We start from the raw sequence: 144,179 nt of genomic DNA on the forward strand, positions 1-144,179 counted from the left end.
ACCAGACAGCTTTCAGAGCTGGGTCAGAGGTCAAATCTGTTCTGTATATTTAGCCTGGTCTTTCAGGCTAGCATGATCTGATTTACTGGAGTGATACCTCAATTTAAAGCTCAGATTCAGACCTTTTCATAGAGTCCAACATTGTTCATTTTAAACCTTCTGGTGGCTAGCAGCACACTGATGAATTATGGTTATATTCAACTGTTTTTAAAAGGCCTGCAGCCAACTGGTTTTATATTCTAACTTATCCTCCTGTATTTCTGGTAAACCTGCTTCAAATCAAACATGTTGCACATCAAATTAAAGCTTAGGTTCTCTTCTTTCCATCAATTTTCGGCTTTCCATCATAGCACAACCTGGCTGCTTAAAATCAGACATTTAGTGTGGTCAATACCAGACAGCTTTCAGAGCTGGGTCAGAGGTCAAATCTGTTCTGTATATTTAGCCTGGTCTTTCAGGCTAGCATGATCTGATTTACTGGAGTGATACCTCAATTTAAAGCTCAGATTCAGACCTTTTCATAGAGTCCAACATTGTTCATTTTAAACCTTCTGGTGGCTAGCAGCACACTGATGAATTATGGTTATATTCAACTGTTTTTAAAAGGCCTGCAGCCAACTGGTTTTATATTCTAACTTATCCTCCTGTATTTCTGGTAAACCTGCTTCAAATCAAACATGTTGCACATCAAATTAAAGCTTAGGTTCTCTTCTTTCCAACAATTGTTGGCTTTCCATCATAGCACAACCTGCCTGCTTAAAATCAGACATTTAGTGTGGTCAATACCAGACAGCTTTCAGAGCTGGGTCAGAGGTCAAATCTGTTCTGTATATTTAGCCTGGTCTTTCAGGCTAGCATAATCTGATTTACTGGAGTGACACCTCAATTTAAAGCTCAGATTCAGACCTTTTCATAGAGTCCAACATTGTTCATTTTAAACCTTCTGGTGGCTAGCAGCACACTGATGAATTATGGTTATATTCAACTGTTTTTAAAAGGCCTGCAGCCAACTGGTTTTATATTCTAACTTATCCTCCTGTATTTCTGGTAAACCTGCTTCAAATCAAACATGTTGCACATCAAATTAAAGCTTAGGTTCTCTTCTTTCCATCAATTGTTGGCTTTCCATCCTATCACAACCTGGCTGCTTAAAATCAGACATTTAGTGTGGTCAATACCACACAGCTTTCAGAGCTTGGTCAGAGGTCAAATCTGTTCTGTATATTTAGCCTGGTCTTTCAGGCTAGCATGATCTGATTTACTGAAGTGACACCTCAATTTAAAGCTCAGATTCAGACCTTTTCATAGAGTCCAACATTGTTCATTTTAAACCTTCTGGTGGCTAGCAGCACACTGATGAATTATGGTTATATTCAACTGTCTTTAAAAGGCCTGCAGCCAACTGGTTTTATATTCTAACTTATCCTCCTGTATTTCTGGTAAACCTGCTTCAAATCAAACATGTTGCACATCAAATTAAAGCTTAGGTTCTCTTCTTTCCAACAATTGTTGGCTTTCCATCATAGCACAACCTGCCTGCTTAAAATCAGACATTTAGTGTGGTCAATACCACACAGCTTTCAGAGCTGGGTCAGAGGTCAAATCTGTTCTGTATATTTAGCCTGGTCTTTCAGGCTAGCATAATCTGATTTACTGGAGTGACACCTCAATTTAAAGCTCAGATTCAGACCTTTTCATAGAGTCCAACATTGTTCATTTTAAACCTTCTGGTGGTTAGCAGCACACTGATGAATTATGGTTATATTCAAGTGTTTTTAAAAGGCCTGCAGCCAACTGGTTTTATATTCTAACTTATCCTCCTGTATTTCTGGTAAACCTGCTTCAAATCAAACATGTTGCACATCAAATTAAAGCTTAGGTTCTCTTCTTTCCATCAATTTTCGGCTTTCCATCATAGCACAACCTGGCTGCTTAAAATCAGACATTTAGTGTGGTCAATACCAGACAGCTTTCAGAGCTGGGTCAGAGGTCAAATCTGTTCTGTATATTTAGCCTGGTCTTTCAGGCTAGCATGATCTGATTTACTGGAGTGATACCTCAATTTAAAGCTCAGATTCAGACCTTTTCATAGAGTCCAACATTGTTCATTTTAAACCTTCTGGTGGCTAGCAGCACACTGATGAATTATGGTTATATTCAACTGTTTTTAAAAGGCCTGCAGCCAACTGGTTTTATATTCTAACTTATCCTCCTGTATTTCTGGTAAACCTGCTTCAAATCAAACATGTTGCACATCAAATTAAAGCTTAGGTTCTCTTCTTTCCATCAATTTTCGGCTTTCCATCATAGCACAACCTGGCTGCTTAAAATCAGACATTTAGTGTGGTCAATACCAGACAGCTTTCAGAGCTGGGTCAGAGGTCAAATCTGTTCTGTATATTTAGCCTGGTCTTTCAGGCTAGCATGATCTGATTTACTGGAGTGATACCTCAATTTAAAGCTCAGATTCAGACCTTTTCATAGAGTCCAACATTGTTCATTTTAAACCTTCTGGTGGCTAGCAGCACACTGATGAATTATGGTTATATTCAACTGTTTTTAAAAGGCCTGCAGCCAACTGGTTTTATATTCTAACTTATCCTCCTGTATTTCTGGTAAACCTGCTTCAAATCAAACATGTTGCACATCAAATTAAAGCTTAGGTTCTCTTCTTTCCAACAATTGTTGGCTTTCCATCATAGCACAACCTGCCTGCTTAAAATCAGACATTTAGTGTGGTCAATACCAGACAGCTTTCAGAGCTGGGTCAGAGGTCAAATCTGTTCTGTATATTTAGCCTGGTCTTTCAGGCTAGCATAATCTGATTTACTGGAGTGACACCTCAATTTAAAGCTCAGATTCAGACCTTTTCATAGAGTCCAACATTGTTCATTTTAAACCTTCTGGTGGCTAGCAGCACACTGATGAATTATGGTTATATTCAACTGTTTTTAAAAGGCCTGCAGCCAACTGGTTTTATATTCTAACTTATCCTCCTGTATTTCTGGTAAACCTGCTTCAAATCAAACATGTTGCACATCAAATTAAAGCTTAGGTTCTCTTCTTTCCATCAATTGTTGGCTTTCCATCCTATCACAACCTGGCTGCTTAAAATCAGACATTTAGTGTGGTCAATACCACACAGCTTTCAGAGCTTGGTCAGAGGTCAAATCTGTTCTGTATATTTAGCCTGGTCTTTCAGGCTAGCATGATCTGATTTACTGAAGTGACACCTCAATTTAAAGCTCAGATTCAGACCTTTTCATAGAGTCCAACATTGTTCATTTTAAACCTTCTGGTGGCTAGCAGCACACTGATGAATTATGGTTATATTCAACTGTTTTTAAAAGGCCTGCAGCCAACTGGTTTTATATTCTAACTTATCCTCCTGTATTTCTGGTAAACCTGCTTCAAATCAAACATGTTGCACATCAAATTAAAGCTTAGGTTCTCTTCTTTCCAACAATTGTTGGCTTTCCATCATAGCACAACCTGCCTGCTTAAAATCAGACATTTAGTGTGGTCAATACCACACAGCTTTCAGAGCTGGGTCAGAGGTCAAATCTGTTCTGTATATTTAGCCTGGTCTTTCAGGCTAGCATGATCTGATTTACTGGAGTGACACCTCAATTTAAAGCTCAGATTCAGACCTTTTCATAGAGTCCAACATTGTTGATTTTACCCCTTCTGGTGGCTAGCAGCACACTGATGAATTATGGTTACATTCAGCTGTTTTCAAAAGGCCTGCAGCCAACAGGTTTTATATTCTAACTTATCCTCCTGTATTTCTGGTAAACCTGCTTCAAATCAAACATGTTGCACATCAAATTAAAGCTTAGGTTCTCTTCTTTCCAACAATTGTTGGCTTTCCATCATAGCACAACCTGGCTGCTTAAAATCAGACATTTAGTGTGGTCAATACCAGACAGCTTTCAGAGCTGGGTCAGAGGTCAAATCTGTTCTGTATATTTAGCCTGGTCTTTCAGGCTAGCATAATCTGATTTACTGGAGTGACACCTCAATTTAAAGCTCAGATTCAGACCTTTTCATAGAGTCCAACATTGTTCATTTTAAACATTCTGGTGGTTAGCAGCACACTGATGAATTATGGTTATATTCAAGTGTTTTTAAAAGGCCTGCAGCCAACTGGTTTTATATTCTAACTTATCCTCCTGTATTTCTGGTAAACCTGCTTCAAATCAAACATGTTGCACATCAAATTAAAGCTTAGGTTCTCTTCTTTCCATCAATTTTCGGCTTTCCATCATAGCACAACCTGGCTGCTTAAAATCAGACATTTAGTGTGGTCAATACCAGACAGCTTTCAGAGCTGGGTCAGAGGTCAAATCTGTTCTGTATATTTAGCCTGGTCTTTCAGGCTAGCATGATCTGATTTACTGGAGTGATACCTCAATTTAAAGCTCAGATTCAGACCTTTTCATAGAGTCCAACATTGTTCATTTTAAACCTTCTGGTGGCTAGCAGCACACTGATGAATTATGGTTATATTCAACTGTTTTTAAAAGGCCTGCAGCCAACTGGTTTTATATTCTAACTTATCCTCCTGTATTTCTGGTAAACCTGCTTCAAATCAAACATGTTGCACATCAAATTAAAGCTTAGGTTCTCTTCTTTCCATCAATTTTCGGCTTTCCATCATAGCACAACCTGGCTGCTTAAAATCAGACATTTAGTGTGGTCAATACCAGACAGCTTTCAGAGCTGGGTCAGAGGTCAAATCTGTTCTGTATATTTAGCCTGGTCTTTCAGGCTAGCATGATCTGATTTACTGGAGTGATACCTCAATTTAAAGCTCAGATTCAGACCTTTTCATAGAGTCCAACATTGTTCATTTTAAACCTTCTGGTGGCTAGCAGCACACTGATGAATTATGGTTATATTCAACTGTTTTTAAAAGGCCTGCAGCCAACTGGTTTTATATTCTAACTTATCCTCCTGTATTTCTGGTAAACCTGCTTCAAATCAAACATGTTGCACATCAAATTAAAGCTTAGGTTCTCTTCTTTCCATCAATTGTTGGCTTTCCATCATAGCACAACCTGGCTGCTTAAAATCAGACATTTAGTGTGGTCAATACCAGACAGCTTTCAGAGCTGGGTCAGAGGTCAAATCTGTTCTGTATATTTAGCCTGGTCTTTCAGGCTAGCATGATCTGATTTACTGGAGTGATACCTCAATTTAAAGCTCAGATTCAGACCTTTTCATAGAGTCCAACATTGTTCATTTTAAACCTTCTGGTGGCTAGCAGCACACTGATGAATTATGGTTATATTCAACTGTTTTTAAAAGGCCTGCAGCCAACTGGTTTTATATTCTAACTTATCCTCCTGTATTTCTGGTAAACCTGCTTCAAATCAAACATGTTGCACATCAAATTAAAGCTTAGGTTCTCTTCTTTCCATCAATTGTTGGCTTTCCATCATAGCACAACCTGGCTGCTTAAAATCAGACATTTAGTGTGGTCAATACCAGACAGCTTTCAGAGCTGGGTCAGAGGTCAAATCTGTTCTGTATATTTAGCCTGGTCTTTCAGACTAGCATGATCTGATTTACTGGAGTGATACCTCAATTTAAAGCTCAGATTCAGACCTTTTCATAGAGTCCAACATTGTTCATTTTAAACCTTCTGGTGGCTAGCAGCACACTGATGAATTATGGTTATATTCAAGTGTTTTTAAAAGGCCTGCAGCCAACTGGTTTTATATTCTAACTTATCCTCCTGTATTTCTGGTAAACCTGCTTCAAATCAAACATGTTGCACATCAAATTAAAGCTTAGGTTCTCTTCTTTCCATCAATTGTTGGCTTTCCATCCTATCACAACCTGGCTGCTTAAAATCAGACATTTAGTGTGGTCAATACCACACAGCTTTCAGAGCTTGGTCAGAGGTCAAATCTGTTCTGTATATTTAGCCTGGTCTTTCAGGCTAGCATGATCTGATTTACTGGAGTGATACCTCAATTTAAAGCTCAGATTCAGACCTTTTCATAGAGTCCAACATTGTTCATTTTAAACCTTCTGGTGGCTAGCAGCACACTGATGAATTATGGTTATATTCAACTGTTTTTAAAAGGCCTGCAGCCAACTGGTTTTATATTCTAACTTATCCTCCTGTATTTCTGGTAAACCTGCTTCAAATCAAACATGTTGCACATCAAATTAAAGCTTAGGTTCTCTTCTTTCCATCAATTGTTGGCTTTCCATCCTATCACAACCTGGCTGCTTAAAATCAGACATTTAGTGTGGTCAATACCACACAGCTTTCAGAGCTTGGTCAGAGGTCAAATCTGTTCTGTATATTTAGCCTGGTCTTTCAGGCTAGCATGATCTGATTTACTGAAGTAATACCTCAATTTAAAGCTCAGATTCAGACCTTTTCATAGAGTCCAACATTGTTCATTTTAAACCTTCTGGTGGCTAGCAGCACACTGATGAATTATGGTTATATTCAACTGTCTTTAAAAGGCCTGCAGCCAACTGGTTTTATATTCTAACTTATCCTCCTGTATTTCTGGTAAACCTGCTTCAAATCAAACATGTTGCACATCAAATTAAAGCTTAGGTTCTCTTCTTTCCATCAATTTTCGGCTTTCCATCATAGCACAACCTGGCTGCTTAAAATCAGACATTTAGTGTGGTCAATACCAGACAGCTTTCAGAGCTGGGTCAGAGGTCAAATCTGTTCTGTATATTTAGCCTGGTCTTTCAGGCTAGCATGATCTGATTTACTGGAGTGATACCTCAATTTAAAGCTCAGATTCAGACCTTTTCATAGAGTCCAACATTGTTCATTTTAAACCTTCTGGTGGCTAGCAGCACACTGATGAATTATGGTTATATTCAACTGTTTTTAAAAGGCCTGCAGCCAACTGGTTTTATATTCTAACTTATCCTCCTGTATTTCTGGTAAACCTGCTTCAAATCAAACATGTTGCACATCAAATTAAAGCTTAGGTTCTCTTCTTTCCATCAATTGTTGGCTTTCCATCATAGCACAACCTGGCTGCTTAAAATCAGACATTTAGTGTGGTCAATACCAGACAGCTTTCAGAGCTGGGTCAGAGGTCAAATCTGTTCTGTATATTTAGCCTGGTCTTTCAGGCTAGCATGATCTGATTTACTGGAGTGATACCTCAATTTAAAGCTCAGATTCAGACCTTTTCATAGAGTCCAACATTGTTCATTTTAAACCTTCTGGTGGCTAGCAGCACACTGATGAATTATGGTTATATTCAACTGTTTTTAAAAGGCCTGCAGCCAACTGGTTTTATATTCTAACTTATCCTCCTGTATTTCTGGTAAACCTGCTTCAAATCAAACATGTTGCACATCAAATTAAAGCTTAGGTTCTCTTCTTTCCATCAATTGTTGGCTTTCCATCATAGCACAACCTGGCTGCTTAAAATCAGACATTTAGTGTGGTCAATACCAGACAGCTTTCAGAGCTGGGTCAGAGGTCAAATCTGTTCTGTATATTTAGCCTGGTCTTTCAGGCTAGCATGATCTGATTTACTGGAGTGATACCTCAATTTAAAGCTCAGATTCAGACCTTTTCATAGAGTCCAACATTGTTCATTTTAAACCTTCTGGTGGCTAGCAGCACACTGATGAATTATGGTTATATTCAACTGTTTTTAAAAGGCCTGCAGCCAACTGGTTTTATATTCTAACTTATCCTCCTGTATTTCTGGTAAACCTGCTTCAAATCAAACATGTTGCACATCAAATTAAAGCTTAGGTTCTCTTCTTTCCATCAATTGTTGGCTTTCCATCCTATCACAACCTGGCTGCTTAAAATCAGACATTTAGTGTGGTCAATACCACACAGCTTTCAGAGCTTGGTCAGAGGTCAAATCTGTTCTGTATATTTAGCCTGGTCTTTCAGGCTAGCATGATCTGATTTACTGAAGTGATACCTCAATTTAAAGCTCAGATTCAGACCTTTTCATAGAGTCCAACATTGTTCATTTTAAACCTTCTGGTGGCTAGCAGCACACTGATGAATTATGGTTATATTCAACTGTCTTTAAAAGGCCTGCAGCCAACTGGTTTTATATTCTAACTTATCCTCCTGTATTTCTGGTAAACCTGCTTCAAATCAAACATGTTGCACATCAAATTAAAGCTTAGGTTCTATTCTTTCCATCAATTTTCGGCTTTCCATCATAGCACAACCTGGCTGCTTAAAATCAGACATTTAGTGTGGTCAATACCAGACAGCTTTCAGAGCTGGGTCAGAGGTCAAATCTGTTCTGTATATTTAGCCTGGTCTTTCAGGCTAGCATGATCTGATTTACTGGAGTGATACCTCAATTTAAAGCTCAGATTCAGACCTTTTCATAGAGTCCAACATTGTTCATTTTAAACATTCTGGTGGCTAGCAGCACACTGATGAATTATGGTTATATTCAACTGTCTTTAAAAGGCCTGCAGCCAACTGGTTTTATATTCTAACTTATCCTCCTGTATTTCTGGTAAACCTGCTTCAAATCAAACATGTTGCACATCAAATTAAAGCTTAGGTTCTCTTCTTTCCATCAATTTTCGGCTTTCCATCATAGCACAACCTGGCTGCTTAAAATCAGACATTTTGTGTGGTCAATACCAGACAGCTTTCAGAGCTGGGTCAGAGGTCAAATCTGTTCTGTATATTTAGCCTGGTCTTTCAGGCTAGCATGATCTGATTTACTGGAGTGATACCTCAATTTAAAGCTCAGATTCAGACCTTTTCATAGAGTCCAACATTGTTCATTTTAAACCTTCTGGTGGCTAGCAGCACACTGATGAATTATGGTTATATTCAACTGTTTTTAAAAGGCCTGCAGCCAACTGGTTTTATATTCTAACTTATCCTCCTGTATTTCTGGTAAACCTGCTTCAAATCAAACATGTTGCACATCAAATTAAAGCTTAGGTTCTCTTCTTTCCATCAATTGTTGGCTTTCCATCATAGCACAACCTGGCTGCTTAAAATCAGACATTTAGTGTGGTCAATACCAGACAGCTTTCAGAGCTGGGTCAGAGGTCAAATCTGTTCTGTATATTTAGCCTGGTCTTTCAGGCTAGCATGATCTGATTTACTGGAGTGATACCTCAATTTAAAGCTCAGATTCAGACCTTTTCATAGAGTCCAACATTGTTCATTTTAAACCTTCTGGTGGCTAGCAGCACACTGATGAATTATGGTTATATTCAACTGTTTTTAAAAGGCCTGCAGCCAACTGGTTTTATATTCTAACTTATCCTCCTGTATTTCTGGTAAACCTGCTTCAAATCAAACATGTTGCACATCAAATTAAAGCTTAGGTTATCTTCTTTCCATCAATTGTTGGCTTTCCATCCTATCACAACCTGGCTGCTTAAAATCAGACATTTAGTGTGGTCAATACCACACAGCTTTCAGAGCTTGGTCAGAGGTCAAATCTGTTCTGTATATTTAGCCTGGTCTTTCAGGCTAGCATGATCTGATTTACTGAAGTAATACCTCAATTTAAATCTCAGATTCAGACCTTTTCATAGAGTCCAACATTGTTCATTTTAAACCTTCTGGTGGCTAGCAGCACACTGATGAATTATGGTTATATTCAACTGTCTTTAAAAGGCCTGCAGCCAACTGGTTTTATATTCTAACTTATCCTCCTGTATTTCTGGTAAACCTGCTTCAAATCAAACATGTTGCACATCAAATTAAAGCTTAGGTTCTCTTCTTTCCATCAATTTTCGGCTTTCCATCATAGCACAACCTGGCTGCTTAAAATCAGACATTTAGTGTGGTCAATACCACACAGCTTTCAGAGCTGGGTCAGAGGTCAAATCTGTTCTGTATATTTAGCCTGGTCTTTCAGGCTAGCATGATCTGATTTACTGGAGTGATACCTCAATTTAAAGCTCAGATTCAGACCTTTTCATAGAGTCCAACATTGTTCATTTTAAACCTTCTGGTGGCTAGCAGCACACTGATGAATTATGGTTATATTCAACTGTTTTTAAAAGGCCTGCAGCCAACTGGTTTTATATTCTAACTTATCCTCCTGTATTTCTGGTAAACCTGCTTCAAATCAAACATGTTGCACATCAAATTAAAGCTTAGGTTCTCTTCTTTCCATCAATTGTTGGCTTTCCATCATAGCACAACCTGGCTGCTTAAAATCAGACATTTAGTGTGGTCAATACCAGACAGCTTTCAGAGCTGGGTCAGAGGTCAAATCTGTTCTGTATATTTAGCCTGGTCTTTCAGGCTAGCATGATCTGATTTACTGGAGTGATACCTCAATTTAAAGCTCAGATTCAGACCTTTTCATAGAGTCCAACATTGTTCATTTTAAACCTTCTGGTGGCTAGCAGCACACTGATGAATTATGGTTATATTCAACTGTTTTTAAAAGGCCTGCAGCCAACTGGTTTTATATTCTAACTTATCCTCCTGTATTTCTGGTAAACCTGCTTCAAATCAAACATGTTGCACATCAAATTAAAGCTTAGGTTCTCTTCTTTCCATCAATTTTTGGCTTTCCATCATAGCACAACCTGGCTGCTTAAAATCAGACATTTAGTGTGGTCAATACCAGACAGCTTTCAGAGCTGGGTCAGAGGTCAAATCTGTTCTGTATATTTAGCCTGGTCTTTCAGGCTAGCATGATCTGATTTACTGGAGTGATACCTCAATTTAAAGCTCAGATTCAGACCTTTTCATAGAGTCCAACATTGTTCATTTTAAACCTTCTGGTGGCTAGCAGCACACTGATGAATTATGGTTATATTCAACTGTTTTTAAAAGGCCTGCAGCCAACTGGTTTTATATTCTAACTTATCCTCCTGTATTTCTGGTAAACCTGCTTCAAATCAAACATGTTGCACATCAAATTAAAGCTTAGGTTCTCTTCTTTCCATCAATTGTTGGCTTTCCATCCTATCACAACCTGGCTGCTTAAAATCAGACATTTAGTGTGGTCAATACCACACAGCTTTCAGAGCTTGGTCAGAGGTCAAATCTGTTCTGTATATTTAGCCTGGTCTTTCAGGCTAGCATGATCTGATTTACTGGAGTGATACCTCAATTTAAAGCTCAGATTCAGACCTTTTCATAGAGTCCAACATTGTTCATTTTAAACCTTCTGGTGGCTAGCAGCACACTGATGAATTATGGTTATATTCAACTGTTTTTAAAAGGCCTGCAGCCAACTGGTTTTATATTCTAACTTATCCTCCTGTATTTCTGGTAAACCTGCTTCAAATCAAACATGTTGCACATCAAATTAAAGCTTAGGTTCTCTTCTTTCCATCAATTGTTGGCTTTCCATCCTATCACAACCTGGCTGCTTAAAATCAGACATTTAGTGTGGTCAATACCACACAGCTTTCAGAGTTGGTCAGAGGTCAAATCTGTTCTGTATATTTAGCCTGGTCTTTCAGGCTAGCATGATCTGATTTACTGAAGTGATACCTCAATTTAAAGCTCAGATTCAGACCTTTTCATAGAGTCCAACATTGTTCATTTTAAACCTTCTGGTGGCTAGCAGCACACTGATGAATTATGGTTATATTCAACTGTCTTTAAAAGGCCTGCAGCCAACTGGTTTTATATTCTAACTTATCCTCCTGTATTTCTGGTAAACCTGCTTCAAATCAAACATGTTGCACATCAAATTAAAGCTTAGGTTCTCTTCTTTCCATCAATTGTTGGCTTTCCATCATAGCACAACCTGGCTGCTTAAAATCAGACATTTAGTGTGGTCAATACCAGACAGCTTTCAGAGCTGGGTCAGAGGTCAAATCTGTTCTGTATATTTAGCCTGGTCTTTCAGGCTAGCATGATCTGATTTACTGGAGTGATACCTCAATTTAAAGCTCAGATTCAGACCTTTTCATAGAGTCCAACATTGTTCATTTTAAACCTTCTGGTGGCTAGCAGCACACTGATGAATTATGGTTATATTCAACTGTTTTTAAAAGGCCTGCAGCCAACTGGTTTTATATTCTAACTTATCCTCCTGTATTTCTGGTAAACCTGCTTCAAATCAAACATGTTGCACATCAAATTAAAGCTTAGGTTCTCTTCTTTCCATCAATTGTTGGCTTTCCATCATAGCACAACCTGGCTGCTTAAAATCAGACATTTAGTGTGGTCAATACCAGACAGCTTTCAGAGCTGGGTCAGAGGTCAAATCTGTTCTGTATATTTAGCCTGGTCTTTCAGGCTAGCATGATCTGATTTACTGGAGTGATACCTCAATTTAAAGCTCAGATTCAGACCTTTTCATAGAGTCCAACATTGTTCATTTTAAACCTTCTGGTGGCTAGCAGCACACTGATGAATTATGGTTATATTCAACTGTTTTTAAAAGGCCTGCAGCCAACTGGTTTTATATTCTAACTTATCCTCCTGTATTTCTGGTAAACCTGCTTCAAATCAAACATGTTGCACATCAAATTAAAGCTTAGGTTCTCTTCTTTCCATCAATTGTTGGCTTTCCATCCTATCACAACCTGGCTGCTTAAAATCAGACATTTAGTGTGGTCAATACCACACAGCTTTCAGAGCTTGGTCAGAGGTCAAATCTGTTCTGTATATTTAGCCTGGTCTTTCAGGCTAGCATGATCTGATTTACTGGAGTGATACCTCAATTTAAAGCTCAGATTCAGACCTTTTCATAGAGTCCAACATTGTTCATTTTAAACCTTCTGGTGGCTAGCAGCACACTGATGAATTATGGTTATATTCAACTGTTTTTAAAAGGCCTGCAGCCAACTGGTTTTATATTCTAACTTATCCTCCTGTATTTCTGGTAAACCTGCTTCAAATCAAACATGTTGCACATCAAATTAAAGCTTAGGTTCTCTTCTTTCCATCAATTGTTGGCTTTCCATCCTATCACAACCTGGCTGCTTAAAATCAGACATTTAGTGTGGTCAATACCACACAGCTTTCAGAGTTGGTCAGAGGTCAAATCTGTTCTGTATATTTAGCCTGGTCTTTCAGGCTAGCATGATCTGATTTACTGAAGTGATACCTCAATTTAAAGCTCAGATTCAGACCTTTTCATAGAGTCCAACATTGTTCATTTTAAACCTTCTGGTGGCTAGCAGCACACTGATGAATTATGGTTATATTCAACTGTCTTTAAAAGGCCTGCAGCCAACTGGTTTTATATTCTAACTTATCCTCCTGTATTTCTGGTAAACCTGCTTCAAATCAAACATGTTGCACATCAAATTAAAGCTTAGGTTCTCTTCTTTCCATCAATTTTCGGCTTTCCATCATAGCACAACCTGGCTGCTTAAAATCAGACATTTAGTGTGGTCAATACCAGACAGCTTTCAGAGCTGGGTCAGAGGTCAAATCTGTTCTGTATATTTAGCCTGGTCTTTCAGGCTAGCATGATCTGATTTACTGGAGTGATACCTCAATTTAAAGCTCAGATTCAGACCTTTTCATAGAGTCCAACATTGTTCATTTTAAACCTTCTGGTGGCTAGCAGCACACTGATGAATTATGGTTATATTCAACTGTCTTTAAAAGGCCTGCAGCCAACTGGTTTTATATTCTAACTTATCCTCCTGTATTTCTGGTAAACCTGCTTCAAATCAAACATGTTGCACATCAAATTAAAGCTTAGGTTCTCTTCTTTCCATCAATTGTTGGCTTTCCATGATAGCACAACCTGGCTGCTTAAAATCAGACATTTAGTGTGGTCAATACCAGACAGCTTTCAGAGCTGGGTCAGAGGTCAAATCTGTTCTGTATATTTAGCCTGGTCTTTCAGGCTAGCATGATCTGATTTACTGGAGTGATACCTCAATTTAAAGCTCAGATTCAGACCTTTTCATAGAGTCCAACATTGTTCATTTTAAACCTTCTGGTGGCTAGCAGCACACTGATGAATTATGGTTATATTCAACTGTTTTTAAAAGGCCTGCAGCCAACTGGTTTTATATTCTAACTTATCCTCCTGTATTTCTGGTAAACCTGCTTCAAATCAAACATGTTGCACATCAAATTAAAGCTTAGGTTCTCTTCTTTCCATCAATTGTTGGCTTTCCATCATAGCACAACCTGGCTGCTTAAAATCAGACATTTAGTGTGGTCAATACCAGACAGCTTTCAGAGCTGGGTCAGAGGTCAAATCTGTTCTGTATATTTAGCCTGGTCTTTCAGGCTAGCATGATCTGATTTACTGGAGTGATACCTCAATTTAAAGCTCAGATTCAGACCTTTTCATAGAGTCCAACATTGTTCATTTTAAACCTTCTGGTGGCTAGCAGCACACTGATGAATTATGGTTATATTCAACTGTTTTTAAAAGGCCTGCAGCCAACTGGTTTTATATTCTAACTTATCCTCCTGTATTTCTGGTAAACCTGCTTCAAATCAAACATGTTGCACATCAAATTAAAGCTTAGGTTCTCTTCTTTCCATCAATTGTTGGCTTTCCATCCTATCACAACCTGGCTGCTTAAAATCAGACATTTAGTGTGGTCAATACCACACAGCTTTCAGAGCTTGGTCAGAGGTCAAATCTGTTCTGTATATTTAGCCTGGTCTTTCAGGCTAGCATGATCTGATTTACTGAAGTAATACCTCAATTTAAAGCTCAGATTCAGACCTTTTCATAGAGTCCAACATTGTTCATTTTAAACCTTCTGGTGGCTAGCAGCACACTGATGAATTATGGTTATATTCAACTGTCTTTAAAAGGCCTGCAGCCAACTGGTTTTATATTCTAACTTATCCTCCTGTATTTCTGGTAAACCTGCTTCAAATCAAACATGTTGCACATCAAATTAAAGCTTAGGTTCTCTTCTTTCCATCAATTTTCGGCTTTCCATCATAGCACAACCTGGCTGCTTAAAATCAGACATTTAGTGTGGTCAATACCACACAGCTTTCAGAGCTGGGTCAGAGGTCAAATCTGTTCTGTATATTTAGCCTGGTCTTTCAGGCTAGCATGATCTGATTTACTGGAGTGATACCTCAATTTAAAGCTCAGATTCAGACCTTTTCATAGAGTCCAACATTGTTCATTTTAAACCTTCTGGTGGCTAGCAGCACACTGATGAATTATGGTTATATTCAACTGTTTTTAAAAGGCCTGCAGCCAACTGGTTTTATATTCTAACTTATCCTCCTGTATTTCTGGTAAACCTGCTTCAAATCAAACATGTTGCACATCAAATTAAAGCTTAGGTTCTCTTCTTTCCATCAATTGTTGGCTTTCCATCCTATCACAACCTGGCTGCTTAAAATCAGACATTTAGTGTGGTCAATACCACACAGCTTTCAGAGCTTGGTCAGAGGTCAAATCTGTTCTGTATATTTAGCCTGGTCTTTCAGGCTAGCATGATCTGATTTACTGAAGTGATACCTCAATTTAAAGCTCAGATTCAGACCTTTTCATAGAGTCCAACATTGTTCATTTTAAACCTTCTGGTGGCTAGCAGCACACTGATGAATTATGGTTATATTCAACTGTCTTTAAAAGGCCTGCAGCCAACTGGTTTTATATTCTAACTTATCCTCCTGTATTTCTGGTAAACCTGCTTCAAATCAAACATGTTGCACATCAAATTAAAGCTTAGGTTCTCTTCTTTCCATCAATTTTCGGCTTTCCATCATAGCACAACCTGGCTGCTTAAAATCAGACATTTAGTGTGGTCAATACCAGACAGCTTTCAGAGCTGGGTCAGAGGTCAAATCTGTTCTGTATATTTAGCCTGGTCTTTCAGGCTAGCATGATCTGATTTACTGGAGTGATACCTCAATTTAAAGCTCAGATTCAGACCTTTTCATAGAGTCCAACATTGTTCATTTTAAACCTTCTGGTGGCTAGCAGCACACTGATGAATTATGGTTATATTCAACTGTCTTTAAAAGGCCTGCAGCCAACTGGTTTTATATTCTAACTTATCCTCCTGTATTTCTGGTAAACCTGCTTCAAATCAAACATGTTGCACATCAAATTAAAGCTTAGGTTCTCTTCTTTCCATCAATTGTTGGCTTTCCATGATAGCACAACCTGGCTGCTTAAAATCAGACATTTAGTGTGGTCAATACCAGACAGCTTTCAGAGCTGGGTCAGAGGTCAAATCTGTTCTGTATATTTAGCCTGGTCTTTCAGGCTAGCATGATCTGATTTACTGGAGTGATACCTCAATTTAAAGCTCAGATTCAGACCTTTTCATAGAGTCCAACATTGTTCATTTTAAACCTTCTGGTGGCTAGCAGCACACTGATGAATTATGGTTATATTCAACTGTTTTTAAAAGGCCTGCAGCCAACTGGTTTTATATTCTAACTTATCCTCCTGTATTTCTGGTAAACCTGCTTCAAATCAAACATGTTGCACATCAAATTAAAGCTTAGGTTCTCTTCTTTCCATCAATTGTTGGCTTTCCATCATAGCACAACCTGGCTGCTTAAAATCAGACATTTAGTGTGGTCAATACCAGACAGCTTTCAGAGCTGGGTCAGAGGTCAAATCTGTTCTGTATATTTAGCCTGGTCTTTCAGGCTAGCATGATCTGATTTACTGGAGTGATACCTCAATTTAAAGCTCAGATTCAGACCTTTTCATAGAGTCCAACATTGTTCATTTTAAACCTTCTGGTGGCTAGCAGCACACTGATGAATTATGGTTATATTCAACTGTTTTTAAAAGGCCTGCAGCCAACTGGTTTTATATTCTAACTTATCCTCCTGTATTTCTGGTAAACCTGCTTCAAATCAAACATGTTGCACATCAAATTAAAGCTTAGGTTATCTTCTTTCCATCAATTGTTGGCTTTCCATCATAGCACAACCTGGCTGCTTAAAATCAGACATTTAGTGTGGTCAATACCACACAGCTTTCAGAGCTTGGTCAGAGGTCAAATCTGTTCTGTATATTTAGCCTGGTCTTTCAGGCTAGCATGATCTGATTTACTGAAGTGATACCTCAATTTAAAGCTCAGATTCAGACCTTTTCATAGAGTCCAACATTGTTCATTTTAAACCTTCTGGTGGCTAGCAGCACACTGATGAATTATGGTTATATTCAACTGTCTTTAAAAGGCCTGCAGCCAACTGGTTTTATATTCTAACTTATCCTCCTGTATTTCTGGTAAACCTGCTTCAAATCAAACATGTTGCACATCAAATTAAAGCTTAGATTCTCTTCTTTCCATCAATTTTCGGCTTTCCATCATAGCACAACCTGGCTGCTTAAAATCAGACATTTAGTGTGGTCAATACCAGACAGCTTTCAGAGCTGGGTCAGAGGTCAAATCTGTTCTGTATATTTAGCCTGGTCTTTCAGGCTAGCATGATCTGATTTACTGGAGTGATACCTCAATTTAAAGCTCAGATTCAGACCTTTTCATAGAGTCCAACATTGTTCATTTTAAACCTTCTGGTGGCTAGCAGCACACTGATGAATTATGGTTACATTCAGCTGTTTTCAAAAGGCCTGCAGCCAACAGGTTTTATATTCTAACTTATCCTCCTGTATTTCTGGTAAACCTGCTTCAAATCAAACATGTTGCACATCAAATTAAAGCTTAGGTTCTCTTCTTTCCAACAATTGTTGGCTTTCCATCATAGCACAACCTGCCTGCTTAAAATCAGACATTTAGTGTGGTCAATACCAGACAGCTTTCAGAGCTGGGTCAGAGGTCAAATCTGTTCTGTATATTTAGCCTGGTCTTTCAGGCTAGCATGATCTGATTTACTGAAGTGACACCTCAATTTAAAGCTCAGATTCAGACCTTTTCATAGAGTCCAACATTGTTCATTTTAAACCTTCTGGTGGCTAGCAGCACACTGATGAATTATGGTTATATTCAACTGTTTTTAAAAGGCCTGCAGCCAACTGGTTTTATATTCTAACTTATCCTCCTGTATTTCTGGTAAACCTGCTTCAAATCAAACATGTTGCACATCAAATTAAAGCTTAGGTTCTCTTCTTTCCAACAATTGTTGGCTTTCCATCATAGCACAACCTGGCTGCTTAAAATCAGACATTTAGTGTGGTCAATACCAGACAGCTTTCAGAGCTGGGTCAGAGGTCAAATCTGTTCTGTATATTTAGCCTGGTCTTTCAGGCTAGCATAATCTGATTTACTGGAGTGACACCTCAATTTAAAGCTCAGATTCAGACCTTTTCATAGAGTCCAACATTGTTCATTTTAAACCTTCTGGTGGCTAGCAGCACACTGATGAATTATGGTTATATTCAACTGTTTTTAAAAGGCCTGCAGCCAACTGGTTTTATATTCTAACTTATCCTCCTGTATTTCTGGTAAACCTGCTTCAAATCAAACATGTTGCACATCAAATTAAAGCTTAGGTTCTCTTCTTTCCATCAATTGTTGGCTTTCCATCCTATCACAACCTGGCTGCTTAAAATCAGACATTTAGTGTGGTCAATACCACACAGCTTTCAGAGCTTGGTCAGAGGTCAAATCTGTTCTGTATATTTAGCCTGGTCTTTCAGGCTAGCATGATCTGATTTACTGAAGTGATACCTCAATTTAAAGCTCAGATTCAGACCTTTTCATAGAGTCCAACATTGTTCATTTTAAACCTTCTGGTGGCTAGCAGCACACTGATGAATTATGGTTATATTCAACTGTCTTTAAAAGGCCTGCAGCCAACTGGTTTTATATTCTAACTTATCCTCCTGTATTTCTGGTAAACCTGCTTCAAATCAAACATGTTGCACATCAAATTAAAGCTTAGGTTCTCTTCTTTCCATCAATTTTCGGCTTTCCATCATAGCACAACCTGGCTGCTTAAAATCAGACATTTAGTGTGGTCAATACCAGACAGCTTTCAGAGCTGGGTCAGAGGTCAAATCTGTTCTGTATATTTAGCCTGGTCTTTCAGGCTAGCATGATCTGATTTACTGGAGTGATACCTCAATTTAAAGCTCAGATTCAGACCTTTTCATAGAGTCCAACATTGTTCATTTTAAACCTTCTGGTGGCTAGCAGCACACTGATGAATTATGGTTATATTCAACTGTCTTTAAAAGGCCTGCAGCCAACTGGTTTTATATTCTAACTTATCCTCCTGTATTTCTGGTAAACCTGCTTCAAATCAAACATGTTGCACATCAAATTAAAGCTTAGGTTCTCTTCTTTCCATCAATTGTTGGCTTTCCATGATAGCACAACCTGGCTGCTTAAAATCAGACATTTAGTGTGGTCAATACCAGACAGCTTTCAGAGCTGGGTCAGAGGTCAAATCTGTTCTGTATATTTAGCCTGGTCTTTCAGGCTAGCATGATCTGATTTACTGGAGTGATACCTCAATTTAAAGCTCAGATTCAGACCTTTTCATAGAGTCCAACATTGTTCATTTTAAACCTTCTGGTGGCTAGCAGCACACTGATGAATTATGGTTATATTCAACTGTTTTTAAAAGGCCTGCAGCCAACTGGTTTTATATTCTAACTTATCCTCCTGTATTTCTGGTAAACCTGCTTCAAATCAAACATGTTGCACATCAAATTAAAGCTTAGGTTCTCTTCTTTCCATCAATTGTTGGCTTTCCATCATAGCACAACCTGGCTGCTTAAAATCAGACATTTAGTGTGGTCAATACCAGACAGCTTTCAGAGCTGGGTCAGAGGTCAAATCTGTTCTGTATATTTAGCCTGGTCTTTCAGGCTAGCATGATCTGATTTACTGGAGTGATACCTCAATTTAAAGCTCAGATTCAGACCTTTTCATAGAGTCCAACATTGTTCATTTTAAACCTTCTGGTGGCTAGCAGCACACTGATGAATTATGGTTATATTCAACTGTTTTTAAAAGGCCTGCAGCCAACTGGTTTTATATTCTAACTTATCCTCCTGTATTTCTGGTAAACCTGCTTCAAATCAAACATGTTGCACATCAAATTAAAGCTTAGGTTCTCTTCTTTCCATCAATTGTTGGCTTTCCATCCTATCACAACCTGGCTGCTTAAAATCAGACATTTAGTGTGGTCAATACCACACAGCTTTCAGAGCTTGGTCAGAGGTCAAATCTGTTCTGTATATTTAGCCTGGTCTTTCAGGCTAGCATGATCTGATTTACTGAAGTAATACCTCAATTTAAAGCTCAGATTCAGACCTTTTCATAGAGTCCAACATTGTTCATTTTAAACCTTCTGGTGGCTAGCAGCACACTGATGAATTATGGTTATATTCAACTGTCTTTAAAAGGCCTGCAGCCAACTGGTTTTATATTCTAACTTATCCTCCTGTATTTCTGGTAAACCTGCTTCAAATCAAACATGTTGCACATCAAATTAAAGCTTAGGTTCTCTTCTTTCCATCAATTTTCGGCTTTCCATCATAGCACAACCTGGCTGCTTAAAATCAGACATTTAGTGTGGTCAATACCACATAGCTTTCAGAGCTGGGTCAGAGGTCAAATCTGTTCTGTATATTTAGCCTGGTCTTTCAGGCTAGCATGATCTGATTTACTGGAGTGATACCTCAATTTAAAGCTCAGATTCAGACCTTTTCATAGAGTCCAACATTGTTCATTTTAAACCTTCTGGTGGCTAGCAGCACACTGATGAATTATGGTTATATTCAACTGTTTTTAAAAGGCCTGCAGCCAACTGGTTTTATATTCTAACTTATCCTCCTGTATTTCTGGTAAACCTGCTTCAAATCAAACATGTTGCACATCAAATTAAAGCTTAGGTTCTCTTCTTTCCATCAATTGTTGGCTTTCCATCATAGCACAACCTGGCTGCTTAAAATCAGACATTTAGTGTGGTCAATACCAGACAGCTTTCAGAGCTGGGTCAGAGGTCAAATCTGTTCTGTATATTTAGCCTGGTCTTTCAGGCTAGCATGATCTGATTTACTGGAGTGATACCTCAATTTAAAGCTCAGATTCAGACCTTTTCATAGAGTCCAACATTGTTCATTTTAAACCTTCTGGTGGCTAGCAGCACACTGATGAATTATGGTTATATTCAACTGTTTTTAAAAGGCCTGCAGCCAACTGGTTTTATATTCTAACTTATCCTCCTGTATTTCTGGTAAACCTGCTTCAAATCAAACATGTTGCACATCAAATTAAAGCTTAGGTTCTCTTCTTTCCATCAATTTTCGGCTTTCCATCATAGCACAACCTGGCTGCTTAAAATCAGACATTTAGTGTGGTCAATACCAGACAGCTTTCAGAGCTGGGTCAGAGGTCAAATCTGTTCTGTATATTTAGCCTGGTCTTTCAGGCTAGCATGATCTGATTTACTGGAGTGATACCTCAATTTAAAGCTCAGATTCAGACCTTTTCATAGAGTCCAACATTGTTCATTTTAAACCTTCTGGTGGCTAGCAGCACACTGATGAATTATGGTTATATTCAACTGTCTTTAAAAGGCCTGCAGCCAACTGGTTTTATATTCTAACTTATCCTCCTGTATTTCTGGTAAACCTGCTTCAAATCAAACATGTTGCACATCAAATTAAAGCTTAGGTTCTCTTCTTTCCATCAATTGTTGGCTTTCCATGATAGCACAACCTGGCTGCTTAAAATCAGACATTTAGTGTGGTCAATACCAGACAGCTTTCAGAGCTGGGTCAGAGGTCAAATCTGTTCTGTATATTTAGCCTGGTCTTTCAGGCTAGCATGATCTGATTTACTGGAGTGATACCTCAATTTAAAGCTCAGATTCAGACCTTTTCATAGAGTCCAACATTGTTCATTTTAAACCTTCTGGTGGCTAGCAGCACACTGATGAATTATGGTTATATTCAACTGTTTTTAAAAGGCCTGCAGCCAACTGGTTTTATATTCTAACTTATCCTCCTGTATTTCTGGTAAACCTGCTTCAAATCAAACATGTTGCACATCAAATTAAAGCTTAGGTTCTCTTCTTTCCATCAATTGTTGGCTTTCCATCATAGCACAACCTGGCTGCTTAAAATCAGACATTTAGTGTGGTCAATACCAGACAGCTTTCAGAGCTGGGTCAGAGGTCAAATCTGTTCTGTATATTTAGCCTGGTCTTTCAGGCTAGCATGATCTGATTTACTGGAGTGATACCTCAATTTAAAGCTCAGATTCAGACCTTTTCATAGAGTCCAACATTGTTCATTTTAAACCTTCTGGTGGCTAGCAGCACACTGATGAATTATGGTTATATTCAACTGTTTTTAAAAGGCCTGCAGCCAACTGGTTTTATATTCTAACTTATCCTCCTGTATTTCTGGTAAACCTGCTTCAAATCAAACATGTTGCACATCAAATTAAAGCTTAGGTTATCTTCTTTCCATCAATTGTTGGCTTTCCATCATAGCACAACCTGGCTGCTTAAAATCAGACATTTAGTGTGGTCAATACCACACAGCTTTCAGAGCTTGGTCAGAGGTCAAATCTGTTCTGTATATTTAGCCTGGTCTTTCAGGCTAGCATGATCTGATTTACTGAAGTGATACCTCAATTTAAAGCTCAGATTCAGACCTTTTCATAGAGTCCAACATTGTTCATTTTAAACCTTCTGGTGGCTAGCAGCACACTGATGAATTATGGTTATATTCAACTGTCTTTAAAAGGCCTGCAGCCAACTGGTTTTATATTCTAACTTATCCTCCTGTATTTCTGGTAAACCTGCTTCAAATCAAACATGTTGCACATCAAATTAAAGCTTAGATTCTCTTCTTTCCATCAATTTTCGGCTTTCCATCATAGCACAACCTGGCTGCTTAAAATCAGACATTTAGTGTGGTCAATACCAGACAGCTTTCAGAGCTGGGTCAGAGGTCAAATCTGTTCTGTATATTTAGCCTGGTCTTTCAGGCTAGCATGATCTGATTTACTGGAGTGATACCTCAATTTAAAGCTCAGATTCAGACCTTTTCATAGAGTCCAACATTGTTCATTTTAAACCTTCTGGTGGCTAGCAGCACACTGATGAATTATGGTTACATTCAGCTGTTTTCAAAAGGCCTGCAGCCAACAGGTTTTATATTCTAACTTATCCTCCTGTATTTCTGGTAAACCTGCTTCAAATCAAACATGTTGCACATCAAATTAAAGCTTAGGTTCTCTTCTTTCCAACAATTGTTGGCTTTCCATCATAGCACAACCTGCCTGCTTAAAATCAGACATTTAGTGTGGTCAATACCAGACAGCTTTCAGAGCTGGGTCAGAGGTCAAATCTGTTCTGTATATTTAGCCTGGTCTTTCAGGCTAGCATGATCTGATTTACTGAAGTGACACCTCAATTTAAAGCTCAGATTCAGACCTTTTCATAGAGTCCAACATTGTTCATTTTAAACCTTCTGGTGGCTAGCAGCACACTGATGAATTATGGTTATATTCAACTGTTTTTAAAAGGCCTGCAGCCAACTGGTTTTATATTCTAACTTATCCTCCTGTATTTCTGGTAAACCTGCTTCAAATCAAACATGTTGCACATCAAATTAAAGCTTAGGTTCTCTTCTTTCCAACAATTGTTGGCTTTCCATCATAGCACAACCTGGCTGCTTAAAATCAGACATTTAGTGTGGTCAATACCAGACAGCTTTCAGAGCTGGGTCAGAGGTCAAATCTGTTCTGTATATTTAGCCTGGTCTTTCAGGCTAGCATAATCTGATTTACTGGAGTGACACCTCAATTTAAAGCTCAGATTCAGACCTTTTCATAGAGTCCAACATTGTTCATTTTAAACCTTCTGGTGGCTAGCAGCACACTGATGAATTATGGTTATATTCAACTGTTTTTAAAAGGCCTGCAGCCAACTGGTTTTATATTCTAACTTATCCTCCTGTATTTCTGGTAAACCTGCTTCAAATCAAACATGTTGCACATCAAATTAAAGCTTAGGTTCTCTTCTTTCCATCAATTGTTGGCTTTCCATCCTATCACAACCTGGCTGCTTAAAATCAGACATTTAGTGTGGTCAATACCACACAGCTTTCAGAGCTTGGTCAGAGGTCAAATCTGTTCTGTATATTTAGCCTGGTCTTTCAGGCTAGCATGATCTGATTTACTGAAGTGATACCTCAATTTAAAGCTCAGATTCAGACCTTTTCATAGAGTCCAACATTGTTCATTTTAAACCTTCTGGTGGCTAGCAGCACACTGATGAATTATGGTTATATTCAACTGTCTTTAAAAGGCCTGCAGCCAACTGGTTTTATATTCTAACTTATCCTCCTGTATTTCTGGTAAACCTGCTTCAAATCAAACATGTTGCACATCAAATTAAAGCTTAGGTTCTCTTCTTTCCATCAATTTTCGGCTTTCCATCATAGCACAACCTGGCTGCTTAAAATCAGACATTTAGTGTGGTCAATACCAGACAGCTTTCAGAGCTGGGTCAGAGGTCAAATCTGTTCTGTATATTTAGCCTGGTCTTTCAGGCTAGCATGATCTGATTTACTGGAGTGATACCTCAATTTAAAGCTCAGATTCAGACCTTTTCATAGAGTCCAACATTGTTCATTTTAAACCTTCTGGTGGCTAGCAGCACACTGATGAATTATGGTTATATTCAACTGTCTTTAAAAGGCCTGCAGCCAACTGGTTTTATATTCTAACTTATCCTCCTGTATTTCTGGTAAACCTGCTTCAAATCAAACATGTTGCACATCAAATTAAAGCTTAGGTTCTCTTCTTTCCATCAATTGTTGGCTTTCCATGATAGCACAACCTGGCTGCTTAAAATCAGACATTTAGTGTGGTCAATACCAGACAGCTTTCAGAGCTGGGTCAGAGGTCAAATCTGTTCTGTATATTTAGCCTGGTCTTTCAGGCTAGCATGATCTGATTTACTGGAGTGATACCTCAATTTAAAGCTCAGATTCAGACCTTTTCATAGAGTCCAACATTGTTCATTTTAAACCTTCTGGTGGCTAGCAGCACACTGATGAATTATGGTTATATTCAACTGTTTTTAAAAGGCCTGCAGCCAACTGGTTTTATATTCTAACTTATCCTCCTGTATTTCTGGTAAACCTGCTTCAAATCAAACATGTTGCACATCAAATTAAAGCTTAGGTTCTCTTCTTTCCATCAATTGTTGGCTTTCCATCATAGCACAACCTGGCTGCTTAAAATCAGACATTTAGTGTGGTCAATACCAGACAGCTTTCAGAGCTGGGTCAGAGGTCAAATCTGTTCTGTATATTTAGCCTGGTCTTTCAGGCTAGCATGATCTGATTTACTGGAGTGATACCTCAATTTAAAGCTCAGATTCAGACCTTTTCATAGAGTCCAACATTGTTCATTTTAAACCTTCTGGTGGCTAGCAGCACACTGATGAATTATGGTTATATTCAACTGTTTTTAAAAGGCCTGCAGCCAACTGGTTTTATATTCTAACTTATCCTCCTGTATTTCTGGTAAACCTGCTTCAAATCAAACATGTTGCACATCAAATTAAAGCTTAGGTTCTCTTCTTTCCATCAATTGTTGGCTTTCCATCCTATCACAACCTGGCTGCTTAAAATCAGACATTTAGTGTGGTCAATACCACACAGCTTTCAGAGCTGGGTCAGAGGTCAAATCTGTTCTGTATATTTAGCCTGGTCTTTCAGGCTAGCATGATCTGATTTACTGAAGTAATACCTCAATTTAAAGCTCAGATTCAGACCTTTTCATAGAGTCCAACATTGTTCATTTTAAACCTTCTGGTGGCTAGCAGCACACTGATGAATTATGGTTATATTCAACTGTCTTTAAAAGGCCTGCAGCCAACTGGTTTTATATTCTAACTTATCCTCCTGTATTTCTGGTAAACCTGCTTCAAATCAAACATGTTGCACATCAAATTAAAGCTTAGGTTCTCTTCTTTCCATCAATTTTCGGCTTTCCATCATAGCACAACCTGGCTGCTTAAAATCAGACATTTAGTGTGGTCAATACCACATAGCTTTCAGAGCTGGGTCAGAGGTCAAATCTGTTCTGTATATTTAGCCTGGTCTTTCAGGCTAGCATGATCTGATTTACTGGAGTGATACCTCAATTTAAAGCTCAGATTCAGACCTTTTCATAGAGTCCAACATTGTTCATTTTAAACCTTCTGGTGGCTAGCAGCACACTGATGAATTATGGTTATATTCAACTGTTTTTAAAAGGCCTGCAGCCAACTGGTTTTATATTCTAACTTATCCTCCTGTATTTCTGGTAAACCTGCTTCAAATCAAACATGTTGCACATCAAATTAAAGCTTAGGTTCTCTTCTTTCCATCAATTGTTGGCTTTCCATCATAGCACAACCTGGCTGCTTAAAATCAGACATTTAGTGTGGTCAATACCAGACAGCTTTCAGAGCTGGGTCAGAGGTCAAATCTGTTCTGTATATTTAGCCTGGTCTTTCAGGCTAGCATGATCTGATTTACTGGAGTGATACCTCAATTTAAAGCTCAGATTCAGACCTTTTCATAGAGTCCAACATTGTTCATTTTAAACCTTCTGGTGGCTAGCAGCACACTGATGAATTATGGTTATATTCAACTGTTTTTAAAAGGCCTGCAGCCAACTGGTTTTATATTCTAACTTATCCTCCTGTATTTCTGGTAAACCTGCTTCAAATCAAACATGTTGCACATCAAATTAAAGCTTAGGTTCTCTTCTTTCCATCAATTGTTGGCTTTCCATCATAGCACAACCTGGCTGCTTAAAATCAGACATTTAGTGTGGTCAATACCAGACAGCTTTCAGAGCTGGGTCAGAGGTCAAATCTGTTCTGTATATTTAGCCTGGTCTTTCAGGCTAGCATGATCTGATTTACTGGAGTGATACCTCAATTTAAAGCTCAGATTCAGACCTTTTCATAGAGTCCAACATTGTTCATTTTAAACCTTCTGGTGGCTAGCAGCACACTGATGAATTATGGTTATATTCAACTGTTTTTAAAAGGCCTGCAGCCAACTGGTTTTATATTCTAACTTATCCTCCTGTATTTCTGGTAAACCTGCTTCAAATCAAACATGTTGCACATCAAATTAAAGCTTAGGTTCTCTTCTTTCCATCAATTGTTGGCTTTCCATCCTATCACAACCTGGCTGCTTAAAATCAGACATTTAGTGTGGTCAATACCACACAGCTTTCAGAGCTTGGTCAGAGGTCAAATCTGTTCTGTATATTTAGCCTGGTCTTTCAGGCTAGCATGATCTGATTTACTGAAGTGATACCTCAATTTAAAGCTCAGATTCAGACCTTTTCATAGAGTCCAACATTGTTCATTTTAAACCTTCTGGTGGCTAGCAGCACACTGATGAATTATGGTTATATTCAACTGTCTTTAAAAGGCCTGCAGCCAACTGGTTTTATATTCTAACTTATCCTCCTGTATTTCTGGTAAACCTGCTTCAAATCAAACATGTTGCACATCAAATTAAAGCTTAGGTTCTCTTCTTTCCATCAATTTTCGGCTTTCCATCATAGCACAACCTGGCTGCTTAAAATCAGACATTTAGTGTGGTCAATACCAGACAGCTTTCAGAGCTGGGTCAGAGGTCAAATCTGTTCTGTATATTTAGCCTGGTCTTTCAGGCTAGCATGATCTGATTTACTGGAGTGATACCTCAATTTAAAGCTCAGATTCAGACCTTTTCATAGAGTCCAACATTGTTCATTTTAAACCTTCTGGTGGCTAGCAGCACACTGATGAATTATGGTTATATTCAACTGTCTTTAAAAGGCCTGCAGCCAACTGGTTTTATATTCTAACTTATCCTCCTGTATTTCTGGTAAACCTGCTTCAAATCAAACATGTTGCACATCAAATTAAAGCTTAGGTTCTCTTCTTTCCATCAATTGTTGGCTTTCCATGATAGCACAACCTGGCTGCTTAAAATCAGACATTTAGTGTGGTCAATACCAGACAGCTTTCAGAGCTGGGTCAGAGGTCAAATCTGTTCTGTATATTTAGCCTGGTCTTTCAGGCTAGCATGATCTGATTTACTGGAGTGATACCTCAATTTAAAGCTCAGATTCAGACCTTTTCATAGAGTCCAACATTGTTCATTTTAAACCTTCTGGTGGCTAGCAGCACACTGATGAATTATGGTTATATTCAACTGTTTTTAAAAGGCCTGCAGCCAACTGGTTTTATATTCTAACTTATCCTCCTGTATTTCTGGTAAACCTGCTTCAAATCAAACATGTTGCACATCAAATTAAAGCTTAGGTTCTCTTCTTTCCATCAATTGTTGGCTTTCCATCATAGCACAACCTGGCTGCTTAAAATCAGACATTTAGTGTGGTCAATACCAGACAGCTTTCAGAGCTGGGTCAGAGGTCAAATCTGTTCTGTATATTTAGCCTGGTCTTTCAGGCTAGCATGATCTGATTTACTGGAGTGATACCTCAATTTAAAGCTCAGATTCAGACCTTTTCATAGAGTCCAACATTGTTCATTTTAAACCTTCTGGTGGCTAGCAGCACACTGATGAATTATGGTTATATTCAACTGTTTTTAAAAGGCCTGCAGCCAACTGGTTTTATATTCTAACTTATCCTCCTGTATTTCTGGTAAACCTGCTTCAAATCAAACATGTTGCACATCAAATTAAAGCTTAGGTTCTCTTCTTTCCATCAATTGTTGGCTTTCCATCCTATCACAACCTGGCTGCTTAAAATCAGACATTTAGTGTGGTCAATACCACACAGCTTTCAGAGCTTGGTCAGAGGTCAAATCTGTTCTGTATATTTAGCCTGGTCTTTCAGGCTAGCATGATCTGATTTACTGAAGTAATACCTCAATTTAAAGCTCAGATTCAGACCTTTTCATAGAGTCCAACATTGTTCATTTTAAACCTTCTGGTGGCTAGCAGCACACTGATGAATTATGGTTATATTCAACTGTCTTTAAAAGGCCTGCAGCCAACTGGTTTTATATTCTAACTTATCCTCCTGTATTTCTGGTAAACCTGCTTCAAATCAAACATGTTGCACATCAAATTAAAGCTTAGGTTCTCTTCTTTCCATCAATTTTCGGCTTTCCATCATAGCACAACCTGGCTGCTTAAAATCAGACATTTAGTGTGGTCAATACCACATAGCTTTCAGAGCTGGGTCAGAGGTCAAATCTGTTCTGTATATTTAGCCTGGTCTTTCAGGCTAGCATGATCTGATTTACTGGAGTGATACCTCAATTTAAAGCTCAGATTCAGACCTTTTCATAGAGTCCAACATTGTTCATTTTAAACCTTCTGGTGGCTAGCAGCACACTGATGAATTATGGTTATATTCAACTGTTTTTAAAAGGCCTGCAGCCAACTGGTTTTATATTCTAACTTATCCTCCTGTATTTCTGGTAAACCTGCTTCAAATCAAACATGTTGCACATCAAATTAAAGCTTAGGTTCTCTTCTTTCCATCAATTGTTGGCTTTCCATCATAGCACAACCTGGCTGCTTAAAATCAGACATTTAGTGTGGTCAATACCAGACAGCTTTCAGAGCTGGGTCAGAGGTCAAATCTGTTCTGTATATTTAGCCTGGTCTTTCAGGCTAGCATGATCTGATTTACTGGAGTGATACCTCAATTTAAAGCTCAGATTCAGACCTTTTCATAGAGTCCAACATTGTTCATTTTAAACCTTCTGGTGGCTAGCAGCACACTGATGAATTATGGTTATATTCAACTGTTTTTAAAAGGCCTGCAGCCAACTGGTTTTATATTCTAACTTATCCTCCTGTATTTCTGGTAAACCTGCTTCAAATCAAACATGTTGCACATCAAATTAAAGCTTAGGTTCTCTTCTTTCCATCAATTGTTGGCTTTCCATCATAGCACAACCTGGCTGCTTAAAATCAGACATTTAGTGTGGTCAATACCAGACAGCTTTCAGAGCTGGGTCAGAGGTCAAATCTGTTCTGTATATTTAGCCTGGTCTTTCAGGCTAGCATGATCTGATTTACTGGAGTGATACCTCAATTTAAAGCTCAGATTCAGACCTTTTCATAGAGTCCAACATTGTTCATTTTAAACCTTCTGGTGGCTAGCAGCACACTGATGAATTATGGTTATATTCAACTGTTTTTAAAAGGCCTGCAGCCAACTGGTTTTATATTCTAACTTATCCTCCTGTATTTCTGGTAAACCTGCTTCAAATCAAACATGTTGCACATCAAATTAAAGCTTAGGTTCTCTTCTTTCCATCAATTGTTGGCTTTCCATCCTATCACAACCTGGCTGCTTAAAATCAGACATTTAGTGTGGTCAATACCACACAGCTTTCAGAGCTTGGTCAGAGGTCAAATCTGTTCTGTATATTTAGCCTGGTCTTTCAGGCTAGCATGATCTGATTTACTGAAGTGATACCTCAATTTAAAGCTCAGATTCAGACCTTTTCATAGAGTCCAACATTGTTCATTTTAAACCTTCTGGTGGCTAGCAGCACACTGATGAATTATGGTTATATTCAACTGTCTTTAAAAGGCCTGCAGCCAACTGGTTTTATATTCTAACTTATCCTCCTGTATTTCTGGTAAACCTGCTTCAAATCAAACATGTTGCACATCAAATTAAAGCTTAGGTTCTCTTCTTTCCATCAATTTTCGGCTTTCCATCATAGCACAACCTGGCTGCTTAAAATCAGACATTTAGTGTGGTCAATACCAGACAGCTTTCAGAGCTGGGTCAGAGGTCAAATCTGTTCTGTATATTTAGCCTGGTCTTTCAGGCTAGCATGATCTGATTTACTGGAGTGATACCTCAATTTAAAGCTCAGATTCAGACCTTTTCATAGAGTCCAACATTGTTCATTTTAAACCTTCTGGTGGCTAGCAGCACACTGATGAATTATGGTTATATTCAACTGTCTTTAAAAGGCCTGCAGCCAACTGGTTTTATATTCTAACTTATCCTCCTGTATTTCTGGTAAACCTGCTTCAAATCAAACATGTTGCACATCAAATTAAAGCTTAGGTTCTCTTCTTTCCATCAATTGTTGGCTTTCCATGATAGCACAACCTGGCTGCTTAAAATCAGACATTTAGTGTGGTCAATACCAGACAGCTTTCAGAGCTGGGTCAGAGGTCAAATCTGTTCTGTATATTTAGCCTGGTCTTTCAGGCTAGCATGATCTGATTTACTGGAGTGATACCTCAATTTAAAGCTCAGATTCAGACCTTTTCATAGAGTCCAACATTGTTCATTTTAAACCTTCTGGTGGCTAGCAGCACACTGATGAATTATGGTTATATTCAACTGTTTTTAAAAGGCCTGCAGCCAACTGGTTTTATATTCTAACTTATCCTCCTGTATTTCTGGTAAACCTGCTTCAAATCAAACATGTTGCACATCAAATTAAAGCTTAGGTTCTCTTCTTTCCATCAATTGTTGGCTTTCCATCATAGCACAACCTGGCTGCTTAAAATCAGACATTTAGTGTGGTCAATACCAGACAGCTTTCAGAGCTGGGTCAGAGGTCAAATCTGTTCTGTATATTTAGCCTGGTCTTTCAGGCTAGCATGATCTGATTTACTGGAGTGATACCTCAATTTAAAGCTCAGATTCAGACCTTTTCATAGAGTCCAACATTGTTCATTTTAAACCTTCTGGTGGCTAGCAGCACACTGATGAATTATGGTTATATTCAACTGTTTTTAAAAGGCCTGCAGCCAACTGGTTTTATATTCTAACTTATCCTCCTGTATTTCTGGTAAACCTGCTTCAAATCAAACATGTTGCACATCAAATTAAAGCTTAGGTTATCTTCTTTCCATCAATTGTTGGCTTTCCATCCTATCACAACCTGGCTGCTTAAAATCAGACATTTAGTGTGGTCAATACCACACAGCTTTCAGAGCTTGGTCAGAGGTCAAATCTGTTCTGTATATTTAGCCTGGTCTTTCAGGCTAGCATGATCTGATTTACTGAAGTGATACCTCAATTTAAAGCTCAGATTCAGACCTTTTCATAGAGTCCAACATTGTTCATTTTAAACCTTCTGGTGGCTAGCAGCACACTGATGAATTATGGTTATATTCAACTGTCTTTAAAAGGCCTGCAGCCAACTGGTTTTATATTCTAACTTATCCTCCTGTATTTCTGGTAAACCTGCTTCAAATCAAACATGTTGCACATCAAATTAAAGCTTAGGTTCTCTTCTTTCCATCAATTTTCGGCTTTCCATCATAGCACAACCTGGCTGCTTAAAATCAGACATTTAGTGTGGTCAATACCAGACAGCTTTCAGAGCTGGGTCAGAGGTCAAATCTGTTCTGTATATTTAGCCTGGTCTTTCAGGCTAGCATGATCTGATTTACTGGAGTGATACCTCAATTTAAAGCTCAGATTCAGACCTTTTCATAGAGTCCAACATTGTTCATTTTAAACCTTCTGGTGGCTAGCAGCACACTGATGAATTATGGTTATATTCAACTGTTTTCAAAAGGCCTGCAGCCAACTGGTTTTATATTCTAACTTATACTCCTGTATTTCTGGTAAACCTGCTTCAAATCAAACATGTTGCACATCAAATTAAAGCTTAGGTTCTCTTCTTTCCATCAATTGTTGGCTTTCCATCCTATCACAACCTGGCTGCTTAAAATCAGACATTTAGTGTGGTCAATACCACACAGCTTTCAGAGCTGGGTCAGAGGTCAAATCTGTTCTGTATATTTAGCCTGGTCTTTCAGGCTAGCATGATCTGATTTACTGAAGTGACACCTCAATTTAAAGCTCAGATTCAGACCTTTTCATAGAGTCCAACATTGTTCATTTTAAACCTTCTGGTGGCTAGCAGCACACTGATGAATTATGGTTATATTCAACTGTCTTTAAAAGGCCTGCAGCCAACTGGTTTTATATTCTAACTTATCCTCCTGTATTTCTGGTAAACCTGCTTCAAATCAAACATGTTGCACATCAAATTAAAGCTTAGGTTCTCTTCTTTCCATCAATTGTTGGCTTTCCATCCTATCACAACCTGGCTGCTTAAAATCAGACATTTAGTGTGGTCAATACCACACAGCTTTCAGAGCTGGGTCAGAGGTCAAATCTGTTCTGTATATTTAGCCTGGTCTTTCAGGCTAGCATGATCTGATTTACTGGAGTGACACCTCAATTTAAAGCTCAGATTCAGACCTTTTCATAGAGTCCAACATTGTTCATTTTAAACCTTCTGGTGGCTAGCAGCACACTGATGAATTATGGTTATATTCAACTGTTTTTAAAAGGCCTGCAGCCAACTGGTTTTATATTCTAACTTATCCTCCTGTGTTTCTGGTAAACCTGCTTCAAATCAAACATGTTGCACATCAAATTAAAGCTTAGGTTCTCTTCTTTCCAACAATTGTTGGCTTTCCATCATAGCACAACCTGGCTGCTTAAAATCAGACATTTAGTGTGGTCAATACCAGACAGCTTTCAGAGCTGGGTCAGAGGTCAAATCTGTTCAGTATATTTAGCCTGGTCTTTCAGGCTAGCATGATCTGATTTACTGAAGTGACACCTCAATTTAAAGCTCAGATTCAGACCTTTTCATAGAGTCCAACATTGTTCATTTTAAACCTTCTGGTGGCTAGCAGCACACTGATGAATTATGGTTATATTCAACTGTTTTTAAAAGGCCTGCAGCCAACTGGTTTTATATTCTAACTTATCCTCCTGTATTTCTGGTAAACCTGCTTCAAATCAAACATGTTGCACATCAAATTAAAGCTTAGGTTCTCTTCTTTCCAACAATTGTTGGCTTTCCATCATAGCACAACCTGGCTGCTTAAAATCAGACATTTAGTGTGGTCAATACCAGACAGCTTTCAGAGCTGGGTCAGAGGTCAAATCTGTTCAGTATATTTAGCCTGGTCTTTCAGGCTAGCATGATCTGATTTACTGAAGTGACACCTCAATTTAAAGCTCAGATTCAGACCTTTTCATAGAGTCCAACATTGTTCATTTTAAACCTTCTGGTGGCTAGCAGCACACTGATGAATTATGGTTATATTCAACTGTTTTTAAAAGGCCTGCAGCCAACTGGTTTTATATTCTAACTTATCCTCCTGTATTTCTGGTAAACCTGCTTCAAATCAAACATGTTGCACATCAAATTAAAGCTTAGGTTCTCTTCTTTCCAACAATTGTTGGCTTTCCATCATAGCACAACCTGGCTGCTTAAAATCAGACATTTAGTGTGGTCAATACCAGACAGCTTTCAGAGCTGGGTCAGAGGTCAAATCTGTTCTGTATATTTAGCCTGGTCTTTCAGGCTAGCATGATCTGATTTACTGGAGTGATACCTCAATTTAAAGCTCAGATTCAGACCTTTTCATAGAGTCCAACATTGTTCATTTTAAACCTTCTGGTGGCTAGCAGCACACTGATGAATTATGGTTACATTCAGCTGTTTTCAAAAGGCCTGCAGCCAACTGGTTTTATATTCTAACTTATCCTCCTGTATTTCTGGTAAACCTGCTTCAAATCAAACATGTTGCACATCAAATTAAAGCTTAGGTTCTCTTCTTTCCAACAATTGTTGGCTTTCCATCATAGCACAACCTGGCTGCTTAAAATCAGACATTTAGTGTGGTCAATACCAGACAGCTTTCAGAGCTGGGTCAGAGGTCAAATCTGTTCTGTATATTTAGCCTGGTCTTTCAGGCTAGCATGATCTGATTTACTGAAGTGATACCTCAATTTAAAGCTCAGATTCAGACCTTTTCATAGAGTCCAACATTGTTCATTTTAAACCTTCTGGTGGCTAGCAGCACACTGATGAATTATGGTTATATTCAACTGTCTTTAAAAGGCCTGCAGCCAACTGGTTTTATATTCTAACTTATCCTCCTGTATTTCTGGTAAACCTGCTTCAAATCAAACATGTTGCACATCAAATTAAAGCTTAGGTTCTCTTCTTTCCATCAATTTTCGGCTTTCCATCATAGCACAACCTGGCTGCTTAAAATCAGACATTTAGTGTGGTCAATACCAGACAGCTTTCAGAGCTGGGTCAGAGGTCAAATCTGTTCTGTATATTTAGCCTGGTCTTTCAGGCTAGCATGATCTGATTTACTGGAGTGATACCTCAATTTAAAGCTCAGATTCAGACCTTTTCATAGAGTCCAACATTGTTCATTTTAAACCTTCTGGTGGCTAGCAGCACACTGATGAATTATGGTTATATTCAACTGTCTTTAAAAGGCCTGCAGCCAACTGGTTTTATATTCTAACTTATCCTCCTGTATTTCTGGTAAACCTGCTTCAAATCAAACATGTTGCACATCAAATTAAAGCTTAGGTTCTCTTCTTTCCATCAATTGTTGGCTTTCCATGATAGCACAACCTGGCTGCTTAAAATCAGACATTTAGTGTGGTCAATACCAGACAGCTTTCAGAGCTGGGTCAGAGGTCAAATCTGTTCTGTATATTTAGCCTGGTCTTTCAGGCTAGCATGATCTGATTTACTGGAGTGATACCTCAATTTAAAGCTCAGATTCAGACCTTTTCATAGAGTCCAACATTGTTCATTTTAAACCTTCTGGTGGCTAGCAGCACACTGATGAATTATGGTTATATTCAACTGTTTTTAAAAGGCCTGCAGCCAACTGGTTTTATATTCTAACTTATCCTCCTGTATTTCTGGTAAACCTGCTTCAAATCAAACATGTTGCACATCAAATTAAAGCTTAGGTTCTCTTCTTTCCATCAATTGTTGGCTTTCCATCATAGCACAACCTGGCTGCTTAAAATCAGACATTTAGTGTGGTCAATACCAGACAGCTTTCAGAGCTGGGTCAGAGGTCAAATCTGTTCTGTATATTTAGCCTGGTCTTTCAGGCTAGCATGATCTGATTTACTGGAGTGATACCTCAATTTAAAGCTCAGATTCAGACCTTTTCATAGAGTCCAACATTGTTCATTTTAAACCTTCTGGTGGCTAGCAGCACACTGATGAATTATGGTTATATTCAACTGTTTTTAAAAGGCCTGCAGCCAACTGGTTTTATATTCTAACTTATCCTCCTGTATTTCTGGTAAACCTGCTTCAAATCAAACATGTTGCACATCAAATTAAAGCTTAGGTTATCTTCTTTCCATCAATTGTTGGCTTTCCATCCTATCACAACCTGGCTGCTTAAAATCAGACATTTAGTGTGGTCAATACCACACAGCTTTCAGAGCTTGGTCAGAGGTCAAATCTGTTCTGTATATTTAGCCTGGTCTTTCAGGCTAGCATGATCTGATTTACTGAAGTGATACCTCAATTTAAAGCTCAGATTCAGACCTTTTCATAGAGTCCAACATTGTTCATTTTAAACCTTCTGGTGGCTAGCAGCACACTGATGAATTATGGTTATATTCAACTGTCTTTAAAAGGCCTGCAGCCAACTGGTTTTATATTCTAACTTATCCTCCTGTATTTCTGGTAAACCTGCTTCAAATCAAACATGTTGCACATCAAATTAAAGCTTAGGTTCTCTTCTTTCCATCAATTTTCGGCTTTCCATCATAGCACAACCTGGCTGCTTAAAATCAGACATTTAGTGTGGTCAATACCAGACAGCTTTCAGAGCTGGGTCAGAGGTCAAATCTGTTCTGTATATTTAGCCTGGTCTTTCAGGCTAGCATGATCTGATTTACTGGAGTGATACCTCAATTTAAAGCTCAGATTCAGACCTTTTCATAGAGTCCAACATTGTTCATTTTAAACCTTCTGGTGGCTAGCAGCACACTGATGAATTATGGTTATATTCAACTGTTTTCAAAAGGCCTGCAGCCAACTGGTTTTATATTCTAACTTATACTCCTGTATTTCTGGTAAACCTGCTTCAAATCAAACATGTTGCACATCAAATTAAAGCTTAGGTTCTCTTCTTTCCATCAATTGTTGGCTTTCCATCCTATCACAACCTGGCTGCTTAAAATCAGACATTTAGTGTGGTCAATACCACACAGCTTTCAGAGCTGGGTCAGAGGTCAAATCTGTTCTGTATATTTAGCCTGGTCTTTCAGGCTAGCATGATCTGATTTACTGAAGTGACACCTCAATTTAAAGCTCAGATTCAGACCTTTTCATAGAGTCCAACATTGTTCATTTTAAACCTTCTGGTGGCTAGCAGCACACTGATGAATTATGGTTATATTCAACTGTCTTTAAAAGGCCTGCAGCCAACTGGTTTTATATTCTAACTTATCCTCCTGTATTTCTGGTAAACCTGCTTCAAATCAAACATGTTGCACATCAAATTAAAGCTTAGGTTCTCTTCTTTCCATCAATTGTTGGCTTTCCATCCTATCACAACCTGGCTGCTTAAAATCAGACATTTAGTGTGGTCAATACCACACAGCTTTCAGAGCTGGGTCAGAGGTCAAATCTGTTCTGTATATTTAGCCTGGTCTTTCAGGCTAGCATGATCTGATTTACTGGAGTGACACCTCAATTTAAAGCTCAGATTCAGACCTTTTCATAGAGTCCAACATTGTTCATTTTAAACCTTCTGGTGGCTAGCAGCACACTGATGAATTATGGTTACATTCAGCTGTTTTCAAAAGGCCTGCAGCCAACAGGTTTTATATTCTAACTTATCCTCCTGTATTTCTGGTAAACCTGCTTCAAATCAAACATGTTGCACATCAAATTAAAGCTTAGGTTCTCTTCTTTCCATCAATTGTTGTCTTTCCATCCTATTACAACCTGCCTGCTTAAAATCAGACATTTAGTGTGGTCAATACCAGACAGCTTTCAGAGCTGGGTCAGAGGTCAAATCTGTTCAGTATATTTAGCCTGGTCTTTCAGGCTAGCATGATCTGATTTACTGAAGTGACACCTCAATTTAAAGCTCAGATTCAGACCTTTTCATAGAGTCCAACATTGTTCATTTTAAACCTTCTGGTGGCTAGCAGCACACTGATGAATTATGGTTATATTCAACTGTTTTTAAAAGGCCTGCAGCCAACTGGTTTTATATTCTAACTTATCCTCCTGTATTTCTGGTAAACCTGCTTCAAATCAAACATGTTGCACATCAAATTAAAGCTTAGGTTCTCTTCTTTCCAACAATTGTTGGCTTTCCATCATAGCACAACCTGGCTGCTTAAAATCAGACATTTAGTGTGGTCAATACCAGACAGCTTTCAGAGCTGGGTCAGAGGTCAAATCTGTTCTGTATATTTAGCCTGGTCTTTCAGGCTAGCATAATCTGATTTACTGGAGTGACACCTCAATTTAAAGCTCAGATTCAGACCTTTTCATAGAGTCCAACATTGTTCATTTTAAACCTTCTGGTGGCTAGCAGCACGCTGATGAATTATGGTTATATTCAACTGTTTTTAAAAGGCCTGCAGCCAACTGGTTTTATATTCTAACTTATCCTCCTGTATTTCTGGTAAACCTGCTTCAAATCAAACATGTTGCACATCAAATTAAAGCTTAGGTTCTCTTCTTTCCAACAATTGTTGGCTTTCCATCATAGCACAACCTGGCTGCTTAAAATCAGACATTTAGTGTGGTCAATACCAGACAGCTTTCAGAGCTGGGTCAGAGGTCAAATCTGTTCAGTATATTTAGCCTGGTCTTTCAGGCTAGCATGATCTGATTTACTGAAGTGACACCTCAATTTAAAGCTCAGATTCAGACCTTTTCATAGAGTCCAACATTGTTCATTTTAAACCTTCTGGTGGCTAGCAGCACACTGATGAATTATGGTTATATTCAACTGTTTTTAAAAGGCCTGCAGCCAACTGGTTTTATATTCTAACTTATCCTCCTGTATTTCTGGTAAACCTGCTTCAAATCAAACATGTTGCACATCAAATTAAAGCTTAGGTTCTCTTCTTTCCAACAATTGTTGGCTTTCCATCATAGCACAACCTGGCTGCTTAAAATCAGACATTTAGTGTGGTCAATACCAGACAGCTTTCAGAGCTGGGTCAGAGGTCAAATCTGTTCTGTATATTTAGCCTGGTCTTTCAGGCTAGCATGATCTGATTTACTGGAGTGATACCTCAATTTAAAGCTCAGATTCAGACCTTTTCATAGAGTCCAACATTGTTCATTTTAAACCTTCTGGTGGCTAGCAGCACACTGATGAATTATGGTTACATTCAGCTGTTTTCAAAAGGCCTGCAGCCAACTGGTTTTATATTCTAACTTATCCTCCTGTATTTCTGGTAAACCTGCTTCAAATCAAACATGTTGCACATCAAATTAAAGCTTAGGTTCTCTTCTTTCCAACAATTGTTGGCTTTCCATCATAGCACAACCTGGCTGCTTAAAATCAGACATTTAGTGTGGTCAATACCAGACAGCTTTCAGAGCTGGGTCAGAGGTCAAATCTGTTCTGTATATTTAGCCTGGTCTTTCAGGCTAGCATGATCTGATTTACTGAAGTGATACCTCAATTTAAAGCTCAGATTCAGACCTTTTCATAGAGTCCAACATTGTTCATTTTAAACCTTCTGGTGGCTAGCAGCACACTGATGAATTATGGTTATATTCAACTGTCTTTAAAAGGCCTGCAGCCAACTGGTTTTATATTCTAACTTATCCTCCTGTATTTCTGGTAAACCTGCTTCAAATCAAACATGTTGCACATCAAATTAAAGCTTAGGTTCTCTTCTTTCCATCAATTTTCGGCTTTCCATCATAGCACAACCTGGCTGCTTAAAATCAGACATTTAGTGTGGTCAATACCAGACAGCTTTCAGAGCTGGGTCAGAGGTCAAATCTGTTCTGTATATTTAGCCTGGTCTTTCAGGCTAGCATGATCTGATTTACTGGAGTGATACCTCAATTTAAAGCTCAGATTCAGACCTTTTCATAGAGTCCAACATTGTTCATTTTAAACCTTCTGGTGGCTAGCAGCACACTGATGAATTATGGTTATATTCAACTGTCTTTAAAAGGCCTGCAGCCAACTGGTTTTATATTCTAACTTATCCTCCTGTATTTCTGGTAAACCTGCTTCAAATCAAACATGTTGCACATCAAATTAAAGCTTAGGTTCTCTTCTTTCCATCAATTGTTGGCTTTCCATGATAGCACAACCTGGCTGCTTAAAATCAGACATTTAGTGTGGTCAATACCAGACAGCTTTCAGAGCTGGGTCAGAGGTCAAATCTGTTCTGTATATTTAGCCTGGTCTTTCAGGCTAGCATGATCTGATTTACTGGAGTGATACCTCAATTTAAAGCTCAGATTCAGACCTTTTCATAGAGTCCAACATTGTTCATTTTAAACCTTCTGGTGGCTAGCAGCACACTGATGAATTATGGTTATATTCAACTGTTTTTAAAAGGCCTGCAGCCAACTGGTTTTATATTCTAACTTATCCTCCTGTATTTCTGGTAAACCTGCTTCAAATCAAACATGTTGCACATCAAATTAAAGCTTAGGTTCTCTTCTTTCCATCAATTGTTGGCTTTCCATCATAGCACAACCTGGCTGCTTAAAATCAGACATTTAGTGTGGTCAATACCAGACAGCTTTCAGAGCTGGGTCAGAGGTCAAATCTGTTCTGTATATTTAGCCTGGTCTTTCAGGCTAGCATGATCTGATTTACTGGAGTGATACCTCAATTTAAAGCTCAGATTCAGACCTTTTCATAGAGTCCAACATTGTTCATTTTAAACCTTCTGGTGGCTAGCAGCACACTGATGAATTATGGTTATATTCAACTGTTTTTAAAAGGCCTGCAGCCAACTGGTTTTATATTCTAACTTATCCTCCTGTATTTCTGGTAAACCTGCTTCAAATCAAACATGTTGCACATCAAATTAAAGCTTAGGTTATCTTCTTTCCATCAATTGTTGGCTTTCCATCCTATCACAACCTGGCTGCTTAAAATCAGACATTTAGTGTGGTCAATACCACACAGCTTTCAGAGCTTGGTCAGAGGTCAAATCTGTTCTGTATATTTAGCCTGGTCTTTCAGGCTAGCATGATCTGATTTACTGAAGTGATACCTCAATTTAAAGCTCAGATTCAGACCTTTTCATAGAGTCCAACATTGTTCATTTTAAACCTTCTGGTGGCTAGCAGCACACTGATGAATTATGGTTATATTCAACTGTCTTTAAAAGGCCTGCAGCCAACTGGTTTTATATTCTAACTTATCCTCCTGTATTTCTGGTAAACCTGCTTCAAATCAAACATGTTGCACATCAAATTAAAGCTTAGGTTCTCTTCTTTCCATCAATTTTCGGCTTTCCATCATAGCACAACCTGGCTGCTTAAAATCAGACATTTAGTGTGGTCAATACCAGACAGCTTTCAGAGCTGGGTCAGAGGTCAAATCTGTTCTGTATATTTAGCCTGGTCTTTCAGGCTAGCATGATCTGATTTACTGGAGTGATACCTCAATTTAAAGCTCAGATTCAGACCTTTTCATAGAGTCCAACATTGTTCATTTTAAACCTTCTGGTGGCTAGCAGCACACTGATGAATTATGGTTATATTCAACTGTTTTCAAAAGGCCTGCAGCCAACTGGTTTTATATTCTAACTTATACTCCTGTATTTCTGGTAAACCTGCTTCAAATCAAACATGTTGCACATCAAATTAAAGCTTAGGTTCTCTTCTTTCCATCAATTGTTGGCTTTCCATCCTATCACAACCTGGCTGCTTAAAATCAGACATTTAGTGTGGTCAATACCACACAGCTTTCAGAGCTGGGTCAGAGGTCAAATCTGTTCTGTATATTTAGCCTGGTCTTTCAGGCTAGCATGATCTGATTTACTGAAGTGACACCTCAATTTAAAGCTCAGATTCAGACCTTTTCATAGAGTCCAACATTGTTCATTTTAAACCTTCTGGTGGCTAGCAGCACACTGATGAATTATGGTTATATTCAACTGTCTTTAAAAGGCCTGCAGCCAACTGGTTTTATATTCTAACTTATCCTCCTGTATTTCTGGTAAACCTGCTTCAAATCAAACATGTTGCACATCAAATTAAAGCTTAGGTTCTCTTCTTTCCATCAATTGTTGGCTTTCCATCCTATCACAACCTGGCTGCTTAAAATCAGACATTTAGTGTGGTCAATACCACACAGCTTTCAGAGCTGGGTCAGAGGTCAAATCTGTTCTGTATATTTAGCCTGGTCTTTCAGGCTAGCATGATCTGATTTACTGGAGTGACACCTCAATTTAAAGCTCAGATTCAGACCTTTTCATAGAGTCCAACATTGTTCATTTTAAACCTTCTGGTGGCTAGCAGCACACTGATGAATTATGGTTACATTCAGCTGTTTTCAAAAGGCCTGCAGCCAACAGGTTTTATATTCTAACTTATCCTCCTGTATTTCTGGTAAACCTGCTTCAAATCAAACATGTTGCACATCAAATTAAAGCTTAGGTTCTCTTCTTTCCAACAATTGTTGGCTTTCCATCATAGCACAACCTGCCTGCTTAAAATCAGACATTTAGTGTGGTCAATACCAGACAGCTTTCAGAGCTGGGTCAGAGGTCAAATCTGTTCTGTATATTTAGCCTGGTCTTTCAGGCTAGCATGATCTGATTTACTGAAGTGACACCTCAATTTAAAGCTCAGATTCAGACCTTTTCATAGAGTCCAACATTGTTCATTTTAAACCTTCTGGTGGCTAGCAGCACACTGATGAATTATGGTTATATTCAACTGTTTTTAAAAGGCCTGCAGCCAACTGGTTTTATATTCTAACTTATCCTCCTGTATTTCTGGTAAACCTGCTTCAAATCAAACATGTTGCACATCAAATTAAAGCTTAGGTTCTCTTCTTTCCAACAATTGTTGGCTTTCCATCATAGCACAACCTGGCTGCTTAAAATCAGACATTTAGTGTGGTCAATACCAGACAGCTTTCAGAGCTGGGTCAGAGGTCAAATCTGTTCTGTATATTTAGCCTGGTCTTTCAGGCTAGCATAATCTGATTTACTGGAGTGACACCTCAATTTGAAGCTCAGATTCAGACCTTTTCATAGAGTCCAACATTGTTCATTTTAAACCTTCTGGTGGCTAGCAGCACACTGATGAATTATGGTTATATTCAACTGTTTTTAAAAGGCCTGCAGCCAACTGGTTTTATATTCTAACTTATCCTCCTGTGTTTCTGGTAAACCTGCTTCAAATCAAACATGTTGCACATCAAATTAAAGCTTAGGTTCTCTTCTTTCCAACAATTGTTGGCTTTCCATCATAGCACAACCTGGCTGCTTAAAATCAGACATTTAGTGTGGTCAATACCAGACAGCTTTCAGAGCTGGGTCAGAGGTCAAATCTGTTCTGTATATTTAGCCTGGTCTTTCAGGCTAGCATGATCTGATTTACTGGAGTGATACCTCAATTTAAAGCTCAGATTCAGACCTTTTCATAGAGTCCAACATTGTTCATTTTAAACCTTCTGGTGGCTAGCAGCACACTGATGAATTATGGTTATATTCAACTGTTTTTAAAAGGCCTGCAGCCAACTGGTTTTATATTCTAACTTATCCTCCTGTATTTCTGGTAAACCTGCTTCAAATCAAACATGTTGCACATCAAATTAAAGCTTAGGTTCTCTTCTTTCCATCAATTGTTGGCTTTCCATCATAGCACAACCTGGCTGCTTAAAATCAGACATTTAGTGTGGTCAATACCAGACAGCTTTCAGAGCTGGGTCAGAGGTCAAATCTGTTCTGTATATTTAGCCTGGTCTTTCAGGCTAGCATGATCTGATTTACTGGAGTGATACCTCAATTTAAAGCTCAGATTCAGACCTTTTCATAGAGTCCAACATTGTTCATTTTAAACCTTCTGGTGGCTAGCAGCACACTGATGAATTATGGTTATATTCAACTGTTTTTAAAAGGCCTGCAGCCAACTGGTTTTATATTCTAACTTATCCTCCTGTATTTCTGGTAAACCTGCTTCAAATCAAACATGTTGCACATCAAATTAAAGCTTAGGTTATCTTCTTTCCATCAATTGTTGGCTTTCCATCCTATCACAACCTGGCTGCTTAAAATCAGACATTTAGTGTGGTCAATACCACACAGCTTTCAGAGCTTGGTCAGAGGTCAAATCTGTTCTGTATATTTAGCCTGGTCTTTCAGGCTAGCATGATCTGATTTACTGAAGTGATACCTCAATTTAAAGCTCAGATTCAGACCTTTTCATAGAGTCCAACATTGTTCATTTTAAACCTTCTGGTGGCTAGCAGCACACTGATGAATTATGGTTATATTCAACTGTCTTTAAAAGGCCTGCAGCCAACTGGTTTTATATTCTAACTTATCCTCCTGTATTTCTGGTAAACCTGCTTCAAATCAAACATGTTGCACATCAAATTAAAGCTTAGGTTCTCTTCTTTCCATCAATTTTCGGCTTTCCATCATAGCACAACCTGGCTGCTTAAAATCAGACATTTAGTGTGGTCAATACCAGACAGCTTTCAGAGCTGGGTCAGAGGTCAAATCTGTTCTGTATATTTAGCCTGGTCTTTCAGGCTAGCATGATCTGATTTACTGGAGTGATACCTCAATTTAAAGCTCAGATTCAGACCTTTTCATAGAGTCCAACATTGTTCATTTTAAACCTTCTGGTGGCTAGCAGCACACTGATGAATTATGGTTATATTCAACTGTTTTCAAAAGGCCTGCAGCCAACTGGTTTTATATTCTAACTTATACTCCTGTATTTCTGGTAAACCTGCTTCAAATCAAACATGTTGCACATCAAATTAAAGCTTAGGTTCTCTTCTTTCCATCAATTGTTGGCTTTCCATCCTATCACAACCTGGCTGCTTAAAATCAGACATTTAGTGTGGTCAATACCACACAGCTTTCAGAGCTGGGTCAGAGGTCAAATCTGTTCTGTATATTTAGCCTGGTCTTTCAGGCTAGCATGATCTGATTTACTGAAGTGACACCTCAATTTAAAGCTCAGATTCAGACCTTTTCATAGAGTCCAACATTGTTCATTTTAAACCTTCTGGTGGCTAGCAGCACACTGATGAATTATGGTTATATTCAACTGTCTTTAAAAGGCCTGCAGCCAACTGGTTTTATATTCTAACTTATCCTCCTGTATTTCTGGTAAACCTGCTTCAAATCAAACATGTTGCACATCAAATTAAAGCTTAGGTTCTCTTCTTTCCATCAATTGTTGGCTTTCCATCCTATCACAACCTGGCTGCTTAAAATCAGACATTTAGTGTGGTCAATACCACACAGCTTTCAGAGCTGGGTCAGAGGTCAAATCTGTTCTGTATATTTAGCCTGGTCTTTCAGGCTAGCATGATCTGATTTACTGGAGTGACACCTCAATTTAAAGCTCAGATTCAGACCTTTTCATAGAGTCCAACATTGTTCATTTTAAACCTTCTGGTGGCTAGCAGCACACTGATGAATTATGGTTACATTCAGCTGTTTTCAAAAGGCCTGCAGCCAACAGGTTTTATATTCTAACTTATCCTCCTGTATTTCTGGTAAACCTGCTTCAAATCAAACATGTTGCACATCAAATTAAAGCTTAGGTTCTCTTCTTTCCATCAATTGTTGTCTTTCCATCCTATTACAACCTGCCTGCTTAAAATCAGACATTTAGTGTGGTCAATACCAGACAGCTTTCAGAGCTGGGTCAGAGGTCAAATCTGTTCAGTATATTTAGCCTGGTCTTTCAGGCTAGCATGATCTGATTTACTGAAGTGACACCTCAATTTAAAGCTCAGATTCAGACCTTTTCATAGAGTCCAACATTGTTCATTTTAAACCTTCTGGTGGCTAGCAGCACACTGATGAATTATGGTTATATTCAACTGTTTTTAAAAGGCCTGCAGCCAACTGGTTTTATATTCTAACTTATCCTCCTGTATTTCTGGTAAACCTGCTTCAAATCAAACATGTTGCACATCAAATTAAAGCTTAGGTTCTCTTCTTTCCAACAATTGTTGGCTTTCCATCATAGCACAACCTGGCTGCTTAAAATCAGACATTTAGTGTGGTCAATACCAGACAGCTTTCAGAGCTGGGTCAGAGGTCAAATCTGTTCTGTATATTTAGCCTGGTCTTTCAGGCTAGCATAATCTGATTTACTGGAGTGACACCTCAATTTAAAGCTCAGATTCAGACCTTTTCATAGAGTCCAACATTGTTCATTTTAAACCTTCTGGTGGCTAGCAGCACGCTGATGAATTATGGTTATATTCAACTGTTTTTAAAAGGCCTGCAGCCAACTGGTTTTATATTCTAACTTATCCTCCTGTATTTCTGGTAAACCTGCTTCAAATCAAACATGTTGCACATCAAATTAAAGCTTAGGTTCTCTTCTTTCCAACAATTGTTGGCTTTCCATCATAGCACAACCTGGCTGCTTAAAATCAGACATTTAGTGTGGTCAATACCAGACAGCTTTCAGAGCTGGGTCAGAGGTCAAATCTGTTCAGTATATTTAGCCTGGTCTTTCAGGTTAGCATGATCTGATTTACTGAAGTGACACCTCAATTTAAAGCTCAGATTCAGACCTTTTCATAGAGTCCAACATTGTTCATTTTAAACCTTCTGGTGGCTAGCAGCACACTGATGAATTATGGTTATATTCAACTGTTTTTAAAAGGCCTGCAGCCAACTGGTTTTATATTCTAACTTATCCTCCTGTATTTCTGGTAAACCTGCTTCAAATCAAACATGTTGCACATCAAATTAAAGCTTAGGTTCTCTTCTTTCCAACAATTGTTGGCTTTCCATCATAGCACAACCTGGCTGCTTAAAATCAGACATTTAGTGTGGTCAATACCAGACAGCTTTCAGAGCTGGGTCAGAGGTCAAATCTGTTCTGTATATTTAGCCTGGTCTTTCAGGCTAGCATGATCTGATTTACTGGAGTGATACCTCAATTTAAAGCTCAGATTCAGACCTTTTCATAGAGTCCAACATTGTTCATTTTAAACCTTCTGGTGGCTAGCAGCACACTGATGAATTATGGTTACATTCAGCTGTTTTCAAAAGGCCTGCAGCCAACTGGTTTTATATTCTAACTTATCCTCCTGTATTTCTGGTAAACCTGCTTCAAATCAAACATGTTGCACATCAAATTAAAGCTTAGGTTCTCTTCTTTCCAACAATTGTTGGCTTTCCATCATAGCACAACCTGGCTGCTTAAAATCAGACATTTAGTGTGGTCAATACCAGACAGCTTTCAGAGCTGGGTCAGAGGTCAAATCTGTTCTGTATATTTAGCCTGGTCTTTCAGGCTAGCATAATCTGATTTACTGGAGTGACACCTCAATTTAAAGCTCAGATTCAGACCTTTTCATAGAGTCCAACATTGTTCATTTTAAACCTTCTGGTGGCTAGCAGCACACTGATGAATTATGGTTATATTCAAGTGTTTTTAAAAGGCCTGCAGCCAACTGGTTTTATATTCTAACTTATCCTCCTGTATTTCTGGTAAACCTGCTTCAAATCAAACATGTTGCACATCAAATTAAAGCTTAGGTTCTCTTCTTTCCAACAATTGTTGGCTTTCCATCATAGCACAACCTGCCTGCTTAAAATCAGACATTTAGTGTGGTCAATACCAGACAGCTTTCAGAGCTGGGTCAGAGGTCAAATCTGTTCTGTATATTTAGCCTGGTCTTTCAGGCTAGCATAATCTGATTTACTGGAGTGACACCTCAATTTAAAGCTCAGATTCAGACCTTTTCATAGAGTCCAACATTGTTCATTTTAAACCTTCTGGTGGCTAGCAGCACACTGATGAATTATGGTTATATTCAACTGTTTTTAAAAGGCCTGCAGCCAACTGGTTTTATATTCTAACTTATCCTCCTGTATTTCTGGGAAACCTGCTTCAAATCAAACATGTTGCACATCAAATTAAAGCTTAGGTTCTCTTCTTTCCAACAATTGTTGGCTTTCCATCATAGCACAACCTGCCTGCTTAAAATCAGACATTTAGTGTGGTCAATACCAGACAGCTTTCAGAGCTGGGTCAGAGGTCAAATCTGTTCTGTATATTTAGCCTGGTCTTTCAGGCTAGCATGATCTGATTTACTGAAGTGACACCTCAATTTAAAGCTCAGATTCAGACCTTTTCATAGAGTCCAACATTGTTCATTTTAAACCTTCTGGTGGCTAGCAGCACACTGATGAATTATGGTTATATTCAACTGTTTTTAAAAGGCCTGCAGCCAACTGGTTTTATATTCTAACTTATACTCCTGTATTTCTGGTAAACCTGCTTCAAATCAAACATGTTGCACATCAAATTAAAGCTTAGGTTCTCTTCTTTCCATCAATTGTTGGCTTTCCATCATAGCACAACCTGGCTGCTTAAAATCAGACATTTAGTGTGGTCAATACCAGACAGCTTTCAGAGCTGGGTCAGAGGTCAAATCTGTTCTGTATATTTAGCCTGGTCTTTCAGGCTAGCATGATCTGATTTACTGGAGTGACACCTCAATTTAAAGCTCAGATTCAGACCTTTTCATAGAGTCCAACATTGTTCATTTTAAAACTTCTGGTGGCTAGCAGCACACTGATGAATTATGGTTATATTCAACTGTCTTTAAAAGGCCTGCAGCCAACTGGTTTTATATTCTAACTTATCCTCCTGTATTTCTGGTAAACCTGCTTCAAATCAAACATGTTGCACATCAAATTAAAGCTTAGGTTCTCTTCTTTCCATCAATTTTCGGCTTTCCATCATAGCACAACCTGGCTGCTTAAAATCAGACATTTAGTGTGGTCAATACCAGACAGCTTTCAGAGCTGGGTCAGAGGTCAAATCTGTTCTGTATATTTAGCCTGGTCTTTCAGGCTAGCATGATCTGATTTACTGGAGTGATACCTCAATTTAAAGCTCAGATTCAGACCTTTTCATAGAGTCCAACATTGTTCATTTTAAACCTTCTGGTGGCTAGCAGCACACTGATGAATTATGGTTATATTCAACTGTTTTCAAAAGGCCTGCAGCCAACTGGTTTTATATTCTAACTTATCCTCCTGTATTTCTGGTAAACCTGCTTCAAATCAAACATGTTGCACATCAAATTAAAGCTTAGGTTCTCTTCTTTCCATCAATTGTTGGCTTTCCATCCTATCACAACCTGGCTGCTTAAAATCAGACATTTAGTGTGGTCAATACCACACAGCTTTCAGAGCTGGGTCAGAGGTCAAATCTGTTCTGTATATTTAGCCTGGTCTTTCAGGCTAGCATGATCTGATTTACTGAAGTGACACCTCAATTTAAAGCTCAGATTCAGACCTTTTCATAGAGTCCAACATTGTTCATTTTAAACCTTCTGGTGGCTAGCAGCACACTGATGAATTATGGTTATATTCAACTGTCTTTAAAAGGCCTGCAGCCAACTGGTTTTATATTCTAACTTATCCTCCTGTATTTCTGGTAAACCTGCTTCAAATCAAACATGTTGCACATCAAATTAAAGCTTAGGTTCTCTTCTTTCCAACAATTGTTGGCTTTCCATCATAGCACAACCTGCCTGCTTAAAATCAGACATTTAGTGTGGTCAATACCAGACAGCTTTCAGAGCTGGGTCAGAGGTCAAATCTGTTCTGTATATTTAGCCTGGTCTTTCAGGCTAGCATGATCTGATTTACTGGAGTGACACCTCAATTTAAAGCTCAGATTCAGACCTTTTCATAGAGTCCAACATTGTTGATTTTACCCCTTCTGGTGGCTAGCAGCACACTGATGAATTATGGTTACATTCAGCTGTTTTCAAAAGGCCTGCAGCCAACAGGTTTTATATTCTAACTTATCCTCCTGTATTTCTGGTAAACCTGCTTCAAATCAAACATGTTGCACATCAAATTAAAGCTTAGGTTCTCTTCTTTCCATCAATTTTCGGCTTTCCATCCTATCACAAGCTGGCTGCTTAAAATCAGACATTTAGTGTGGTCAATACCAGACAGCTTTCAGAGCTGGGTCAGAGGTCAAATCTGTTCAGTATATTTAGCCTGGTCTTTCAGGCTAGCATGATCTGATTTACTGAAGTGACACCTCAATTTAAAGCTCAGATTCAGACCTTTTCATAGAGTCCAACATTGTTCATTTTAAACCTTCTGGTGGCTAGCAGCACACTGATGAATTATGGTTATATTCAACTGTTTTTAAAAGGCCTGCAGCCAACTGGTTTTATATTCTAACTTATCCTCCTGTATTTCTGGGAAACCTGCTTCAAATCAAACATGTTGCACATCAAATTAAAGCTTAGGTTCTCTTCTTTCCAACAATTGTTGGCTTTCCATCATAGCACAACCTGCCTGCTTAAAATCAGACATTTAGTGTGGTCAATACCAGACAGCTTTCAGAGCTGGGTCAGAGGTCAAATCTGTTCTGTATATTTAGCCTGGTCTTTCAGGCTAGCATAATCTGATTTACTGGAGTGACACCTCAATTTAAAGCTCAGATTCAGACCTTTTCATAGAGTCCAACATTGTTCATTTTAAACCTTCTGGTGGCTAGCAGCACACTGATGAATTATGGTTATATTCAACTGTTTTTAAAAGGCCTGCAGCCAACTGGTTTTATATTCTAACTTATCCTCCTGTATTTCTGGGAAACCTGCTTCAAATCAAACATGTTGCACATCAAATTAAAGCTTAGGTTCTCTTCTTTCCAACAATTGTTGGCTTTCCATCATAGCACAACCTGCCTGCTTAAAATCAGACATTTAGTGTGGTCAATACCAGACAGCTTTCAGAGCTGGGTCAGAGGTCAAATCTGTTCTGTATATTTAGCCTGGTCTTTCAGGCTAGCATGATCTGATTTACTGAAGTGACACCTCAATTTAAAGCTCAGATTCAGACCTTTTCATAGAGTCCAACATTGTTCATTTTAAACCGTCTGGTGGCTAGCAGCACACTGATGAATTATGGTTATATTCAACTGTTTTTAAAAGGCCTGCAGCCAACTGGTTTTATATTCTAACTTATACTCCTGTATTTCTGGTAAACCTGCTTCAAATCAAACATGTTGCACATCAAATTAAAGCTTAGGTTCTCTTCTTTCCATCAATTGTTGGCTTTCCATCATAGCACAACCTGGCTGCTTAAAATCAGACATTTAGTGTGGTCAATACCAGACAGCTTTCAGAGCTGGGTCAGAGGTCAAATCTGTTCTGTATATTTAGCCTGGTCTTTCAGGCTAGCATGATCTGATTTACTGGAGTGACACCTCAATTTAAAGCTCAGATTCAGACCTTTTCATAGAGTCCAACATTGTTCATTTTAAAACTTCTGGTGGCTAGCAGCACACTGATGAATTATGGTTATATTCAACTGTCTTTAAAAGGCCTGCAGCCAACTGGTTTTATATTCTAACTTATCCTCCTGTATTTCTGGTAAACCTGCTTCAAATCAAACATGTTGCACATCAAATTAAAGCTTAGGTTCTCTTCTTTCCATCAATTTTCGGCTTTCCATCATAGCACAACCTGGCTGCTTAAAATCAGACATTTAGTGTGGTCAATACCAGACAGCTTTCAGAGCTGGGTCAGAGGTCAAATCTGTTCTGTATATTTAGCCTGGTCTTTCAGGCTAGCATGATCTGATTTACTGGAGTGATACCTCAATTTAAAGCTCAGATTCAGACCTTTTCATAGAGTCCAACATTGTTCATTTTAAACCTTCTGGTGGCTAGCAGCACACTGATGAATTATGGTTATATTCAACTGTTTTCAAAAGGCCTGCAGCCAACTGGTTTTATATTCTAACTTATCCTCCTGTATTTCTGGTAAACCTGCTTCAAATCAAACATGTTGCACATCAAATTAAAGCTTAGGTTCTCTTCTTTCCATCAATTGTTGGCTTTCCATCCTATCACAACCTGGCTGCTTAAAATCAGACATTTAGTGTGGTCAATACCACACAGCTTTCAGAGCTGGGTCAGAGGTCAAATCTGTTCTGTATATTTAGCCTGGTCTTTCAGGCTAGCATGATCTGATTTACTGAAGTGACACCTCAATTTAAAGCTCAGATTCAGACCTTTTCATAGAGTCCAACATTGTTCATTTTAAACCTTCTGGTGGCTAGCAGCACACTGATGAATTATGGTTATATTCAACTGTCTTTAAAAGGCCTGCAGCCAACTGGTTTTATATTCTAACTTATCCTCCTGTATTTCTGGTAAACCTGCTTCAAATCAAACATGTTGCACATCAAATTAAAGCTTAGGTTCTCTTCTTTCCAACAATTGTTGGCTTTCCATCATAGCACAACCTGCCTGCTTAAAATCAGACATTTAGTGTGGTCAATACCAGACAGCTTTCAGAGCTGGGTCAGAGGTCAAATCTGTTCTGTATATTTAGCCTGGTCTTTCAGGCTAGCATAATCTGATTTACTGGAGTGACACCTCAATTTAAAGCTCAGATTCAGACCTTTTCATAGAGTCCAACATTGTTCATTTTAAACCTTCTGGTGGCTAGCAGCACACTGATGAATTATGGTTATATTCAACTGTTTTTAAAAGGCCTGCAGCCAACTGGTTTTATATTCTAACTTATCCTCCTGTATTTCTGGGAAACCTGCTTCAAATCAAACATGTTGCACATCAAATTAAAGCTTAGGTTCTCTTCTTTCCAACAATTGTTGGCTTTCCATCATAGCACAACCTGCCTGCTTAAAATCAGACATTTAGTGTGGTCAATACCAGACAGCTTTCAGAGCTGGGTCAGAGGTCAAATCTGTTCTGTATATTTAGCCTGGTCTTTCAGGCTAGCATGATCTGATTTACTGAAGTGACACCTCAATTTAAAGCTCAGATTCAGACCTTTTCATAGAGTCCAACATTGTTCATTTTAAACCTTCTGGTGGCTAGCAGCACACTGATGAATTATGGTTATATTCAACTGTTTTTAAAAGGCCTGCAGCCAACTGGTTTTATATTCTAACTTATACTCCTGTATTTCTGGTAAACCTGCTTCAAATCAAACATGTTGCACATCAAATTAAAGCTTAGGTTCTCTTCTTTCCATCAATTGTTGGCTTTCCATCATAGCACAACCTGGCTGCTTAAAATCAGACATTTAGTGTGGTCAATACCAGACAGCTTTCAGAGCTGGGTCAGAGGTCAAATCTGTTCTGTATATTTAGCCTGGTCTTTCAGGCTAGCATGATCTGATTTACTGGAGTGACACCTCAATTTAAAGCTCAGATTCAGACCTTTTCATAGAGTCCAACATTGTTCATTTTAAAACTTCTGGTGGCTAGCAGCACACTGATGAATTATGGTTATATTCAACTGTCTTTAAAAGGCCTGCAGCCAACTGGTTTTATATTCTAACTTATCCTCCTGTATTTCTGGTAAACCTGCTTCAAATCAAACATGTTGCACATCAAATTAAAGCTTAGGTTCTCTTCTTTCCATCAATTTTCGGCTTTCCATCATAGCACAACCTGGCTGCTTAAAATCAGACATTTAGTGTGGTCAATACCAGACAGCTTTCAGAGCTGGGTCAGAGGTCAAATCTGTTCTGTATATTTAGCCTGGTCTTTCAGGCTAGCATGATCTGATTTACTGGAGTGATACCTCAATTTAAAGCTCAGATTCAGACCTTTTCATAGAGTCCAACATTGTTCATTTTAAACCTTCTGGTGGCTAGCAGCACACTGATGAATTATGGTTATATTCAACTGTTTTCAAAAGGCCTGCAGCCAACTGGTTTTATATTCTAACTTATCCTCCTGTATTTCTGGTAAACCTGCTTCAAATCAAACATGTTGCACATCAAATTAAAGCTTAGGTTCTCTTCTTTCCATCAATTGTTGGCTTTCCATCCTATCACAACCTGGCTGCTTAAAATCAGACATTTAGTGTGGTCAATACCACACAGCTTTCAGAGCTGGGTCAGAGGTCAAATCTGTTCTGTATATTTAGCCTGGTCTTTCAGGCTAGCATGATCTGATTTACTGAAGTGACACCTCAATTTAAAGCTCAGATTCAGACCTTTTCATAGAGTCCAACATTGTTCATTTTAAACCTTCTGGTGGCTAGCAGCACACTGATGAATTATGGTTATATTCAACTGTCTTTAAAAGGCCTGCAGCCAACTGGTTTTATATTCTAACTTATCCTCCTGTATTTCTGGTAAACCTGCTTCAAATCAAACATGTTGCACATCAAATTAAAGCTTAGGTTCTCTTCTTTCCAACAATTGTTGGCTTTCCATCATAGCACAACCTGCCTGCTTAAAATCAGACATTTAGTGTGGTCAATACCAGACAGCTTTCAGAGCTGGGTCAGAGGTCAAATCTGTTCTGTATATTTAGCCTGGTCTTTCAGGCTAGCATGATCTGATTTACTGGAGTGACACCTCAATTTAAAGCTCAGATTCAGACCTTTTCATAGAGTCCAACATTGTTGATTTTACCCCTTCTGGTGGCTAGCAGCACACTGATGAATTATGGTTACATTCAGCTGTTTTCAAAAGGCCTGCAGCCAACAGGTTTTATATTCTAACTTATCCTCCTGTATTTCTGGTAAACCTGCTTCAAATCAAACATGTTGCACATCAAATTAAAGCTTAGGTTCTCTTCTTTCCATCAATTTTCGGCTTTCCATCCTATCACAAGCTGGCTGCTTAAAATCAGACATTTAGTGTGGTCAATACCAGACAGCTTTCAGAGCTGGGTCAGAGGTCAAATCTGTTCAGTATATTTAGCCTGGTCTTTCAGGCTAGCATGATCTGATTTACTGAAGTGACACCTCAATTTAAAGCTCAGATTCAGACCTTTTCATAGAGTCCAACATTGTTCATTTTAAACCTTCTGGTGGCTAGCAGCACACTGATGAATTATGGTTATATTCAACTGTTTTTAAAAGGCCTGCAGCCAACTGGTTTTATATTCTAACTTATCCTCCTGTATTTCTGGGAAACCTGCTTCAAATCAAACATGTTGCACATCAAATTAAAGCTTAGGTTCTCTTCTTTCCAACAATTGTTGGCTTTCCATCATAGCACAACCTGCCTGCTTAAAATCAGACATTTAGTGTGGTCAATACCAGACAGCTTTCAGAGCTGGGTCAGAGGTCAAATCTGTTCTGTATATTTAGCCTGGTCTTTCAGGCTAGCATAATCTGATTTACTGGAGTGACACCTCAATTTAAAGCTCAGATTCAGACCTTTTCATAGAGTCCAACATTGTTCATTTTAAACCTTCTGGTGGCTAGCAGCACACTGATGAATTATGGTTATATTCAAGTGTTTTTAAAAGGCCTGCAGCCAACTGGTTTTATATTCTAACTTATCCTCCTGTATTTCTGGTAAACCTGCTTCAAATCAAACATGTTGCACATCAAATTAAAGCTTAGGTTCTCTTCTTTCCAACAATTGTTGGCTTTCCATCATAGCACAACCTGCCTGCTTAAAATCAGACATTTAGTGTGGTCAATACCAGACAGCTTTCAGAGCTGGGTCAGAGGTCAAATCTGTTCTGTATATTTAGCCTGGTCTTTCAGGCTAGCATGATCTGATTTACTGAAGTGACACCTCAATTTAAAGCTCAGATTCAGACCTTTTCATAGAGTCCAACATTGTTCATTTTAAACCTTCTGGTGGCTAGCAGCACACTGATGAATTATGGTTATATTCAACTGTTTTTAAAAGGCCTGCAGCCAACTGGTTTTATATTCTAACTTATACTCCTGTATTTCTGGTAAACCTGCTTCAAATCAAACATGTTGCACATCAAATTAAAGCTTAGGTTCTCTTCTTTCCATCAATTGTTGGCTTTCCATCATAGCACAACCTGGCTGCTTAAAATCAGACATTTAGTGTGGTCAATACCAGACAGCTTTCAGAGCTGGGTCAGAGGTCAAATCTGTTCTGTATATTTAGCCTGGTCTTTCAGGCTAGCATGATCTGATTTACTGGAGTGACACCTCAATTTAAAGCTCAGATTCAGACCTTTTCATAGAGTCCAACATTGTTCATTTTAAAACTTCTGGTGGCTAGCAGCACACTGATGAATTATGGTTATATTCAACTGTCTTTAAAAGGCCTGCAGCCAACTGGTTTTATATTCTAACTTATCCTCCTGTATTTCTGGTAAACCTGCTTCAAATCAAACATGTTGCACATCAAATTAAAGCTTAGGTTCTCTTCTTTCCATCAATTTTCGGCTTTCCATCATAGCACAACCTGGCTGCTTAAAATCAGACATTTAGTGTGGTCAATACCAGACAGCTTTCAGAGCTGGGTCAGAGGTCAAATCTGTTCTGTATATTTAGCCTGGTCTTTCAGGCTAGCATGATCTGATTTACTGGAGTGATACCTCAATTTAAAGCTCAGATTCAGACCTTTTCATAGAGTCCAACATTGTTCATTTTAAACCTTCTGGTGGCTAGCAGCACACTGATGAATTATGGTTATATTCAACTGTTTTCAAAAGGCCTGCAGCCAACTGGTTTTATATTCTAACTTATCCTCCTGTATTTCTGGTAAACCTGCTTCAAATCAAACATGTTGCACATCAAATTAAAGCTTAGGTTCTCTTCTTTCCATCAATTGTTGGCTTTCCATCCTATCACAACCTGGCTGCTTAAAATCAGACATTTAGTGTGGTCAATACCACACAGCTTTCAGAGCTGGGTCAGAGGTCAAATCTGTTCTGTATATTTAGCCTGGTCTTTCAGGCTAGCATGATCTGATTTACTGAAGTGACACCTCAATTTAAAGCTCAGATTCAGACCTTTTCATAGAGTCCAACATTGTTCATTTTAAACCTTCTGGTGGCTAGCAGCACACTGATGAATTATGGTTATATTCAACTGTCTTTAAAAGGCCTGCAGCCAACTGGTTTTATATTCTAACTTATCCTCCTGTATTTCTGGTAAACCTGCTTCAAATCAAACATGTTGCACATCAAATTAAAGCTTAGGTTCTCTTCTTTCCAACAATTGTTGGCTTTCCATCATAGCACAACCTGCCTGCTTAAAATCAGACATTTAGTGTGGTCAATACCAGACAGCTTTCAGAGCTGGGTCAGAGGTCAAATCTGTTCTGTATATTTAGCCTGGTCTTTCAGGCTAGCATGATCTGATTTACTGGAGTGACACCTCAATTTAAAGCTCAGATTCAGACCTTTTCATAGAGTCCAACATTGTTGATTTTACCCCTTCTGGTGGCTAGCAGCACACTGATGAATTATGGTTACATTCAGCTGTTTTCAAAAGGCCTGCAGCCAACAGGTTTTATATTCTAACTTATCCTCCTGTATTTCTGGTAAACCTGCTTCAAATCAAACATGTTGCACATCAAATTAAAGCTTAGGTTCTCTTCTTTCCATCAATTTTCGGCTTTCCATCCTATCACAAGCTGGCTGCTTAAAATCAGACATTTAGTGTGGTCAATACCAGACAGCTTTCAGAGCTGGGTCAGAGGTCAAATCTGTTCAGTATATTTAGCCTGGTCTTTCAGGCTAGCATGATCTGATTTACTGAAGTGACACCTCAATTTAAAGCTCAGATTCAGACCTTTTCATAGAGTCCAACATTGTTCATTTTAAACCTTCTGGTGGCTAGCAGCACACTGATGAATTATGGTTATATTCAACTGTTTTTAAAAGGCCTGCAGCCAACTGGTTTTATATTCTAACTTATCCTCCTCTATTTCTGGGAAACCTGCTTCAAATCAAACATGTTGCACATCAAATTAAAGCTTAGGTTCTCTTCTTTCCAACAATTGTTGGCTTTCCATCATAGCACAACCTGCCTGCTTAAAATCAGACATTTAGTGTGGTCAATACCAGACAGCTTTCAGAGCTGGGTCAGAGGTCAAATCTGTTCTGTATATTTAGCCTGGTCTTTCAGGCTAGCATAATCTGATTTACTGGAGTGACACCTCAATTTAAAGCTCAGATTCAGACCTTTTCATAGAGTCCAACATTGTTCATTTTAAACCTTCTGGTGGCTAGCAGCACACTGATGAATTATGGTTATATTCAAGTGTTTTTAAAAGGCCTGCAGCCAACTGGTTTTATATTCTAACTTATCCTCCTGTATTTCTGGTAAACCTGCTTCAAATCAAACATGTTGCACATCAAATTAAAGCTTAGGTTCTCTTCTTTCCAACAATTGTTGGCTTTCCATCATAGCACAACCTGCCTGCTTAAAATCAGACATTTAGTGTGGTCAATACCAGACAGCTTTCAGAGCTGGGTCAGAGGTCAAATCTGTTCTGTATATTTAGCCTGGTCTTTCAGGCTAGCATAATCTGATTTACTGGAGTGACACCTCAATTTAAAGCTCAGATTCAGACCTTTTCATAGAGTCCAACATTGTTCATTTTAAACCTTCTGGTGGCTAGCAGCACACTGATGAATTATGGTTATATTCAAGTGTTTTTAAAAGGCCTGCAGCCAACTGGTTTTATATTCTAACTTATCCTCCTGTATTTCTGGTAAACCTGCTTCAAATCAAACATGTTGCACATCAAATTAAAGCTTAGGTTCTCTTCTTTCCAACAATTGTTGGCTTTCCATCATAGCACAACCTGCCTGCTTAAAATCAGACATTTAGTGTGGTCAATACCAGACAGCTTTCAGAGCTGGGTCAGAGGTCAAATCTGTTCTGTATATTTAGCCTGGTCTTTCAGGCTAGCATGATCTGATTTACTGGAGTGACACCTCAATTTAAAGCTCAGATTCAGACCTTTTCATAGAGTCCAACATTGTTCATTTTAAACCTTCTGGTGGCTAGCAGCACACTGATGAATTATGGTTATATTCAAGTGTTTTTAAAAGGCCTGCAGCCAACTGGTTTTATATTCTAACTTATCCTCCTGTATTTCTGGTAAACCTGCTTCAAATCAAACATGTTGCACATCAAATTAAAGCTTAGGTTCTCTTCTTTCCATCAATTGTTGGCTTTCCATCCTATCACAACCTGGCTGCTTAAAATCAGACATTTAGTGTGGTCAATACCACACAGCTTTCAGAGCTGGGTCAGAGGTCAAATCTGTTCTGTATATTTAGCCTGGTCTTTCAGGCTAGCATGATCTGATTTACTGAAGTGACACCTCAATTTAAAGCTCAGATTCAGACCTTTTCATAGAGTCCAACATTGTTCATTTTAAACCTTCTGGTGGCTAGCAGCACACTGATGAATTATGGTTATATTCAACTGTCTTTAAAAGGCCTGCAGCCAACTGGTTTTATATTCTAACTTATCCTCCTGTATTTCTGGTAAACCTGCTTCAAATCAAACATGTTGCACATCAAATTAAAGCTTAGGTTCTCTTCTTTCCAACAATTGTTGGCTTTCCATCATAGCACAACCTGCCTGCTTAAAATCAGACATTTAGTGTGGTCAATACCAGACAGCTTTCAGAGCTGGGTCAGAGGTCAAATCTGTTCTGTATATTTAGCCTGGTCTTTCAGGCTAGCATGATCTGATTTACTGGAGTGACACCTCAATTTAAAGCTCAGATTCAGACCTTTTCATAGAGTCCAACATTGTTGATTTTACCCCTTCTGGTGGCTAGCAGCACACTGATGAATTATGGTTACATTCAGCTGTTTTCAAAAGGCCTGCAGCCAACAGGTTTTATATTCTAACTTATCCTCCTGTATTTCTGGTAAACCTGCTTCAAATCAAACATGTTGCACATCAAATTAAAGCTTAGGTTCTCTTCTTTCCATCAATTTTCGGCTTTCCATCCTATCACAAGCTGGCTGCTTAAAATCAGACATTTAGTGTGGTCAATACCAGACAGCTTTCAGAGCTGGGTCAGAGGTCAAATCTGTTCAGTATATTTAGCCTGGTCTTTCAGGCTAGCATGATCTGATTTACTGAAGTGACACCTCAATTTAAAGCTCAGATTCAGACCTTTTCATAGAGTCCAACATTGTTCATTTTAAACCTTCTGGTGGCTAGCAGCACACTGATGAATTATGGTTATATTCAAGTGTTTTTAAAAGGCCTGCAGCCAACTGGTTTTATATTCTAACTTATCCTCCTGTATTTCTGGGAAACCTGCTTCAAATCAAACATGTTGCACATCAAATTAAAGCTTAGGTTCTCTTCTTTCCAACAATTGTTGGCTTTCCATCATAGCACAACCTGCCTGCTTAAAATCAGACATTTAGTGTGGTCAATACCAGACAGCTTTCAGAGCTGGGTCAGAGGTCAAATCTGTTCTGTATATTTAGCCTGGTCTTTCAGGCTAGCATGATCTGATTTACTGGAGTGACACCTCAATTTAAAGCTCAGATTCAGACCTTTTCATAGAGTCCAACATTGTTCATTTTAAACCTTCTGGTGGCTAGCAGCACACTGATGAATTATGGTTATATTCAAGTGTTTTTAAAAGGCCTGCAGCCAACTGGTTTTATATTCTAACTTATCCTCCTGTATTTCTGGTAAACCTGCTTCAAATCAAACATGTTGCACATCAAATTAAAGCTTAGGTTCTCTTCTTTCCATCAATTGTTGGCTTTCCATCCTATCACAACCTGGCTGCTTAAAATCAGACATTTAGTGTGGTCAATACCACACAGCTTTCAGAGCTGGGTCAGAGGTCAAATCTGTTCTGTATATTTAGCCTGGTCTTTCAGGCTAGCATGATCTGATTTACTGAAGTGACACCTCAATTTAAAGCTCAGATTCAGACCTTTTCATAGAGTCCAACATTGTTCATTTTAAACCTTCTGGTGGCTAGCAGCACACTGATGAATTATGGTTATATTCAACTGTCTTTAAAAGGCCTGCAGCCAACTGGTTTTATATTCTAACTTATCCTCCTGTATTTCTGGTAAACCTGCTTCAAATCAAACATGTTGCACATCAAATTAAAGCTTAGGTTCTCTTCTTTCCAACAATTGTTGGCTTTCCATCATAGCACAACCTGCCTGCTTAAAATCAGACATTTAGTGTGGTCAATACCAGACAGCTTTCAGAGCTGGGTCAGAGGTCAAATCTGTTCTGTATATTTAGCCTGGTCTTTCAGGCTAGCATGATCTGATTTACTGGAGTGACACCTCAATTTAAAGCTCAGATTCAGACCTTTTCATAGAGTCCAACATTGTTGATTTTACCCCTTCTGGTGGCTAGCAGCACACTGATGAATTATGGTTACATTCAGCTGTTTTCAAAAGGCCTGCAGCCAACAGGTTTTATATTCTAACTTATCCTCCTGTATTTCTGGTAAACCTGCTTCAAATCAAACATGTTGCACATCAAATTAAAGCTTAGGTTCTCTTCTTTCCATCAATTTTCGGCTTTCCATCCTATCACAAGCTGGCTGCTTAAAATCAGACATTTAGTGTGGTCAATACCAGACAGCTTTCAGAGCTGGGTCAGAGGTCAAATCTGTTCAGTATATTTAGCCTGGTCTTTCAGGCTAGCATGATCTGATTTACTGAAGTGACACCTCAATTTAAAGCTCAGATTCAGACCTTTTCATAGAGTCCAACATTGTTCATTTTAAACCTTCTGGTGGCTAGCAGCACACTGATGAATTATGGTTATATTCAACTGTTTTTAAAAGGCCTGCAGCCAACTGGTTTTATATTCTAACTTATCCTCCTGTATTTCTGGGAAACCTGCTTCAAATCAAACATGTTGCACATCAAATTAAAGCTTAGGTTCTCTTCTTTCCAACAATTGTTGGCTTTCCATCATAGCACAACCTGCCTGCTTAAAATCAGACATTTAGTGTGGTCAATACCAGACAGCTTTCAGAGCTGGGTCAGAGGTCAAATCTGTTCTGTATATTTAGCCTGGTCTTTCAGGCTAGCATAATCTGATTTACTGGAGTGACACCTCAATTTAAAGCTCAGATTCAGACCTTTTCATAGAGTCCAACATTGTTCATTTTAAACCTTCTGGTGGCTAGCAGCACACTGATGAATTATGGTTATATTCAAGTGTTTTTAAAAGGCCTGCAGCCAACTGGTTTTATATTCTAACTTATCCTCCTGTATTTCTGGTAAACCTGCTTCAAATCAAACATGTTGCACATCAAATTAAAGCTTAGGTTCTCTTCTTTCCAACAATTGTTGGCTTTCCATCATAGCACAACCTGCCTGCTTAAAATCAGACATTTAGTGTGGTCAATACCAGACAGCTTTCAGAGCTGGGTCAGAGGTCAAATCTGTTCTGTATATTTAGCCTGGTCTTTCAGGCTAGCATGATCTGATTTACTGGAGTGACACCTCAATTTAAAGCTCAGATTCAGACCTTTTCATAGAGTCCAACATTGTTCATTTTAAACCTTCTGGTGGCTAGCAGCACACTGATGAATTATGGTTATATTCAAGTGTTTTTAAAAGGCCTGCAGCCAACTGGTTTTATATTCTAACTTATCCTCCTGTATTTCTGGTAAACCTGCTTCAAATCAAACATGTTGCACATCAAATTAAAGCTTAGGTTCTCTTCTTTCCATCAATTGTTGGCTTTCCATCCTATCACAACCTGGCTGCTTAAAATCAGACATTTAGTGTGGTCAATACCACACAGCTTTCAGAGCTGGGTCAGAGGTCAAATCTGTTCTGTATATTTAGCCTGGTCTTTCAGGCTAGCATGATCTGATTTACTGAAGTGACACCTCAATTTAAAGCTCAGATTCAGACCTTTTCATAGAGTCCAACATTGTTCATTTTAAACCTTCTGGTGGCTAGCAGCACACTGATGAATTATGGTTATATTCAACTGTCTTTAAAAGGCCTGCAGCCAACTGGTTTTATATTCTAACTTATCCTCCTGTATTTCTGGTAAACCTGCTTCAAATCAAACATGTTGCACATCAAATTAAAGCTTAGGTTCTCTTCTTTCCAACAATTGTTGGCTTTCCATCATAGCACAACCTGCCTGCTTAAAATCAGACATTTAGTGTGGTCAATACCAGACAGCTTTCAGAGCTGGGTCAGAGGTCAAATCTGTTCTGTATATTTAGCCTGGTCTTTCAGGCTAGCATGATCTGATTTACTGGAGTGACACCTCAATTTAAAGCTCAGATTCAGACCTTTTCATAGAGTCCAACATTGTTGATTTTACCCCTTCTGGTGGCTAGCAGCACACTGATGAATTATGGTTACATTCAGCTGTTTTCAAAAGGCCTGCAGCCAACAGGTTTTATATTCTAACTTATCCTCCTGTATTTCTGGTAAACCTGCTTCAAATCAAACATGTTGCACATCAAATTAAAGCTTAGGTTCTCTTCTTTCCATCAATTTTCGGCTTTCCATCCTATCACAAGCTGGCTGCTTAAAATCAGACATTTAGTGTGGTCAATACCAGACAGCTTTCAGAGCTGGGTCAGAGGTCAAATCTGTTCAGTATATTTAGCCTGGTCTTTCAGGCTAGCATGATCTGATTTACTGAAGTGACACCTCAATTTAAAGCTCAGATTCAGACCTTTTCATAGAGTCCAACATTGCTCATTTTAAACCTTCTGGTGGCTAGCAGCACACTGATGAATTATGGTTATATTCAACTGTTTTTAAAAGGCCTGCAGCCAACTGGTTTTATATTCTAACTTATCCTCCTGTATTTCTGGGAAACCTGCTTCAAATCAAACATGTTGCACATCAAATTAAAGCTTAGGTTCTCTTCTTTCCAACAATTGTTGGCTTTCCATCATAGCACAACCTGCCTGCTTAAAATCAGACATTTAGTGTGGTCAATACCAGACAGCTTTCAGAGCTGGGTCAGAGGTCAAATCTGTTCTGTATATTTAGCCTGGTCTTTCAGGCTAGCATAATCTGATTTACTGGAGTGACACCTCAATTTAAAGCTCAGATTCAGACCTTTTCATAGAGTCCAACATTGTTCATTTTAAACCTTCTGGTGGCTAGCAGCACACTGATGAATTATGGTTATATTCAAGTGTTTTTAAAAGGCCTGCAGCCAACTGGTTTTATATTCTAACTTATCCTCCTGTATTTCTGGTAAACCTGCTTCAAATCAAACATGTTGCACATCAAATTAAAGCTTAGGTTCTCTTCTTTCCAACAATTGTTGGCTTTCCATCATAGCACAACCTGCCTGCTTAAAATCAGACATTTAGTGTGGTCAATACCAGACAGCTTTCAGAGCTGGGTCAGAGGTCAAATCTGTTCTGTATATTTAGCCTGGTCTTTCAGGCTAGCATAATCTGATTTACTGGAGTGACACCTCAATTTAAAGCTCAGATTCAGACCTTTTCATAGAGTCCAACATTGTTCATTTTAAACCTTCTGGTGGCTAGCAGCACACTGATGAATTATGGTTATATTCAACTGTTTTTAAAAGGCCTGCAGCCAACTGGTTTTATATTCTAACTTATCCTCCTGTATTTCTGGGAAACCTGCTTCAAATCAAACATGTTGCACATCAAATTAAAGCTTAGGTTCTCTTCTTTCCAACAATTGTTGGCTTTCCATCATAGCACAACCTGCCTGCTTAAAATCAGACATTTAGTGTGGTCAATACCAGACAGCTTTCAGAGCTGGGTCAGAGGTCAAATCTGTTCTGTATATTTAGCCTGGTCTTTCAGGCTAGCATGATCTGATTTACTGAAGTGACACCTCAATTTAAAGCTCAGATTCAGACCTTTTCATAGAGTCCAACATTGTTCATTTTAAACCTTCTGGTGGCTAGCAGCACACTGATGAATTATGGTTATATTCAACTGTTTTTAAAAGGCCTGCAGCCAACTGGTTTTATATTCTAACTTATACTCCTGTATTTCTGGTAAACCTGCTTCAAATCAAACATGTTGCACATCAAATTAAAGCTTAGGTTCTCTTCTTTCCATCAATTGTTGGCTTTCCATCATAGCACAACCTGGCTGCTTAAAATCAGACATTTAGTGTGGTCAATACCAGACAGCTTTCAGAGCTGGGTCAGAGGTCAAATCTGTTCTGTATATTTAGCCTGGTCTTTCAGGCTAGCATGATCTGATTTACTGGAGTGACACCTCAATTTAAAGCTCAGATTCAGACCTTTTCATAGAGTCCAACATTGTTCATTTTAAAACTTCTGGTGGCTAGCAGCACACTGATGAATTATGGTTATATTCAACTGTCTTTAAAAGGCCTGCAGCCAACTGGTTTTATATTCTAACTTATCCTCCTGTATTTCTGGTAAACCTGCTTCAAATCAAACATGTTGCACATCAAATTAAAGCTTAGGTTCTCTTCTTTCCATCAATTTTCGGCTTTCCATCATAGCACAACCTGGCTGCTTAAAATCAGACATTTAGTGTGGTCAATACCAGACAGCTTTCAGAGCTGGGTCAGAGGTCAAATCTGTTCTGTATATTTAGCCTGGTCTTTCAGGCTAGCATGATCTGATTTACTGGAGTGATACCTCAATTTAAAGCTCAGATTCAGACCTTTTCATAGAGTCCAACATTGTTCATTTTAAACCTTCTGGTGGCTAGCAGCACACTGATGAATTATGGTTATATTCAACTGTTTTCAAAAGGCCTGCAGCCAACTGGTTTTATATTCTAACTTATCCTCCTGTATTTCTGGTAAACCTGCTTCAAATCAAACATGTTGCACATCAAATTAAAGCTTAGGTTCTCTTCTTTCCATCAATTGTTGGCTTTCCATCCTATCACAACCTGGCTGCTTAAAATCAGACATTTAGTGTGGTCAATACCACACAGCTTTCAGAGCTGGGTCAGAGGTCAAATCTGTTCTGTATATTTAGCCTGGTCTTTCAGGCTAGCATGATCTGATTTACTGAAGTGACACCTCAATTTAAAGCTCAGATTCAGACCTTTTCATAGAGTCCAACATTGTTCATTTTAAACCTTCTGGTGGCTAGCAGCACACTGATGAATTATGGTTATATTCAACTGTCTTTAAAAGGCCTGCAGCCAACTGGTTTTATATTCTAACTTATCCTCCTGTATTTCTGGTAAACCTGCTTCAAATCAAACATGTTGCACATCAAATTAAAGCTTAGGTTCTCTTCTTTCCAACAATTGTTGGCTTTCCATCATAGCACAACCTGCCTGCTTAAAATCAGACATTTAGTGTGGTCAATACCAGACAGCTTTCAGAGCTGGGTCAGAGGTCAAATCTGTTCTGTATATTTAGCCTGGTCTTTCAGGCTAGCATGATCTGATTTACTGGAGTGACACCTCAATTTAAAGCTCAGATTCAGACCTTTTCATAGAGTCCAACATTGTTGATTTTACCCCTTCTGGTGGCTAGCAGCACACTGATGAATTATGGTTACATTCAGCTGTTTTCAAAAGGCCTGCAGCCAACAGGTTTTATATTCTAACTTATCCTCCTGTATTTCTGGTAAACCTGCTTCAAATCAAACATGTTGCACATCAAATTAAAGCTTAGGTTCTCTTCTTTCCATCAATTTTCGGCTTTCCATCCTATCACAAGCTGGCTGCTTAAAATCAGACATTTAGTGTGGTCAATACCAGACAGCTTTCAGAGCTGGGTCAGAGGTCAAATCTGTTCAGTATATTTAGCCTGGTCTTTCAGGCTAGCATGATCTGATTTACTGAAGTGACACCTCAATTTAAAGCTCAGATTCAGACCTTTTCATAGAGTCCAACATTGTTCATTTTAAACCTTCTGGTGGCTAGCAGCACACTGATGAATTATGGTTATATTCAACTGTTTTTAAAAGGCCTGCAGCCAACTGGTTTTATATTCTAACTTATCCTCCTGTATTTCTGGGAAACCTGCTTCAAATCAAACATGTTGCACATCAAATTAAAGCTTAGGTTCTCTTCTTTCCAACAATTGTTGGCTTTCCATCATAGCACAACCTGCCTGCTTAAAATCAGACATTTAGTGTGGTCAATACCAGACAGCTTTCAGAGCTGGGTCAGAGGTCAAATCTGTTCTGTATATTTAGCCTGGTCTTTCAGGCTAGCATAATCTGATTTACTGGAGTGACACCTCAATTTAAAGCTCAGATTCAGACCTTTTCATAGAGTCCAACATTGTTCATTTTAAACCTTCTGGTGGCTAGCAGCACACTGATGAATTATGGTTATATTCAAGTGTTTTTAAAAGGCCTGCAGCCAACTGGTTTTATATTCTAACTTATCCTCCTGTATTTCTGGTAAACCTGCTTCAAATCAAACATGTTGCACATCAAATTAAAGCTTAGGTTCTCTTCTTTCCAACAATTGTTGGCTTTCCATCATAGCACAACCTGCCTGCTTAAAATCAGACATTTAGTGTGGTCAATACCAGACAGCTTTCAGAGCTGGGTCAGAGGTCAAATCTGTTCTGTATATTTAGCCTGGTCTTTCAGGCTAGCATAATCTGATTTACTGGAGTGACACCTCAATTTAAAGCTCAGATTCAGACCTTTTCATAGAGTCCAACATTGTTCATTTTAAACCTTCTGGTGGCTAGCAGCACACTGATGAATTATGGTTATATTCAACTGTTTTTAAAAGGCCTGCAGCCAACTGGTTTTATATTCTAACTTATCCTCCTGTATTTCTGGGAAACCTGCTTCAAATCAAACATGTTGCACATCAAATTAAAGCTTAGGTTCTCTTCTTTCCAACAATTGTTGGCTTTCCATCATAGCACAACCTGCCTGCTTAAAATCAGACATTTAGTGTGGTCAATACCAGACAGCTTTCAGAGCTGGGTCAGAGGTCAAATCTGTTCTGTATATTTAGCCTGGTCTTTCAGGCTAGCATGATCTGATTTACTGAAGTGACACCTCAATTTAAAGCTCAGATTCAGACCTTTTCATAGAGTCCAACATTGTTCATTTTAAACCTTCTGGTGGCTAGCAGCACACTGATGAATTATGGTTATATTCAACTGTTTTTAAAAGGCCTGCAGCCAACTGGTTTTATATTCTAACTTATCCTCCTGTATTTCTGGTAAACCTGCTTCAAATCAAACATGTTGCACATCAAATTAAAGCTTAGGTTCTCTTCTTTCCATCAATTGTTGGCTTTCCATCATAGCACAACCTGGCTGCTTAAAATCAGACATTTAGTGTGGTCAATACCAGACAGCTTTCAGAGCTGGGTCAGAGGTCAAATCTGTTCTGTATATTTAGCCTGGTCTTTCAGGCTAGCATGATCTGATTTACTGGAGTGATACCTCAATTTAAAGCTCAGATTCAGACCTTTTCATAGAGTCCAACATTGTTCATTTTAAACCTTCTGGTGGCTAGCAGCACACTGATGAATTATGGTTATATTCAACTGTTTTTAAAAGGCCTGCAGCCAACTGGTTTTATATTCTAACTTATCCTCCTGTATTTCTGGTAAACCTGCTTCAAATCAAACATGTTGCACATCAAATTAAAGCTTAGGTTCTCTTCTTTCCATCAATTGTTGGCTTTCCATCCTATCACAACCTGGCTGCTTAAAATCAGACATTTAGTGTGGTCAATACCACACAGCTTTCAGAGCTTGGTCAGAGGTCAAATCTGTTCTGTATATTTAGCCTGGTCTTTCAGGCTAGCATGATCTGATTTACTGAAGTGATACCTCAATTTAAAGCTCAGATTCAGACCTTTTCATAGAGTCCAACATTGTTCATTTTAAACCTTCTGGTGGCTAGCAGCACACTGATGAATTATGGTTATATTCAACTGTCTTTAAAAGGCCTGCAGCCAACTGGTTTTATATTCTAACTTATCCTCCTGTATTTCTGGTAAACCTGCTTCAAATCAAACATGTTGCACATCAAATTAAAGCTTAGGTTCTCTTCTTTCCATCAATTTTCGGCTTTCCATCATAGCACAACCTGGCTGCTTAAAATCAGACATTTAGTGTGGTCAATACCAGACAGCTTTCAGAGCTGGGTCAGAGGTCAAATCTGTTCTGTATATTTAGCCTGGTCTTTCAGGCTAGCATGATCTGATTTACTGGAGTGATACCTCAATTTAAAGCTCAGATTCAGACCTTTTCATAGAGTCCAACATTGTTCATTTTAAACCTTCTGGTGGCTAGCAGCACACTGATGAATTATGGTTATATTCAACTGTCTTTAAAAGGCCTGCAGCCAACTGGTTTTATATTCTAACTTATCCTCCTGTATTTCTGGTAAACCTGCTTCAAATCAAACATGTTGCACATCAAATTAAAGCTTAGGTTCTCTTCTTTCCATCAATTGTTGGCTTTCCATCCTATCACAACCTGGCTGCTTAAAATCAGACATTTAGTGTGGTCAATACCAGACAGCTTTCAGAGCTGGGTCAGAGGTCAAATCTGTTCTGTATATTTAGCCTGGTCTTTCAGGCTAGCATGATCTGATTTACTGGAGTGATACCTCAATTTAAAGCTCAGATTCAGACCTTTTCATAGAGTCCAACATTGTTCATTTTAAACCTTCTGGTGGCTAGCAGCACACTGATGAATTATGGTTATATTCAACTGTCTTTAAAAGGCCTGCAGCCAACTGGTTTTATATTCTAACTTATCCTCCTGTATTTCTGGTAAACCTGCTTCAAATCAAACATGTTGCACATCAAATTAAAGCTTAGGTTCTCTTCTTTCCATCAATTTTCGGCTTTCCATCATAGCACAACCTGGCTGCTTAAAATCAGACATTTAGTGTGGTCAATACCAGACAGCTTTCAGAGCTGGGTCAGAGGTCAAATCTGTTCTGTATATTTAGCCTGGTCTTTCAGGCTAGCATGATCTGATTTACTGGAGTGATACCTCAATTTAAAGCTCAGATTCAGACCTTTTCATAGAGTCCAACATTGTTCATTTTAAACCTTCTGGTGGCTAGCAGCACACTGATGAATTATGGTTATATTCAGCTCTTTTCAAAAGGCCTGCAGCCAACAGGTTTTATAGTCTAACTTATCCTCTTGTATTTCTGGTAAACCTGCTTCAAATCAAACATGTTGCACATCAAATTAAAGCTTAGGTTCTCTTCTTTCCATCAATTGTTGGCTTTCCATCCTATCACAACCTGGCTGCTTAAAATCAGACATTTAGTGTGGTCAATACCAGACAGCTTTCAGAGCTGGGTCAGAGGTCAAATCTGTTCTGTATATTTAGCCTGGTCTTTCAGGCTAGCATGATCTGATTTACTGGAGTGATACCTCAATTTAAAGCTCAGATTCAGACCTTTTCATAGAGTCCAACATTGTTCATTTTAAACCTTCTGGTGGCTAGCAGCACACTGATGAATTATGGTTATATTCAACTGTTTTTAAAAGGCCTGCAGCCAACTGGTTTTATATTCTAACTTATCCTCCTGTATTTCTGGTAAACCTGCTTCAAATCAAACATGTTGCACATCAAATTAAAGCTTAGGTTCTCTTCTTTCCATCAATTGTTGGCTTTCCATCCTATCACAACCTGGCTGCTTAAAATCAGACATTTAGTGTGGTCAATACCACACAGCTTTCAGAGCTTGGTCAGAGGTCAAATCTGTTCTGTATATTTAGCCTGGTCTTTCAGGCTAGCATGATCTGATTTACTGAAGTGATACCTCAATTTAAAGCTCAGATTCAGACCTTTTCATAGAGTCCAACATTGTTCATTTTAAACCTTCTGGTGGCTAGCAGCACACTGATGAATTATGGTTATATTCAACTGTCTTTAAAAGGCCTGCAGCCAACTGGTTTTATATTCTAACTTATCCTCCTGTATTTCTGGTAAACCTGCTTCAAATCAAACATGTTGCACATCAAATTAAAGCTTAGGTTCTCTTCTTTCCATCAATTTTCGGCTTTCCATCATAGCACAACCTGGCTGCTTAAAATCAGACATTTAGTGTGGTCAATACCAGACAGCTTTCAGAGCTGGGTCAGAGGTCAAATCTGTTCTGTATATTTAGCCTGGTCTTTCAGGCTAGCATGATCTGATTTACTGGAGTGATACCTCAATTTAAAGCTCAGATTCAGACCTTTTCATAGAGTCCAACATTGTTCATTTTAAACCTTCTGGTGGCTAGCAGCACACTGATGAATTATGGTTATATTCAACTGTCTTTAAAAGGCCTGCAGCCAACTGGTTTTATATTCTAACTTATCCTCCTGTATTTCTGGTAAACCTGCTTCAAATCAAACATGTTGCACATCAAATTAAAGCTTAGGTTCTCTTCTTTCCATCAATTGTTGGCTTTCCATCCTATCACAACCTGGCTGCTTAAAATCAGACATTTAGTGTGGTCAATACCAGACAGCTTTCAGAGCTGGGTCAGAGGTCAAATCTGTTCTGTATATTTAGCCTGGTCTTTCAGGCTAGCATGATCTGATTTACTGGAGTGATACCTCAATTTAAAGCTCAGATTCAGACCTTTTCATAGAGTCCAACATTGTTCATTTTAAACCTTCTGGTGGCTAGCAGCACACTGATGAATTATGGTTATATTCAACTGTCTTTAAAAGGCCTGCAGCCAACTGGTTTTATATTCTAACTTATCCTCCTGTATTTCTGGTAAACCTGCTTCAAATCAAACATGTTGCACATCAAATTAAAGCTTAGGTTCTCTTCTTTCCATCAATTTTCGGCTTTCCATCATAGCACAACCTGGCTGCTTAAAATCAGACATTTAGTGTGGTCAATACCAGACAGCTTTCAGAGCTGGGTCAGAGGTCAAATCTGTTCTGTATATTTAGCCTGGTCTTTCAGGCTAGCATGATCTGATTTACTGGAGTGATACCTCAATTTAAAGCTCAGATTCAGACCTTTTCATAGAGTCCAACATTGTTCATTTTAAACCTTCTGGTGGCTAGCAGCACACTGATGAATTATGGTTATATTCAACTGTCTTTAAAAGGCCTGCAGCCAACTGGTTTTATATTCTAACTTATCCTCCTGTATTTCTGGTAAACCTGCTTCAAATCAAACATGTTGCACATCAAATTAAAGCTTAGGTTCTCTTCTTTCCATCAATTGTTGGCTTTCCATCCTATCACAACCTGGCTGCTTAAAATCAGACATTTAGTGTGGTCAATACCAGACAGCTTTCAGAGCTGGGTCAGAGGTCAAATCTGTTCTGTATATTTAGCCTGGTCTTTCAGGCTAGCATGATCTGATTTACTGGAGTGATACCTCAATTTAAAGCTCAGATTCAGACCTTTTCATAGAGTCCAACATTGTTCATTTTAAACCTTCTGGTGGCTAGCAGCACACTGATGAATTATGGTTATATTCAACTGTTTTTAAAAGGCCTGCAGCCAACTGGTTTTATATTCTAACTTATCCTCCTGTATTTCTGGTAAACCTGCTTCAAATAAAACATGTTGCACATCAAATTAAAGCTTAGGTTCTCTTCTTTCCATCAATTGTTGGCTTTCCATCATAGCACAACCTGGCTGCTTAAAATCAGACATTTAGTGTGGTCAATACCAGACAGCTTTCAGAGCTGGGTCAGAGGTCAAATCTGTTCTGTATATTTAGCCTGGTCTTTCAGGCTAGCATGATCTGATTTACTGGAGTGACACCTCAATTTAAAGCTCAGATTCAGACCTTTTCATAGAGTCCAACATTGTTCATTTTAAAACTTCTGGTGGCTAGCAGCACACTGATGAATTATGGTTATATTCAACTGTCTTTAAAAGGCCTGCAGCCAACTGGTTTTATATTCTAACTTATCCTCCTGTATTTCTGGTAAACCTGCTTCAAATCAAACATGTTGCACATCAAATTAAAGCTTAGGTTCTCTTCTTTCCATCAATTTTCGGCTTTCCATCATAGCACAACCTGGCTGCTTAAAATCAGACATTTAGTGTGGTCAATACCAGACAGCTTTCAGAGCTGGGTCAGAGGTCAAATCTGTTCTGTATATTTAGCCTGGTCTTTCAGGCTAGCATGATCTGATTTACTGGAGTGATACCTCAATTTAAAGCTCAGATTCAGACCTTTTCATAGAGTCCAACATTGTTCATTTTAAACCTTCTGGTGGCTAGCAGCACACTGATGAATTATGGTTATATTCAACTGTTTTCAAAAGGCCTGCAGCCAACTGGTTTTATATTCTAACTTATCCTCCTGTATTTCTGGTAAACCTGCTTCAAATCAAACATGTTGCACATCAAATTAAAGCTTAGGTTCTCTTCTTTCCATCAATTGTTGGCTTTCCATCCTATCACAACCTGGCTGCTTAAAATCAGACATTTAGTGTGGTCAATACCAGACAGCTTTCAGAGCTGGGTCAGAGGTCAAATCTGTTCTGTATATTTAGCCTGGTCTTTCAGGCTAGCATGATCTGATTTACTGGAGTGATACCTCAATTTAAAGCTCAGATTCAGACCTTTTCATAGAGTCCAACATTGTTCATTTTAAACCTTCTGGTGGCTAGCAGCACACTGATGAATTATGGTTATATTCAACTGTTTTTAAAAGGCCTGCAGCCAACTGGTTTTATATTCTAACTTATCCTCCTGTATTTCTGGTAAACCTGCTTCAAATAAAACATGTTGCACATCAAATTAAAGCTTAGGTTCTCTTCTTTCCATCAATTGTTGGCTTTCCATCATAGCACAACCTGGCTGCTTAAAATCAGACATTTAGTGTGGTCAATACCAGACAGCTTTCAGAGCTGGGTCAGAGGTCAAATCTGTTCTGTATATTTAGCCTGGTCTTTCAGGCTAGCATGATCTGATTTACTGGAGTGACACCTCAATTTAAAGCTCAGATTCAGACCTTTTCATAGAGTCCAACATTGTTCATTTTAAAACTTCTGGTGGCTAGCAGCACACTGATGAATTATGGTTATATTCAACTGTCTTTAAAAGGCCTGCAGCCAACTGGTTTTATATTCTAACTTATCCTCCTGTATTTCTGGTAAACCTGCTTCAAATCAAACATGTTGCACATCAAATTAAAGCTTAGGTTCTCTTCTTTCCATCAATTTTCGGCTTTCCATCATAGCACAACCTGGCTGCTTAAAATCAGACATTTAGTGTGGTCAATACCAGACAGCTTTCAGAGCTGGGTCAGAGGTCAAATCTGTTCTGTATATTTAGCCTGGTCTTTCAGGCTAGCATGATCTGATTTACTGGAGTGATACCTCAATTTAAAGCTCAGATTCAGACCTTTTCATAGAGTCCAACATTGTTCATTTTAAACCTTCTGGTGGCTAGCAGCACACTGATGAATTATGGTTATATTCAACTGTTTTCAAAAGGCCTGCAGCCAACTGGTTTTATATTCTAACTTATCCTCCTGTATTTCTGGTAAACCTGCTTCAAATCAAACATGTTGCACATCAAATTAAAGCTTAGGTTCTCTTCTTTCCATCAATTGTTGGCTTTCCATCCTATCACAACCTGGCTGCTTAAAATCAGACATTTAGTGTGGTCAATACCAGACAGCTTTCAGAGCTGGGTCAGAGGTCAAATCTGTTCTGTATATTTAGCCTGGTCTTTCAGGCTAGCATGATCTGATTTACTGGAGTGACACCTCAATTTAAAGCTCAGATTCAGACCTTTTCATAGAGTCCAACATTGTTCATTTTAAACCTTCTGGTGGCTAGCAGCACACTGATGAATTATGGTTATATTCAACTGTTTTTAAAAGGCCTGCAGCCAACTGGTTTTATATTCTAACTTATCCTCCTGTATTTCTGGTAAACCTGCTTCAAATCAAACATGTTGCACATCAAATTAAAGCTTAGGTTCTCTTCTTTCCATCAATTGTTGGCTTTCCATCCTATCACAACCTGGCTGCTTAAAATCAGACATTTAGTGTGGTCAATACCACACAGCTTTCAGAGCTTGGTCAGAGGTCAAATCTGTTCTGTATATTTAGCCTGGTCTTTCAGGCTAGCATGATCTGATTTACTGGAGTGATACCTCAATTTAAAGCTCAGATTCAGACCTTTTCATAGAGTCCAACATTGTTCATTTTAAACCTTCTGGTGGCTAGCAGCACACTGATGAATTATGGTTATATTCAACTGTTTTTAAAAGGCCTGCAGCCAACTGGTTTTATATTCTAACTTATCCTCCTGTATTTCTGGTAAACCTGCTTCAAATCAAACATGTTGCACATCAAATTAAAGCTTAGGTTCTCTTCTTTCCATCAATTTTCGGTTTTCCATCATAGCACAACCTGGCTGCTTAAAATCAGACATTTAGTGTGGTCAATACCACACAGCTTTCAGAGCTTGGTCAGAGGTCAAATCTGTTCTGTATATTTAGCCTAGTCTTTCAGGCTAGCATGATCTGATTTACTGAAGTGACACCTCAATTTAAAGCTCAGATTCAGACCTTTTCATAGAGTCCAACATTGTTCATTTTAAACCTTCTGGTGGCTAGCAGCACACTGATGAATTATGGTTATATTCAACTGTTTTCAAAAGGCCTGCAGCCAACTGGTTTTATATTCTAACTTATCCTCCTGTATTTCTGGTAAACCTGCTTCAAATCAAACATGTTGCACATCAAATTAAAGCTTAGGTTCTCTTCTTTCCATCAATTGTTGGCTTCCATCCTATCACAACCTGGCTGCTTAAAATCAGACATTTAGTGTGGTCAATACCACACAGCTTTCAGAGCTGGGTCAGAGGTCAAATCTGTTCTGTATATTTAGCCTGGTCTTTCAGGCTAGCATGATCTGATTTACTGAAGTGACACCTCAATTTAAAGCTCAGATTCAGACCTTTTCATAGAGTCCAACATTGTTCATTTTAAACCTTCTGGTGGCTAGCAGCACACTGATGAATTATGGTTATATTCAACTGTCTTTAAAAGGCCTGCAGCCAACTGGTTTTATATTCTAACTTATCCTCCTGTATTTCTGGTAAACCTGCTTCAAATCAAACATGTTGCACATCAAATTAAAGCTTAGGTTCTCTTCTTTCCAACAATTGTTGGCTTTCCATCATAGCACAACCTGCCTGCTTAAAATCAGACATTTAGTGTGGTCAATACCAGACAGCTTTCAGAGCTGGGTCAGAGGTCAAATCTGTTCTGTATATTTAGCCTGGTCTTTCAGGCTAGCATGATCTGATTTACTGGAGTGACACCTCAATTTAAAGCTCAGATTCAGACCTTTTCATAGAGTCCAACATTGTTGATTTTACCCCTTCTGGTGGCTAGCAGCACACTGATGAATTATGGTTACATTCAGCTGTTTTCAAAAGGCCTGCAGCCAACAGGTTTTATATTCTAACTTATCCTCCTGTATTTCTGGTAAACCTGCTTCAAATCAAACATGTTGCACATCAAATTAAAGCTTAGGTTCTCTTCTTTCCATCAATTTTCGGCTTTCCATCCTATCACAACCTGGCTGCTTAAAATCAGACATTTAGTGTGGTCAATACCACACAGCTTTCAGAGCTGGGTCAGAGGTCAAATCTGTTCTGTATATTTAGCCTGGTCTTTCAGGCTAGCATGATCTGATTTACTGAAGTGATACCTCAATTTAAAGCTCAGATTCAGACCTTTTCATAGAGTCCAACATTGTTCATTTTAAACCTTCTGGTGGCTAGCAGCACACTGATGAATTATGGTTATATTCAACTGTCTTTAAAAGGCCTGCAGCCAACTGGTTTTATATTCTAACTTATCCTCCTGTATTTCTGGTAAACCTGCTTCAAATCAAACATGTTGCACATCAAATTAAAGCTTAGGTTCTCTTCTTTCCATCAATTTTCGGCTTTCCATCATAGCACAACCTGGCTGCTTAAAATCAGACATTTAGTGTGGTCAATACCAGACAGCTTTCAGAGCTGGGTCAGAGGTCAAATCTGTTCTGTATATTTAGCCTGGTCTTTCAGGCTAGCATGATCTGATTTACTGGAGTGATACCTCAATTTAAAGCTCAGATTCAGACCTTTTCATAGAGTCCAACATTGTTCATTTTAAACCTTCTGGTGGCTAGCAGCACACTGATGAATTATGGTTATATTCAACTGTCTTTAAAAGGCCTGCAGCCAACTGGTTTTATATTCTAACTTATCCTCCTGTATTTCTGGTAAACCTGCTTCAAATCAAACATGTTGCACATCAAATTAAAGCTTAGGTTCTCTTCTTTCCATCAATTGTTGGCTTTCCATCCTATCACAACCTGGCTGCTTAAAATCAGACATTTAGTGTGGTCAATACCAGACAGCTTTCAGAGCTGGGTCAGAGGTCAAATCTGTTCTGTATATTTAGCCTGGTCTTTCAGGCTAGCATGATCTGATTTACTGAAGTGACACCTCAATTTAAAGCTCAGATTCAGACCTTTTCATAGAGTCCAACATTGTTCATTTTAAACCTTCTGGTGGCTAGCAGCACACTGATGAATTATGGTTATATTCAACTGTTTTTAAAAGGCCTGCAGCCAACTGGTTTTATATTCTAACTTATCCTCCTGTATTTCTGGTAAACCTGCTTCAAATCAAACATGTTGCCCATCAAATTAAAGCTTAGGTTCTCTTCTTTCCATCAATTTTCGGCTTTCCATCATAGCACAACCTGGCTGCTTAAAATCAGACATTTAGTGTGGTCAATACCAGACAGCTTTCAGAGCTGGGTCAGAGGTCAAATCTGTTCTGTATATTTAGCCTGGTCTTTCAGGCTAGCATGATCTGATTTACTGGAGTGATACCTCAATTTAAAGCTCAGATTCAGACCTTTTCATAGAGTCCAACATTGTTCATTTTAAACCTTCTGGTGGCTAGCAGCACACTGATGAATTATGGTTATATTCAACTGTTTTTAAAAGGCCTGCAGCCAACTGGTTTTATATTCTAACTTATCCTCCTGTATTTCTGGTAAACCTGCTTCAAATCAAACATGTTGCACATCAAATTAAAGCTTAGGTTCTCTTCTTTCCATCAATTGTTGGCTTTCCATCATAGCACAACCTGGCTGCTTAAAATCAGACATTTAGTGTGGTCAATACCAGACAGCTTTCAGAGCTGGGTCAGAGGTCAAATCTGTTCTGTATATTTAGCCTGGTCTTTCAGGCTAGCATGATCTGATTTACTGGAGTGACACCTCAATTTAAAGCTCAGATTCAGACCTTTTCATAGAGTCCAACATTGTTCATTTTAAAACTTCTGGTGGCTAGCAGCACACTGATGAATTATGGTTATATTCAACTGTCTTTAAAAGGCCTGCAGCCAACTGGTTTTATATTCTAACTTATCCTCCTGTATTTCTGGTAAACCTGCTTCAAATCAAACATGTTGCACATCAAATTAAAGCTTAGGTTCTCTTCTTTCCATCAATTGTTGGCTTTCCATCATAGCACAACCTGGCTGCTTAAAATCAGACATTTAGTGTGGTCAATACCAGACAGCTTTCAGAGCTGGGTCAGAGGTCAAATCTGTTCTGTATATTTAGCCTGGTCTTTCAGGCTAGCATGATCTGATTTACTGGAGTGACACCTCAATTTAAAGCTCAGATTCAGACCTTTTCATAGAGTCCAACATTGTTCATTTTAAAACTTCTGGTGGCTAGCAGCACACTGATGAATTATGGTTATATTCAACTGTCTTTAAAAGGCCTGCAGCCAACTGGTTTTATATTCTAACTTATCCTCCTGTATTTCTGGTAAACCTGCTTCAAATCAAACATGTTGCACATCAAATTAAAGCTTAGGTTCTCTTCTTTCCATCAATTGTTGGCTTTCCATCATAGCACAACCTGGCTGCTTAAAATCAGACATTTAGTGTGGTCAATACCAGACAGCTTTCAGAGCTGGGTCAGAGGTCAAATCTGTTCTGTATATTTAGCCTGGTCTTTCAGGCTAGCATGATCTGATTTACTGGAGTGATACCTCAATTTAAAGCTCAGATTCAGACCTTTTCATAGAGTCCAACATTGTTCATTTTAAACCTTCTGGTGGCTAGCAGCACACTGATGAATTATGGTTATATTCAACTGTTTTCAAAAGGCCTGCAGCCAACTGGTTTTATATTCTAACTTATCCTCCTGTATTTCTGGTAAACCTGCTTCAAATCAAACATGTTGCACATCAAATTAAAGCTTAGGTTCTCTTCTTTCCATCAATTGTTGGCTTTCCATCCTATCACAACCTGGCTGCTTAAAATCAGACATTTAGTGTGGTCAATACCAGACAGCTTTCAGAGCTGGGTCAGAGGTCAAATCTGTTCTGTATATTTAGCCTGGTCTTTCAGGCTAGCATGATCTGATTTACTGGAGTGATACCTCAATTTAAAGCTCAGATTCAGACCTTTTCATAGAGTCCAACATTGTTCATTTTAAACCTTCTGGTGGCTAGCAGCACACTGATGAATTATGGTTATATTCAACTGTTTTTAAAAGGCCTGCAGCCAACTGGTTTTATATTCTAACTTATCCTCCTGTATTTCTGGTAAACCTGCTTCAAATCAAACATGTTGCACATCAAATTAAAGCTTAGGTTCTCTTCTTTCCATCAATTGTTGGCTTTCCATCCTATCACAACCTGGCTGCTTAAAATCAGACATTTAGTGTGGTCAATACCACACAGCTTTCAGAGCTTGGTCAGAGGTCAAATCTGTTCTGTATATTTAGCCTGGTCTTTCAGGCTAGCATGATCTGATTTACTGGAGTGATACCTCAATTTAAAGCTCAGATTCAGACCTTTTCATAGAGTCCAACATTGTTCATTTTAAACCTTCTGGTGGCTAGCAGCACACTGATGAATTATGGTTATATTCAACTGTTTTTAAAAGGCCTGCAGCCAACTGGTTTTATATTCTAACTTATCCTCCTGTATTTCTGGTAAACCTGCTTCAAATCAAACATGTTGCACATCAAATTAAAGCTTAGGTTCTCTTCTTTCCATCAATTGTTGGCTTTCCATCCTATCACAACCTGGCTGCTTAAAATCAGACATTTAGTGTGGTCAATACCACACAGCTTTCAGAGCTTGGTCAGAGGTCAAATCTGTTCTGTATATTTAGCCTGGTCTTTCAGGCTAGCATGATCTGATTTACTGAAGTGATACCTCAATTTAAAGCTCAGATTCAGACCTTTTCATAGAGTCCAACATTGTTCATTTTAAACCTTCTGGTGGCTAGCAGCACACTGATGAATTATGGTTATATTCAACTGTCTTTAAAAGGCCTGCAGCCAACTGGTTTTATATTCTAACTTATCCTCCTGTATTTCTGGTAAACCTGCTTCAAATCAAACATGTTGCACATCAAATTAAAGCTTAGGTTCTCTTCTTTCCATCAATTTTCGGCTTTCCATCATAGCACAACCTGGCTGCTTAAAATCAGACATTTAGTGTGGTCAATACCAGACAGCTTTCAGAGCTGGGTCAGAGGTCAAATCTGTTCTGTATATTTAGCCTGGTCTTTCAGGCTAGCATGATCTGATTTACTGAAGTGACACCTCAATTTAAAGCTCAGATTCAGACCTTTTCATAGAGTCCAAAATTGTTCATTTTAAACCTTCTGGTGGCTAGCAGCACACTGATGAATTATGGTTATATTCAACTGTTTTTAAAAGGCCTGCAGCCAACTGGTTTTATATTCTAACTTATCCTCCTGTATTTCTGGTAAACCTGCTTCAAATCAAACATGTTGCCCATCAAATTAAAGCTTAGGTTCTCTTCTTTCCATCAATTTTCGGCTTTCCATCATAGCACAACCTGGCTGCTTAAAATCAGACATTTAGTGTGGTCAATACCAGACAGCTTTCAGAGCTGGGTCAGAGGTCAAATCTGTTCTGTATATTTAGCCTGGTCTTTCAGGCTAGCATGATCTGATTTACTGGAGTGATACCTCAATTTAAAGCTCAGATTCAGACCTTTTCATAGAGTCCAACATTGTTCATTTTAAACCTTCTGGTGGCTAGCAGCACACTGATGAATTATGGTTATATTCAACTGTCTTTAAAAGGCCTGCAGCCAACTGGTTTTATATTCTAACTTATCCTCCTGTATTTCTGGTAAACCTGCTTCAAATCAAACATGTTGCACATCAAATTAAAGCTTAGGTTCTCTTCTTTCCAACAATTGTTGGCTTTCCATCCTATCACAACCTGGCTGCTTAAAATCAGACATTTAGTGTGGTCAATACCACACAGCTTTCAGAGCTTGGTCAGAGGTCAAATCTGTTCTGTATATTTAGCCTGGTCTTTCAGGCTAGCATGATCTGATTTACTGAAGTGATACCTCAATTTAAAGCTCAGATTCAGACCTTTTCATAGAGTCCAACATTGTTCATTTTAAACCTTCTGGTGGCTAGCAGCACACTGATGAATTATGGTTATATTCAACTGTCTTTAAAAGGCCTGCAGCCAACTGGTTTTATATTCTAACTTATCCTCCTGTATTTCTGGTAAACCTGCTTCAAATCAAACATGTTGCACATCAAATTAAAGCTTAGGTTCTCTTCTTTCCATCAATTTTCGGTTTTCCATCATAGCACAACCTGCCTGCTTAAAATCAGACATTTAGTGTGGTCAATACCAGACAGCTTTCAGAGCTGGGTCAGAGGTCAAATCTGTTCTGTATATTTAGCCTGGTCTTTCAGGCTAGCATGATCTGATTTACTGGAGTGATACCTCAATTTAAAGCTCAGATTCAGACCTTTTCATAGAGTCCAACATTGTTCATTTTAAACCTTCTGGTGGCTAGCAGCACACTGATGAATTATGGTTATATTCAACTGTCTTTAAAAGGCCTGCAGCCAACTGGTTTTATATTCTAACTTATCCTCCTGTATTTCTGGTAAACCTGCTTCAAATCAAACATGTTGCCCATCAAATTAAAGCTTAGGTTCTCTTCTTTCCATCAATTTTCGGCTTTCCATCATAGCACAACCTGGCTGCTTAAAATCAGACATTTAGTGTGGTCAATACCAGACAGCTTTCAGAGCTGGGTCAGAGGTCAAATCTGTTCTGTATATTTAGCCTGGTCTTTCAGGCTAGCATGATCTGATTTACTGGAGTGATACCTCAATTTAAAGCTCAGATTCAGACCTTTTCATAGAGTCCAACATTGTTCATTTTAAACCTTCTGGTGGCTAGCAGCACACTGATGAATTATGGTTATATTCAACTGTCTTTAAAAGGCCTGCAGCCAACTGGTTTTATATTCTAACTTATCCTCCTGTATTTCTGGTAAACCTGCTTCAAATCAAACATGTTGCACATCAAATTAAAGCTTAGGTTCTCTTCTTTCCAACAATTGTTGGCTTTCCATCCTATCACAACCTGGCTGCTTAAAATCAGACATTTAGTGTGGTCAATACCACACAGCTTTCAGAGCTTGGTCAGAGGTCAAATCTGTTCTGTATATTTAGCCTGGTCTTTCAGGCTAGCATGATCTGATTTACTGAAGTGATACCTCAATTTAAAGCTCAGATTCAGACCTTTTCATAGAGTCCAACATTGTTCATTTTAAACCTTCTGGTGGCTAGCAGCACACTGATGAATTATGGTTATATTCAACTGTCTTTAAAAGGCCTGCAGCCAACTGGTTTTATATTCTAACTTATCCTCCTGTATTTCTGGTAAACCTGCTTCAAATCAAACATGTTGCACATCAAATTAAAGCTTAGGTTCTCTTCTTTCCATCAATTTTCGGTTTTCCATCATAGCACAACCTGCCTGCTTAAAATCAGACATTTAGTGTGGTCAATACCAGACAGCTTTCAGAGCTGGGTCAGAGGTCAAATCTGTTCTGTATATTTAGCCTGGTCTTTCAGGCTAGCATGATCTGATTTACTGGAGTGATACCTCAATTTAAAGCTCAGATTCAGACCTTTTCATAGAGTCCAACATTGTTCATTTTAAACCTTCTGGTGGCTAGCAGCACACTGATGAATTATGGTTATATTCAACTGTCTTTAAAAGGCCTGCAGCCAACTGGTTTTATATTCTAACTTATCCTCCTGTATTTCTGGTAAACCTGCTTCAAATCAAACATGTTGCACATCAAATTAAAGCTTAGGTTCTCTTCTTTCCATCAATTGTTGGCTTTCCATCCTATCACAACCTGGCTGCTTAAAATCAGACATTTAGTGTGGTCAATACCAGACAGCTTTCAGAGCTGGGTCAGAGGTCAAATCTGTTCTGTATATTTAGCCTGGTCTTTCAGGCTAGCATGATCTGATTTACTGAAGTGACACCTCAATTTAAAGCTCAGATTCAGACCTTTTCATAGAGTCCAACATTGTTCATTTTAAACCTTCTGGTGGCTAGCAGCACACTGATGAATTATGGTTATATTCAACTGTTTTTAAAAGGCCTGCAGCCAACTGGTTTTATATTCTAACTTATCCTCCTGTATTTCTGGTAAACCTGCTTCAAATCAAACATGTTGCCCATCAAATTAAAGCTTAGGTTCTCTTCTTTCCATCAATTTTCGGCTTTCCATCATAGCACAACCTGGCTGCTTAAAATCAGACATTTAGTGTGGTCAATACCAGACAGCTTTCAGAGCTGGGTCAGAGGTCAAATCTGTTCTGTATATTTAGCCTGGTCTTTCAGGCTAGCATGATCTGATTTACTGGAGTGATACCTCAATTTAAAGCTCAGATTCAGACCTTTTCATAGAGTCCAACATTGTTCATTTTAAACCTTCTGGTGGCTAGCAGCACACTGATGAATTATGGTTATATTCAACTGTTTTTAAAAGGCCTGCAGCCAACTGGTTTTATATTCTAACTTATCCTCCTGTATTTCTGGTAAACCTGCTTCAAATCAAACATGTTGCACATCAAATTAAAGCTTAGGTTCTCTTCTTTCCATCAATTGTTGGCTTTCCATCATAGCACAACCTGGCTGCTTAAAATCAGACATTTAGTGTGGTCAATACCAGACAGCTTTCAGAGCTGGGTCAGAGGTCAAATCTGTTCTGTATATTTAGCCTGGTCTTTCAGGCTAGCATGATCTGATTTACTGGAGTGACACCTCAATTTAAAGCTCAGATTCAGACCTTTTCATAGAGTCCAACATTGTTCATTTTAAAACTTCTGGTGGCTAGCAGCACACTGATGAATTATGGTTATATTCAACTGTCTTTAAAAGGCCTGCAGCCAACTGGTTTTATATTCTAACTTATCCTCCTGTATTTCTGGTAAACCTGCTTCAAATCAAACATGTTGCACATCAAATTAAAGCTTAGGTTCTCTTCTTTCCATCAATTTTCGGCTTTCCATCATAGCACAACCTGGCTGCTTAAAATCAGACATTTAGTGTGGTCAATACCAGACAGCTTTCAGAGCTGGGTCAGAGGTCAAATCTGTTCTGTATATTTAGCCTGGTCTTTCAGGCTAGCATGATCTGATTTACTGGAGTGATACCTCAATTTAAAGCTCAGATTCAGACCTTTTCATAGAGTCCAACATTGTTCATTTTAAACCTTCTGGTGGCTAGCAGCACACTGATGAATTATGGTTATATTCAACTGTTTTCAAAAGGCCTGCAGCCAACTGGTTTTATATTCTAACTTATCCTCCTGTATTTCTGGTAAACCTGCTTCAAATCAAACATGTTGCACATCAAATTAAAGCTTAGGTTCTCTTCTTTCCATCAATTGTTGGCTTTCCATCCTATCACAACCTGGCTGCTTAAAATCAGACATTTAGTGTGGTCAATACCACACAGCTTTCAGAGCTGGGTCAGAGGTCAAATCTGTTCTGTATATTTAGCCTGGTCTTTCAGGCTAGCATGATCTGATTTACTGAAGTGACACCTCAATTTAAAGCTCAGATTCAGACCTTTTCATAGAGTCCAACATTGTTCATTTTAAACCTTCTGGTGGCTAGCAGCACACTGATGAATTATGGTTATATTCAACTGTCTTTAAAAGGCCTGCAGCCAACTGGTTTTATATTCTAACTTATCCTCCTGTATTTCTGGTAAACCTGCTTCAAATCAAACATGTTGCACATCAAATTAAAGCTTAGGTTCTCTTCTTTCCAACAATTGTTGGCTTTCCATCATAGCACAACCTGCCTGCTTAAAATCAGACATTTAGTGTGGTCAATACCAGACAGCTTTCAGAGCTGGGTCAGAGGTCAAATCTGTTCTGTATATTTAGCCTGGTCTTTCAGGCTAGCATGATCTGATTTACTGGAGTGACACCTCAATTTAAAGCTCAGATTCAGACCTTTTCATAGAGTCCAACATTGTTGATTTTACCCCTTCTGGTGGCTAGCAGCACACTGATGAATTATGGTTACATTCAGCTGTTTTCAAAAGGCCTGCAGCCAACAGGTTTTATATTCTAACTTATCCTCCTGTATTTCTGGTAAACCTGCTTCAAATCAAACATGTTGCACATCAAATTAAAGCTTAGGTTCTCTTCTTTCCATCAATTTTCGGCTTTCCATCCTATCACAAGCTGGCTGCTTAAAATCAGACATTTAGTGTGGTCAATACCAGACAGCTTTCAGAGCTGGGTCAGAGGTCAAATCTGTTCAGTATATTTAGCCTGGTCTTTCAGGCTAGCATGATCTGATTTACTGAAGTGACACCTCAATTTAAAGCTCAGATTCAGACCTTTTCATAGAGTCCAACATTGTTCATTTTAAACCTTCTGGTGGCTAGCAGCACACTGATGAATTATGGTTATATTCAACTGTTTTTAAAAGGCCTGCAGCCAACTGGTTTTATATTCTAACTTATCCTCCTGTATTTCTGGTAAACCTGCTTCAAATCAAACATGTTGCACATCAAATTAAAGCTTAGTTTCTCTTCTTTCCAACAATTGTTGGCTTTCCATCATAGCACAACCTGGCTGCTTAAAATCAGACATTTAGTGTGGTCAATACCAGACAGCTTTCAGAGCTGGGTCAGAGGTCAAATCTGTTCTGTATATTTAGCCTGGTCTTTCAGGCTAGCATAATCTGATTTACTGGAGTGACACCTCAATTTAAAGCTCAGATTCAGACCTTTTCATAGAGTCCAACATTGTTCATTTTAAACCTTCTGGTGGCTAGCAGCACACTGATGAATTATGGTTATATTCAAGTGTTTTTAAAAGGCCTGCAGCCAACTGGTTTTATATTCTAACTTATCCTCCTGTATTTCTGGTAAACCTGCTTCAAATCAAACATGTTGCACATCAAATTAAAGCTTAGGTTCTCTTCTTTCCAACAATTGTTGGCTTTCCATCATAGCACAACCTGCCTGCTTAAAATCAGACATTTAGTGTGGTCAATACCAGACAGCTTTCAGAGCTGGGTCAGAGGTCAAATCTGTTCTGTATATTTAGCCTGGTCTTTCAGGCTAGCATAATCTGATTTACTGGAGTGACACCTCAATTTAAAGCTCAGATTCAGACCTTTTCATAGAGTCCAACATTGTTCATTTTAAACCTTCTGGTGGCTAGCAGCACACTGATGAATTATGGTTATATTCAACTGTTTTTAAAAGGCCTGCAGCCAACTGGTTTTATATTCTAACTTATCCTCCTGTATTTCTGGGAAACCTGCTTCAAATCAAACATGTTGCACATCAAATTAAAGCTTAGGTTCTCTTCTTTCCAACAATTGTTGGCTTTCCATCATAGCACAACCTGCCTGCTTAAAATCAGACATTTAGTGTGGTCAATACCAGACAGCTTTCAGAGCTGGGTCAGAGGTCAAATCTGTTCTGTATATTTAGCCTGGTCTTTCAGGCTAGCATGATCTGATTTACTGAAGTGACACCTCAATTTAAAGCTCAGATTCAGACCTTTTCATAGAGTCCAACATTGTTCATTTTAAACCTTCTGGTGGCTAGCAGCACACTGATGAATTATGGTTATATTCAACTGTTTTTAAAAGGCCTGCAGCCAACTGGTTTTATATTCTAACTTATCCTCCTGTATTTCTGGTAAACCTGCTTCAAATCAAACATGTTGCACATCAAATTAAAGCTTAGGTTCTCTTCTTTCCATCAATTGTTGGCTTTCCATCATAGCACAACCTGGCTGCTTAAAATCAGACATTTAGTGTGGTCAATACCAGACAGCTTTCAGAGCTGGGTCAGAGGTCAAATCTGTTCTGTATATTTAGCCTGGTCTTTCAGGCTAGCATAATCTGATTTACTGGAGTGACACCTCAATTTAAAGCTCAGATTCAGACCTTTTCATAGAGTCCAACATTGTTCATTTTAAACCTTCTGGTGGCTAGCAGCACACTGATGAATTATGGTTATATTCAACTGTTTTCAAAAGGCCTGCAGCCAACTGGTTTTATATTCTAACTTATCCTCCTGTATTTCTGGTAAACCTGCTTCAAATCAAACATGTTGCACATCAAATTAAAGCTTAGGTTCTCTTCTTTCCAACAATTGTTGGCTTTCCATCATAGCACAACCTGCCTGCTTAAAATCAGACATTTAGTGTGGTCAATACCAGACAGCTTTCAGAGCTGGGTCAGAGGTCAAATCTGTTCTGTATATTTAGCCTGGTCTTTCAGGCTAGCATAATCTGATTTACTGGAGTGACACCTCAATTTAAAGCTCAGATTCAGACCTTTTCATAGAGTCCAACATTGTTGATTTTACCCCTTCTGGTGGCTAGCAGCACACTGATGAATTATGGTTACATTCAGCTGTTTTGAAAAGGCCTGCAGCCAACAGGTTTTATATTCTAACTTATCCTCCTGTATTTCTGGTAAACCTGCTTCAAATCAAACATGTTGCACATCAAATTAAAGCTTAGGTTCTCTTCTTTCCATCAATTTTCGGCTTTCCATCCTATCACAAGCTGGCTGCTTAAAATCAGACATTTAGTGTGGTCAATACCAGACAGCTTTCAGAGCTGGGTCAGAGGTCAAATCTGTTCAGTATATTTAGCCTGGTCATTCAGGCTAGCATGATCTGATTTACTGAAGTGACACCTCAATTTAAAGCTCAGATTCAGACCTTTTCATAGAGTCCAACATTGTTCATTTTAAACCTTCTGGTGGCTAGCAGCACACTGATGAATTATGGTTATATTCAACTGTTTTTAAAAGGCCTGCAGCCAACTGGTTTTATATTCTAACTTATCCTCCTGTATTTCTGGTAAACCTGCTTCAAATCAAACATGTTGCACATCAAATTAAAGCTTAGGTTCTCTTCTTTCCATCAATTGTTGGCTTTCCATCATAGCACAACCTGCCTGCTTAAAATCAGACATTTAGTGTGGTCAATACCAGACAGCTTTCAGAGCTGGGTCAGAGGTCAAATCTGTTCTGTATATTTAGCCTGGTCTTTCAGGCTAGCATAATCTGATTTACTGGAGTGACACCTCAATTTAAAGCTCAGATTCAGACCTTTTCATAGAGTCCAACATTGTTCATTTTAAACCTTCTGGTGGCTAGCAGCACACTGATGAATTATGGTTATATTCAACTGTTTTCAAAAGGCCTGCAGCCAACTGGTTTTATATTCTAACTTATCCTCCTGTATTTCTGGTAAACCTGCTTCAAATCAAACATGTTGCACATCAAATTAAAGCTTAGGTTCTCTTCTTTCCAACAATTGTTGGCTTTCCATCATAGCACAACCTGGCTGCTTAAAATCAGACATTTAGTGTGGGCAATACCAGACAGCTTTCAGAGCTGGGTCAGAGGTCAAATCTGTTCTGTATATTTAGCCTGGTCTTTCAGGCTAGCATAATCTGATTTACTGGAGTGACACCTCAATTTAAAGCTCAGATTCAGACCTTTTCATAGAGTCCAACATTGTTCATTTTAAACCTTCTGGTGGCTAGCAGCACACTGATGAATTATGGTTATATTCAACTGTTTTTAAAAGGCCTGCAGCCAACTGGTTTTATATTCTAACTTATCCTCCTGTATTTCTGGGAAACCTGCTTCAAATCAAACATGTTGCACATCAAATTAAAGCTTAGGTTCTCTTCTTTCCAACAATTGTTGGCTTTCCATCATAGCACAACCTGCCTGCTTAAAATCAGACATTTAGTGTGGTCAATACCAGACAGCTTTCAGAGCTGGGTCAGAGGTCAAATCTGTTCTGTATATTTAGCCTGGTCTTTCAGGCTAGCATGATCTGATTTACTGAAGTGACACCTCAATTTAAAGCTCAGATTCAGACCTTTTCATAGAGTCCAACATTGTTCATTTTAAACCTTCTGGTGGCTAGCAGCACACTGATGAATTATGGTTATATTCAACTGTTTTCAAAAGGCCTGCAGCCAACTGGTTTTATATTCTAACTTATCCTCCTGTATTTCTGGTAAACCTGCTTCAAATCAAACATGTTGCACATCAAATTAAAGCTTAGGTTCTCTTCTTTCCAACAATTGTTGGCTTTCCATCATAGCACAACCTGCCTGCTTAAAATCAGACATTTAGTGTGGTCAATACCAGACAGCTTTCAGAGCTGGGTCAGAGGTCAAATCTGTTCTGTATATTTAGCCTGGTCTTTCAGGCTAGCATAATCTGATTTACTGGAGTGACACCTCAATTTAAAGCTCAGATTCAGACCTTTTCATAGAGTCCAACATTGTTCATTTTAAACCTTCTGGTGGCTAGCAGCACACTGATGAATTATGGTTATATTCAACTGTTTTTAAAAGGCCTGCAGCCAACTGGTTTTATATTCTAACTTATCCTCCTGTATTTCTGGGAAACCTGCTTCAAATCAAACATGTTGCACATCAAATTAAAGCTTAGGTTCTCTTCTTTCCAACAATTGTTGGCTTTCCATCATAGCACAACCTGCCTGCTTAAAATCAGACATTTAGTGTGGTCAATACCAGACAGCTTTCAGAGCTGGGTCAGAGGTCAAATCTGTTCTGTATATTTAGCCTGGTCTTTCAGGCTAGCATGATCTGATTTACTGAAGTGACACCTCAATTTAAAGCTCAGATTCAGACCTTTTCATAGAGTCCAACATTGTTCATTTTAAACCTTCTGGTGGCTAGCAGCACACTGATGAATTATGGTTATATTCAACTGTTTTTAAAAGGCCTGCAGCCAACTGGTTTTATATTCTAACTTATCCTCCTGTATTTCTGGGAAACCTGCTTCAAATCAAACATGTTGCACATCAAATTAAAGCTTAGGTTCTCTTCTTTCCAACAATTGTTGGCTTTCCATCATAGCACAACCTGCCTGCTTAAAATCAGACATTTAGTGTGGTCAATACCAGACAGCTTTCAGAGCTGGGTCAGAGGTCAAATCTGTTCTGTATATTTAGCCTGGTCTTTCAGGCTAGCATGATCTGATTTACTGAAGTGACACCTCAATTTAAAGCTCAGATTCAGACCTTTTCATAGAGTCCAACATTGTTCATTTTAAACCTTCTGGTGGCTAGCAGCACACTGATGAATTATGGTTATATTCAACTGTTTTTAAAAGGCCTGCAGCCAACTGGTTTTATATTCTAACTTATCCTCCTGTATTTCTGGGAAACCTGCTTCAAATCAAACATGTTGCACATCAAATTAAAGCTTAGGTTCTCTTCTTTCCATCAATTGTTGGCTTTCCATCATAGCACAACCTGCCTGCTTAAAATCAGACATTTAGTGTGGTCAATACCAGACAGCTTTCAGAGCTGGGTCAGAGGTCAAATCTGTTCTGTATATTTAGCCTGGTCTTTCAGGCTAGCATAATCTGATTTACTGGAGTGACACCTCAATTTAAAGCTCAGATTCAGACCTTTTCATAGAGTCCAACATTGTTCATTTTAAACCTTCTGGTGGCTAGCAGCACACTGATGAATTATGGTTATATTCAACTGTTTTTAAAAGGCCTGCAGCCAACTGGTTTTATATTCTAACTTATCCTCCTGTATTTCTGGTAAACCTGCTTCAAATCAAACATGTTGCACATCAAATTAAAGCTTAGGTTCTCTTCTTTCCATCAATTGTTGGCTTTCCATCATAGCACAACCTGCCTGCTTAAAATCAGACATTTAGTGTGGTCAATACCAGACAGCTTTCAGAGCTGGGTCAGAGGTCAAATCTGTTCTGTATATTTAGCCTGGTCTTTCAGGCTAGCATAATCTGATTTACTGGAGTGACACCTCAATTTAAAGCTCAGATTCAGACCTTTTCATAGAGTCCAACATTGTTCATTTTAAACCTTCTGGTGGCTAGCAGCACACTGATGAATTATGGTTATATTCAACTGTTTTCAAAAGGCCTGCAGCCAACTGGTTTTATATTCTAACTTATCCTCCTGTATTTCTGGTAAACCTGCTTCAAATCAAACATGTTGCACATCAAATTAAAGCTTAGGTTCTCTTCTTTCCAACAATTGTTGGCTTTCCATCATAGCACAACCTGCCTGCTTAAAATCAGACATTTAGTGTGGTCAATACCAGACAGCTTTCAGAGCTGGGTCAGAGGTCAAATCTGTTCTGTATATTTAGCCTGGTCTTTCAGGCTAGCATAATCTGATTTACTGGAGTGACACCTCAATTTAAAGCTCAGATTCAGACCTTTTCATAGAGTCCAACATTGTTCATTTTAAACCTTCTGGTGGCTAGCAGCACACTGATGAATTATGGTTATATTCAACTGTTTTTAAAAGGCCTGCAGCCAACTGGTTTTATATTCTAACTTATCCTCCTGTATTTCTGGTAAACCTGCTTCAAATCAAACATGTTGCACATCAAATTAAAGCTTAGGTTCTCTTCTTTCCAACAATTGTTGGCTTTCCATCATAGCACAACCTGCCTACTTAAAATCAGACATTTAGTGTGGTCAATACCAGACAGCTTTCAGAGCTGGGTCAGAGGTCAAATCTGTTCTGTATATTTAGCCTGGTCTTTCAGGCTAGCATAATCTGATTTACTGGAGTGACACCTCAATTTAAAGCTCAGATTCAGACCTTTTCATAGAGTCCAACATTGTTCATTTTAAACCTTCTGGTGGCTAGCAGCACACTGATGAATTATGGTTATATTCAACTGTCTTTAAAAGGCCTGCAGCCAACTGGTTTTATATTCTAACTTATCCTCCTGTATTTCTGGTAAACCTGCTTCAAATCAAACATGTTGCACATCAAATTAAAGCTTAGGTTCTCTTCTTTCCATCAATTGTTGGCTTTCCATCATAGCACAACCTGGCTGCTTAAAATCAGACATTTAGTGTGGTCAATACCAGACAGCTTTCAGAGCTGGGTCAGAGGTCAAATCTGTTCAGTATATTTAGCCTGGTCTTTCAGGCTAGCATGATCTGATTTACTGAAGTGACACCTCAATTTAAAGCTAAGATTCAGACCTTTTCATAGAGTCCAACATTGTTCATTTTAAACCTTCTGGTGGCTAGCAGCACACTGATGAATTATGGTTATATTCAACTGTTTTTAAAAGGCCTGCAGCCAACTGGTTTTATATTCTAACTTATCCTCCTGTATTTCTGGTAAACCTGCTTCAAATCAAACATGTTGCACATCAAATTAAAGCTTAGGTTCTCTTCTTTCCAACAATTGTTGGCTTTCCATCATAGCACAACCTGGCTGCTTAAAATCAGACATTTAGTGTGGTCAATACCAGACAGCTTTCAGAGCTGGGTCAGAGGTCAAATCTGTTCTGTATATTTAGCCTGGTCTTTCAGGCTAGCATAATCTGATTTACTGGAGTGACACCTCAATTTAAAGCTCAGATTCAGACCTTTTCATAGAGTCCAACATTGTTCATTTTAAACCTTCTGGTGGCTAGCAGCACACTGATGAATTATGGTTATATTCAACTGTCTTTAAAAGGCCTGCAGCCAACTGGTTTTATATTCTAACTTATCCTCCTGTATTTCTGGTAAACCTGCTTCAAATCAAACATGTTGCACATCAAATTAAAGCTTAGGTTCTCTTCTTTCCATCAATTGTTGGCTTTCCATCATAGCACAACCTGGCTGCTTAAAATCAGACATTTAGTGTGGTCAATACCAGACAGCTTTCAGAGCTGGGTCAGAGGTCAAATCTGTTCAGTATATTTAGCCTGGTCTTTCAGGCTAGCATGATCTGATTTACTGAAGTGACACCTCAATTTAAAGCTAAGATTCAGACCTTTTCATAGAGTCCAACATTGTTCATTTTAAACCTTCTGGTGGCTAGCAGCACACTGATGAATTATGGTTATATTCAACTGTTTTTAAAAGGCCTGCAGCCAACTGGTTTTATATTCTAACTTATCCTCCTGTATTTCTGGTAAACCTGCTTCAAATCAAACATGTTGCACATCAAATTAAAGCTTAGGTTCTCTTCTTTCCAACAATTGTTGGCTTTCCATCATAGCACAACCTGGCTGCTTAAAATCAGACATTTAGTGTGGTCAATACCAGACAGCTTTCAGAGCTGGGTCAGAGGTCAAATCTGTTCTGTATATTTAGCCTGGTCTTTCAGGCTAGCATGATCTGATTTACTGGAGTGATACCTCAATTTAAAGCTCAGATTCAGACCTTTTCATAGAGTCCAACATTGTTCATTTTAAACCTTCTGGTGGCTAGCAGCACACTGATGAATTATGGTTATATTCAACTGTTTTTAAAAGGCCTGCAGCCAACTGGTTTTATATTCTAACTTATCCTCCTGTATTTCTGGTAAACCTGCTTCAAATCAAACATGTTGCACATCAAATTAAAGCTTAGGTTCTCTTCTTTCCATCAATTTTCGGCTTTCCATCATAGCACAACCTGGCTGCTTAAAATCAGACATTTAGTGTGGTCAATACCAGACAGCTTTCAGAGCTGGGTCAGAGGTCAAATCTGTTCTGTATATTTAGCCTGGTCTTTCAGGCTAGCATGATCTGATTTACTGGAGTGATACCTCAATTTAAAGCTCAGATTCAGACCTTTTCATAGAGTCCAACATTGTTCATTTTAAACCTTCTGGTGGCTAGCAGCACACTGATGAATTATGGTTATATTCAACTGTTTTTAAAAGGCCTGCAGCCAACTGGTTTTATATTCTAACTTATCCTCCTGTATTTCTGGTAAACCTGCTTCAAATCAAACATGTTGCACATCAAATTAAAGCTTAGGTTCTCTTCTTTCCATCAATTTTCGGCTTTCCATCATAGCACAACCTGGCTGCTTAAAATCAGACATTTAGTGTGGTCAATACCAGACAGCTTTCAGAGCTGGGTCAGAGGTCAAATCTGTTCTGTATATTTAGCCTGGTCTTTCAGGCTAGCATGATCTGATTTACTGGAGTGATACCTCAATTTAAAGCTCAGATTCAGACCTTTTCATAGAGTCCAACATTGTTCATTTTAAAACTTCTGGTGGCTAGCAGCACACTGATGAATTATGGTTATATTCAACTGTCTTTAAAAGGCCTGCAGCCAACTGGTTTTCTATTCTAACTTATCCTCCTGTATTTCTGGTAAACCTGCTTCAAATCAAACATGTTGCACATCAAATTAAAGCTTAGGTTCTCTTCTTTCCATCAATTTTCGGCTTTCCATCATAGCACAACCTGGCTGCTTAAAATCAGACATTTAGTGTGGTCAATACCAGACAGCTTTCAGAGCTGGGTCAGAGGTCAAATCTGTTCTGTATATTTAGCCTGGTCTTTCAGGCTAGCATGATCTGATTTACTGGAGTGATACCTCAATTTAAAGCTCAGATTCAGACCTTTTCATAGAGTCCAACATTGTTCATTTTAAACCTTCTGGTGGCTAGCAGCACACTGATGAATTATGGTTATATTCAACTGTTTTCAAAAGGCCTGCAGCCAACTGGTTTTATATTCTAACTTATCCTCCTGTATTTCTGGTAAACCTGCTTCAAATCAAACATGTTGCACATCAAATTAAAGCTTAGGTTCTCTTCTTTCCAACAATTGTTGGCTTTCCATCATAGCACAACCTGCCTGCTTAAAATCAGACATTTAGTGTGGTCAATACCAGACAGCTTTCAGAGCTGGGTCAGAGGTCAAATCTGTTCTGTATATTTAGCCTGGTCTTTCAGGCTAGCATAATCTGATTTACTGGAGTGACACCTCAATTTAAAGCTCAGATTCAGACCTTTTCATAGAGTCCAACATTGTTCATTTTAAACCTTCTGGTGGCTAGCAGCACACTGATGAATTATGGTTATATTCAACTGTTTTTAAAAGGCCTGCAGCCAACTGGTTTTATATTCTAACTTATCCTCCTGTATTTCTGGTAAACCTGCTTCAAATCAAACATGTTGCACATCAAATTAAAGCTTAGGTTCTCTTCTTTCCAACAATTGTTGGCTTTCCATCATAGCACAACCTGCCTACTTAAAATCAGACATTTAGTGTGGTCAATACCAGACAGCTTTCAGAGCTGGGTCAGAGGTCAAATCTGTTCTGTATATTTAGCCTGGTCTTTCAGGCTAGCATAATCTGATTTACTGGAGTGACACCTCAATTTAAAGCTCAGATTCAGACCTTTTCATAGAGTCCAACATTGTTCATTTTAAACCTTCTGGTGGCTAGCAGCACACTGATGAATTATGGTTATATTCAACTGTCTTTAAAAGGCCTGCAGCCAACTGGTTTTATATTCTAACTTATCCTCCTGTATTTCTGGTAAACCTGCTTCAAATCAAACATGTTGCACATCAAATTAAAGCTTAGGTTCTCTTCTTTCCATCAATTGTTGGCTTTCCATCATAGCACAACCTGGCTGCTTAAAATCAGACATTTAGTGTGGTCAATACCAGACAGCTTTCAGAGCTGGGTCAGAGGTCAAATCTGTTCAGTATATTTAGCCTGGTCTTTCAGGCTAGCATGATCTGATTTACTGAAGTGACACCTCAATTTAAAGCTAAGATTCAGACCTTTTCATAGAGTCCAACATTGTTCATTTTAAACCTTCTGGTGGCTAGCAGCACACTGATGAATTATGGTTATATTCAACTGTTTTTAAAAGGCCTGCAGCCAACTGGTTTTATATTCTAACTTATCCTCCTGTATTTCTGGTAAACCTGCTTCAAATCAAACATGTTGCACATCAAATTAAAGCTTAGGTTCTCTTCTTTCCAACAATTGTTGGCTTTCCATCATAGCACAACCTGGCTGCTTAAAATCAGACATTTAGTGTGGTCAATACCAGACAGCTTTCAGAGCTGGGTCAGAGGTCAAATCTGTTCTGTATATTTAGCCTGGTCTTTCAGGCTAGCATGATCTGATTTACTGGAGTGATACCTCAATTTAAAGCTCAGATTCAGACCTTTTCATAGAGTCCAACATTGTTCATTTTAAACCTTCTGGTGGCTAGCAGCACACTGATGAATTATGGTTATATTCAACTGTTTTTAAAAGGCCTGCAGCCAACTGGTTTTATATTCTAACTTATCCTCCTGTATTTCTGGTAAACCTGCTTCAAATCAAACATGTTGCACATCAAATTAAAGCTTAGGTTCTCTTCTTTCCATCAATTTTCGGCTTTCCATCATAGCACAACCTGGCTGCTTAAAATCAGACATTTAGTGTGGTCAATACCAGACAGTTTTCAGAGCTGGGTCAGAGGTCAAATCTGTTCTGTATATTTAGCCTGGTCTTTCAGGCTAGCATGATCTGATTTACTGGAGTGATACCTCAATTTAAAGCTCAGATTCAGACCTTTTCATAGAGTCCAACATTGTTCATTTTAAACCTTCTGGTGGCTAGCAGCACACTGATGAATTATGGTTATATTCAACTGTCTTTAAAAGGCCTGCAGCCAACTGGTTTTATATTCTAACTTATCCTCCTGTATTTCTGGTAAACCTGCTTCAAATCAAACATGTTGCACATCAAATTAAAGCTTAGGTTCTCTTCTTTCCATCAATTGTTGGCTTTCCATCATAGCACAACCTGGCTGCTTAAAATCAGACATTTAGTGTGGTCAATACCAGACAGCTTTCAGAGCTGGGTCAGAGGTCAAATCTGTTCAGTATATTTAGCCTGGTCTTTCAGGCTAGCATGATCTGATTTACTGAAGTGACACCTCAATTTAAAGCTAAGATTCAGACCTTTTCATAGAGTCCAACATTGTTCATTTTAAACCTTCTGGTGGCTAGCAGCACACTGATGAATTATGGTTATATTCAACTGTTTTTAAAAGGCCTGCAGCCAACTGGTTTTATATTCTAACTTATCCTCCTGTATTTCTGGTAAACCTGCTTCAAATCAAACATGTTGCACATCAAATTAAAGCTTAGGTTCTCTTCTTTCCAACAATTGTTGGCTTTCCATCATAGCACAACCTGGCTGCTTAAAATCAGACATTTAGTGTGGTCAATACCAGACAGCTTTCAGAGCTGGGTCAGAGGTCAAATCTGTTCTGTATATTTAGCCTGGTCTTTCAGGCTAGCATGATCTGATTTACTGGAGTGATACCTCAATTTAAAGCTCAGATTCAGACCTTTTCATAGAGTCCAACATTGTTCATTTTAAACCTTCTGGTGGCTAGCAGCACACTGATGAATTATGGTTATATTCAACTGTTTTTAAAAGGCCTGCAGCCAACTGGTTTTATATTCTAACTTATCCTCCTGTATTTCTGGTAAACCTGCTTCAAATCAAACATGTTGCACATCAAATTAAAGCTTAGGTTCTCTTCTTTCCATCAATTTTCGGCTTTCCATCATAGCACAACCTGGCTGCTTAAAATCAGACATTTAGTGTGGTCAATACCAGACAGCTTTCAGAGCTGGGTCAGAGGTCAAATCTGTTCTGTATATTTAGCCTGGTCTTTCAGGCTAGCATGATCTGATTTACTGGAGTGATACCTCAATTTAAAGCTCAGATTCAGACCTTTTCATAGAGTCCAACATTGTTCATTTTAAACCTTCTGGTGGCTAGCAGCACACTGATGAATTATGGTTATATTCAACTGTTTTTAAAAGGCCTGCAGCCAACTGGTTTTATATTCTAACTTATCCTCCTGTATTTCTGGTAAACCTGCTTCAAATCAAACATGTTGCACATCAAATTAAAGCTTAGGTTCTCTTCTTTCCATCAATTTTCGGCTTTCCATCATAGCACAACCTGGCTGCTTAAAATCAGACATTTAGTGTGGTCAATACCAGACAGTTTTCAGAGCTGGGTCAGAGGTCAAATCTGTTCTGTATATTTAGCCTGGTCTTTCAGGCTAGCATGATCTGATTTACTGGAGTGATACCTCAATTTAAAGCTCAGATTCAGACCTTTTCATAGAGTCCAACATTGTTCATTTTAAAACTTCTGGTGGCTAGCAGCACACTGATGAATTATGGTTATATTCAACTGTCTTTAAAAGGCCTGCAGCCAACTGGTTTTCTATTCTAACTTATCCTCCTGTATTTCTGGTAAACCTGCTTCAAATCAAACATGTTGCACATCAAATTAAAGCTTAGGTTCTCTTCTTTCCATCAATTTTCGGCTTTCCATCATAGCACAACCTGGCTGCTTAAAATCAGACATTTAGTGTGGTCAATACCAGACAGCTTTCAGAGCTGGGTCAGAGGTCAAATCTGTTCTGTATATTTAGCCTGGTCTTTCAGGCTAGCATGATCTGATTTACTGGAGTGATACCTCAATTTAAAGCTCAGATTCAGACCTTTTCATAGAGTCCAACATTGTTCATTTTAAACCTTCTGGTGGCTAGCAGCACACTGATGAATTATCGTTATATTCAACTGTTTTCAAAAGGCCTGCAGCCAACTGGTTTTATATTCTAACTTATCCTCCTGTATTTCTGGTAAACCTGCTTCAAATCAAACATGTTGCACATCAAATTAAAGCTTAGGTTCTCTTCTTTCCAACAATTGTTGGCTTTCCATCATAGCACAACCTGCCTGCTTAAAATCAGACATTTAGTGTGGTCAATACCAGACAGCTTTCAGAGCTGGGTCAGAGGTCAAATCTGTTCTGTATATTTAGCCTGGTCTTTCAGGCTAGCATAATCTGATTTACTGGAGTGACACCTCAATTTAAAGCTCAGATTCAGACCTTTTCATAGAGTCCAACATTGTTCATTTTAAACCTTCTGGTGGCTAGCAGCACACTGATGAATTATGGTTATATTCAACTGTTTTTAAAAGGCCTGCAGCCAACTGGTTTTATATTCTAACTTATCCTCCTGTATTTCTGGTAAACCTGCTTCAAATCAAACATGTTGCACATCAAATTAAAGCTTAGGTTCTCTTCTTTCCAACAATTGTTGGCTTTCCATCATAGCACAACCTGCCTACTTAAAATCAGACATTTAGTGTGGTCAATACCAGACAGCTTTCAGAGCTGGGTCAGAGGTCAAATCTGTTCTGTATATTTAGCCTGGTCTTTCAGGCTAGCATAATCTGATTTACTGGAGTGACACCTCAATTTAAAGCTCAGATTCAGACCTTTTCATAGAGTCCAACATTGTTCATTTTAAACCTTCTGGTGGCTAGCAGCACACTGATGAATTATGGTTATATTCAACTGTCTTTAAAAGGCCTGCAGCCAACTGGTTTTATATTCTAACTTATCCTCCTGTATTTCTGGTAAACCTGCTTCAAATCAAACATGTTGCACATCAAATTAAAGCTTAGGTTCTCTTCTTTCCATCAATTGTTGGCTTTCCATCATAGCACAACCTGGCTGCTTAAAATCAGACATTTAGTGTGGTCAATACCAGACAGCTTTCAGAGCTGGGTCAGAGGTCAAATCTGTTCAGTATATTTAGCCTGGTCTTTCAGGCTAGCATGATCTGATTTACTGAAGTGACACCTCAATTTAAAGCTAAGATTCAGACCTTTTCATAGAGTCCAACATTGTTCATTTTAAACCTTCTGGTGGCTAGCAGCACACTGATGAATTATGGTTATATTCAACTGTTTTTAAAAGGCCTGCAGCCAACTGGTTTTATATTCTAACTTATCCTCCTGTATTTCTGGTAAACCTGCTTCAAATCAAACATGTTGCACATCAAATTAAAGCTTAGGTTCTCTTCTTTCCAACAATTGTTGGCTTTCCATCATAGCACAACCTGGCTGCTTAAAATCAGACATTTAGTGTGGTCAATACCAGACAGCTTTCAGAGCTGGGTCAGAGGTCAAATCTGTTCTGTATATTTAGCCTGGTCTTTCAGGCTAGCATGATCTGATTTACTGGAGTGATACCTCAATTTAAAGCTCAGATTCAGACCTTTTCATAGAGTCCAACATTGTTCATTTTAAACCTTCTGGTGGCTAGCAGCACACTGATGAATTATGGTTATATTCAAGTGTTTTTAAAAGGCCTGCAGCCAACTGGTTTTATATTCTAACTTATCCTCCTGTATTTCTGGTAAACCTGCTTCAAATCAAACATGTTGCACATCAAATTAAAGCTTAGGTTCTCTTCTTTCCATCAATTTTCGGCTTTCCATCATAGCACAACCTGGCTGCTTAAAATCAGACATTTAGTGTGGTCAATACCAGACAGCTTTCAGAGCTGGGTCAGAGGTCAAATCTGTTCTGTATATTTAGCCTGGTCTTTCAGGCTAGCATGATCTGATTTACTGGAGTGATACCTCAATTTAAAGCTCAGATTCAGACCTTTTCATAGAGTCCAACATTGTTCATTTTAAACCTTCTGGTGGCTAGCAGCACACTGATGAATTATGGTTATATTCAACTGTTTTTAAAAGGCCTGCAGCCAACTGGTTTTATATTCTAACTTATCCTCCTGTATTTCTGGTAAACCTGCTTCAAATCAAACATGTTGCACATCAAATTAAAGCTTAGGTTCTCTTCTTTCCATCAATTTTCGGCTTTCCATCATAGCACAACCTGGCTGCTTAAAATCAGACATTTAGTGTGGTCAATACCAGACAGCTTTCAGAGCTGGGTCAGAGGTCAAATCTGTTCTGTATATTTAGCCTGGTCTTTCAGGCTAGCATGATCTGATTTACTGGAGTGATACCTCAATTTAAAGCTCAGATTCAGACCTTTTCATAGAGTCCAACATTGTTCATTTTAAAACTTCTGGTGGCTAGCAGCACACTGATGAATTATGGTTATATTCAACTGTCTTTAAAAGGCCTGCAGCCAACTGGTTTTCTATTCTAACTTATCCTCCTGTATTTCTGGTAAACCTGCTTCAAATCAAACATGTTGCACATCAAATTAAAGCTTAGGTTCTCTTCTTTCCATCAATTTTCGGCTTTCCATCATAGCACAACCTGGCTGCTTAAAATCAGACATTTAGTGTGGTCAATACCAGACAGCTTTCAGAGCTGGGTCAGAGGTCAAATCTGTTCTGTATATTTAGCCTGGTCTTTCAGGCTAGCATGATCTGATTTACTGGAGTGATACCTCAATTTAAAGCTCAGATTCAGACCTTTTCATAGAGTCCAACATTGTTCATTTTAAACCTTCTGGTGGCTAGCAGCACACTGATGAATTATGGTTATATTCAACTGTTTTCAAAAGGCCTGCAGCCAACTGGTTTTATATTCTAACTTATCCTCCTGTATTTCTGGTAAACCTGCTTCAAATCAAACATGTTGCACATCAAATTAAAGCTTAGGTTCTCTTCTTTCCAACAATTGTTGGCTTTCCATCATAGCACAACCTGCCTGCTTAAAATCAGACATTTAGTGTGGTCAATACCAGACAGCTTTCAGAGCTGGGTCAGAGGTCAAATCTGTTCTGTATATTTAGCCTGGTCTTTCAGGCTAGCATAATCTGATTTACTGGAGTGACACCTCAATTTAAAGCTCAGATTCAGACCTTTTCATAGAGTCCAACATTGTTCATTTTAAACCTTCTGGTGGCTAGCAGCACACTGATGAATTATGGTTATATTCAACTGTTTTTAAAAGGCCTGCAGCCAACTGGTTTTATATTCTAACTTATCCTCCTGTATTTCTGGTAAACCTGCTTCAAATCAAACATGTTGCACATCAAATTAAAGCTTAGGTTCTCTTCTTTCCAACAATTGTTGGCTTTCCATCATAGCACAACCTGCCTACTTAAAATCAGACATTTAGTGTGGTCAATACCAGACAGCTTTCAGAGCTGGGTCAGAGGTCAAATCTGTTCTGTATATTTAGCCTGGTCTTTCAGGCTAGCATAATCTGATTTACTGGAGTGACACCTCAATTTAAAGCTCAGATTCAGACCTTTTCATAGAGTCCAACATTGTTCATTTTAAACCTTCTGGTGGCTAGCAGCACACTGATGAATTATGGTTATATTCAACTGTCTTTAAAAGGCCTGCAGCCAACTGGTTTTATATTCTAACTTATCCTCCTGTATTTCTGGTAAACCTGCTTCAAATCAAACATGTTGCACATCAAATTAAAGCTTAGGTTCTCTTCTTTCCATCAATTGTTGGCTTTCCATCATAGCACAACCTGGCTGCTTAAAATCAGACATTTAGTGTGGTCAATACCAGACAGCTTTCAGAGCTGGGTCAGAGGTCAAATCTGTTCAGTATATTTAGCCTGGTCTTTCAGGCTAGCATGATCTGATTTACTGAAGTGACACCTCAATTTAAAGCTAAGATTCAGACCTTTTCATAGAGTCCAACATTGTTCATTTTAAACCTTCTGGTGGCTAGCAGCACACTGATGAATTATGGTTATATTCAACTGTTTTTAAAAGGCCTGCAGCCAACTGGTTTTATATTCTAACTTATCCTCCTGTATTTCTGGTAAACCTGCTTCAAATCAAACATGTTGCACATCAAATTAAAGCTTAGGTTCTCTTCTTTCCAACAATTGTTGGCTTTCCATCATAGCACAACCTGGCTGCTTAAAATCAGACATTTAGTGTGGTCAATACCAGACAGCTTTCAGAGCTGGGTCAGAGGTCAAATCTGTTCTGTATATTTAGCCTGGTCTTTCAGGCTAGCATGATCTGATTTACTGGAGTGATACCTCAATTTAAAGCTCAGATTCAGACCTTTTCATAGAGTCCAACATTGTTCATTTTAAACCTTCTGGTGGCTAGCAGCACACTGATGAATTATGGTTATATTCAACTGTTTTTAAAAGGCCTGCAGCCAACTGGTTTTATATTCTAACTTATCCTCCTGTATTTCTGGTAAACCTGCTTCAAATCAAACATGTTGCACATCAAATTAAAGCTTAGGTTCTCTTCTTTCCATCAATTTTCGGCTTTCCATCATAGCACAACCTGGCTGCTTAAAATCAGACATTTAGTGTGGTCAATACCAGACAGCTTTCAGAGCTGGGTCAGAGGTCAAATCTGTTCTGTATATTTAGCCTGGTCTTTCAGGCTAGCATGATCTGATTTACTGGAGTGATACCTCAATTTAAAGCTCAGATTCAGACCTTTTCATAGAGTCCAACATTGTTCATTTTAAACCTTCTGGTGGCTAGCAGCACACTGATGAATTATGGTTATATTCAACTGTTTTTAAAAGGCCTGCAGCCAACTGGTTTTATATTCTAACTTATCCTCCTGTATTTCTGGTAAACCTGCTTCAAATCAAACATGTTGCACATCAAATTAAAGCTTAGGTTCTCTTCTTTCCATCAATTTTCGGCTTTCCATCATAGCACAACCTGGCTGCTTAAAATCAGACATTTAGTGTGGTCAATACCAGACAGCTTTCAGAGCTGGGTCAGAGGTCAAATCTGTTCTGTATATTTAGCCTGGTCTTTCAGGCTAGCATGATCTGATTTACTGGAGTGATACCTCAATTTAAAGCTCAGATTCAGACCTTTTCATAGAGTCCAACATTGTTCATTTTAAAACTTCTGGTGGCTAGCAGCACACTGATGAATTATGGTTATATTCAACTGTCTTTAAAAGGCCTGCAGCCAACTGGTTTTCTATTCTAACTTATCCTCCTGTATTTCTGGTAAACCTGCTTCAAATCAAACATGTTGCACATCAAATTAAAGCTTAGGTTCTCTTCTTTCCATCAATTTTCGGCTTTCCATCATAGCACAACCTGGCTGCTTAAAATCAGACATTTAGTGTGGTCAATACCAGACAGCTTTCAGAGCTGGGTCAGAGGTCAAATCTGTTCTGTATATTTAGCCTGGTCTTTCAGGCTAGCATGATCTGATTTACTGGAGTGATACCTCAATTTAAAGCTCAGATTCAGACCTTTTCATAGAGTCCAACATTGTTCATTTTAAACCTTCTGGTGGCTAGCAGCACACTGATGAATTATCGTTATATTCAACTGTTTTCAAAAGGCCTGCAGCCAACTGGTTTTATATTCTAACTTATCCTCCTGTATTTCTGGTAAACCTGCTTCAAATCAAACATGTTGCACATCAAATTAAAGCTTAGGTTCTCTTCTTTCCATCAATTGTTGGCTTTCCATCCTATCACAACCTGGCTGCTTAAAATCAGACATTTAGTGTGGTCAATACCACACAGCTTTCAGAGCTTGGTCAGAGGTCAAATCTGTTCTGTATATTTAGCCTGGTCTTTCAGGCTAGCATGATCTGATTTACTGAAGTGATACCTCAATTTAAAGCTCAGATTCAGACCTTTTCATAGAGTCCAACATTGTTCATTTTAAACCTTCTGGTGGCTAGCAGCACACTGATGAATTATGGTTATATTCAACTGTCTTTAAAAGGCCTGCAGCCAACTGGTTTTATATTCTAACTTATCCTCCTGTATTTCTGGTAAACCTGCTTCAAATCAAACATGTTGCACATCAAATTAAAGCTTAGGTTCTCTTCTTTCCATCAATTGTTGGCTTTCCATCATAGCACAACCTGGCTGCTTAAAATCAGACATTTAGTGTGGTCAATACCAGACAGCTTTCAGAGCTGGGTCAGAGGTCAAATCTGTTCAGTATATTTAGCCTGGTCTTTCAGGCTAGCATGATCTGATTTACTGAAGTGACACCTCAATTTAAAGCTAAGATTCAGACCTTTTCATAGAGTCCAACATTGTTCATTTTAAACCTTCTGGTGGCTAGCAGCACACTGATGAATTATGGTTATATTCAACTGTTTTTAAAAGGCCTGCAGCCAACTGGTTTTATATTCTAACTTATCCTCCTGTATTTCTGGTAAACCTGCTTCAAATCAAACATGTTGCACATCAAATTAAAGCTTAGGTTCTCTTCTTTCCAACAATTGTTGGCTTTCCATCATAGCACAACCTGGCTGCTTAAAATCAGACATTTAGTGTGGTCAATACCAGACAGCTTTCAGAGCTGGGTCAGAGGTCAAATCTGTTCTGTATATTTAGCCTGGTCTTTCAGGCTAGCATGATCTGATTTACTGGAGTGATACCTCAATTTAAAGCTCAGATTCAGACCTTTTCATAGAGTCCAACATTGTTCATTTTAAACCTTCTGGTGGCTAGCAGCACACTGATGAATTATGGTTATATTCAACTGTTTTTAAAAGGCCTGCAGCCAACTGGTTTTATATTCTAACTTATCCTCCTGTATTTCTGGTAAACCTGCTTCAAATCAAACATGTTGCACATCAAATTAAAGCTTAGGTTCTCTTCTTTCCATCAATTTTCGGCTTTCCATCATAGCACAACCTGGCTGCTTAAAATCAGACATTTAGTGTGGTCAATACCAGACAGCTTTCAGAGCTGGGTCAGAGGTCAAATCTGTTCTGTATATTTAGCCTGGTCTTTCAGGCTAGCATGATCTGATTTACTGGAGTGATACCTCAATTTAAAGCTCAGATTCAGACCTTTTCATAGAGTCCAACATTGTTCATTTTAAACCTTCTGGTGGCTAGCAGCACACTGATGAATTATGGTTATATTCAACTGTTTTTAAAAGGCCTGCAGCCAACTGGTTTTCTATTCTAACTTATCCTCCTGTATTTCTGGTAAACCTGCTTCAAATCAAACATGTTGCACATCAAATTAAAGCTTAGGTTCTCTTCTTTCCATCAATTGTTGGCTTTCCATCATAGCACAACCTGGCTGCTTAAAATCAGACATTTAGTGTGGTCAATACCAGACAGCTTTCAGAGCTGGGTCAGAGGTCAAATCTGTTCTGTATATTTAGCCTGGTCTTTCAGGCTAGCATGATCTGATTTACTGGAGTGATACCTCAATTTAAAGCTCAGATTCAGACCTTTTCATAGAGTCCAACATTGTTCATTTTAAAACTTCTGGTGGCTAGCAGCACACTGATGAATTATGGTTATATTCAACTGTCTTTAAAAGGCCTGCAGCCAACTGGTTTTCTATTCTAACTTATCCTCCTGTATTTCTGGTAAACCTGCTTCAAATCAAACATGTTGCACATCAAATTAAAGCTTAGGTTCTCTTCTTTCCATCAATTTTCGGCTTTCCATCATAGCACAACCTGGCTGCTTAAAATCAGACATTTAGTGTGGTCAATACCAGACAGCTTTCAGAGCTGGGTCAGAGGTCAAATCTGTTCTGTATATTTAGCCTGGTCTTTCAGGCTAGCATGATCTGATTTACTGGAGTGATACCTCAATTTAAAGCTCAGATTCAGACCTTTTCATAGAGTCCAACATTGTTCATTTTAAACCTTCTGGTGGCTAGCAGCACACTGATGAATTATGGTTATATTCAACTGTTTTCAAAAGGCCTGCAGCCAACTGGTTTTATATTCTAACTTATCCTCCTGTATTTCTGGTAAACCTTCTTCAAATCAAACATGTTGCACATCAAATTAAAGCTTAGGTTCTCTTCTTTCCATCAATTGTTGGCTTTCCATCCTATCACAACCTGGCTGCTTAAAATCAGACATTTAGTGTGGTCAATACCACACAGCTTTCAGAGCTTGGTCAGAGGTCAAATCTGTTCTGTATATTTAGCCTGGTCTTTCAGGCTAGCATGATCTGATTTACTGAAGTGACACCTCAATTTAAAGCTCAGATTCAGACCTTTTCATAGAGTCCAACATTGTTCATTTTAAACCTTCTGGTGGCTAGCAGCACACTGATGAATTATGGTTATATTCAACTGTCTTTAAAAGGCCTGCAGCCAACTGGTTTTATATTCTAACTTATCCTCCTGTATTTCTGGTAAACCTGCTTCAAATCAAACATGTTGCACATCAAATTAAAGCTTAGGTTCTCTTCTTTCCAACAATTGTTGGCTTTCCATCATAGCACAACCTGCCTGCTTAAAATCAGACATTTAGTGTGGTCAATACCAGACAGCTTTCAGAGCTGGGTCAGAGGTCAAATCTGTTCTGTATATTTAGCCTGGTCTTTCAGGCTAGCATGATCTGATTTACTGGAGTGACACCTCAATTTAAAGCTCAGATTCAGACCTTTTCATAGAGTCCAACATTGTTCATTTTAAACCTTCTGGTGGCTAGCAGCACACTGATGAATTATGGTTATATTCAACTGTTTTTAAAAGGCCTGCAGCCAACTGGTTTTATATTCTAACTTATCCTCCTGTATTTCTGGTAAACCTGCTTCAAATCAAACATGTTGCACATCAAATTAAAGCTTAGGTTCTCTTCTTTCCAACAATTGTTGGCTTTCCATCATAGCACAACCTGGCTGCTTAAAATCAGACATTTAGTGTGGTCAATACCAGACAGCTTTCAGAGCTGGGTCAGAGGTCAAATCTGTTCTGTATATTTAGCCTGGTCTTTCAGGCTAGCATGATCTGATTTACTGGAGTGATACCTCAATTTAAAGCTCAGATTCAGACCTTTTCATAGAGTCCAACATTGTTCATTTTAAACCTTCTGGTGGCTAGCAGCACACTGATGAATTATGGTTATATTCAACTGTCTTTAAAAGGCCTGCAGCCAACTGGTTTTATATTCTAAAGTATCCTCCTGTATTTCTGGTAAACCTGCTTCAAATCAAACATGTTGCACATCAAATTAAAGCTTAGGTTCTCTTCTTTCCAACAATTGTTGGCTTTCCATCCTATCACAACCTGGCTGCTTAAAATCAGACATTTAGTGTGGTCAATACCAGACAGCTTTCAGAGCTGGGTCAGAGGTCAAATCTGTTCTGTATATTTAGCCTGGTCTTTCAGGCTAGCATAATCTGATTTACTGGAGTGACACCTCAATTTAAAGCTCAGATTCAGACCTTTTCATAGAGTCCAACATTGTTCATTTTAAACCTTCTGGTGGCTAGCAGCACACTGATGAATTATGGTTATATTCAAGTGTTTTTAAAAGGCCTGCAGCCAACTGGTTTTATATTCTAACTTATCCTCCTGTATTTCTGGTAAACCTGCTTCAAATCAAACATGTTGCACATCAAATTAAAGCTTAGGTTCTCTTCTTTCCAACAATTGTTGGCTTTCCATCATAGCACAACCTGCCTGCTTAAAATCAGACATTTAGTGTGGTCAATACCAGACAGCTTTCAGAGCTGGGTCAGAGGTCAAATCTGTTCTGTATATTTAGCCTGGTCTTTCAGGCTAGCATAATCTGATTTACTGGAGTGACACCTCAATTTAAAGCTCAGATTCAGACCTTTTCATAGAGTCCAACATTGTTCATTTTAAACCTTCTGGTGGCTAGCAGCACACTGATGAATTATGGTTATATTCAACTGTTTTTAAAAGGCCTGCAGCCAACTGGTTTTATATTCTAACTTATCCTCCTGTATTTCTGGGAAACCTGCTTCAAATCAAACATGTTGCACATCAAATTAAAGCTTAGGTTCTCTTCTTTCCAACAATTGTTGGCTTTCCATCATAGCACAACCTGCCTGCTTAAAATCAGACATTTAGTGTGGTCAATACCAGACAGCTTTCAGAGCTGGGTCAGAGGTCAAATCTGTTCTGTATATTTAGCCTGGTCTTTCAGGCTAGCATAATCTGATTTACTGGAGTGACACCTCAATTTAAAGCTCAGATTCAGACCTTTTCATAGAGTCCAACATTGTTCATTTTAAACCTTCCGGTGGCTAGCAGCACACTGATGAATTATGGTTATATTCAACTGTTTTCAAAAGGCCTGCAGCCAACTGGTTTTATATTCTAACTTATCCTCCTGTATTTCTGGTAAACCTGCTTCAAATCAAACATGTTGCACATCAAATTAAAGCTTAGGTTCTCTTCTTTCCATCAATTGTTGGCTTTCCATCCTATCACAACCTGGCTGCTTAAAATCAGACATTTAGTGTGGTCAATACCAGACAGCTTTCAGAGCTTGGTCAGAGGTCAAATCTGTTCTGTATATTTAGCCTGGTCTTTCAGGCTAGCATGATCTGATTTACTGAAGTGATACCTCAATTTAAAGCTCAGATTCAGACCTTTTCATAGAGTCCAACATTGTTCATTTTAAACCTTCTGGTGGCTAGCAGCACACTGATGAATTATGGTTATATTCAACTGTCTTTAAAAGGCCTGCAGCCAACTGGTTTTATATTCTAACTTATCCTCCTGTATTTCTGGTAAACCTGCTTCAAATCAAACATGTTGCACATCAAATTAAAGCTTAGGTTCTCTTCTTTCCATCAATTTTCGGCTTTCCATCATAGCACAACCTGGCTGCTTAAAATCAGACATTTAGTGTGGTCAATACCAGACAGCTTTCAGAGCTGGGTCAGAGGTCAAATCTGTTCTGTATATTTAGCCTGGTCTTTCAGGCTAGCATGATCTGATTTACTGGAGTGATACCTCAATTTAAAGCTCAGATTCAGACCTTTTCATAGAGTCCAACATTGTTCATTTTAAACCTTCTGGTGGCTAGCAGCACACTGATGAATTATGGTTATATTCAACTGTTTTTAAAAGGCCTGCAGCCAACTGGTTTTATATTCTAACTTATCCTCCTGTATTTCTGGTAAACCTGCTTCAAATCAAACATGTTGCACATCAAATTAAAGCTTAGGTTCTCTTCTTTCCATCAATTGTTGGCTTTCCATCATAGCACAACCTGGCTGCTTAAAATCAGACATTTAGTGTGGTCAATACCAGACAGCTTTCAGAGCTGGGTCAGAGGTCAAATCTGTTCTGTATATTTAGCCTGGTCTTTCAGGCTAGCATGATCTGATTTACTGGAGTGATACCTCAATTTAAAGCTCAGATTCAGACCTTTTCATAGAGTCCAACATTGTTCATTTTAAACCTTCTGGTGGCTAGCAGCACACTGATGAATTATGGTTATATTCAACTGTTTTTAAAAGTCCTGCAGCCAACTGGTTTTATATTCTAACTTATCCTGCTGTATTTCTGGTAAACCTGCTTCAAATCAAACATGTTGCACATCAAATTAAAGCTTAGGTTCTCTTCTTTCCATCAATTTTCGGCTTTCCATCATAGCACAACCTGGCTGCTTAAAATCAGACATTTAGTGTGGTCAATACCAGACAGCTTTCAGAGCTGGGTCAGAGGTCAAATCTGTTCTGTATATTTAGCCTGGTCTTTCAGGCTAGCATGATCTGATTTACTGGAGTGATACCTCAATTTAAAGCTCAGATTCAGACCTTTTCATAGAGTCCAACATTGTTCATTTTAAACCTTCTGGTGGCTAGCAGCACACTGATGAATTATGGTTATATTCAACTGTTTTTAAAAGTCCTGCAGCCAACTGGTTTTATATTCTAACTTATCCTGCTGTATTTCTGGTAAACCTGCTTCAAATCAAACATGTTGCACATCAAATTAAAGCTTAGGTTCTCTTCTTTCCATCAATTTTCGGCTTTCCATCATAGCACAACCTGGCTGCTTAAAATCAGACATTTAGTGTGGTCAATACCAGACAGCTTTCAGAGCTGGGTCAGAGGTCAAATCTGTTCAGTATATTTAGCCTGGTCTTTCAGGCTAGCATGATCTGATTTACTGGAGTGATACCTCAATTTAAAGCTCAGATTCAGACCTTTTCATAGAGTCCAACATTGTTCATTTTAAACCTTCTGGTGGCTAGCAGCACACTGATGAATTATGGTTATATTCAACTGTTTTCAAAAGGCCTGCAGCCAACAGGTTTTATATTCTAACTTATCCTCCTGTATTTCTGGTAAACCTGCTTCAAATCAAACATGTTGCACATCAAATTAAAGCTTAGGTTCTCTTCTTTCCATCAATTTTCGGCTTTCCATCCTATCACAAGCTGGCTGCTTAAAATCAGACATTTAGTGTGGTCAATACCAGACAGCTTTCAGAGCTGGGTCAGAGGTCAAATCTGTTCAGTATATTTAGCCTGGTCTTTCAGGCTAGCATGATCTGATTTACTGAAGTGACACCTCAATTTAAAGCTCAGATTCAGACCTTTTCATAGAGTCCAACATTGTTCATTTTAAACCTTCTGGTGGCTAGCAGCACACTGATGAATTATGGTTATATTCAACTGTTTTTAAAAGGCCTGCAGCCAACTGGTTTTATATTCTAACTTATCCTCCTGTATTTCTGGTAAACCTGCTTCAAATCAAACATGTTGCACATCAAATTAAAGCTTAGGTTCTCTTCTTTCCAACAATTGTTGGCTTTCCATCATAGCACAACCTGGCTGCTTAAAATCAGACATTTAGTGTGGTCAATACCAGACAGCTTTCAGAGCTGGGTCAGAGGTCAAATCTGTTCTGTATATTTAGCCTGGTCTTTCAGGCTAGCATAATCTGATTTACTGGAGTGACACCTCAATTTAAAGCTCAGATTCAGACCTTTTCATAGAGTCCAACATTGTTCATTTTAAACCTTCTGGTGGCTAGCAGCACACTGATGAATTATGGTTATATTCAAGTGTTTTTAAAAGGCCTGCAGCCAACTGGTTTTATATTCTAACTTATCCTCCTGTATTTCTGGTAAACCTGCTTCAAATCAAACATGTTGCACATCAAATTAAAGCTTAGGTTCTCTTCTTTCCATCAATTGTTGGCTTTCCATCATAGCACAACCTGGCTGCTTAAAATCAGACATTTAGTGTGGTCAATACCAGACAGCTTTCAGAGCTGGGTCAGAGGTCAAATCTGTTCTGTATATTTAGCCTGGTCTTTCAGGCTAGCATGATCTGATTTACTGGAGTGATACCTCAATTTAAAGCTCAGATTCAGACCTTTTCATAGAGTCCAACATTGTTCATTTTAAACCTTCTGGTGGCTAGCAGCACACTGATGAATTATGGTTATATTCAACTGTCTTTAAAAGGCCTGCAGCCAACTGGTTTTATATTCTAACTTATCCTCCTGTATTTCTGGTAAACCTGCTTCAAATCAAACATGTTGCACATCAAATTAAAGCTTAGGTTCTCTTCTTTCCATCAATTGTTGGCTTTCCATCCTATCACAACCTGGCTGCTTAAAATCAGACATTTAGTGTGGTCAATACCAGACAGCTTTCAGAGCTTGGTCAGAGGTCAAATCTGTTCTGTATATTTAGCCTGGTCTTTCAGGCTAGCATGATCTGATTTACTGAAGTGATACCTCAATTTAAAGCTCAGATTCAGACCTTTTCATAGAGTCCAACATTGTTCATTTTAAACCTTCTGGTGGCTAGCAGCACACTGATGAATTATGGTTATATTCAACTGTCTTTAAAAGGCCTGCAGCCAACTGGTTTTATATTCTAACTTATCCTCCTGTATTTCTGGTAAACCTGCTTCAAATCAAACATGTTGCACATCAAATTAAAGCTTAGGTTCTCTTCTTTCCATCAATTTTCGGCTTTCCATCATAGCACAACCTGGCTGCTTAAAATCAGACATTTAGTGTGGTCAATACCAGACAGCTTTCAGAGCTGGGTCAGAGGTCAAATCTGTTCTGTATATTTAGCCTGGTCTTTCAGGCTAGCATGATCTGATTTACTGGAGTGATACCTCAATTTAAAGCTCAGATTCAGACCTTTTCATAGAGTCCAACATTGTTCATTTTAAACCTTCTGGTGGCTAGCAGCACACTGATGAATTATGGTTATATTCAACTGTTTTTAAAAGGCCTGCAGCCAACTGGTTTTATATTCTAACTTATCCTCCTGTATTTCTGGTAAACCTGCTTCAAATCAAACATGTTGCACATCAAATTAAAGCTTAGGTTCTCTTCTTTCCATCAATTGTTGGCTTTCCATCATAGCACAACCTGGCTGCTTAAAATCAGACATTTAGTGTGGTCAATACCAGACAGCTTTCAGAGCTGGGTCAGAGGTCAAATCTGTTCTGTATATTTAGCCTGGTCTTTCAGGCTAGCATGATCTGATTTACTGGAGTGATACCTCAATTTAAAGCTCAGATTCAGACCTTTTCATAGAGTCCAACATTGTTCATTTTAAACCTTCTGGTGGCTAGCAGCACACTGATGAATTATGGTTATATTCAACTGTTTTTAAAAGGCCTGCAGCCAACTGGTTTTATATTCTAACTTATCCTCCTGTATTTCTGGTAAACCTGCTTCAAATCAAACATGTTGCACATCAAATTAAAGCTTAGGTTCTCTTCTTTCCATCAATTGTTGGCTTTCCATCATAGCACAACCTGGCTGCTTAAAATCAGACATTTAGTGTGGTCAATACCAGACAGCTTTCAGAGCTGGGTCAGAGGTCAAATCTGTTCTGTATATTTAGCCTGGTCTTTCAGGCTAGCATGATCTGATTTACTGGAGTGATACCTCAATTTAAAGCTCAGATTCAGACCTTTTCATAGAGTCCAACATTGTTCATTTTAAACCTTCTGGTGGCTAGCAGCACACTGATGAATTATGGTTATATTCAACTGTTTTTAAAAGGCCTGCAGCCAACTGGTTTTATATTCTAACTTATCCTCCTGTATTTCTGGTAAACCTGCTTCAAATCAAACATGTTGCACATCAAATTAAAGCTTAGGTTCTCTTCTTTCCATCAATTGTTGGCTTTCCATCCTATCACAACCTGGCTGCTTAAAATCAGACATTTAGTGTGGTCAATACCACACAGCTTTCAGAGCTTGGTCAGAGGTCAAATCTGTTCTGTATATTTAGCCTGGTCTTTCAGGCTAGCATGATCTGATTTACTGAAGTGACACCTCAATTTAAAGCTCAGATTCAGACCTTTTCATAGAGTCCAACATTGTTCATTTTAAACCTTCTGGTGGCTAGCAGCACACTGATGAATTATGGTTATATTCAACTGTCTTTAAAAGGCCTGCAGCCAACTGGTTTTATATTCTAACTTATCCTCCTGTATTTCTGGTAAACCTGCTTCAAATCAAACATGTTGCACATCAAATTAAAGCTTAGGTTCTCTTCTTTCCAACAATTGTTGGCTTTCCATCATAGCACAACCTGCCTGCTTAAAATCAGACATTTAGTGTGGTCAATACCAGACAGCTTTCAGAGCTGGGTCAGAGGTCAAATCTGTTCTGTATATTTAGCCTGGTCTTTCAGGCTAGCATGATCTGATTTACTGGAGTGACACCTCAATTTAAAGCTCAGATTCAGACCTTTTCATAGAGTCCAACATTGTTCATTTTAAACCTTCTGGTGGCTAGCAGCACACTGATGAATTATGGTTATATTCAACTGTTTTTAAAAGGCCTGCAGCCAACTGGTTTTATATTCTAACTTATCCTCCTGTATTTCTGGTAAACCTGCTTCAAATCAAACATGTTGCACATCAAATTAAAGCTTAGGTTCTCTTCTTTCCAACAATTGTTGGCTTTCCATCATAGCACAACCTGGCTGCTTAAAATCAGACATTTAGTGTGGTCAATACCAGACAGCTTTCAGAGCTGGGTCAGAGGTCAAATCTGTTCTGTATATTTAGCCTGGTCTTTCAGGCTAGCATGATCTGATTTACTGGAGTGATACCTCAATTTAAAGCTCAGATTCAGACCTTTTCATAGAGTCCAACATTGTTCATTTTAAACCTTCTGGTGGCTAGCAGCACACTGATGAATTATGGTTATATTCAACTGTCTTTAAAAGGCCTGCAGCCAACTGGTTTTATATTCTAAAGTATCCTCCTGTATTTCTGGTAAACCTGCTTCAAATCAAACATGTTGCACATCAAATTAAAGCTTAGGTTCTCTTCTTTCCAACAATTGTTGGCTTTCCATCCTATCACAACCTGGCTGCTTAAAATCAGACATTTAGTGTGGTCAATACCAGACAGCTTTCAGAGCTGGGTCAGAGGTCAAATCTGTTCTGTATATTTAGCCTGGTCTTTCAGGCTAGCATAATCTGATTTACTGGAGTGACACCTCAATTTAAAGCTCAGATTCAGACCTTTTCATAGAGTCCAACATTGTTCATTTTAAACCTTCTGGTGGCTAGCAGCACACTGATGAATTATGGTTATATTCAAGTGTTTTTAAAAGGCCTGCAGCCAACTGGTTTTATATTCTAACTTATCCTCCTGTATTTCTGGTAAACCTGCTTCAAATCAAACATGTTGCACATCAAATTAAAGCTTAGGTTCTCTTCTTTCCAACAATTGTTGGCTTTCCATCATAGCACAACCTGCCTGCTTAAAATCAGACATTTAGTGTGGTCAATACCAGACAGCTTTCAGAGCTGGGTCAGAGGTCAAATCTGTTCTGTATATTTAGCCTGGTCTTTCAGGCTAGCATAATCTGATTTACTGGAGTGACACCTCAATTTAAAGCTCAGATTCAGACCTTTTCATAGAGTCCAACATTGTTCATTTTAAACCTTCTGGTGGCTAGCAGCACACTGATGAATTATGGTTATATTCAACTGTTTTTAAAAGGCCTGCAGCCAACTGGTTTTATATTCTAACTTATCCTCCTGTATTTCTGGGAAACCTGCTTCAAATCAAACATGTTGCACATCAAATTAAAGCTTAGGTTCTCTTCTTTCCATCAATTTTCGGCTTTCCATCATAGCACAACCTGGCTGCTTAAAATCAGACATTTAGTGTGGTCAATACCAGACAGCTTTCAGAGCTGGGTCAGAGGTCAAATCTGTTCAGTATATTTAGCCTGGTCTTTCAGGCTAGCATGATCTGATTTACTGGAGTGATACCTCAATTTAAAGCTCAGATTCAGACCTTTTCATAGAGTCCAACATTGTTCATTTTAAACCTTCTGGTGGCTAGCAGCACACTGATGAATTATGGTTATATTCAACTGTTTTTAAAAGGCCTGCAGCCAACTGGTTTTATATTCTAACTTATCCTCCTGTATTTCTGGTAAACCTGCTTCAAATCAAACATGTTGCACATCAAATTAAAGCTTAGGTTCTCTTCTTTCCATCAATTGTTGGCTTTCCATCATAGCACAACCTGGCTGCTTAAAATCAGACATTTAGTGTGGTCAATACCAGACAGCTTTCAGAGCTGGGTCAGAGGTCAAATCTGTTCTGTATATTTAGCCTGGTCTTTCAGGCTAGCATGATCTGATTTACTGGAGTGATACCTCAATTTAAAGCTCAGATTCAGACCTTTTCATAGAGTCCAACATTGTTCATTTTAAACCTTCTGGTGGCTAGCAGCACACTGATGAATTATGGTTATATTCAAGTGTTTTTAAAAGGCCTGCAGCCAACTGGTTTTCTATTCTAACTTATCCTCCTGTATTTCTGGTAAACCTGCTTCAAATCAAACATGTTGCACATCAAATTAAAGCTTAGGTTCTCTTCTTTCCATCAATTTTCGGCTTTCCATCATAGCACAACCTGGCTGCTTAAAATCAGACATTTAGCGTGGTCAATACCAGACAGCTTTCAGAGCTGGGTCAGAGGTCAAATCTGTTCTGTATATTTAGCCTGGTCTTTCAGGCTAGCATGATCTGATTTACTGGAGTGACACCTCAATTTAAAGCTCAGATTCAGACCTTTTCATAGAGTCCAACATTGTTGATTTTACCCCTTCTGGTGGCTAGCAGCACACTGATGAATTATGGTTACATTCAGCTGTTTTCAAAAGGCCTGCAGCGAACAGGTTTTATATTCTAACTTATCCTCCTGTATTTCTGGTAAACCTGCTTCAAATCAAACATGTTGCACATCAAATTAAAGCTTAGGTTCTCTTCTTTCCATCAATTTTCGGCTTTCCTTCATAGCACAACCTGGCTGCTTAAAATCAGACATTTAGTGTGGTCAATACCAGACAGCTTTCAGAGCTGGGTCAGAGGTCAAATCTGTTCAGTATATTTAGCCTGGTCTTTCAGGCTAGCATGATCTGATTTACTGAAGTGACACCTCAATTTAAAGCTCAGATTCAGACCTTTTCATAGAGTCCAACATTGTTCATTTTAAACCTTCTGGTGGCTAGCAGCACACTGATGAATTATGGTTATATTCAACTGTCTTTAAAAGGCCTGCAGCCAACTGGTTTTATATTCTAACTTATCCTCCTGTATTTCTGGTAAACCTGCTTCAAATCAAACATGTTGCACATCAAATTAAAGCTTAGGTTCTCTTCTTTCCAACAATTGTTGGCTTTCCATCATAGCACAACCTGGCTGCTTAAAATCAGACATTTAGTGTGGTCAATACCAGACAGCTTTCAGAGCTGGGTCAGAGGTCAAATCTGTTCTGTATATTTAGCCTGGTCTTTCAGGCTAGCATAATCTGATTTACTGGAGTGACACCTCAATTTAAAGCTCAGATTCAGACCTTTTCATAGAGTCCAACATTGTTCATTTTAAACCTTCTGGTGGCTAGCAGCACACTGATGAATTATGGTTATATTCAAGTGTTTTTAAAAGGCCTGCAGCCAACTGGTTTTATATTCTAACTTATCCTCCTGTATTTCTGGTAAACCTGCTTCAAATCAAACATGTTGCACATCAAATTAAAGCTTAGGTTCTCTTCTTTCCATCAATTTTCGGCTTTCCATCATAGCACAACCTGGCTGCTTAAAATCAGACATTTAGCGTGGTCAATACCAGACAGCTTTCAGAGCTGGGTCAGAGGTCAAATCTGTTCTGTATATTTAGCCTGGTCTTTCAGGCTAGCATGATCTGATTTACTGGAGTGACACCTCAATTTAAAGCTCAGATTCAGACCTTTTCATAGAGTCCAACATTGTTCATTTTAAAACTTCTGGTGGCTAGCAGCACACTGATGAATTATGGTTATATTCAACTGTCTTTAAAAGGCCTGCAGCCAACTGGTTTTCTATTCTAACTTATCCTCCTGTATTTCTGGTAAACCTGCTTCAAATCAAACATGTTGCACATCAAATTAAAGCTTAGGTTCTCTTCTTTCCATCAATTGTTGGCTTTCCATCCTATCACAACCTGGCTGCTTAAAATCAGACATTTAGTGTGGTCAATACCAGACAGCTTTCAGAGCTTGGTCAGAGGTCAAATCTGTTCTGTATATTTAGCCTGGTCTTTCAGGCTAGCATGATCTGATTTACTGAAGTGATACCTCAATTTAAAGCTCAGATTCAGACCTTTTCATAGAGTCCAACATTGTTCATTTTAAACCTTCTGGTGGCTAGCAGCACACTGATGAATTATGGTTATATTCAACTGTCTTTAAAAGGCCTGCAGCCAACTGGTTTTATATTCTAACTTATCCTCCTGTATTTCTGGTAAACCTGCTTCAAATCAAACATGTTGCACATCAAATTAAAGCTTAGGTTCTCTTCTTTCCATCAATTTTCGGCTTTCCATCATAGCACAACCTGGCTGCTTAAAATCAGACATTTAGTGTGGTCAATACCAGACAGCTTTCAGAGCTGGGTCAGAGGTCAAATCTGTTCTGTATATTTAGCCTGGTCTTTCAGGCTAGCATGATCTGATTTACTGGAGTGATACCTCAATTTAAAGCTCAGATTCAGACCTTTTCATAGAGTCCAACATTGTTCATTTTAAACCTTCTGGTGGCTAGCAGCACACTGATGAATTATGGTTATATTCAAGTGTTTTTAAAAGGCCTGCAGCCAACTGGTTTTCTATTCTAACTTATCCTCCTGTATTTCTGGTAAACCTGCTTCAAATCAAACATGTTGCACATCAAATTAAAGCTTAGGTTCTCTTCTTTCCATCAATTTTCGGCTTTCCATCATAGCACAACCTGGCTGCTTAAAATCAGACATTTAGCGTGGTCAATACCAGACAGCTTTCAGAGCTGGGTCAGAGGTCAAATCTGTTCTGTATATTTAGCCTGGTCTTTCAGGCTAGCATGATCTGATTTACTGGAGTGACACCTCAATTTAAAGCTCAGATTCAGACCTTTTCATAGAGTCCAACATTGTTGATTTTACCCCTTCTGGTGGCTAGCAGCACACTGATGAATTATGGTTACATTCAGCTGTTTTCAAAAGGCCTGCAGCCAACTGGTTTTATATTCTACCTTATCCTCCTGTATTTCTGGTAAACCTGCTTCAAATCAAACATGTTGCACATCAAATTAAAGCTTAGGTTCTCTTCTTTCCAACAATTGTTGGCTTTCCATCATAGCACAAGCTGGCTGCTTAAAATCAGACATTTAGTGTGGTCAATACCACACAGCTTTCAGAGCTGGGTCAGAGGTCAAATCTGTTCTGTATATTTAGCCTGGTCTTTCAGGCTAGCATGATCTGATTTACTGGAGTGATACCTCCATGTAAACCTCAGATTCAGACCTTTTCATAGAGTCCGACATTGTTGATTTTAACCCTTCTGGTGGCTAGCAGCACACTGATGAATTATGGTTATATTCAATTGTTTTTAAAAGGCCTGCAGCCAACTGGTTTTCTATTCTAACTTATCCTCCTGTATTTCTGGTAAACCTGCTTCAAATCAAACATGTTGCACATCAAATTAAAGCTTAGGTCTCTTCTTTCCAACAATTGTTGGCTTTCCATCATAGCACAACCTGGCTGCTTAAAATCAGACATTTAGTGTGGTCAATACCACACAGCTTTCAGAGCTGGGTCAGAGGTCAAATCTGTTCTGTCTATTTAGCCTGGTCTTTCAGGCTAGCATGATCTGATTTACTGGAGTGATACCTCCATGTAAACCTCAGATTCAGACCTTTTTATAGAGTCCAACATTGTTGATTTTAACCCTTCTGGTGGCTAGCAGCACACTGATGAATTATGGTTACATTCAGCTGTTTTCAGAAGGCCTGCAGCCAACTGGTTTTATATTCTACCTTATCCTCCTGTATTTCTGGTAAACCTGCTTCAAATCAAACATGTTGCACATCAAATTAAAGCTTAGGTTCTCTTCTTTCCATCAATTGTTGGCTTTCCATCATAGCACAACCTGGCTGTTTAAAATCAGACATTTAGTGTGGTCAATACCACACAGCTTTCAGAGCTGGGTCAGAGGTCAAATCTGTTCTGTATATTTAGCCTGGTCTTTCAGGCTAGCATGATCTGATTTACTGGAGTGATACCTCCATGTAAACCTCAGATTCAGACCTTTTCATAGAGTCCAACATTGTTCATTTTAAACCTTCTGGTGGCTAGCAGCACACTGATGAATTATGGTTACATTCAGCTGTTTTCAAAAGGCCTGCAGCCAACAGGTTTTCTATTCTAACTTATCCTCCTGTATTTCTGGTAAACCTGCTTCAAATCAAACATGTTGCACATCAAATTAAAGCTTAGGTTCTCTTCTTTCCATCAATTGTTGGCTTTCCATCATAGCACAACCTGGCTGCTTAAAATCAGACATTTAGTGTGGTCAATACCACACAGCTTTCAGAGCTGGGTCAGAGGTCAAATCTGTTCTGTATATTTAGCCTGGTCTTTCAGGCTAGCATGATCTGATTTACTGGAGTGATAGCTCCATGTAAACCTCAGATTCAGACCTTTTCATAGAGTCCAACATTGTTGATTTTAACCCTTCTGGTGGCTAGCAGCACACTGATGAATTATGGTTATATTCAACTGTTTTTAAAAGGCCTGCAGCCAACTGGTTTTCTATTCTAACTTATCCTCCTGTATTTCTGGTAAACCTGCTTCAAATCAAACATGTTGCACATCAAATTAAAGCTTAGGTCTCTTCTTTCCAACAATTGTTGGCTTTCCATCATAGCACAACCTGGCTGCTTAAAATCAGACATTTAGTGTGGTCAATACCACACAGCTTTCAGAGCTGGGTCAGAGGTCAAATCTGTTCTGTCTATTTAGCCTGGTCTTTCAGGCTAGCATGATCTGATTTACTGGAGTGATACCTCCATGTAAACCTCAGATTCAGACCTTTTCATAGAGTCCAACATTGTTGATTTTAACCCTTCTGGTGGCTAGCAGCACACTGATGAATTATGGTTACATTCAGCTGTTTTCAAAAGGCCTGCAGCCAACTGGTTTTATATTCTACCTTATCCTCCTGTATTTCTGGTAAACCTGCTTCAAATCAAACATGTTGCACATCAAATTAAAGCTTAGGTTCTCTTCTTTCCATCAATTGTTGGCTTTCCATCATAGCACAACCTGGCTGCTTAAAATCAGACATTTAGTGTGGTCAATACCACACAGCTTTCAGAGCTGGGTCAGAGGTCAAATCTGTTCTGTATATTTAGCCTGGTCTTTCAGGCTAGCATGATCTGATTTACTGGAGTGATACCTCCATGTAAACCTCAGATTCAGACCTTTTCATAGAGTCCAACATTGTTGATTTTAACCCTTCTGGTGGCTAGCAGCACACTGATGAATTATGGTTACATTCAGCTGTTTTCAAAAGGCCTGCAGCCAACTGGTTTTATATTCTACCTTATCCTCCTGTATTTCTGGTAAACCTGCTTCAAATCAAACATGTTGCACATCAAATTAAAGCTTAGGTTCTCTTCTTTCCATCAATTTTCGGCTTTCCATCATAGCACAACCTGGCTGCTTAAAATCAGACATTTAGTGTGGTCAATACCACACAGCTTTCAGAGCTGGGTCAGAGGTCAAATCTGTTCTGTATATTTAGCCTGGTCTTTCAGGCTAGCATGATCTGATTTACTGGAGTGATACCTCCATGTAAACCTCAGATTCAGACCTTTTCATAGAGTCCAACATTGTTGATTTTAACCCTTCTGGTGGCTAGCAGCACACTGATGAATTATGGTTACATTCAGCTGTTTTCAAAAGGCCTGCAGCCAACTGGTTTTCTATTCTAACTTATCCTCCTGTATTTCTGGTAAACCTGCTTCAAATCAAACATGTTGCACATCAAATTAAAGCTTAGGTTCTCTTCTTTCCAACAATTGTTGGCTTTCCATCATAGCACAACCTGGCTGCTTAAAATCAGACATTTAGTGTGGTCAATACCACACAGCTTTCAGAGCTGGGTCAGAGGTCAAATCTGTTCTGTATATTTAGCCTGGTCTTTCAGGCTAGCATGATCTGATTTACTGGAGTGATACCTCCATGTAAACCTCAGATTCAGACCTTTTTATAGAGTCCAACATTGTTGATTTTAACCCTTCTGGTGGCTAGCAGCACACTGATGAATTATGGTTACATTCAGCTGTTTTCAGAAGGCCTGCAGCCAACTGGTTTTATATTCTACCTTATCCTCCTGTATTTCTGGTAAACCTGCTTCAAATCAAACATGTTGCACATCAAATTAAAGCTTAGGTTCTCTTCTTTCCAACAATTGTTGGCTTTCCATCATAGCACAAGCTGGCTGCTTAAAATCAGACATTTAGTGTGGTCAATACCACACAGCTTTCAGAGCTGGGTCAGAGGTCAAATCTGTTCTGTATATTTAGCCTGGTCTTTCAGGCTAGCATGATCTGATTTACTGGAGTGACACCTCAATTTAAAGCTCAGATTCAGACCTTTTCATAGAGTCCAACATTGTTGATTTTAACCCTTCTGGTGGCTAGCAGCACACTGATGAATTATGGTTACATTCAGCTGTTTTCAAAAGGCCTGCAGCCAACTGGTTTTCTATTCTAACTTATCCTCCTGTATTTCTGGTAAACCTGCTTCAAATCAAACATGTTGCACATCAAATTAAAGCTTAGGTTCTCTTCTTTCCAACAATTGTTGGCTTTCCATCATAGCACAACCTGGCTGCTTAAAATCAGACATTTAGTGTGGTCAATACCACACAGCTTTCAGAGCTGGGTCAGAGGTCAAATCTGTTCTGTATATTTAGCCTGGTCTTTCAGGCTAGCATGATCTGATTTACTGGAGTGATACCTCCATGTAAACCTCAGATTCAGACCTTTTTATAGAGTCCAACATTGTTGATTTTAACCCTTCTGGTGGCTAGCAGCACACTGATGAATTATGGTTACATTCAGCTGTTTTCAGAAGGCCTGCAGCCAACTGGTTTTATATTCTACCTTATCCTCCTGTATTTCTGGTAAACCTGCTTCAAATCAAACATGTTGCACATCAAATTAAAGCTTAGGTTCTCTTCTTTCCAACAATTGTTGGCTTTCCATCATAGCACAAGCTGGCTGCTTAAAATCAGACATTTAGTGTGGTCAATACCACACAGCTTTCAGAGCTGGGTCAGAGGTCAAATCTGTTCTGTATATTTAGCCTGGTCTTTCAGGCTAGCATGATCTGATTTACTGGAGTGACACCTCAATTTAAAGCTCAGATTCAGACCTTTTCATAGAGTCCAACATTGTTCATTTTAAACCTTCTGGTGGCTAGCAGCACACTGATGAATTATGGTTACATTCAGCTGTTTTCAAAAGGCCTGCAGCCAACAGGTTTTCTATTCTAACTTATCCTCCTGTATTTCTGGTAAACCTGCTTCAAATCAAACATGTTGCACATCAAATTAAAGCTTAGGTTCTCTTCTTTCCATCAATTGTTGGCTTTCCATCATAGCACAACCTGGCTGCTTAAAATCAGACATTTAGTGTGGTCAATACCACACAGCTTTCAGAGCTGGGTCAGAGGTCAAATCTGTTCTGTATATTTAGCCTGGTCTTTCAGGCTAGCATGATCTGATTTACTGGAGTGATACCTCCATGTAAACCTCAGATTCAGACCTTTTCATAGAGTCCGACATTGTTGATTTTAACCCTTCTGGTGGCTAGCAGCACACTGATGAATTATGGTTATATTCAATTGTTTTTAAAAGGCCTGCAGCCAACTGGTTTTCTATTCTAACTTATCCTCCTGTATTTCTGGTAAACCTGCTTCAAATCAAACATGTTGCACATCAAATTAAAGCTTAGGTCTCTTCTTTCCAACAATTGTTGGCTTTCCATCATAGCACAACCTGGCTGCTTAAAATCAGACATTTAGTGTGGTCAATACCACACAGCTTTCAGAGCTGGGTCAGAGGTCAAATCTGTTCTGTCTATTTAGCCTGGTCTTTCAGGCTAGCATGATCTGATTTACTGGAGTGATACCTCCATGTAAACCTCAGATTCAGACCTTTTTATAGAGTCCAACATTGTTGATTTTAACCCTTCTGGTGGCTAGCAGCACACTGATGAATTATGGTTACATTCAGCTGTTTTCAGAAGGCCTGCAGCCAACTGGTTTTATATTCTACCTTATCCTCCTGTATTTCTGGTAAACCTGCTTCAAATCAAACATGTTGCACATCAAATTAAAGCTTAGGTTCTCTTCTTTCCATCAATTGTTGGCTTTCCATCATAGCACAACCTGGCTGTTTAAAATCAGACATTTAGTGTGGTCAATACCACACAGCTTTCAGAGCTGGGTCAGAGGTCAAATCTGTTCTGTATATTTAGCCTGGTCTTTCAGGCTAGCATGATCTGATTTACTGGAGTGATACCTCCATGTAAACCTCAGATTCAGACCTTTTCATAGAGTCCAACATTGTTCATTTTAAACCTTCTGGTGGCTAGCAGCACACTGATGAATTATGGTTACATTCAGCTGTTTTCAAAAGGCCTGCAGCCAACAGGTTTTCTATTCTAACTTATCCTCCTGTATTTCTGGTAAACCTGTTTCAAATCAAACATGTTGCACATCAAATTAAAGCTTAGGTTCTCTTCTTTCCATCAATTGTTGGCTTTCCATCATAGCACAACCTGGCTGCTTAAAATCAGACATTTAGTGTGGTCAATACCACACAGCTTTCAGAGCTGGGTCAGAGGTCAAATCTGTTCTGTATATTTAGCCTGGTCTTTCAGGCTAGCATGATCTGATTTACTGGAGTGATACCTCCATGTAAACCTCAGATTCAGACCTTTTCATAGAGTCCAACATTGTTGATTTTAACCCTTCTGGTGGCTAGCAGCACACTGATGAATTATGGTTACATTCAGCTGTTTTCAAAAGGCCTGCAGCCAACTGGTTTTATATTCTACCTTATCCTCCTGTATTTCTGGTAAACCTGCTTCAAATCAAACATGTTGCACATCAAATTAAAGCTTAGGTTCTCTTCTTTCCAACAATTGTTGGCTTTCCATCATAGCACAAGCTGGCTGCTTAAAATCAGACATTTAGTGTGGTCAATACCACACAGCTTTCAGAGCTGGGTCAGAGGTCAAATCTGTTCTGTATATTTAGCCTGGTCTTTCAGGCTAGCATGATCTGATTTACTGGAGTGATACCTCAATTTAAAGCTCAGATTCAGACCTTTTCATAGAGTCCAACATTGTTCATTTTAAACCTTCTGGTGGCTAGCAGCACACTGATGAATTATGGTTATATTCAAGTGTTTTTAAAAGGCCTGCAGCCAACTGGTTTTATATTCTAACTTATCCTCCTGTATTTCTGGTAAACCTGCTTCAAATCAAACATGTTGCACATCAAATTAAAGCTTAGGTTCTCTTCTTTCCATCAATTGTTGGCTTTCCATCCTATCACAACCTGGCTGCTTAAAATCAGACATTTAGTGTGGTCAATACCACACAGCTTTCAGAGCTTGGTCAGAGGTCAAATCTGTTCTGTATATTTAGCCTGGTCTTTCAGGCTAGCATGATCTGATTTACTGGAGTGATACCTCCATGTAAACCTCAGATTCAGACCTTTTCATAGAGTCCAACATTGTTGATTTTAACCCTTCTGGTGGCTAGCAGCACACTGATGAATTATGGTTACATTCAGCTGTTTTCAAAAGGCCTGCAGCCAACTGGTTTTATATTCTACCTTATCCTCCTGTATTTCTGGTAAACCTGCTTCAAATCAAACATGTTGCACATCAAATTAAAGCTTAGGTTCTCTTCTTTCCATCAATTGTTGGCTTTCCATCATAGCACAACCTGGCTGCTTAAAATCAGACATTTAGTGTGGTCAATACCACACAGCTTTCAGAGCTGGGTCAGAGGTCAAATCTGTTCTGTATATTTAGCCTGGTCTTTCAGGCTAGCATGATCTGATTTACTGGAGTGATACCTCCATGTAAACCTCAGATTCAGACCTTTTCATAGAGTCCAACATTCTTGATTTTAACCCTTCTGGTGGCTAGCAGCACACTGATGAATTATGGTTACATTCAGCTGTTTTCAAAAGGGCTGCAGCCAACTGGTTTTCTATTCTAACTTATCCTCCTGTATTTCTGGTAAACCTGCTTCAAATCAAACATGTTGCACATCAAATTAAAGCTTAGGTTCTCTTCTTTCCAACAATTGTTGGCTTTCCATCATAGCACAAGCTGGCTGCTTAAAATCAGACATTTAGTGTGGTCAATACCACACAGCTTTCAGAGCTGGGTCAGAGGTCAAATCTGTTCTGTATATTTAGCCTGGTCTTTCAGGCTAGCATGATCTGATTTACTGGAGTGACACCTCAATTTAAAGCTCAGATTCAGACCTTTTCATAGAGTCCAACATTGTTCATTTTACCCTTTCTGGTGGCTAGCAGCACACTGATGAATTATGGTTATATTCAACTGTTTTTAAAAGGCCTGCAGCCAACTGGTTTTATATTCTAACTTATCCTCCTGTATTTCTGGTAAACCTGCTTCAAATCAAACATGTTGCACATCAAATTAAAGCTTAGGTTCTCTTCTTTCCATCAATTGTTGGCTTTCCATCCTATCACAACCTGGCTGCTTAAAATCAGACATTTAGTGTGGTCAATACCACACAGCTTTCAGAGCTGGGTCAGAGGTCAAATCTGTTCTGTATATTTAGCCTGGTCTTTCAGGCTAGCATGATCTGATTTACTGGAGTGACACCTCAATTTAAAGCTCAGATTCAGACCTTTTCATAGAGTCCAACATTGTTCATTTTAAACCTTCTGGTGGCTAGCAGCACACTGATGAATTATGGTTACATTCAGCTGTTTTCAAAAGGCCTGCAGCCAACAGGTTTTCTATTCTAACTTATCCTCCTGTATTTCTGGTAAACCTGCTTCAAATCAAACATGTTGCACATCAAATTAAAGCTTAGGTTCTCTTCTTTCCATCAATTGTTGGCTTTCCATCATAGCACAACCTGGCTGCTTAAAATCAGACATTTAGTGTGGTCAATACCACACAGCTTTCAGAGCTGGGTCAGAGGTCAAATCTGTTCTGTATATTTAGCCTGGTCTTTCAGGCTAGCATGATCTGATTTACTGGAGTGACACCTCAATTTAAAGCTCAGATTCAGGCCTTTTCATAGAGTCCAACATTGTTCATTTTACCCTTTCTGGTGGCTAGCAGCACACTGATGAATTATGGTTATATTCAACTGTTTTTAAAAGGCCTGCAGCCAACTGGTTTTATATTCTAACTTATCCTCCTGTATTTCTGGTAAACCTGCTTCAAATCAAACATGTTGCACATCAAATTAAAGCTTAGGTTATCTTCTTTCCATCAATTGTTGGCTTTCCATCCTATCACAACCTGGCTGCTTAAAATCAGACATTTAGTGTGGTCAATACCACACAGCTTTCAGAGCTGGGTCAGAGGTCAAATCTGTTCTGTATATTTAGCCTGGTCTTTCAGGCTAGCATGATCTGATTTACTGGAGTGACACCTCAATTTAAAGCTCAGATTCAGACCTTTTCATAGAGTCCAACATTGTTCATTTTAAACCTTCTGGTGGCTAGCAGCACACTGATGAATTATGGTTACATTCAGCTGTTTTCAAAAGGCCTGCAGCCAACAGGTTTTCTATTCTAACTTATCCTCCTGTATTTCTGGTAAACCTGCTTCAAATCAAACATGTTGCACATCAAATTAAAGCTTAGGTTCTCTTCTTTCCATCAATTGTTGGCTTTCCATCATATCACAACCTGGCTGTTTAAAATCAGACATTTAGTGTGGTCAATACCACACAGCTTTCAGAGCTGGGTCAGAGGTCAAATCTGTTCTGTATATTTAGCCTGGTCTTTCAGGCTAGCATGATCTGATTTACTGGAGTGATACCTCCATGTAAACCTCAGATTCAGACCTTTTCATAGAGTCCAACATTGTTGATTTTAACCCTTCTGGTGGCTAGCAGCACACTGATGAATTATGGTTACATTCAGCTGTTTTCAGAAGGCCTGCAGCCAACTGGTTTTATATTCTACCTTATCCTCCTGTATTTCTGGTAAACCTGCTTCAAATCAAACATGTTGCACATCAAATTAAAGCTTAGGTTCTCTTCTTTCCAACAATTGTTGGCTTTCCATCATAGCACAAGCTGGCTGCTTAAAATCAGACATTTAGTGTGGTCAATACCACACAGCTTTCAGAGCTGGGTCAGAGGTCAAATCTGTTCTGTATATTTAGCCTGGTCTTTCAGGCTAGCATGATCTGATTTACTGGAGTGACACCTCAATTTAAAGCTCAGATTCAGACCTTTTCATAGAGTCCAACATTGTTCATTTTAAACCTTCTGGTGGCTAGCAGCACACTGATGAATTATGGTTACATTCAGCTGTTTTCAAAAGGCCTGCAGCCAACAGGTTTTCTATTCTAACTAATCCTCCTGTATTTCTGGTAAACCTGCTTCAAATCAAACATGTTGCACATCAAATTAAAGCTTAGGTTCTCTTCTTTCCATCAATTGTTGGCTTTCCATCATAGCACAACCTGGCTGCTTAAAATCAGACATTTAGTGTGGTCAATACCACACAGCTTTCAGAGCTGGGTCAGAGGTCAAATCTGTTCTGTATATTTAGCCTGGTCTTTCAGGCTAGCATGATCTGATTTACTGGAGTGATACCTCCATGTAAACCTCAGATTCAGACCTTTTCATAGAGTCCGACATTGTTGATTTTAACCCTTCTGGTGGCTAGCAGCACACTGATGAATTATGGTTATATTCAATTGTTTTTAAAAGGCCTGCAGCCAACTGGTTTTCTATTCTAACTTATCCTCCTGTATTTCTGGTAAACCTGCTTCAAATCAAACATGTTGCACATCAAATTAAAGCTTAGGTCTCTTCTTTCCAACAATTGTTGGCTTTCCATCATAGCACAACCTGGCTGCTTAAAATCAGACATTTAGTGTGGTCAATACCACACAGCTTTCAGAGCTGGGTCAGAGGTCAAATCTGTTCTGTCTATTTAGCCTGGTCTTTCAGGCTAGCATGATCTGATTTACTGGAGTGATACCTCCATGTAAACCTCAGATTCAGACCTTTTTATAGAGTCCAACATTGTTGATTTTAACCCTTCTGGTGGCTAGCAGCACACTGATGAATTATGGTTACATTCAGCTGTTTTCAGAAGGCCTGCAGCCAACTGGTTTTATATTCTACCTTATCCTCCTGTATTTCTGGTAAACCTGCTTCAAATCAAACATGTTGCACATCAAATTAAAGCTTAGGTTCTCTTCTTTCCATCAATTGTTGGCTTTCCATCATAGCACAACCTGGCTGTTTAAAATCAGACATTTAGTGTGGTCAATACCACACAGCTTTCAGAGCTGGGTCAGAGGTCAAATCTGTTCTGTATATTTAGCCTGGTCTTTCAGGCTAGCATGATCTGATTTACTGGAGTGATACCTCCATGTAAACCTCAGATTCAGACCTTTTCATAGAGTCCAACATTGTTCATTTTAAACCTTCTGGTGGCTAGCAGCACACTGATGAATTATGGTTACATTCAGCTGTTTTCAAAAGGCCTGCAGCCAACAGGTTTTCTATTCTAACTTATCCTCCTGTATTTCTGGTAAACCTGTTTCAAATCAAACATGTTGCACATCAAATTAAAGCTTAGGTTCTCTTCTTTCCATCAATTGTTGGCTTTCCATCATAGCACAACCTGGCTGCTTAAAATCAGACATTTAGTGTGGTCAATACCACACAGCTTTCAGAGCTGGGTCAGAGGTCAAATCTGTTCTGTATATTTAGCCTGGTCTTTCAGGCTAGCATGATCTGATTTACTGGAGTGATACCTCCATGTAAACCTCAGATTCAGACCTTTTCATAGAGTCCAACATTGTTGATTTTAACCCTTCTGGTGGCTAGCAGCACACTGATGAATTATGGTTATATTCAAGTGTTTTTAAAAGGCCTGCAGCCAACTGGTTTTATATTCTAACTTATCCTCCTGTATTTCTGGTAAACCTGCTTCAAATCAAACATGTTGCACATCAAATTAAAGCTTAGGTTCTCTTCTTTCCATCAATTGTTGGCTTTCCATCCTATCACAACCTGGCTGCTTAAAATCAGACATTTAGTGTGGTCAATACCACACAGCTTTCAGAGCTTGGTCAGAGGTCAAATCTGTTCTGTATATTTAGCCTGGTCTTTCAGGCTAGCATGATCTGATTTACTGGAGTGATACCTCCATGTAAACCTCAGATTCAGACCTTTTCATAGAGTCCAACATTGTTGATTTTAACCCTTCTGGTGGCTAGCAGCACACTGATGAATTATGGTTACATTCAGCTGTTTTCAAAAGGCCTGCAGCCAACTGGTTTTATATTCTACCTTATCCTCCTGTATTTCTGGTAAACCTGCTTCAAATCAAACATGTTGCACATCAAATTAAAGCTTAGGTTCTCTTCTTTCCATCAATTGTTGGCTTTCCATCATAGCACAACCTGGCTGCTTAAAATCAGACATTTAGTGTGGTCAATACCACACAGCTTTCAGAGCTGGGTCAGAGGTCAAATCTGTTCTGTATATTTAGCCTGGTCTTTCAGGCTAGCATGATCTGATTTACTGGAGTGATACCTCCATGTAAACCTCAGATTCAGACCTTTTCATAGAGTCCAACATTCTTGATTTTAACCCTTCTGGTGGCTAGCAGCACACTGATGAATTATGGTTACATTCAGCTGTTTTCAAAAGGGCTGCAGCCAACTGGTTTTCTATTCTAACTTATCCTCCTGTATTTCTGGTAAACCTGCTTCAAATCAAACATGTTGCACATCAAATTAAAGCTTAGGTTCTCTTCTTTCCAACAATTGTTGGCTTTCCATCATAGCACAAGCTGGCTGCTTAAAATCAGACATTTAGTGTGGTCAATACCACACAGCTTTCAGAGCTGGGTCAGAGGTCAAATCTGTTCTGTATATTTAGCCTGGTCTTTCAGGCTAGCATGATCTGATTTACTGGAGTGACACCTCAATTTAAAGCTCAGATTCAGACCTTTTCATAGAGTCCAACATTGTTCATTTTACCCTTTCTGGTGGCTAGCAGCACACTGATGAATTATGGTTATATTCAACTGTTTTTAAAAGGCCTGCAGCCAACTGGTTTTATATTCTAACTTATCCTCCTGTATTTCTGGTAAACCTGCTTCAAATCAAACATGTTGCACATCAAATTAAAGCTTAGGTTCTCTTCTTTCCATCAATTGTTGGCTTTCCATCCTATCACAACCTGGCTGCTTAAAATCAGACATTTAGTGTGGTCAATACCACACAGCTTTCAGAGCTGGGTCAGAGGTCAAATCTGTTCTGTATATTTAGCCTGGTCTTTCAGGCTAGCATGATCTGATTTACTGGAGTGACACCTCAATTTAAAGCTCAGATTCAGACCTTTTCATAGAGTCCAACATTGTTCATTTTAAACCTTCTGGTGGCTAGCAGCACACTGATGAATTATGGTTACATTCAGCTGTTTTCAAAAGGCCTGCAGCCAACAGGTTTTCTATTCTAACTTATCCTCCTGTATTTCTGGTAAACCTGCTTCAAATCAAACATGTTGCACATCAAATTAAAGCTTAGGTTCTCTTCTTTCCATCAATTGTTGGCTTTCCATCATAGCACAACCTGGCTGCTTAAAATCAGACATTTAGTGTGGTCAATACCACACAGCTTTCAGAGCTGGGTCAGAGGTCAAATCTGTTCTGTATATTTAGCCTGGTCTTTCAGGCTAGCATGATCTGATTTACTGGAGTGACACCTCAATTTAAAGCTCAGATTCAGGCCTTTTCATAGAGTCCAACATTGTTCATTTTACCCTTTCTGGTGGCTAGCAGCACACTGATGAATTATGGTTATATTCAACTGTTTTTAAAAGGCCTGCAGCCAACTGGTTTTATATTCTAACTTATCCTCCTGTATTTCTGGTAAACCTGCTTCAAATCAAACATGTTGCACATCAAATTAAAGCTTAGGTTCTCTTCTTTCCATCAATTGTTGGCTTTCCATCCTATCACAACCTGGCTGCTTAAAATCAGACATTTAGTGTGGTCAATACCACACATCTTTCAGAGCTGGGTCAGAGGTCAAATCTGTTCTGTATATTTAGCCTGGTCTTTCAGGCTAGCATGATCTGATTTACTGGAGTGACACCTCAATTTAAAGCTCAGATTCAGACCTTTTCATAGAGTCCAACATTGTTCATTTTAAACCTTCTGGTGGCTAGCAGCACACTGATGAATTATGGTTACATTCAGCTGTTTTCAAAAGGCCTGCAGCCAACAGGTTTTCTATTCTAACTTATCCTCCTGTATTTCTGGTAAACCTGCTTCAAATCAAACATGTTGCACATCAAATTAAAGCTTAGGTTCTCTTCTTTCCATCAATTGTTGGCTTTCCATCATATCACAACCTGGCTGTTTAAAATCAGACATTTAGTGTGGTCAATACCACACAGCTTTCAGAGCTGGGTCAGAGGTCAAATCTGTTCTGTATATTTAGCCTGGTCTTTCAGGCTAGCATGATCTGATTTACTGGAGTGATACCTCCATGTAAACCTCAGATTCAGACCTTTTCATAGAGTCCAACATTGTTGATTTTAACCCTTCTGGTGGCTAGCAGCACACTGATGAATTATGGTTACATTCAGCTGTTTTCAGAAGGCCTGCAGCCAACTGGTTTTATATTCTACCTTATCCTCCTGTATTTCTGGTAAACCTGCTTCAAATCAAACATGTTGCACATCAAATTAAAGCTTAGGTTCTCTTCTTTCCATCAATTGTTGGCTTTCCATCATAGCACAACCTGGCTGTTTAAAATCAGACATTTAGTGTGGTCAATACCACACAGCTTTCAGAGCTGGGTCAGAGGTCAAATCTGTTCTGTATATTTAGCCTGGTCTTTCAGGCTAGCATGATCTGATTTACTGGAGTGATACCTCCATGTAAACCTCAGATTCAGACCTTTTCATAGAGTCCAACATTGTTCATTTTAAACCTTCTGGTGGCTAGCAGCACACTGATGAATTATGGTTACATTCAGCTGTTTTCAAAAGGCCTGCAGCCAACAGGTTTTCTATTCTAACTTATCCTCCTGTATTTCTGGTAAACCTGTTTCAAATCAAACATGTTGCACATCAAATTAAAGCTTAGGTTCTCTTCTTTCCATCAATTGTTGGCTTTCCATCATAGCACAACCTGGCTGCTTAAAATCAGACATTTAGTGTGGTCAATACCACACAGCTTTCAGAGCTGGGTCAGAGGTCAAATCTGTTCTGTATATTTAGCCTGGTCTTTCAGGCTAGCATGATCTGATTTACTGGAGTGATACCTCCATGTAAACCTCAGATTCAGACCTTTTCATAGAGTCCAACATTGTTGATTTTAACCCTTCTGGTGGCTAGCAGCACACTGATGAATTATGGTTACATTCAGCTGTTTTCAAAAGGCCTGCAGCCAACTGGTTTTATATTCTACCTTATCCTCCTGTATTTCTGGTAAACCTGCTTCAAATCAAACATGTTGCACATCAAATTAAAGCTTAGGTTCTCTTCTTTCCAACAATTGTTGGCTTTCCATCATAGCACAAGCTGGCTGCTTAAAATCAGACATTTAGTGTGGTCAATACCACACAGCTTTCAGAGCTGGGTCAGAGGTCAAATCTGTTCTGTATATTTAGCCTGGTCTTTCAGGCTAGCATGATCTGATTTACTGGAGTGATACCTCAATTTAAAGCTCAGATTCAGACCTTTTCATAGAGTCCAACATTGTTCATTTTAAACCTTCTGGTGGCTAGCAGCACACTGATGAATTATGGTTATATTCAAGTGTTTTTAAAAGGCCTGCAGCCAACTGGTTTTATATTCTAACTTATCCTCCTGTATTTCTGGTAAACCTGCTTCAAATCAAACATGTTGCACATCAAATTAAAGCTTAGGTTCTCTTCTTTCCATCAATTGTTGGCTTTCCATCCTATCACAACCTGGCTGCTTAAAATCAGACATTTAGTGTGGTCAATACCACACAGCTTTCAGAGCTTGGTCAGAGGTCAAATCTGTTCTGTATATTTAGCCTGGTCTTTCAGGCTAGCATGATCTGATTTACTGGAGTGATACCTCCATGTAAACCTCAGATTCAGACCTTTTCATAGAGTCCAACATTGTTGATTTTAACCCTTCTGGTGGCTAGCAGCACACTGATGAATTATGGTTACATTCAGCTGTTTTCAAAAGGCCTGCAGCCAACTGGTTTTATATTCTACCTTATCCTCCTGTATTTCTGGTAAACCCGCTTCAAATCAAACATGTTGCACATCAAATTAAAGCTTAGGTTCTCTTCTTTCCATCAATTGTTGGCTTTCCATCATAGCACAACCTGGCTGCTTAAAATCAGACATTTAGTGTGGTCAATACCACACAGCTTTCAGAGCTGGGTCAGAGGTCAAATCTGTTCTGTATATTTAGCCTGGTCTTTCAGGCTAGCATGATCTGATTTACTGGAGTGATACCTCCATGTAAACCTCAGATTCAGACCTTTTCATAGAGTCCAACATTCTTGATTTTAACCCTTCTGGTGGCTAGCAGCACACTGATGAATTATGGTTACATTCAGCTGTTTTCAAAAGGGCTGCAGCCAACTGGTTTTCTATTCTAACTTATCCTCCTGTATTTCTGGTAAACCTGCTTCAAATCAAACATGTTGCACATCAAATTAAAGCTTAGGTTCTCTTCTTTCCAACAATTGTTGGCTTTCCATCATAGCACAAGCTGGCTGCTTAAAATCAGACATTTAGTGTGGTCAATACCACACAGCTTTCAGAGCTGGGTCAGAGGTCAAATCTGTTCTGTATATTTAGCCTGGTCTTTCAGGCTAGCATGATCTGATTTACTGGAGTGACACCTCAATTTAAAGCTCAGATTCAGACCTTTTCATAGAGTCCAACATTGTTCATTTTACCCTTTCTGGTGGCTAGCAGCACACTGATGAATTATGGTTATATTCAACTGTTTTTAAAAGGCCTGCAGCCAACTGGTTTTCTATTCTAACTTATCCTCCTGTATTTCTGGTAAACCTGCTTCAAATCAAACATGTTGCACATCAAATTAAAGCTTAGGTTCTCTTCTTTCCAACAATTGTTGGCTTTCCATCATAGCACAACCTGGCTGCTTAAAATCAGACATTTAGTGTGGTCAATACCACACAGCTTTCAGAGCTGGGTCAGAGGTCAAATCTGTTCTGTATATTTAGCCTGGTCTTTCAGGCTAGCATGATCTGATTTACTGGAGTGATACCTCCATGTAAACCTCAGATTCAGACCTTTTTATAGAGTCCAACATTGTTGATTTTAACCCTTCTGGTGGCTAGCAGCACACTGATGAATTATGGTTACATTCAGCTGTTTTCAGAAGGCCTGCAGCCAACTGGTTTTATATTCTACCTTATCCTCCTTTATTTCTGGTAAACCTGCTTCAAATCAAACATGTTGCACATCAAATTAAAGCTTAGGTTCTCTTCTTTCCAACAATTGTTGGCTTTCCATCATAGCACAAGCTGGCTGCTTAAAATCAGACATTTAGTGTGGTCAATACCACACAGCTTTCAGAGCTGGGTCAGAGGTCAAATCTGTTCTGTATATTTAGCCTGGTCTTTCAGGCTAGCATGATCTGATTTACTGGAGTGACACCTCAATTTAAAGCTCAGATTCAGACCTTTTCATAGAGTCCAACATTGTTCATTTTACCCTTTCTGGTGGCTAGCAGCACACTGATGAATTATGGTTATATTCAACTGTTTTTAAAAGGCCTGCAGCCAACTGGTTTTATATTCTAACTTATCCTCCTGTATTTCTGGTAAACCTGCTTCAAATCAAACATGTTGCACATCAAATTAAAGCTTAGGTTCTCTTCTTTCCATCAATTGTTGGCTTTCAATCCTATCACAACCTGGCTGCTTAAAATCAGACATTTAGTGTGGTCAATACCACACAGCTTTCAGAGCTGGGTCAGAGGTCAAATCTGTTCTGTATATTTAGCCTGGTCTTTCAGGCTAGCATGATCTGATTTACTGAAGTGACACCTCAATTTAAAGCTCAGATTCAGACCTTTTCATAGAGTCCAACATTGTTCATTTTAAACCTTCTGGTGGCTAGCAGCACACTGATGAATTATGGTTATATTCAACTGTCTTTAAAAGGCCTGCAGCCAACTGGTTTTATATTCTAACTTATCCTCCTGTATTTCTGGTAAACCTGCTTCAAATCAAACATGTTGCACATCAAATTAAAGCTTATGTTCTCTTCTTTCCATCAATTTTCGGCTTTCCATCATAGCACAACCTGGCTGCTTAAAATCAGACATTTAGTGTGGTCAATACCAGACAGCTTTCAGAGCTGGGTCAGAGGTCAAATCTGTTCTGTATATTTAGCCTGGTCTTTCAGGCTAGCATGATCTGATTTACTGCAGTGATACCTCAATTTAAAGCTCAGATTCAGACCTTTTCATAGAGTCCAACATTGTTCATTTTAAATCTTCTGGTGGCTAGCAGCACACTGATGAATTATGGTTATATTCAACTGTTTTTAAAAGGCCTGCAGCCAACTGGTTTTCTATTCTAACTTATCCTCCTGTATTTCTGGTAAACCTGCTTCAAATCAAACATGTTGCACATCAAATTAAAGCTTAGGTTCTCTTCTTTCCATCAATTGTTGGCTTTCCATCCTATCACAACCTGGCTGCTTAAAATCAGACATTTAGTGTGGTCAATACCACACAGCTTTCAGAGCTGGGTCAGAGGTCAAATCTGTTCTGTATATTTAGCCTGGTCTTTCAGGCTAGCATGATCTGATTTACTGGAGTGACACCTCAATTTAAAGCTCAGATTCAGGCCTTTTCATAGAGTCCAACATTGTTCATTTTACCCTTTCTGGTGGCTAGCAGCACACTGATGAATTATGGTTATATTCAACTGTTTTTAAAAGGCCTGCAGCCAACTGGTTTTATATTCTAACTTATCCTCCTGTATTTCTGGTAAACCTGCTTCAAATCAAACATGTTGCACATCAAATTAAAGCTTAGGTTCTCTTCTTTCCATCAATTGTTGGCTTTCCATCCTATCACAACCTGGCTGCTTAAAATCAGACATTTAGTGTGGTCAATACCACACAGCTTTCAGAGCTGGGTCAGAGGTCAAATCTGTTCTGTATATTTAGCCTGGTCTTTCAGGCTAGCATGATCTGATTTACTGGAGTGACACCTCAATTTAAAGCTCAGATTCAGACCTTTTCATAGAGTCCAACATTGTTCATTTTAAACCTTCTGGTGGCTAGCAGCACACTGATGAATTATGGTTACATTCAGCTGTTTTCAAAAGGCCTGCAGCCAACAGGTTTTCTATTCTAACTTATCCTCCTGTATTTCTGGTAAACCTGCTTCAAATCAAACATGTTGCACATCAAATTAAAGCTTAGGTTCTCTTCTTTCCATCAATTGTTGGCTTTCCATCATATCACAACCTGGCTGTTTAAAATCAGACATTTAGTGTGGTCAATACCACACAGCTTTCAGAGCTGGGTCAGAGGTCAAATCTGTTCTGTATATTTAGCCTGGTCTTTCAGGCTAGCATGATCTGATTTACTGGAGTGATACCTCCATGTAAACCTCAGATTCAGACCTTTTCATAGAGTCCACCATTGTTGATTTTAACCCTTCTGGTGGCTAGCAGCACACTGATGAATTATGGTTACATTCAGCTGTTTTCAGAAGGCCTGCAGCCAACTGGTTTTATATTCTACCTTATCCTCCTGTATTTCTGGTAAACCTGCTTCAAATCAAACATGTTGCACATCAAATTAAAGCTTAGGTTCTCTTCTTTCCAACAATTGTTGGCTTTCCATCATAGCACAAGCTGGCTGCTTAAAATCAGACATTTAGTGTGGTCAATACCACACAGCTTTCAGAGCTGGGTCAGAGGTCAAATCTGTTCTGTATATTTAGCCTGGTCTTTCAGGCTAGCATGATCTGATTTACTGGAGTGATACCTCCATGTAAACCTCAGATTCAGACCTTTTCATAGAGTCCAACATTGTTCATTTTAAACCTTCTGGTGGCTAGCAGCACACTGATGAATTATGGTTACATTCAGCTGTTTTCAGAAGGCCTGCAGCCAACTGGTTTTATATTCTACCTTATCCTCCTGTATTTCTGGTAAACCTGCTTCAAATCAAACATGTTGCACATCAAATTAAAGCTTAGGTTCTCTTCTTTCCAACAATTGTTGGCTTTCCATCATAGCACAAGCTGGCTGCTTAAAATCAGACATTTAGTGTGGTCAATACCACACAGCTTTCAGAGCTGGGTCAGAGGTCAAATCTGTTCTGTATATTTAGCCTGGTCCTTCAGGCTAGCATGATCTGATTTACTGGAGTGATACCTCAATTTAAAGCTAAGATTCAGACCTTTTCATAGAGTCCAACATTGTTGAGTTTACCCCTTCTGTTGGCTAGTAGCACACTGATGAATTATGGTTACATTCAGCTGTTTTCAAAAGGCCTGCAGCCAACAGGTTTTCTATTCTAACTTATCCTCCTGTATTTCTGGTAAACCTGCTTCAAATCAAACATGTTGCACATCAAATTAAAGCTTAGGTTCTCTTCTTTCCAACAATTGTTGGCTTTCCATCATAGCACAAGCTGGCTGCTTAAAATCAGACATTTAGTGTGGTCAATACCACACAGCTTTAAGAGCTGGGTCAGAGGTCAAATCTGTTCTGTATATTTAGCCTGGTCTTTCAGGCTAGCATGATCTGATTTACTGGAGTGATACCTCAATTTAAAGCTCAGATTCAGACCTTTTCATAGAGTCCAACATTGTTCATTTTAAACCTTCTGGTGGCTAGCAGCACACTGATGAATTATGGTTATATTCAAGTGTTTTTAAAAGGCCTGCAGCCAACTGGTTTTCTATTCTAACTTATCCTCCTGTATTTCTGGTAAACCTGCTTCAAATCAAACATGTTGCACATCAAATTAAAGCTTAGGTTCTCTTCTTTCCAACAATTGTTGGCTTTCCATCATAGCACAACCTGGCTGCTTAAAATCAGACATTTAGTGTGGTCAATACCACACAGCTTTCAGAGCTGGGTCAGAGGTCAAATCTGTTCTGTATATTTAGCCTGGTCTTTCAGGCTAGCATGATCTGATTTACTGGAGTGATACCTCCATGTAAACCTCAGATTCAGACCTTTTTATAGAGTCCAACATTGTTGATTTTAACCCTTCTGGTGGCTAGCAGCACACTGATGAATTATGGTTACATTCAGCTGTTTTCAGAAGGCCTGCAGCCAACTGGTTTTATATTCTACCTTATCCTCCTGTATTTCTGGTAAACCTGCTTCAAATCAAACATGTTGCACATCAAATTAAAGCTTAGGTTCTCTTCTTTCCAACAATTGTTGGCTTTCCATCATAGCACAAGCTGGCTGCTTAAAATCAGACATTTAGTGTGGTCAATACCACACAGCTTTCAGAGCTGGGTCAGAGGTCAAATCTGTTCTGTCTATTTAGCCTGGTCTTTCAGGCTAGCATGATCTGATTTACTGGAGTGACACCTCAATTTAAAGCTCAGATTCAGACCTTTTCATAGAGTCCAACATTGTTCATTTTACCCTTTCTGGTGGCTAGCAGCACACTGATGAATTATGGTTATATTCAACTGTTTTTAAAAGGCCTGCAGCCAACTGGTTTTATATTCTAACTTATCCTCCTGTATTTCTGGTAAACCTGCTTCAAATCAAACATGTTGCACATCAAATTAAAGCTTAGGTTCTCTTCTTTCCATCAATTGTTGGCTTTCAATCCTATCACAACCTGGCTGCTTAAAATCAGACATTTAGTGTGGTCAATACCACACAGCTTTCAGAGCTGGGTCAGAGGTCAAATCTGTTCTGTATATTTAGCCTGGTCTTTCAGGCTAGCATGATCTGATTTACTGGAGTGACACCTCAATTTAAAGCTCAGATTCAGACCTTTTCATAGAGTCCAACATTGTTCATTTTAAACCTTCTGGTGGCTAGCAGCACACTGATGAATTATGGTTACATTCAGCTGTTTTCAAAAGGCCTGCAGCCAACAGGTTTTCTATTCTAACTTATCCTCCTGTATTTCTGGTAAACCTGCTTCAAATCAAACATGTTGCACATCAAATTAAAGCTTAGGTTCTCTTCTTTCCATCAATTGTTGGCTTTCCATCATATCACAACCTGGCTGTTTAAAATCAGACATTTAGTGTGGTCAATACCACACAGCTTTCAGAGCTGGGTCAGAGGTCAAATCTGTTCTGTCTATTTAGCCTGGTCTTTCAGGCTAGCATGATCTGATTTACTGGAGTGATACCTCCATGTAAACCTCAGATTCAGACCTTTTTATAGAGTCCAACATTGTTGATTTTAACCCTTCTGGTGGCTAGCAGCACACTGATGAATTATGGTTACATTCAGCTGTTTTCAGAAGGCCTGCAGCCAACTGGTTTTATATTCTACCTTATCCTCCTGTATTTCTGGTAAACCTGCTTCAAATCAAACATGTTGCACATCAAATTAAAGCTTAGGTTCTCTTCTTTCCATCAATTGTTGGCTTTCCATCATAGCACAACCTGGCTGTTTAAAATCAGACATTTAGTGTGGTCAATACCACACAGCTTTCAGAGCTGGGTCAGAGGTCAAATCTGTTCTGTATATTTAGCCTGGTCTTTCAGGCTAGCATGATCTGATTTACTGGAGTGATACCTCCATGTAAACCTCAGATTCAGACCTTTTCATAGAGTCCAACATTGTTCATTTTAAACCTTCTGGTGGCTAGCAGCACACTGATGAATTATGGTTATATTCAAGTGTTTTTAAAAGGCCTGCAGCCAACTGGTTTTCTATTCTAACTTATCCTCCTGTATTTCTGGTAAACCTGCTTCAAATCAAACATGTTGCACATCAAATTAAAGCTTAGGTTCTCTTCTTTCCATCAATTGTTGGCTTTCAATCCTATCACAACCTGGCTGCTTAAAATCAGACATTTAGTGTGGTCAATACCACACAGCTTTCAGAGCTGGGTCAGAGGTCAAATCTGTTCTGTATATTTAGCCTGGTCTTTCAGGCTAGCATGATCTGATTTACTGGAGTGACACCTCAATTTAAAGCTCAGATTCAGACCTTTTCATAGAGTCCAACATTGTTCATTTTAAACCTTCTGGTGGCTAGCAGCACACTGATGAATTATGGTTACATTCAGCTGTTTTCAAAAGGCCTGCAGCCGACAGGTTTTCTATTCTAACTTATCCTCCTGTATTTCTGGTAAACCTGCTTCAAATCAAACATGTTGCACATCAAATTAAAGCTTAGGTTCTCTTCTTTCCATCAATTGTTGGCTTTCCATCATATCACAACCTGGCTGTTTAAAATCAGACATTTAGTGTGGTCAATACCACACAGCTTTCAGAGCTGGGTCAGAGGTCAAATCTGTTCTGTCTATTTAGCCTGGTCTTTCAGGCTAGCATGATCTGATTTACTGGAGTGATACCTCCATGTAAACCTCAGATTCAGACCTTTTTATAGAGTCCAACATTGTTGATTTTAACCCTTCTGGTGGCTAGCAGCACACTGATGAATTATGGTTACATTCAGCTGTTTTCAGAAGGCCTGCAGCCAACTGGTTTTATATTCTACCTTATCCTCCTGTATTTCTGGTAAACCTGCTTCAAATCAAACATGTTGCACATCAAATTAAAGCTTAGGTTCTCTTCTTTCCATCAATTGTTGGCTTTCCATCATAGCACAACCTGGCTGTTTAAAATCAGACATTTAGTGTGGTCAATACCACACAGCTTTCAGAGCTGGGTCAGAGGTCAAATCTGTTCTGTATATTTAGCCTGGTCTTTCAGGCTAGCATGATCTGATTTACTGGAGTGACACCTCAATTTAAAGCTCAGATTCAGACCTTTTCATAGAGTCCAACATTGTTCATTTTAAACCTTCTGGTGGCTAGCAGCACACTGATGAATTATGGTTACATTCAGCTGTTTTCAAAAGGCCTGCAGCCAACAGGTTTTCTATTCTAACTTATCCTCCTGTATTTCTGGTAAACCTGCTTCAAATCAAACATGTTGCACATCAAATTAAAGCTTAGGTTCTCTTCTTTCCATCAATTGTTGGCTTTCCATCATATCACAACCTGGCTGTTTAAAATCAGACATTTAGTGTGGTCAATACCACACAGCTTTCAGAGCTGGGTCAGAGGTCAAATCTGTTCTGTATATTTAGCCTGGTCTTTCAGGCTAGCATGATCTGATTTACTGGAGTGATACCTCCATGTAAACCTCAGATTCAGACCTTTTCATAGAGTCCAACATTGTTGATTTTAACCCTTCTGGTGGCTAGCAGCACACTGATGAATTATGGTTACATTCAGCTGTTTTCAGAAGGCCTGCAGCCAACTGGTTTTATATTCTACCTTATCCTCCTGTATTTCTGGTAAACCTGCTTCAAATCAAACATGTTGCACATCAAATTAAAGCTTAGGTTCTCTTCTTTCCAACAATTGTTGGCTTTCCATCATAGCACAAGCTGGCTGCTTAAAATCAGACATTTAGTGTGGTCAATACCACACAGCTTTCAGAGCTGGGTCAGAGGTCAAATCTGTTCTGTATATTTAGCCTGGTCTTTCAGGCTAGCATGATCTGATTTACTGGAGTGATACCTCCATGTAAACCTCAGATTCAGACCTTTTCATAGAGTCCAACATTGTTCATTTTAAACCTTCTGGTGGCTAGCAGCACACTGATGAATTATGGTTACATTCAGCTGTTTTCAGAAGGCCTGCAGCCAACTGGTTTTATATTCTACCTTATCCTCCTGTATTTCTGGTAAACCTGCTTCAAATCAAACATGTTGCACATCAAATTAAAGCTTAGGTTCTCTTCTTTCCAACAATTGTTGGCTTTCCATCATAGCACAAGCTGGCTGCTTAAAATCAGACATTTAGTGTGGTCAATACCACACAGCTTTCAGAGCTGGGTCAGAGGTCAAATCTGTTCTGTATATTTAGCCTGGTCCTTCAGGCTAGCATGATCTGATTTACTGGAGTGACACCTCAATTTAAAGCTAAGATTCAGACCTTTTCATAGAGTCCAACATTGTTGAGTTTACCCCTTCTGTTGGCTAGTAGCACACTGATGAATTATGGTTACATTCAGCTGTTTTCAAAAGGCCTGCAGCCAACAGGTTTTCTATTCTAACTTATCCTCCTGTATTTCTGGTAAACCTGCTTCAAATCAAACATGTTGCACATCAAATTAAAGCTTAGGTTCTCTTCTTTCCAACAATTGTTGGCTTTCCATCATAGCACAAGCTGGCTGCTTAAAATCAGACATTTAGTGTGGTCAATACCACACAGCTTTAAGAGCTGGGTCAGAGGTCAAATCTGTTCTGTATATTTAGCCTGGTCTTTCAGGCTAGCATGATCTGATTTACTGGAGTGATACCTCAATTTAAAGCTCAGATTCAGACCTTTTCATAGAGTCCAACATTGTTCATTTTAAACCTTCTGGTGGCTAGCAGCACACTGATGAATTATGGTTATATTCAAGTGTTTTTAAAAGGCCTGCAGCCAACTGGTTTTCTATTCTAACTTATCCTCCTGTATTTCTGGTAAACCTGCTTCAAATCAAACATGTTGCACATCAAATTAAAGCTTAGGTTCTCTTCTTTCCAACAATTGTTGGCTTTCCATCATAGCACAACCTGGCTGCTTAAAATCAGACATTTAGTGTGGTCAATACCACACAGCTTTCAGAGCTGGGTCAGAGGTCAAATCTGTTCTGTATATTTAGCCTGGTCTTTCAGGCTAGCATGATCTGATTTACTGGAGTGATACCTCCATGTAAACCTCAGATTCAGACCTTTTTATAGAGTCCAACATTGTTGATTTTAACCCTTCTGGTGGCTAGCAGCACACTGATGAATTATGGTTACATTCAGCTGTTTTCAGAAGGCCTGCAGCCAACTGGTTTTATATTCTACCTTATCCTCCTGTATTTCTGGTAAACCTGCTTCAAATCAAACATGTTGCACATCAAATTAAAGCTTAGGTTCTCTTCTTTCCAACAATTGTTGGCTTTCCATCATAGCACAAGCTGGCTGCTTAAAATCAGACATTTAGTGTGGTCAATACCACACAGCTTTCAGAGCTGGGTCAGAGGTCAAATCTGTTCTGTCTATTTAGCCTGGTCTTTCAGGCTAGCATGATCTGATTTACTGGAGTGACACCTCAATTTAAAGCTCAGATTCAGACCTTTTCATAGAGTCCAACATTGTTCATTTTACCCTTTCTGGTGGCTAGCAGCACACTGATGAATTATGGTTATATTCAACTGTTTTTAAAAGGCCTGCAGCCAACTGGTTTTATATTCTAACTTATCCTCCTGTATTTCTGGTAAACCTGCTTCAAATCAAACATGTTGCACATCAAATTAAAGCTTAGGTTCTCTTCTT

This window comes from Centroberyx gerrardi, chromosome 5 (genome assembly GCF_048128805.1).
Source record: "Centroberyx gerrardi isolate f3 chromosome 5, fCenGer3.hap1.cur.20231027, whole genome shotgun sequence".
Taxonomy (NCBI): domain Eukaryota; kingdom Metazoa; phylum Chordata; class Actinopteri; order Beryciformes; family Berycidae; genus Centroberyx; species Centroberyx gerrardi.